General features: G+C 43.1%; 2 protein-coding genes across 5 annotated transcripts; both read left to right on the plus strand.

The window, feature by feature from the left end:
- Positions 1-12,494: 12,494 nt before the first annotated feature.
- DHRS11 (dehydrogenase/reductase 11) lies at positions 12,495-76,195 on the plus strand. Its single transcript, XM_084650698.1, has 7 exons — positions 12,495-12,716; positions 59,011-59,220; positions 67,825-67,919; positions 69,409-69,538; positions 70,866-70,958; positions 73,216-73,281; positions 75,122-76,195. The coding sequence occupies exons 1-7, from the start codon at positions 12,585-12,587 to the stop codon at positions 75,161-75,163; spliced, it is 768 nt and encodes a 255-aa protein (XP_084506824.1). The 5' UTR covers positions 12,495-12,584; the 3' UTR covers positions 75,164-76,195.
- A 17,029-nt stretch (positions 76,196-93,224) lies between these two features.
- Positions 93,225-111,128, plus strand: MRM1 (mitochondrial rRNA methyltransferase 1). 4 transcript variants are annotated; one of them, XM_084650723.1, is made up of 6 exons: positions 93,225-93,265; positions 95,477-96,360; positions 99,754-99,847; positions 104,261-104,381; positions 110,102-110,221; positions 110,327-111,128. In XM_084650723.1, the coding sequence occupies exons 2-6, from the start codon at positions 95,513-95,515 to the stop codon at positions 110,365-110,367; spliced, it is 1,224 nt and encodes a 407-aa protein (XP_084506849.1). In that variant the 5' UTR covers positions 93,225-93,265; positions 95,477-95,512; the 3' UTR covers positions 110,368-111,128. The 4 variants fall into 4 exon arrangements, with proteins under 4 accessions (XP_084506849.1, XP_084506848.1, XP_084506851.1 ...); XM_084650722.1 differs by lacking the exon at positions 93,225-93,265 and adding an exon at positions 93,275-93,490; XM_084650725.1 differs by lacking the exon at positions 93,225-93,265 and adding an exon at positions 93,513-93,889.
- Positions 111,129-144,179: the final 33,051 nt, after the last annotated feature.

The following is a 144,179-nucleotide window of genomic DNA, read 5'->3' on the forward strand; positions in this document are numbered from 1 at the left end:
GTAAGTCTTAATTAGCCATGTGACTACTGAAACCATTTTTGTGGATCATCTGTTTGACTTTGTAACATGGGAGTGTTAAATCAGTTATTTCTCAGCAGCAACATGGTACATGTTAGATGGGTTAAAAACTGGCCACTGATGAGTCTTAATAGACTCTTCATTGTCAGTTATTTCTGTTAGGGTCCCATTTCTAGTAGTAATCTGTTCTAGGCCCTATGCTATTTAACACTTTTATTAATGACCTGAAAGAAAACAAAATCATCATTATTGATAAAGCTTGCAGATGACACAAGTTAGCGGAATGGTAAATAATGATGGATCACTGATACAGAACAACCTGGATTGGTTGGTAAATGGGGCACAAATGAGCAATCATAGAGTCCTAAGAAGAATGTAGGACTGGAAGGGACCTCAAGTCAACTAGTTCATCTGCCCACATGGAAACACAGAATTAAGTATACCCAGACCATGAATTTTAACAACCCACTCTTCTTCCCTGCTACTATGGAGTCAATATAGTCTTGATTCTTGTATTGGTGAAGAAAAATGGTGATTGGCCATTCATTGCCTTTCTATCCTCAGGTAGGGGTGTGAGGGCATGCATGGCATAGGTGCAGTCCCAAAAATACCGCTCAATAAAAGAATGATCTTGTGTATGGAGAGAATGCTCACTTACAGCAGGATTCACATGGACAACACATCTTGAAGGATTACAGTTATTCTAAGGTGTAAGTAACCATTCTTTATCAGGGCCACTGTGATTCATGTGGCTAAAGTTTGCAGTGGTGTGTTTAGCCATGTTGGTACCAGGAGTTTAGAGCAACCAGGTGGGTGAGGCAATATCTTTTATTGGACCAACTTCTGTCGGTGAAAGAGACGAGCTTTTGAGCGAGACAGAACTCTTCTTCGGTATACAGTGTAACCCAATTATCTAGAGCTCCCAACTGTCTGAAACGTGGTCCTGTTCCTTTGACATCTATTTGAGGGAGTTTATAATATGATGATTGATTGACTGCATGAAAAATACCATCATTAACCAAAACCTTTAGTTAGGTAGACTCCGTCTCCCTTATCCCAGAGTTTGAATTATCAAGTCTGTAAGTAGAATTATTTGGATAGAGCATTCTACGCCTTAAGGACTTGCAGAGGTGGGCTGTAAGAAAATAGATGCTTGCCCTTTTTATGGAGGGCTATATAAAAGGAAAGGGACAAGATGTCTGGAAAACAAAATGGATAGCCCATGTAGAGCTGAACAAATTGATTTTTGGTGTGGCCATTTTTGGTTCAGCTTCACCCAAAATAGACTTTTTGTGGGGTTACTCAATGAAACAAAAACCTGAGAAATTCATTTCAGGTTAAATTAAACATTTTGTTCAACCCAAACTAACTATATTGTTCTGGGTTGAGCAAAACATCTCATTCAGCACCACAGGATATTTCTCTTTGTTTTTGTGTGTGCTCTGCTTTTTTTGTTCTTTAATCTAGCTAAATGTCAAAACCTTTCATTTTAAAAAGTTGAAACATGACTTAGAAAAATTATTTAAAAAAAAAAAAAGCTGAAACTCTTCACGGAATTAGACGCAAATTTGCGAGTACTCATTCTTCTGGAAACTGCATAAACTATTTTGTCCAAAAAACTTCATGCTGCTCTAATGACATGCCCTTGTAAAAATTGCCCCCTTCTCTTTAAAGTACCTCTTTGAAATAATGAGAGAGTGAGTCTCTTGAAACTGTTCTTTTTAAAAAAAAAATCAAGACTTTTCTGTTTTTTTGGTATGGCAAATCCATGAGTTTTTCAGCTCCTTACTATGCTAAAAAAGACCGTTACAAACCAAAGGAATATGTGTGTTTAGTACTATTGTCCACTTGATGGCGCTTTTCTGGTTTCGTGTTGCATTTGTTGAAAAACACTAAGGATACTTCAGCTTTTAAGGGAAGAGAGCTCTTTCAGTTCCCTATCCTCACAAATGAGCTAAAGAAGTGCTACTTTGTATTTAAAATAAATCCATATAACCCAACCTTTCATTTTTTGTAAAACTAGGTATCTTCATACTTCAGTGAAATGCTGAATACTTGTGACTCTTGGATTTTGCTCTAGGATTTGTTGGTTTCCTACAGACTTCTGTAATTTCATTCTTGTATGTTGGAAATGGAAATAAATTTTAAACCAATTAAAACTTGATGCCAAACAGCACTTTAGGAGAGTGAGAGTGTGAAGGTGGAAGGAAAGCATCTATTTCAAATCTGGCTGGCTTTTTTTTCAAAGTGGGCTCCATAGTAGGTGGTTACTCCTGATGATTTCAACCAGAAAGCTAGAGATTGTAGTTGGTAGATAAATCTTGAGGGAAGGTATTTGGGCATTTTTATTTTCCTGCTCTGGATAGGAGTAACGCCAGATGAATTCACTGAAAATTTCTTGTATTTGCTGGCAGGAAAATACATCTAACAAGAGAAGTTGCATCCAGCAGGGGAGTCCAGGGTAGAAGAATTCTGTGGAGTTCTTAGTTTCCCTCCACCATTGCATGAATTCTGATTCGGGAGCATGGTCCATATAGTCTTCTTAATAAACATGGACCTGAAACCCTGAAAAATGATTACCCTCAGCCTAGAGGAAAGACAGACTTGGATCCAAACTTTGACTCGGGATCTAGTTTTTAGAACCTGTACCCTGTATTAGGGCCATCTATATCTAGCCAGACTGTAAGTGCATGATTGATTGTTGCTCTCGCAGAAATAACGTGTGCCCATAATGACTCAGAAATTACAGATTTTGACCTATAATAGACTTCTGCATATAATGACCCTGATACTAGTGTATGGTCCTTGCCACGTACTTAGTCATCAGAGTACCCATATAATATTTCTGCACTGCTGCTTAAGACATTATCACTGTCCTGGTTTTTATTTTTATTGGAAGAGCAGATTAGCAGTTGCAAGTGCTCAGCACCTTTCAAATTCATGCCCTTCAACTGTGTATTTATTGCCTTTAGGTTAAAATTATTTGCCCATTTATTTGCATCTAGTTTTCTAAACTAAGACCTGACCATTTGTCTGGTGTGTAAAGAGTATCTAGAGGGTCTTTGCCTTCATAATTTCTAGAATATGGTTGAGATCATAACACACACAATGTTTGGAAAAACAGGAAACTTGGTATGTAGTCTGAGAGCCCAGCTTTCTTCTTCTTTCATAAAATCAAATATCCTTGCTTTTGTATCAGCTGTTTTTATTCAGCAGTTTCCTCAAAAGACTTTCTACAAATTATTAAAACATGATCTTCATTTCTTACGAAGGAAGCTGACAGTCCTTAATTAAGCTTTGCTTATCCTGTGAACCTTTTTTCCTGTTTGATCTTATGAAATTTTTCCCCTCAGACTTCTTCTCACAACTGAAATTAATGGAAGTCTTTTGTAATACCCTACTGTCTGTGTCCCTGCATTTTTCTTTTAAAATTATATGACCTAGGCCAGATGTTCTACTGTTGAGCAGGGCTAAGCACTTCTCTGCAAGAACCTGATTACACCCAAATATATCTTTCACGTTGACAAGGGGCGGGAGAGGGAAGTTGCTTCTGGATGGCAGTAATTTATAGGGCTGACATAGGGCTTGTGGTGATTTGGCTCCATCAGTGGCTCCCAGAGGCCTATCAAAAAAGATCGCACATGAACGACCACCCCCACATGCACTAACATTAGACTGCCTCTTCCTAGTCTTCTGGGATGCTTCCTAAATTGAGTGAACTTGTAAACGTGTCTGAAAACCACTCTTTCAACATCTGCAATGTATTTGAGTGCACACCGTTTGGTTTGGTGCCCGATTGATTTTAAAGGCTTCCAGACTTCAAAGAGGCAGCTCTTTTCCTTTTTATATTAAGATGCCTCTTGGGATCCGCTTTAGGCTTAGGTTTTGGAGAAAGTTGATACTCTTCTGAGCTGGCTAAATTTTCTTAGTTTCACTCTGTCGCTGTCCTATTTTACTGAAAAGCTGGTCTGTGTGTATGAATTTCCAGTTTTTAAATTCTATTTAAAATGTGCACCATCAATAACAGTAAATGAGTTTTAGTGTGATACGTAACCGTATTAGAATGATTTGAGATAATAAACTGGAGTATGATTAGGAGAAGTGGGGTGATGTTAAAGGAAAGCTTAGGCTGAATATCCGGAAAACTTCTGCCCATGGCAGACTGAGTTGATAGTTCCACAAGGAGGTGGTGTTAGCCCCTTTACTTGAAACATGTAAACCAGACTGGACAACATGCTAGTAAACGTGCGCTAAGAAACAATCCTGCATTGGCAGGGACATGGACTGGATGGCATAAGGGAGCTTTTTCATCTGTTATTTCTACAATTCTATGATGTGGAGGTGGTGATAAATCTTTGCAGGAGTGGGGGCCCTTGTTTGTTCTACACATTAAGGTAACGGGCTTGACCTGCATGCAAATATGTTACCCACAAGCAGTATGGGCAGACACCTGCAGTAGCTCTATGTTTGGGGATGTAAGGATCTAAACAAGCCATCTCAGCTACTCAAGCATATTAGGCGTGTCTATGGACAAATAGGATTACAGCAAAACTCAGCTGCAAATATCCCTGCTGTTTATCTGAGAGGCTCAGTGTCCCCTTTGGAGGCTTCCTTGTCTCAGTTAAATATAGTACCTTAGAGACTAACCAATTTATTTGAGCATAAGCTTTCGTGAGCCACAGCTCACTTCATCGGATGCATACTGTGGAAACTGCAGAAGACGTTATATACACAGAGACCATGAAACAATACCTCCTCCCACCCCACTCTCCTGCTGGTAATAGCTTATCTAAAGTGATCACTCTCCTTACAATGTGTATGAAAATCAAGGCGGGCCATTTCCAGCACAAATCCAGGTTTTCTTAACCCACCCCCCCAAAAAAAAACAAACACACACACACACACACACACACACACACACACAAACTCATTCTCCTGCTGGTAATAGCTTATTCAAAGTGACCACTCTCCCTACAATGTGCATGATAATCAAGGTGGGCCATTTCCAGCATAAATCCAAGTTTAACCAGAACGTCTGGGGCAGGGGGTAGGAAAAAACAAGGGGAAATAGGCTACCTTGCATAATAACTTAGCCACTCCCAGTCTCTATTTAAGCCTGAATTAATAGTGTCCAATTTGCAAATGAATTCCAATTCAGCAGTTTCTCGCTGGAGTCTGGATTTGAAGTTTTTTTTGTTGTAAGATAGCGACCTTCATGTCTGTAATTGCGTGACCAGAGAGATTGAAGTGTTCTCCGACTGGTTTCTGAATGTTATAATTCTTGACATCTGATTTGTGTCCATTTATTCTTTTGCATAGAGACTGTCCAGTTTGACCCATGTACATGGCAGAGGGGCATTGCTGGCACATGATGGCATATATCACATTGGTGGATGTGCAGATGAATGAGTCTCTGATAGTGTGGCTGATGTTATTAGGCCCTGTGATGGTGTCCCCTGAATAGATAGGTGGGCACAGTTGACAATGGGCTTTGTTGCAAGGATAGGTTCCTGGGTTAGTGGTTCCCTGGGTTAGTGGTTCCTGGGTTAGAGTATTTGCTTCAGGTTGGGGGGCTGTCTGTAGGCAAGGACTGGCCTGTCTCCCAAGATTTGTGAGAGTGTTGGGTCATCCTTCAGGATAGATTGTAGATCCTTAATAATGCATTGGAGGGGTTTTAGTTGGGGGCTGAAGGTGACGGCTAGTGGCGTTCTGTTATTTTCTTTGTTAGACCTGTCCTGTAGTAGGTGACTTTTGGGAACTCTTCTGGCTCTATCAATCTGTTTCTTCACTTCCGCAGGTGGGTATTGTAGTTGTAAGAATGCTTAATAGGTGCCACAAGTACTCCTTTTCTTTTTGTGAATACAGACTAAAACACGGCTGTTACTCTGAAACCTGTCAGTTAGATATGTAATTAGGCAGGGTTTCCCCCACCTCACATTGATTATTGTATAATTATGTAATTAAATTAATGTGCAATTACAAAATTAGTCCATGTAATTATCTTTTCTTACCACTTTTTCCTTTTCGGGCTCAGCACACTTACTATATGGTTAGTTACTTCTTCCCAACACAGTTTAACACTCATCAGTTGGTCCAACCTTCTGATAAGCTCTTTCATGTGCTTCTGTGTGGTTTCATCCAGAACAACTCCTACAGTTTCAGGAGGTTGGGTTGTAGATTTTTCTAACACTCCACCAGCATCTTGGCTTTGCAACCTTTCCATTTAGTCTCTTGTACGCAGGACTCCATGTAATTATGTGGTTTAAAACAAAAAGGTTGTGAAAAATGTTTACTTCTCTGCTGTAGTGAAAAGTGTTTGCTTTTGTAACTTCAAAATCACTGAAATCCCCATAATTTTTTCTAAATCCCATCCTCCGTGCCTCAGTGCACCAAAAAAGAATGGAAAGGTCATCTTGAAAACTTTGATTATATTGGGCTATATTCATTCCTTTTGTAACTCATCTGCTTTCATTAGAATCACACCTCAAATTTAGCCCGGTGATTGTTTTGTTTGTCTACTGCAAAAACGGCCACATGATTTCTCTTTAATTGTGTACATTTTTTTCAAGCAGAGTTTGTATGTGAAGTTCCAGTCCAGTGTGACTGTTTAAATCCCATAAAGCTGAACTTAAAATGGAAACACTGGCACAGTTCTAATTATAGCACACTGGAGACTGCTGCTATAATTATCCTGTGACCCCAGGTGCACCATCAACTTGTATCTTATTTATCATACTTAGGTCATTTCCTGGTACTAAGTAAAATGTAGTTTCTGATTTTGCTGGTTGTCGACCAAATTAATTATTCCTGTAAATATCTGCATGTAAGTGAAATCATACTCAGTTTACTGTATTTTACAGAACTCCCTTATCTTCAAGGCAAAAGCTTTCTGACTTTTGGGGGGAAGTTGCCCTTGAAGTCGATGATGGTTCCTGTACTGTACTTTTGTTTTGTTTAGAACTATATTATCTGAATTCAAAAACACCTGCCATAGTGGTTAGCTTGTAAATGAATTTCCTTAAAAACACTACCACTTTCACCATGCAACAAATTCATTCCTGGTGCTATTCCATGGGCATCAACAAGATTACAGGCGGGGATGAATTTGGCCCAGTCGAGGACCCACTGACAAACTTTCATTGATAGCAGGAGGATCGGGCCCATTATTGTCAATCTCCTGGGTATTGTTGGTTGCCTTGTGTCCTACTGGGTTTTTTCTTTCTGTTAAGGTATACACAGCCTGATAATTTTGTATTCTAGTCAGTGTCTGAAACTGAGTAAGGCTTAGCTAGTCCCAATGACATGTGCTGCTTCCGTTTTGCGTGAGTGTCACTGACAAGCCCCTTTTCCAGCCTAGTGAATTGTAAGCAGTTTTCTTTAAAGATTTCATATCCCTTCAGATGTTCCCATCACACAGCTTGCATTGCTCAGGTTATTTATTTAGGGCCTCATCCTGGGAAGCGCTGGGCAACTCCTGCAAGCTGTTGAGTGGCCTCAACACTTGGGATAGCTCAGTGGTTTGAGCATTGGCCTGCTAAACCCAGAGTTGTGAGTTCAATCCCTGAGGGGGCCATTTAGGGATCGGGGGCAAAAATTGGGGATTGGTCCTGCTTTGAGCAGGGAGTTGGACTAGATGAGCAGGGAGTTGGACTGAGGTCCCTTCCAACCCTGATATTCTATGATTTTATGAACACTCAACTGAGCTCAGAGTACTAAGGATTGACCTACATCTTTTAGGATTGGGTCGTTAACTTTAAAGGTCCTTGGAGCATGACCTTGTTTTCTTATGTGTTCAAAGGGGTGTAAGTGCTAAAGTGCTGTAGGAATAGTAACAAGTAGTCACTGGAGGCTTGACAGCTCTGCTCAGAAGTTGAATTAACCATATCACTGCAAAATGACATTTGTGACATCAGTTGTCTGGTACAAATACATTCCTTCTAAAGGATGCTCTCTCTCTCTCAGAAATACTTAATTAGAAGAAAATGTAAATGCCAACCTCCCCTAGTTTTTCCTCAGGTTTTCTATACATTTCAAGCCTTATAGATACTGCACATTCAAAATCATAGGGATAAACCAAGCATGATCTAGTGGATAGGGCACTGGACCTGGAACTAAGAATACCTAGGTTTTATTCCTGACTCTCACTGAGTGGCTGTGTGACCTTGGGCTAGTCATTCCACCCTTCTGTACCTTTGTTTTCCCTCACATCTTTTATCTGTCTTGCCTGTTTAGATTGTAATCTCTTTGGGGCAGGGACTCTCTCTCATTGTGTGTGTGTGTGTGTGTACACTGACTAGCAGAATGGGGCCTTGTTGTCCCTGGGACCTCTATGTTACTGCAGTACAAATAATAAGCATGGTAGGCAAAAAGAGAAACTTACAGCTTCCAAGGGGTGGGTTTGTCTGAAGGCAGATAGCGTCCAGGTCACTTTTTGCCTGGCTTTCGGAAGTGCTGAGTACTCCCATGTCCCATTGTGATGATTGTTCAGCACCTCTGAAAATTCAGCCCTAACACTGAGAGTCTCAATTTCTCAGGACTAACTTATTTAAGAACCTCTCTACCTCCTCACCTTGGGAGGCTGCCAAGGCTCACTCGAAAGCCATAATTACACAGTTTCCCTTTGACTCTCCAGATTTTCCTTATTCATAACGTGACTTTTGAGCACTTCGCAGGAATAAATCAAATTTGTTCCATTTAATGGGCACTTGATTTGTTTCAGGTTTTAGGACCTGCGCTCCGGAGACTTGTCACCACTTGTGGTGGAGAAGGCGATAATTGCCTACCTAAGCCAGGAAAAAAGGTGTTTGCTTACTCTCAAGTTAAAACAAGAAGTCAAAGTGAAGGAAGGATGGCTTTGCGGTTAAGGCACTGGACTGGATCTGGATTCAGTTGGCACTTCGGGCAAGTCACAATCTCTCTGTATCTCAGTTCCCTATCTGTAAACTGGTGGTGGTGATCCCTTTTTTATTCCCTCCCATCCTGTGTCTGTTTAGCCGTTAAGCTCCTCAGACAGGGACTTACTATGTGCATGTACAAAGACTACCCCAATGGTGTTCTGATCTTGGCTGGATGCTCAAGGCGGTACTATAAGGCAAATAAATAATGCGAGAAGCCAAGGTAGCCATGTCTTCATCTATTTGCCCATCAAAGCTGTTGGGAGAATTTTCAGTTCAATTTGACTGGACTGAGTGATCTTTTTGCCAAACAAATAGAAAGTTTGATTTGAAAAGTTCCATGTTAAGGCTGAGGTGGCAAACTCTGTAGAAGAGAAGCTAAAATGTTATGTAGTCTAACCTGTCTATCCAACCCATGCTCATCACTGGTAGCAATAGACTTGGTCTTTGAAAGAGATTGGGGCAGTTGGCCTCCTTAAGGCATTGATAGACATACAGTCCTCAGTCTAGTGGCAGCAGCACTGGGAGTCAAAACAGGGAAGAATTGGGTTGAAGAGGGGTGAAACAAATATAAAACTATTTATTTTAAAAAAAAAACAAAACCTGCTTGACAATCACCTTTAACTGTCCCCAGATACATGGTACACAGTCATTCTGGATGAAATGCTCTGTCCTACACACAGATTTGATTTATTCCCATTTATTGTTGCTATAATTGGCCTTTACCAAACCCTCCGGTTTAATGTAGTTTTTTTTCCTAATCTGTAAATATACTGGCTCTTGCTGGTTCCTCTCAATGGCCTACAGTTGTGTTAAAAAGATAACGGTATTCCCATTGTTTTTTTGTATCTGAAGTTAATCTAGTTGGTGATCTATATAAATATCTCACATTTTATAGCCCCTTTGAGCTCAAAGATCACAAAGCACTTTGCAAATTATATAAATATGCAACATGGAAATGCAGTCATCGGTGGCATTGAGGGTGGCAACCAACTAATCCAGCAATGGTGGAGAGGGGGAAATGTCGGTTAAGAACCCTGAAGTGAATCTCTGCACCTACAAGAAAGGCCAAGGGATCTTTGCTATCCATGCAGAGAAGATCAAATCTTCCCTCTACACTGCCTGGTACACGGTTAATCTACCTTCTAAGTGATGATGGGCTGAGTCCACCCTGATGGAATTTAAACTTCAAGTCCCCGAGAGACTAGGTATTTCAATCCTGATGTTTAGTCCTAAGAGGGTAAGTTCCTATCTCCCCATCCCTGCCAGACCCAATTCACTTCTCCAAGTCTTTATGAAACTCCCCCATGCCATCATAAGGGTCTCATTGCCCCCACTACCCGTTTCTCATGAAAGCATCTTATTCTATTGCAAAGAGAATGTTACTACATTGTTACAAGTGTTGCCTTCCTCTGCCTCCTGTCAATGGTCTGAGCTTTGTTCCTTCCCTTTGTGCTTTTTCCTGAGCAGTGTCAGCCTGATGGAGAAGAGGGTACTATGGACAGAATAGACCCATGGTTGACTGCATATTCCTAATGACCCTTGGCCTGGCTCTGACTAAGCCATCCTCACCTCCTTCCGTTTCTTTCAACAAAGGCAAGGTTCATCTATTTGCTAAAGCATTAGCTTAACAGTTGGTTTAAAAGTAGGAAAAGGCTGTTTTCCAAAGGACAAGAGGTGGGTAGCAAGTTGGCTGGTGGTTATTGCTGCCTGGCTCATCTGTTGTTTTTATTCTGCATAAAGGGCCCCAGACTCTGAAGACTTGTATCTATTTGTTACATAATATCTTGTTAAATATGCACCTCTCCTAATCTTTAGCTGCATGTACAAAGCACTGCAAGTGACAAAAAAGACCTCTCAGAAATTTCCTTCAGCTCACAAACAAAACTCCAACCAGCTCTAGCCTCCTGGGAAACCCTCAGTGCATAGGTAAATCCACAGGGCCTGCTGCAGGAAGAACACAGTCAGGCATTGTCAGACTCATGGAGGAAGTAGGTTACAGAACCCTAGGTGCAAAGCTCATCTCTTTAGCCAGGTCTTTGGGTGAAATGCTGCATTACTGAAGCCAACGGTAGTTAAGAATCAGGCTCTTTCTTTGAAGTAGGTAATCTCAGAGCCCAACGTTGCTTCCATTGATACAAAAGCTCCTTGGGTGTAGAATCAGGCCCTCCGTTCTGTAGGTCACAGGTTCTGAGCAGTGACAGTGTGACACTAGTGTATTCTGTGTTTTAAATTGATTTTTTTTTCATGGATGTAGATTTTTTGAAATAAGAGCATTGTATAAATTAAAATAAATAGCAGCATGTATACAGGAGTCTACCCTTTTTTATTTAGAGGCATTTCTAAGATGCCTATAATGTCGAGCTCTTCACAAATATTCGTGAATTTATCCTGATAAACCCCTTTCCCCTGTGCGGCAGGGGAAGTGTTATTATCCCTATTTTACAGGTGTGGATTCTGAGGCACGGAGAGGTTAAAGGAGTTGCACAGGGTCACGCAGCTAGTCTGAGGCAGAGCTGAGACTGCAGCCCAGCTGTCCTGACTCTGTCCTGTGTCTTAACCATAAAACCATCCTCCTTCTGTTACGGTAGCCCTGGAAGCCCCCTCCAAGATTGGGGACTTACTGTTATTGTTGCTGTACGTATATATGAGAGGGTCCCTGCTCTGAGGAGGTTACAGTCTAGAATAGGCAAGGTGAGAGAAAAGAAGTATTTTATTATCCCAGGTGAAGGCTGGGATTATCAAATGAACCAGTAGTCTAACTCCCTTCGGCTCCTTGTCGTGACGAGCTCAGGCTCACACAGGCAGGTCCTTAGCAAAGCTAGGACCAGAACCATGAGTTCGGGACTCGCAATGGGGGGGGGCGAGCCCACCCCTTCCCCTCTTCTGTTTAACCTACCAAACCTCAGAGTTACGAACGCCTCGGGAATGGAGTTTGTTCGTCGCTCTGAACAAAAAGGGGTTCTTTCAAAAGTTTACAACTGAACATTGACTTAATACAGCTTCGAGACTTTACTACGCCGAAGCAAAATGCTGCTTTCCCTTTGTTTTTTAGTAGTTTACATTTAACACAGTACTGTGCTGTATTTGCTTTTTTTTTTTTTTTTTTTTGTCTCTGCCGCTGCCTGATTGCGGCCTTCCGGTTCTAAATGAGGCCTCTGGTTGACTGCTCAGTGCACAACTCTGAGGTTTTACTGATTATACTTTATTATCTGCACCCTGGTAGCATGGAAGTGCATGGACCAGGACCCCACTGCGCTGTGTTTGGCATTGTACAAATGCCACAAAAAGACAGTCTCTGCCTCCAAAGAGTTTAAGGGCTTTGTCTCATCTGCTTTGCATTCCCTCATTTTTATAAAAAGAACAGGAGGGCTTGTGGCCCCTTAGAGACTAACCAATTTATTGGAGCATGAGCTTTCCTGAGCTGCAGCTCGCTTCATTGGACGCACCCCGGGGAGCTGCAGGGCTGAGGGCGAAGAAACCCAGGGCAGGGCAGGGCAGGCTCCGGGCTGCTGAATATTGACTAGGGCGAGGGAGAGGCTGGGCTTGGAGAAGGGGCGGGAGGAGAGGGGCGGGGACGGATTCATCCTCCGCGGGCAGGAGGCTGGCTGGTCTCCCGTGCCGGCCCGGGGGACGGCGGCTCGGCCGGGTGCGGGGAGCGAGCCCGGGGCCATGGAGCGCTGGAAGGGCAGAGTAGCGCTGGTGACCGGCGCCTCGGTGGGCATCGGGGCGGCGGTGGCCCGGGCTCTGGTGCAGCGGGGCATGAAGGTGGTGGGCTGCGCCCGGAGCGTGGACAAGATAGAGGTAGGGAGGGGATGGGGAATGGGGGGGGGGGGGGAGAGAAGGGGGCTAGGAAGAGAAGGAGCAGTGGGGAAGGCGTCTCTGGGGGATCCCCCCCAACCCCTGAATTTTGGGACCCGGGAGGGGGGACACACTCATCCCCTTCCCCACTGGGGCGCAGCCTCTCCTCCCGCCCCTTAGCGCTCCCGGTGCGGGCTGCGGACAATGCCGGATTCCCCTTCCCCCCCCCCCCGCACGTGGGGGAGCCGAGGTGCCTGGGGAGGGGGCAGCTCGGAGCCGGGGGTCTAGGGGCAGGTTGACGGGTCCCTCTCAGCAGCTGTGAAGGGGGGGGGGGGGAAACCTTCCAAGGGGCGGCCCGGAGCGGGAATGGGGGATGAAAGAGATCTGGGGACTCCGTGCAAGCAGTCCCTGTCCCCATTATTCTTCCAGTGCATTTTGGGGGCAGGGAAGCGGTTGGGAAGTTGGGGGGAGGCCCTCAGTTAAACTCTTATTCCCCCATCTGAAATTGACGAGAGCTCTTCCCTTCCCACCTCTCAAGTCACCGGTTAAAGTTGCAGATCCCCTGTGTTTGTTTATAGTCGCCCCCCCAGCCTTACACTCTCTATTGAGCTCTCAGGTTAAAATTCAAGGCCAGGATTTTTCCAAAGTGACTGGTAATTGTGGTTAGCTCCATTATGCTGGGGGGGGGGGGGAGAGTGGGGGTTTGTCTCATTTGAGGTGCCTTGAAAGGGACCTGGTTTCCAGAAGGTGGGTTCTTAGCACTTTTTGAGCTTCAGATCCTTTGAAGGGATCTCAGGCTGAGCACTCAAAACCACTAGCCGTTTTTGAAAATCATGGCCCATATTATTTTGAAAGGATCTCCTGTGTGTATTAGAAATAACCTATTTAGCTTAAATTTTAAAACTCAACTGAGTTCTCCTAATTTTTGCTGTTTGTTTACTTTCCACACTTTTCACCTTGGAAAATAGTCCTGTCAATTTCACTTCTGTTTATGAGCCCAGTTTACTCTCTGGTTCTAGCACAATGCTGCAGTGTAGGGGTTGCAGACATTTCAGGGAAACCATGACAAAAACTGTTGCCATTGAAATTAAATTGTAAAAATTCCTGGAAATATTTCTATTGGTGTTAGGATTTCTAAAGATGAGTTTTTACAAAACCTAAATTTAGGGGAAAAATTGACCTGTGTCCCTCTAGTTAAATAATACTAATAAAACACTTTGACCTCAGTAGATGAAAAGATGTATAGAAGTGCGAAGTATTACATTATGCAGCTGACTGTATTTAAAATGAAGCAGAAAGGAGGGTTGGATAGTAAAGGGTGTGTTGGTTAAGGAGGACTACAGGGAAAAATAGTCAGATAGTGTTATGAGGGTAGGGTGACCAGACAACAAATGTGAAAAATCAGGACAGCGGGTGGTGCGGTAATAGGAGCCTATATAAGAAAAAGACCCCAAAATCAGGACTGTTCCTATAAAATCGGAACATCTGGTCACCCTACATGAGGGAGATTGTGCAGGGTAGTTGGGTAAGGCGGCATTTTGCTTTACAAGGGCTTACCTCCATTGCAGAATTGTATGGTGTTTGAAAATGATTGTGAACAAATAAGTTAGCCGACATGATTCTGACCACATCTAAGTGGACAATTTGTATTCAGAATCATCATCAGGTCAGCTAAGTGTGATTCATGATCAGTCAGCTGATATGAAGCTAAACACCATTTGTCCTGGTCTAGACAGACCACTCAGATATGGTCAGCAGCATCATGTCAGCTAATTCAACTGTTAAAAGTTATGTTCCGGCACAATACAATTTTGCAGTGTAGAAAATCCGTAAGGGATAATAGAGGGATAGTGGTGAGATTACAGAGGGAGTTTGGTGCATAACGGTGAACATATCTTATAACAAGATAACCTTAACAACTAATGACAGGTTTCAGAGTAACAGCCGTGTTAGTCTGTATTCGCAAAAAGAAAAGGAGTACTTGTGGCACCTTAGAGACTAACCAATTTATTTGAGCATGAGCTTTCGTGAGCTACAGCTCACTTCAGAAGTGAGCTGTAGCTCACGAAAGCTCATGCTCAAATAAATTGGTTAGTCTCTAAGGTGTCACAAGTACTCCTTTTCTTAACTAAGTGACCTCATGACTATATTTCTGTAAAAACCTCATGTGCTCATCCTCCTCTTTCCCTCATCTGTTATGGCTTTCACTTGTTGTGTTATGGCTACCAATATAACCTAAACTCTTTGGGGCAGAAACTGCACCGTGCTCTGTTAGAAAAGTTTCTGGTACATTTTGACTGTTACCCACATTAAGATAATAAATACCATAGTATAAATACTTTGAGTGTAAATTTCATAAAAAGGTAGCTGGAGAGGTGAAGAATGGTTTAGTATTCTGCATAACTGTTCATGCCAGTTTGAAACCTAGTGTTTATGAATGTGTATTATTTCCAGAAAGGGCTGTGAGTGAAGTTCACTAAAGATACTCAAGTCACCTGTGATTGTAGGGGTGAAATACATTCACGTATACACTTTTTTTGGGTAAGACTACACGTTGTCTCATATCTGGTGGTTGCTGTTGTAATGGTCAAAGGCACATTTAATTAACTCACCTAGCAATAAATGTAAAATATATTCTCTCCTTTGCCAGCTTGATTACACTTTGTACAATAATTCAGTTTTATTACAAATCTTTTAGGCCCCCAACTCATCAAAACAGTTAAACACATGTTTAACTTTAAGTTCAATCTTGAATTCACTGGGTCCTACATACATGCTTAAATGCTCTGACGAACTGGGGCTTCAGTGCGTAAGTTGGAAAGTCATTTTTGGAGTCGAGGTACACCACTAGCCAACTATAATTATATTCCTCTCAGAAATCACTGGGTAGCAGTTACTTATTATATTTTTATTAGGTTACATCTAAAACACACACTGTGTGTGCTATTTTGATTGTTAAATTTGTTGCCTCGCAGTTTAGGTTTAAATCCTTTGAGGGGAAGTAGCTTGTTAATCTAGTTGGGAAAATTTAGGTTTCGCTAGAGAGTAAGGCATGCTTTTTTTCCCTTTTTATTATGGAAAGATTCCCAAAAGCTTGATTTATCCTTTGTCCAGACAGATCTTTCTGTGCAATGTTGGCTCTACAGAGCTAGTTAAAAGCTAAGCAGTAGCATGGTTTATGTAAATATTGACGACACCTAATGATCTCCAGCAATGTATTTGGAAATTTGAGGTACTAAAAATGCTGGCTTTATTGTTATGCCCCTACAGAGAGAGGGAAAAATTACTTCCCAACAAGCCTGAATTTGGAGGCTAGAGCTTGGGGGATGAGGTGGCAAGACTCTGAAGACAGAAAATACATGTAAATAGAATATGGTGAAGCTTTGGGAGAGTGGCTGTAATAGAGAAGAATACCTGAGACATCTAGGGAACATGGGAAGGAGGATGTAAATATCGTGGCCAATAAGGCTTTGGGAAGACTTCTCTCTCAGAAGGATTTGATATCCCAGCTGCTTGTTTATTTTATTCAGGTCAGTTTCTTGGCTTTATTATCAATAGGGCTGCTGCAGATACATGTTTAATAGTCTCTGTTTGCCTTGTATAGTCTAGCCATGCAAATTAATTTCAACTTTTTCTTTCATCAGCTCTTCCCCTGAGATTTCTGCCCTGTTTCTAATCAGATTTTTCACAAAGCTCTTTGTTCAAAGAGAAGAATTGGAGGTTGTACCGTTAAGTTTTAAACATAACCAAAATCCACCTTTATTTACCACCTACTGCCTGTATTTAAGATATCATTTTATTGTTTTTTAGCTTCTGTGTTGTAGGAAAGTATTATTTTAAAATTGTCTGAAAAACAGAATTGGTTTATGTTCTGAGCTGACTGGGGGCCATGCAGCATTTTAAGGCACTTGTATTTTATGTGTGGTTTAATACATTTTATCTAGGCCATGTAAATCCATCTGAACATTGGAGAAATGCTGATCTTGCCATAATTGAGGTTAAAATAGCTTTTCATTTTAAACACAGTTTTGTCCCTACAGCAAACTTCTCCAGAACTAAACCAAATTAGCTGAAATGTTATAGATGTGATTTTTTTTTGTAATGCCAGTGTAAGAAATTTTTTGGGCAAGCCTAAGGTATATTAGTTATTTGGGACCATGTTGATATATATATTTTTGGGGACACCAAAACTCCAAAATGGTTTGGCCTAAAACCTCCAAATCGGTTTTAATCTGTTGGGGTTGGCAAGGACTGGTACCATGGAGTAGTTTTGTGGATGGAATTGTGCAGTTATTTGAAGCAGTTTTTGCATAGCTTAACAACTCCGTGGAGTTTATAAACTCTGGATGGCCACCACATGGGGAGAGGCAGAGGGAAACCACATAGGGTAGAGAGGAGTGGGCTGGTATTCAGGGGAGCAGAACAGAGAGAGCCGCATGGTTGCGAGATGAGAGTTACACCTAACCAGTCAGGAAGCAAAAACAATGTCATGTGACCCATCTAGCCAATCAAAATTAATGAATATATTTTGAGTTTAAAATATTAGATAACCACAATTACCTTCTTCTAAGCAAGCTATGATAGTAGTGTTTGCCAGATAACTCTGAACAATGAATGAATCTGAAAAATGTATAAGTTGGTTGTGGATGATTTGCAAATAGAGAATGGTCATAAGGGCAGATTCTCAGCTGTACAGATCAACATCACTCCAGTGAAAGCAAGGAGCTAAGCTGATTTACCAACTAGAATCAGGCCTTCAATTCATTAAATATATTGTTCCCTATGAGTTATTCATTTTGCTTTAGTTTAAAACCAAAGCCAAGTACTCCAGTCTTGACTCCACAGGTAAACCCTGCAAAGAAGGGGAATTTATGTCTGTAGTCACAGGCTACAAACTTCTTAAAATCTTCATCAGGTCCTACTTCATTTAAAAGTCCTCCATCAGATATCTCCATCTTACAAAAGGTAAAAAGGTAAAATCCTGACTCCACTTAACTCAATGGAAGTTTTGCCACTGACTTCCGTGGACAAAGATTTTACCCAGAGTCCGAGCCAAAGCCTATTGAAGTCAGTGGAAAGATTCTTATCTACTTCAGAAAGCTTGGGCTCAGTCCCTGTGAGCACAGGGCAGAATTAAGGAATTTGGAGTGGCCTCAAATCAGTATTGCCAGCCCCAAGCATTCAAAACTCACAAGTCAGACTCCAAAATACAAAACATTTTTTGGGGACTGATCTTTATTTGTCCTCTGGTTTTTCAGCCATTGCTGTGTTTGTGGGTAACATTTTCAAACTTTTCTCCGCAACCATGAGAGCTAGTAGCTTACTTCAAAAAAAGCGGAGTCTCGTGTAATCACGTGACTCCAAGGGCTGGGGCTTTAAGAAGAACACCTCATATTTTGAGTCTCCATAAATGTGTGACAGTAGCAACACTGCATTTCCATACATTCTAATATTTTGAGGGTCAGGAGGTGCTGTGTTTTATTTTTAAAGATATAATCTTAAAGGTCACCCATACAGGACAAAACAAACAAAACATCTTTATGAAATGTAACCAAGGCGTGAAAGGTGTTTTTTTGGTTTATTTATTTTTTTTTTGTGTGTGTGTACACTAGAAATTCAGGTTTTGTCTAACCGGATACTTCATGAAAACTACGAGGATGATGAGATCATAACGGAGAGCTGAGCAATTTGTCATGGGGGAAACTGGTTTATTGTCAGATTATTTAAAACTCTATTGTCTTTTGGCTATTTAACATTTCCTTTTCCTTTGTAATATCTTGTAAATGATGCCATTGTATGAGTTTTCCTTTAAAAAAGAAGCCATTTCCAGTATTGCCTTGGTCACAAGTCCTTCTAAACTAGCTCTATAATAGCTTTCATTATGGGGTGATTGGTTAGCATCAGATCCTCCTAAAAACTTGCTGTTTGCTATAGAGGCATAGCAGAATTTGCCAATAAGATTGTGATCTGTGGAGGGTCAGGTTAGTCCATTATGATAATGAAGCGCTCTAATCTGAAGTTGGATAACATTATACATATGCAAGAGTAATGTTTTGTCATAATCTGTCAACGATTGTTTACCCAAATTTTTTATAAAGTCAGAACTCCTGGGTTCTGTTCCCATCTTTGTTTCTGTGCCTCAATTTATTGATCTGTAAAAGGGAGATGCTCTTGCTTACTTAACTCACCAAGTGTTTTAGGAGGCGTAATTATTTAGGGCTTGATCCAAAAGCCCATTGAAATCAGTGGGAGTTTTACCATTTATTTTATAAGGCTTTGGATCAGGCCCTTAATATTTGTAAAGCAGTTTGTGGTTTTTAGGTGAAAGGAGTTATACAGATGAAAATTATTATTGACATTTCATGGGAGGCTTTGGTAAAGTGGCCTTTTATCTTGCTATTTCCTTTTCATTTAATCTTCATTATCATATCTTTAGACTGGCATTAAATCTGCACAGTTCCTAATACACCTTTGCTTTTTTAGGTATCCATAAGCACTGGCATATGGTAATGCATACATCTGAACTTTTTTGAAAAATTGCAGATAATATCCTGCAAGTGGGTTGCGTGGTTTACTTGGAGCTAGAGTTTTTATATATTTAGTTAATCGAGTTGGACTGGTCTTTGTGAAACTGTACTCCTCACTCCACCCAGCTACATTATCCATCCATTCACAAAGGAGTTCTGCCCTGCTTGTATGAAACACAAACATGAATGAATGTTCACTCTGAAACTTGAATCACAGATGATCACCTTTCACAACATTTACTATCCGGTGGAGCAACATAAGCACCATTGTAACATGTATACAGACTTTCATTTAAAGTGGTGTTTTACTGAATATTGGACTTCTGCTGGGCCTCTCTGGTACAGTAGTACTGGTTAGTTTACTGAGTTGTGTAACTGATGTTGGTAATTGCACAAAACTTTTAAAGGAGAGACTTTCCAAAGCATCTGAAAGATTTAGGGCAGGAAAGTCAATGAGGCTTGTGCTCTCTAAATCTCATAAGTGCTTTTGAAAATCTCAGCTTAATGGTCTTTGTTACTCAAACTTTTCTGGCAAAAGTACATTGTGTATAATGTGGACCTCAGAAATGCTATCTTTTAAAATCTTTGCTTTTTATTAAAACCAGCACAAAATGCACATTTTATACTGGTAATTTATTTGTATATAGATTGTGTTGCAGAGTACCCAAATGTCCCAGATAAGATCAAGTTCCATATTCTAATTCTGTTTAGATTCTTATGTCACTGTAGAATCTGAGCATCTTCCAGTTGTGCATGAAGTAATGCACTAACATCTGTCTTGTGTGGGCCATTCTTTCTCTCAGCCTGTCCCCAGGGCGGAATTGGATGTGCAGTGTAGTGATTTGTTTTGCTAGGGTTTTGGTTGATTGGTTGGTGGTCATAGTTAAGTGTCCATACGGCTCTGTTTTTGCGTTAGAGGAGACAAGGTTAAAGAAGTACAGCTTGCACTTGGAACAGAGGGTGGGAGGTTTCTGGTGGTCCTTAGCTCCCAGGGAAGGTCATTCCGCCGTCTCAGACTGGCCCCCAAGAAAGCTGTTTCCTGCACTGACAAGCTTTAACCTTATGTTTGTAGAAAGTTCCATTTTGGAGTGGAGTTGTTAACCATAGTCCTCATCTTGGAGATGTAGGTGATCTTTTAGATATCCTGGGTGTAGGCCCTTCAGCACCTTGAGGATAAAGGCCTTGAACTTGACTATGGGAAACTAGTGTAAAGAGTGGAGGTCAGGTTTGTGTGCTAGGCATTATACAAACACATAGGAAGACATGAAGCCTGCCCCAAAGAACTTAGAATCTAATTTGAAAGTTGCAAAATGCACAACACAATTCCCATTGAAGTCAATGGAAAGTCTCCGGTCAACTTCAGTGGGAACTGGATTGGGTCCCAAGTGAGTGAAACCAGGGGTACTGGAACATTATTTATAGTGGGGGTGCTGAGAGCCATTGACCTAAACTGTAAACCCTCTAAATGATGGAAACCACTTGAAGCCAGAGGGTGCAGCAGCACCCCCAGCACCTGTAGTTCCAGCGCCTATGAGTGTAACAAATATTAGCTGGGAAGTGGGGAGAGAGGACAAAGACAAGGTTAAAAAGAACATGTGGTTACATAGATTCATTTAGAACTTGGTGATTTCAAATAAGTCAAACCGCTATCCCTGACTGCGGCTCCTCTGAGCCATCACTCTAAGGCTGGTTTCTTGAAGGCATCACAGGGGCAGTGGGTCTTGAGTAGGGAGAGGGATAGCTCAGTGGTTTGAGCATTGGCCTGCTAAACCCGGGGTTGTGAGTTCAATCCTTGAGGGGGCCATTTAGGGATCTGAGGCAAAAATTGGGGATTGGTCCTGCTTTGAGCAGGGGGTTGGATTAGATGACCTCCTGAGGTCCCTTCCAACCCTGATATTCTGTGATTCTATGATATGATATGAAAGATGAGTGGACCTATGGATTAGTTCAGGGAGAGCATTTCATGTGTAAAGGGCAGTGTGGAAGGAAGCCTGGTCATGTTTGGGAGAGAAGCAGGCAAATGGAGAGCTCACGGCTGGCATCAGTGGGAGCGATGGGAGCAATGCAGTGAGAGACAGGAGCAGATGAGCCAGGAAGGGAATTAAAGGGGAAGAGAAGCAACCTGTGTTTGATGCAGTGGGAAATGGGAAGGCAGTGGAGGGGTCAAAAGGAGCCACGGTGACATGGACTATTTGAATGGATTGGAGAGAGGCAGTGTGGGTGCTGAAGAAGCAATAATGAGGGAGGAGGCAAGAGTAGGCAAGACGGTTGGTACAGTATGTATCTCACTGATTAAAATCTAATACATTGATAGATAAACCATTGTAACTCTTGTATATAGAAAATAAATCCAAGCCATCTTTAACTGGGGGAGCATAAATGGTACGGTTTAAAAACAAAACCAGATAATCATATTCATAATCTCTAATCCTTCTAAGGTAAACTGGCTGGAACCACCATGTGTAGATGTTTTATAACCTACTGCAAATTGGTGACTGAGAGAATATGTAATCTTGTGGGGGAATTTATCTAGGGCAATAAATACTATGTCAAGATTTCTTAATCTCTCGGAAAATCAGATAAGAGGAAGAGGCAAGATTACAAAGGAGTTGCCGATTTGTGGTTTGGGGTTTTAAGTGGTGGTGGGAGTGGTACGCTCTTTACTTGACTTTGAATAAAAGTAAAATGTTAGAGCTGGTCAAAAATGTTGTGAAAAATGAAAAATTTTGGATCAGCTCTATGAAACAGAGCATGGGCCATTATTATTTAGTTAGACCATCATTTGGTTTCAGTGAGTACAGTACTTACTGTGTGGTTTGATTTGGATCGATAGTTATTTTATCTGTGTGGCACAATAAAGAGCTAGCTTAGTCATTTGGATTTATCCTATATAATAATGTCCCGTAGTGATGGTCTAAAATAAAATATTCTACAAGCCCAATCCAGCAACTGTGACTCACGTAAAAGTTCATTACTCAATTTAAGTCAGTTTCTCACCAGCGAAAGTCTTTAAATCTTAATCAGTGCACTACGCTTGTGAGTAAGGGTTACTTGTGTCAGTTGTAACATTGTGGTGGTCTTCTATAATTAAAGTTTGGAGGAATAAGATAACCCTGCTTTTTCTGTGCAAGTCTGCTAAATTAATTTGTCTAAAGACTTGTTTTTAAGTGGGAATCCTTGAGGCATTTAAGCAGTAATACAGTTCTTGGTGGGTACGGAAACCCAATATTTCCAACGTTTAAGTACAGGTGTATTCAATGTTCTTGAAGGGTACAGGCACTGCTGGTCAACCTTGATTCCGCATTACTAAAGTTTTTGGGCAATGCATGTATTAAAGTCAAGCATGTACTTAAGGGCTTTGCTGGATTGGCCCCAGAGCATTTAGTACTTTGCATTAAGTGACTCACTTGTGTGGTTTCTCTTATCCTCTGTGTGGGAGAAGAATTGTGTGTACAAGCAGTGTTTCATTCTGGGTGTTGGACTCTGTGATCTGCAAGGCTTTTTCCATCTTGAATTTCTGACTTCCGTTTCATAAAACCATTCTGTAGTCTGAAACCTGCGTGTGTGAATATAGCATTTTTCGCTGGGTGTTGAGAAGGGCACCCTGACAAATTTGTGAGTGTTGTAACTGAGAAGACTTGGTAACACAGCTGAATATTTAAAAAACTCAGATGTTTCTAAAGTAACAAGAAAATTCAAGCAATATTTGAGATCTGTTCATGTCACTGAGAATAAAATATCCCATCTCCTGGCTGTACTGGCTGATACAACATTCTCTGCTCCTCTTACTTAAAAATGTAATGCATCAGTTACATTTTGCAACACTCTCCACCTGAGATAAAATTTGAGTATTTATTGGTAAGCATAGGGTCTATATGGCTTGGAGGCATAATAAAGGCAGCTGAACATCCTGTCACTTGTAACAGTGTGCTTTTTTTTATTAGAATGCAGGAACATATTAAATGTTTTCCTCTGTAAGAAGAGGCTTAGAGTAGAGAGAGAGAGAGAGAGAGAACAAAGCTGCTCCTATGGGATATGAAAATGAATTCCATGTGTAAGAATGAAACCAGATAGCAAGTCACTCTGCTGCTACTCCTTTCTATCAGCCAGCAGAACATTACTCTGTGTAATTTTCAGGGAACATATTTGTGCTAATTTAACCAGTACAATTATAAGAAGGCTTTCAACGTTAAATCATGTATTATTAACACAGTGCAGTAGGTGGTAGAATGCTGCACAATAAGACAAGTGGGCTAAGCATAGAGTCCCTCTGCCTAGAGAATTTACAGTCAAAATTCTATGTCATCCTGTTCTTTCAGGTCCATTCAGACTGGATTGTATACCCTTAGCTGGTGGATTTTTTCTTTTCCCTACTGACCTTAGTCGTCAATGTATGGGTTGTATATTTATGTGATAAAAGTGCTCAGCTGGGCTGGAAGAAATCCACTCTCCTCAACCCCTTGGCTGTGGAACTATACCTAAAACTACTATTTTAAAACTCTGGGGCTGGATTAACCCCCCTCTCTTGTCCTTATGCACATCCCAACCAATCCAAATAGACAAGAAAAACAAAGGGTAAGAGAGAATACAGGCACAGAGAGGCGAGGTGACTTGTCCATGAACAGTGTCAGGAGTAGAATCCAGGCCCCCTGTGTCGCGGTCCAGTGCCCTATCCACTGGACCATGCTGCCTCGTGTACAGCTCTCTAGTTTTCTATTTAACCAGATGGGTTTGGAGTACAGAGGTCGATTTTTCGTTTCCTTTTGTCTAAATGTAATAGACTTCAGAGGCGTATTCACCTCACCCGTGATAATTCTGTCCATGTTTTATTTATGTGTATTCTTCCTTTTAACGGTGAGATGCTAGTTGCTAAAGAGGACGTTGTGGTTCATGTCGCAGCATTAAGCGTGGGACACAACATTACAAGACTGAGACAGGGTTAAAGTATTTCCTTGGCTCCCTGCCACTCCACCACAAGAGGGGAACATCAGAGACGCGTGTTGTCTCGTCGTCTGTGTGCTGCACACACAACACAATCCAGACACAGCAGGGGGAGGCAGGCGCGTTACGCTGACGCCCTGGGGACACAGCTGCAGCAAAAGTATAGCAGACGGAGCACAGCTCTGACTGTAGCAAAAGGATGAGTTCAGTGGGACTTGATGCAACTGTGCTAACCACTGCTCAGGGGGCTACCTCGTATTTCATTACATTTAGCGGCTGCTTAGGGAGATTGAAAACTGTTTCTAAACTAGCTGCTGGTATGCACAGGGCTAAACTGTATTCACATCTGCTTTGCCAGGGTCAGGATGAGTTGTGAAATGCTTTTTAAACACCTTTCTTTCTAGTTTATATAGGGATCATCCTCCCATCCTAGCTGTATTCATTTGGGGCCAGATCCTCAGCTGGTGTAAATTGACTTCGCCCATGGAACTGTCAGTTTAGACAGGCTGAGGATCTGGTCCCATTTCAGAAAAGTTGATAGGTCATTAGGCTGTTGGTTTCCCTATAGGAGAAAAAGTTTCAAGGTGAATTTTTTGGTGGTTTTATCCTTCTCATTGCTCCTTACTTCCTCTGCCACTCTTTCCTTTTCGCTAAGATTTGCAAATACATGTTCTTTATTTGCCAGCACTGATCATGGTTGCAATGTACCTTGGAGATAGGTGGCAAGGTGGAGTGAGCCTTAACTATGTTCTAATACCGGTATGCATTATGAAATTGTGCTCACGGCTGCCAAGGAATCTAACTGTAGATAATTTGACAGGTACCCAAAGGTACTTTTGCTCTTTTCGTCTGTAGATCTCAAAATGCTGTAGAAAGATGGGTATCGTTCTCCCCATTTTACAGACGAGAAAACCAAGGCACAGATTGATAAAGTAACTGGCTTAAAGTCACATATCAGGTCAATGGCAGGGCAGAGGGTAGCACTATCTCCCAGCCCATGACTCTTTCCACTGGACCATACTACCTCTTTCTATGATTTGTGTTTCTCTTGGGGAATAATTTTTCCATCTTAAATTCTCCTTTAAGTCCTGCGTTGAGGCAACTTTCTAGCTGAGGAGGCCTAGATGTGGCTTCCTCTGGAAACAGGCAGTGTAACCCCCGGAAACATTTGAGCAGTGTGAGGTGCTTCCTTTCTTCTCCTCTTGGTTTTAACACACATCCTTGAACAGTCAGAGATCCATACATGTCTTCCCTTTGACGATTTGCATTAAGATCGCCCGTGGCAGCTGTCACTTATTTCATTAACCTATAGGCTTTTTAAAAATGTTGTGAATTCATTGCTTGTGAACGTTCCTGGATTGACAGCCCAGGAAACTGAGGTCTTCTATGTACAGAACATGCACCGCTTACCCACACAGCCCCACCTGTGTTCCTTACCCTGCCTCAGGTCGTTCAGCCTAAGGATGAGAGGGAGCTCAGCTGTCTCTTTCAATCTTAGCCTCTCTGCTAAAAAAAATAACAAAATGGGAGCTTTTTTCCTTTTCTCTCTCCACACATCTGGCCATTAGGAATTGGACTACTTACATTGGAAGCTATTTGAGGCAGGGGCCATCTTTTTGTTTTGTGTTTGTACAGCGCCCAGCACCATGGGGTCCCAGTCCACAGCTGGGGCTCCTACGTGCTACTACAATAAAAAATGGATGAATGAGTTAGTATCTTATTATTATTTATTATCACACAGGCCACCCAATGTCCACCAAATTCAATAACTTTCAGCCACTACTAATCTAGGTTGGATTAGGATCAGGGACTGAAAAGTAAAAGGTTCAGGATCCCATTACATAGTTCCCTTAGCCAGCCATTCCCCCCATGTTCTTAATAAACAGGACAAAACAGGAGGACCAGAGAGACCCAAACTAGCAAAGGGGAGTGTTGGGAGATCAGACAGGATATAACTGGTTTCACAGGTGTGTTTTGATTTTTCCTTGGATTGCTTTTAATAATTGATATTGTGTCCTACAAAACAACTTATTTTGGTAGGCTGTACACAGCGTGATACAATGTGGCTCCAGTTACAAGCTTTAACAGGTTAATTTTAATGCATTTGTGACAGTTATTGATCAAAGGTAACATTTATAACCAAGGCCTACTTTGTCAAGGTTAGATGTTGCTCAAGAAACAGCCTTTGATAAGATGAGCTATTGACTGTAAATTCTAGACGCCCAGCTTCTTAACAGATTAGTGCTTTCCTTTTCAAGCAAGCTGTAAGTAGGAGGAGGGGGAAGAGAAATGCCGGGCCTCAGTCTCCCTGCTATATGCACATATATAAATGTTCACTCTTTAAAACCTCCCGATATATCCCACTTGTATATTTATTATTTTTAATTACTGGTAGTACAGTAAGGCCAAGAGAGAGCCCAATGGAGATCAGGGCCCCAGTATGCCTGCAGTGAAGTCCCTCCTGAAAAGTTTGCATTCTAAACAGACGGACAAAAGGAGGAACACAGGCCCAGAGAAGAAATGATTTGTCCAAGATTATTGCCAGAGCCAAGAATTCAAATCAGTACCGGTCAAACGCCCTATTCATATACAGCTCATAGAGTAAATGCAAGCAACCTGCATAAGAGCTGTAGCCATATCAGGTGCTACTGTATTCCCCTCTTGCAAAGAAAGCCCCATTGCGTTGGGCTAGTACTTGGATAAGACACCGCCAAGGAAAAGCTAGGTTGTTTGCAATTCAGTAGCCAGCACTCTTTCCTCCTAGTCAGCACTGAACCAAGGTACTAGGATGTGTTGCACCGTTTTTGACATGTGACCTTGTCAGGCTCTTGCGGACATTAACAATCCAATGGCATTTTCCACAAGAACAAGAATGCTGGCCCAATTCCAGCTCATTACATTCTGTCTCCTTAATAAATTCCCCCTCCAGCTTCAGGTAAACATGGCAAATTTACTTTGTCCTAAACAGTTGTGTAGATTTTAGGGTTGCCAGGCATCCGGTTTTGGACCAGAACACCTGGTCGAAAAGGGACCCTGGCGGCTCTGGTCAGCAGTGTCGACGGGGCTGTTAAAAGACCGGTCGGCGGCACAGCAGCGCCAGGGGCTAAGGCAGACTCCCTGCCTGCCCTAGCTCCATGCAGCTCCCGGAAGCGACTGCCAGGTCACTACAGCCCCTAGGCACCGGGGCGGCCAGGGACCAGGAGGCTCCACGCGCTTCCCCTGCCCCCAGCACCGGCTCCACAGTTCCTGTTGGCCAGGAACCGCGACCAATGGGAGCTACGGGGGGCAGTGCTTGCAGGCGGGAAGGCAGAACACACCGCGCAGAGCCACCTGCCCGTCCATGCACCTAGAGGCTGCAGGGCCCTGGCGGCTGCTTCCTTGGCACCGCAGTAAGCGCCGTCGGGATCCTGCCCCAGCCCGGAGTCCCCTTCCGCACCCCAAACCCCTCATCCCTGGCCCCCACCCCCAGACGGAGCCCTCATCTCCCCCAACCCCCTGCCCCCACCCAGAGTCCCCTCCCAAACCCCATCCCCGGGTAGGATTTATTTTATGGCAGTGTAAACTGCTTCAGTAATTGTGGGTCTTTAAGCTTAATTGGTTCATATTTATCAAATTATCCTTTCAGTTCTTTTGAGTCCAACCCGAACTTCCCAGCATTTGGTACCTCTGGTTCAGTTTGGTATATGGGTTGCGTTCAAAATCTTTCCCAGTCCTGAACTTGAAGTTCCCAGAACACTAGACCACTAAGACTTGGGTAGCCTTAATTTTCTGAATACCACTAAATGCTGATCACTTTAAACCACAGTAATTGGTGCCAGAATTATAAAATATAAAGCAAGAGGAAAGCTTTAGACCCTATATGTACTTTGTACAGTATTTTGGTTAGTTAACTAAATGCTAAATTCTCTCTCAGTGTATGCACATGGGAGTAAATTAGGTTCTAGGAAAATTGCAAAGGTGACTCTCAAAGCTACCCTTCTACTCCAGACTTATTTCTTTCTGTCCAGTCTAAAATCTTGGCCCGTCTCTCTGATATCTAGCCATCAGCTGAAGTTCAGCATGGCTAAAACAGAGCTCTTCGTCGTTCCTCCCCCAAATCCCTCCTCACTACTTCCTTTCTTGATCACTGGGGACAACATTAGTATCCTACCTGTCACTCAGGCCTGTGATCTGGGAGTCCTCTTCGATTCGGAACTCTTTCTAGGTCCTCACATCCAGGCTGTGTCTAAGGGTTTGTCTATGCCAACAGTTAGACCAGAGTAAGCTGGGGTCTGACTCTACTCCACACTAGCCTGCTGTGGTCTAAGTGTCCTTGTGCACACTACCACTGCATGTTCACAGTTTGTGAGAATGCTTCGCTCTAGTCCTCCTTCAAACAGGACAAGATCAAAGGGCTCGAAAGAACTGTTAAATTACCTCAGCAGCATGCATCCAGGTAGTGAGGCCGGTCAGTGCCAAGTAGATTTACAGCCCAGCTTACTGAAGTCATCTTCTTGTAGATAAGACCTAAATCTTGCTGATTATTTCTGTATAACATCTCTCACATATGACCTTTCCTTTCCAGCCACACAGCTAAAACTCTTGCCTAGGCTTTCATCAACTTGCCTCCTGATAACTGCAGCATTCTTCTCTCTCGCTTTGTGAAGTGCAGTCTTGTCTTGCTCATGTCCGTTCAGAATGCTGCTTCAAAGGTCATTTTCCAAACCCATTGCTTTTATCATGCTGCCTTGCTCTCTGACTCACTTCACCAATGGTCCCTTCTCTATCTCAACAAGCACCAGCTGCTTGTATCAGAGGGGGAGCCGTGTTAGTCTGTATCCACAAAAACAACAAGGAGTCCGGTGGCACCTTAAAGACTAACAGGTTTATTTGGGCATAAGCTTTCGTGGGTAAAAACCTCACTTCTTCAAATGCATGGAGACTTGTTTTCACCTTCAAAGCTCTACATGTCTTATTCCCACCATATCTGCCATCTGTAGTTCACTATTGAAATGTCAATGCCCGCCTCCAACTGGCCATGACGTTAGCCCCAAGGACCTGCTTGTTAAATTTTCAAATAAGCTCCATCATGCTTTCTCCTACACTGCCTCTCACACTTGGGAGGAGCTCCCCATAAACGTCTGCAAAGCTACCTCATTCTCCTCTTCAGTCCTTCCTAAAAACTCTCCTTTACTACGATTCCTAAAAAAAAATTGACAGCAGCTACGCTGGTGTACTGAGATCACGGTCTGTCATGCTGACCAATATTGTCTCATTGGTTCTTTGTACTTCCCCGGCAGTCTGTCTGTGCCCCTCTGTTGATCTCTTGTGTTATACTTAGATTGTAAACTCTTTGGGGCAGGTACAGACCGTCTTTTTGTTCTGTATTTGTACAGCGCCTAGAACCATGGGGTCCTTGTCTATGAATGGGGCTCCTAGGTGCAATGGTAAAAAAATAAATTTCCTTTCTTGTTGAGGGTAAGTGGTACATTTTTGCTAGTGATGTTTTAGCCTGCCCCTAAGTTAATTAGCCTCGGGACAGAACTGTACAGAACAGAATCCAGCTTGAGAACGGTTAATGAGAAATGTACTCGATTCCAAAATGATTAGCCTGCTACATCAACCTCAGAAATTGCCTTGGAATTTTCTAGGTTAAATAATAGTTAGGCATTTTGTTAATAGCTTCTTGGTAATATTTCAGTTCATAGTGTCTCTCTAAAATAACTCCGTTTTACAGGTGACAAGATGGGTGAGGTAATATCTTTTATTGGATCAACTTCTGTTGTCTCTGCATGTCTCAAGAGCTTCTCTCTCTCGCCAACTGAAGTTGGTCCAATAAAAGATATTACCTCACCCATCTAGTCTCTTTCATATCCTGGGACTGCCACAGCTTCAACTATACTGCAAATGTCAGTTTTAAGGAAGACAGTCCCGGAAAGTAATATGAGAACTTTATCCACTGTGATTTTTAATCCTGTATCTTTAAGAAATAAACCGAAACCAGGACTATTTCTCTTGTAGGTAGAAGACACAACACAAGTCGGTAGTGGCTTGCTCCTTCATGAACAGCCCTTTGGTTTATTTGACGTCAACCAGACTATCATGTGTGCTAAGTTACTCCTGTGTGTTTGCAGGATCAGGCTCATGTGCCGTAACTTGAAAGGATAAAGAAAAGGAGGACTTGTGGCACCTTAGAGACGAACAAGTTTATTTGAGCATAAGCTTTTGTGAACTACAGCTCACTTCATCGGATGCTGTAGCTCACAAAAGCTTATGCTCAAATAAACTTGTTCGTCTCTAAGGTGCCACAAGTCCTTCTTTTCTTTTTGCAAATACAGACTAACACGGCTGCTACTCTGAAACTTGAAAGGATAAGGCCAGGTCAGCGTGCAGGGCTATCTCCATTGTCTCCTCTGCATAGTAATGGTGGTGTAGTAGGGAGCTGTTGTGGTCTGAGGATAAAGTCACTGCCGGTAGGCAGTTTAACGGGGTATTGATTCAGGAAGTGGCAGAATGTCGATAGGGAGCACAGGCAGGCGTGTGTGTGTGTGTGTGTGTGCGTGTGCCCAGCTGGCTGAGGAGAATATAAATGCTGGGCGGTCTAATAAAGACAAGGTGAACCTTGCTGGCCTGTGTTGCAGTCTTTGTTGTTACTTGTCTCATGTTCAGAAAACTGTAACAACCCCTCAAGCAGCTGTCTCCTGAGTGAACAAGGCGGAGGCCTGATTTTCAGAGGTGCTGAGCAGCCACCGTGTTTACTGACTTCAGTGGGAGAAATCTGGCTCTGAGTGCTTCCTGGTTGTGTTGCCATGGTGGTCTTGGAAGATGCTGCTGCCTGCTCTTTTTGTCTTCCCAGGGGGGTTAGAACCTGCCCGCTGCTTCCCCCCCAGTGCTGACCACTGTTATCGAGGAGTAAAAATTGGTCTCCTAAAAGGCAGGGATTTTTGTTTGGGCTGGATTTCCTCTTATTGACAGGAAAGGATTGCAGAGGCTCTGTTAGAGGAAGCCCCCCTCAGGAGCACGCAGCTCAGAAAGCTTCTGTGCCATGGGGGAGCCCCATTAATTTGACACTAAATTGGGCCCCAGACGCAGCTTGCCAGAGGCTTTTTTACGACCTTTAAAAATTTTAATGACCTTCAAAATTTCCTGGCCCCCTGCAAAGGCTTGTTTTTCTTTTGTGGAAGCAAGGGCTGAGAGACATTGAATACTAACTGCCTCTAAGAAACCACCCTTTATTGCCCCTTGACCAGATTCCTTTCCTGATCAATGTGAAAGAGATCCTGTAATTGTGTTTTGTGAGCAGCTGGAAGAAATACTTCACTGCACTAAACAGTTTCTCAATCCTTGAATCGAGTGAATTGAACACGTTTTAAAAAACAAATTAAAAAAATAACCCTTGGGTGTTTATATTTTTCAACTATGCTTTGAAAATCTCCCATCTCTTCCCCTGTTCTTTTTTATTATTATTTCTTAATGAGGTTAAAAAAGGACAGCCTCCGATTCAGTACAATCAAGATATTTTGCCATCCAAGCCCGTTATTGTGCCTCAATGGTTGAAATAGAATAAGCGTTTATGGAGGAAGAATTAGATAAATTAGACCATCTGCCTAGTCCCACATCTTCCGAATTCATCTTCTGACCACAGTGCTCTGGATCTGTAGCACTGAAGAGGTGGACACTTTTGAGGGTTGGCTATGATTTATATATAGTCCTCTCTGCTTTCTAACCAAAAATAGTCTCGCTTTTTACAGCACAGTTAGAGGTGGACAGAACTGTAGCCAGCCGTAAGAAGGGTGATTAGATTGAATGGAAGGATGGGACAGTGGTTAGGGGATGTACCCAGGGGCGAATTAAGAAATATTGGGGCCCCGGGCACAAAGAACATTTGGGACCCCTACATCCCTCTCTGCCATAGGGCCCCACCTCCAAGGCCCTGCCCCCTGGCCTGGCCCAAAGCCGGGTCATGGTAAGAGCTGCCCAGGGGCCATTGTGAGGAGCTTTGGACCCTTCACTTGCCCTGGGGGACAGGGACACGGGCTGGGGGCTGCTCAGATGCAGGGTCCTGGGCTCCTCACAGCAGTCTGGGCTCACTGGACAGCTCTTACCACAGCCTAGGGCAGTAGTCCCCAAACTGTGGGGCCCACCCCCCTAGGGGGGCACAGAGGAGTTTGGGGGGTGCAGTGAAGCCCTGTCCTGCCCCCAGCTCCAGCTGGGGCTCTGCTCTTGGCTGCTCCCCCCACTCACAGCCCCCAGCCATGGGCCACAGCCCTGCTCCTGGCCCTGGCTCCCGGGAGAGGCGCAGAATGGGTAAGAGGGGGGTGCATGACCGAAAAAGTGTGGGGACTCTTGGCCTAGGGTGACCACGCTTCCCATTTTGGCCCCAGACGTCCCGACTTTGTGCGTATGGCAAAACTGGGCATTTGTCCCATTTGCGCTTGCCAGCTGATCATCACGGTGATTAGCTGGCAAGAACAAATGGGACAAATGCTCAGTTTTGCCAAAAAGGAGCTGGAGGCAGTGTGAGCGGGGGAAGAGGTGAACTTCGGTGCACTCGGGCCAGCCCTGCCCAGGGGAGGGGAGAGGGACGCAGGCGAGCTCCGCGACGGTGGGGGTGGGGGGCTGAGACCATCTCCACGTTGTGGAGGGGAGGGAGAGGGGCTCGTGAGTGAGCTCCATGCCGGGGGGGGGGAAGAGGGGCTTGGTTCAGTCCCTCACAGGACGGGGTGGGGGTGCCTCATTCTAGCGCTGGGTGTAGGGGTGCATCTCGGTCCAGCCCTGTGCTGCGTGGGGTGGGAGGGACCCCTTGGTCCAGCCCTGCGCCACACAGGACGTGTGTGGGGGTGCCTCGTTCCAGCCTTATGTGTGTGGGGGTGCACATTGTTCCAGCCCTGGCCACACAGGGTGGAGTGGGGGCCCTTGGTCTAGCGCCATGCAGGGTGGGGGGCTTGGTCCAGCTGCACGCTGCGTGGGGCAGGGGGCCTCCTCTGTCGGAGGGGGTTTGGGCCAGTTCAGCGTGGCGCTGGGGCGAGTCGGCACCTCAGCCAGCTCCGCCTGGAGGCGGGGGGGATATTACTCACCTGGCGCTTCCCCAGGCTTCTGGCTTGGCTGGAGGTGAGCCTCAGGGGGAAGAGGAGGAGCGGGGGGTGTGGCCAGAGTTCTGGCTGCTCCTGTGCGGGCCCCCAACTTGGTGGGGGCCCCAAGGCATGGGCCCCATTGGCCCATGCGCTAATCCGTTACTGGATGTACCTAGGACCTGGGAGACCTAAGTTCAAGCTTGAGGGCTATCACTAACTTCCACACGTGACCTAGGGTAAGTAATTTAACCTTTCTGTACCTCAGATCCCCGTTTACAAAATGCGGAGAGATACAGTGGTAACTGAGAGATACAGTGGTAACCCAGGGCCATATAAGTACAAAGATAGTAAAACTTTCTTTAAAAAAAAGAATGGGGTGGACTCTTACTGGCATTACTTACCATTTCAAGAGAATTATATCAGTAACAAAGTATTGAGTCAAGATCAAAGACTCATATCATACAATTATTTATTTATTCATTTATTTGTTTATTATTATTATTTATTTCATTTATATCTATAAAGCAGCTCCAGTATAGAGAAGAAAACATCAGGTGCACATTCTTTACCCTTTGTTTATTTGCATTTCCACAATGCCTAGGAGTTCAACTCATGGTCCAGGACCCTTATGAAGACCTTGTCAGAGCAACGAAGAAAAAGCGTCCAAATTACTTTAGGGATGAATAGAAAAGGAAAGTGAACTGATGAATTTAAAAAAAATTTTTTTTTTTAAACTGAACTTACATAGGTTACATTTCAATTTTCAGTATCTGTTAGGAACATAAACGACACAAACACCGATTTATTTGAGCATAAGCTTTTGTGAGCTACAGCTCACTTCATTGGATGCTCACGAAAGCTTATGCTCAAATAAATTGGTTAGTCTCTAAGGTGCCACAAGTACTCCTTTTCTTTTTGCGAACACAGACTAACACGGCTGTTACTCTGAAACGAACACCGATGTAAATTAGATCTGAAATTGGCCCATTGTTGCTGGTAGCCTAAAGTACTGTTGGTATTTGTGCAGATATTTAATTACAATATGTCAAATCTGCAGCTGTGTGTTTCCGCTCAGAAGTTGGAATGTCTATCTCTGTTGTATGTGTCTTTCACTCTGAGTATTACTATACCACTCTATGCTGAATCCTTCACTTCACCTGGCTGGGGGTCATAAATCCAAAACATATTAAAATTCAGTAACCATCAACTATATTTTGCTAGTGGGGAATATCAGAGCCTTGTGAGAGAAGCCTGCTCCTTTCCAAACATATGTTAATCTTCCTTTTCAGAATTCATTCAGGATTATAGTGGCATGTAGTAGTAGCCAATGAATCGGAGATAAATGCATGAGGAATATAATTTCCTCTTCTGTACACCCCTGGCATAAATATTTGTCTGAATGACATTGGGGGCTGTGTGGGAAAATATCCAGCCCTGTATTTGGATGTTTAAAAAAAACCAAAACACTGGGGAGTGTTGAAAAGGAAAAAAAGACTGATCTTATAGCAGGGACCTGCTGTTCTTGTACTGTTCTTTCCATGATAGTGTTTGAGTGATTTCCAACCAGTCAGCAGGCTGCTTTACTGACAGGCACGTTTCTTATAGTGTGGCACAGATTGCAGCTGAGTTGTTGGAAGTTTATCTGTCTCCTTCCAACTTTGTTGCAACTGAGCAATTCACGCCTGGAATTTACCAGACTCCGTCCTTTGCTGTTACTAACACTTTGCCCTCCTACCCAAGGTTCTCAAAGCCCATGAATGGCTCATCTCGCAATGCCCTATTTTACAGGTGAGGAAACTGAAGCAGAGTATGGTTAAAGTGAGTTGCCCAAGGTCAAGTAGTGAACCTGTGGCAGAATTGGGAATATGGCTCTATTCTCCTTGTTCCCACTTCTGAACCTTAGCCCCAAGACTGTCTTTCCTAGACCCTCCGTGTCAAGTTGTTGTTTATTATTTGTACATTGGTAGCACCCAGGTGGCCTGTTCATGGACCAGGACTCCATGGTGGTTGGTGCTGTACAAACACAAAACAAAAAGAAAGTGCCTGTCCCTCAGATTTACAATTGACATAAGTGTGCGAGGTCACCCTGGCCATCTTGAAAAACTCTTGTGCCAGTGTTGGGTGGCACTTTATCATTTTGCCCCTGGGTGACATTAAAATCCATGAACCCTGTTTTACAAAGAAATGTTGTCCCCATGTGCCTGCAAGCGCCTTGGCCCAAGATTGCAGAAGGTATCAGTATGAAGAGAAGGGGGCAGAGGTGAAGCAAGACATTCAGGGCCTCTGGCAGATATGAGCAAACTATCTAGCAAATCTGAAACTAGCTGGTTTGGAAGCTGGGAGGGTCAGTGATCCTTATTAGGGGATGTGGGAGAGTTCTAGAAGTGGGGGTGGGAGGGGATCAGGTGGGAAGTAATATGCTGGGTCAGGAAGTATTCATCAGCTATATGGGGATAGGGATAGTTTGGGTAAGTTGGAGCGGGTTCAGCCATACAGTTCATCTTTCCTGAATGGATGTTGAAGGGAGGAGGAGCTTAAAAATTAGGGCTGTCTCCAGAACCAGGGAATGCCTTGTGGCTACATGCTCGGAACAAAGGCCAAGTCCTGCTTGGCAGATCCCATTGCACAAAGTATTTTCCCTGCTCTGTTGTCAGTCCCTCTGGGTGTGCATGGGATGTAAGAGGACTCAAAGAGCCTACTGTTCAGTTGTATTTTTTTTTTCATATGCAGGCATAAGCATTTTGGAGCCCATTGGTGCAGCTTGATTTGGTGAATACTGGGCTGATTAGATGTAGACACTGCTGTTTAGGGTAACTGTGGGGGAGGAGGCGAGGAAGGTAAGTATGTGTGTGTATGTCCATCTATAAAGCAGCTCCAGTATAGAGAAGAAAACAGCAGGTGCACATTCCTTACCCTTTGTTTGTTTGCATTTCCACAATTTTGGCTTTGATTTATAGCTGTTGTCCGTACAAAGGCTCACACAGCAAGGTTTTAGGGGGGAAAAAATGAGAGCAGAGGCCAGTGTTCTGAGTATTCTGGTGGGAGGCTGGCTGAACCACTGTGCTGTTACAGGGGACTGTGGTGTATGATGCTGACACTGCAGGGGAGGGAAGTGCTGACCACAGATGCTGCCTCAATATTGTTGCTCTGAAAAATCCTTCAATTGTGACATCTTTCCCCGCTCTCTGCCAGCCCCCAAGTGTATTTTACTTGAGGGGAGCCTAGAAAATCAAGACGGAGGCGGCCTGTTAGATCATCTACCCCATCTCCTGGGAACCCCTGCAAGATTATTTCCCATGAAGTATTTTTCTAATGCTTAGCCCTGGTTAGTTTGAAAGATGCACCACTTCCCTTGGGAAACTGATCCACAGCCCAAGAGATGTAATTGTCAAAAACAGATTTCTATAACATTCAGCCTAATTTTTCCCTTTAATTTAATCCCACTGCCCCTAGTTGCATCATCATGACTTGTTCATTAATAAAATAATTTTATGCAAGGGTATGTGTGTTTGGGTGTCTTTCTATTTACTTCGATGAGCTTTGAATCAAGCCCTAAATTCATACAGTGTATCCAGAGGTGTTTCCCACCTTTCTGGAGCAGACTTTCATGGATACTCCCACAACTGCCGCAAGAACTGATCAAGCGTAGTTGAATTAAAACAAATTAGCAACATCTAACTGTATACAAATATCGTCAGTTGTGATAGAATAAAATAGAAGTGTGTGTGTGTCTGTGTAAAAGTATCTCTCTAGCTGATATTGAAATTCAGATCCTCCCCTCATATATTGCAAGCACACACTGCTCTGTATCAGCAGGTTGCCTTGGAAATTTACTCCCAGGTAGGCAGTGATCCATACTGTAATACATAACAAGTCAGGCATGCTGGGTGGAAGAACTTGCATGTATTTTGGACAACACAGTCTTTCACTAAACCCTCCCCACTGTGAGTTACTCAGACTGCCGAGTGTCTGGCAAATGGACACGTATGACTGCAGAACATTTACTTCCTTCTTAATGGTAACAATAATGTTCTGATAGAAAACAAGGGTGGGGGAGGGGTGAGTTTGAATTTGTGTTGTGGAACTAACTGCCTTGTGGAATTAAGGAAAATGCAGAAATCTAAGATGTTCAGGATATTCACACTTCAAGGAAAACATTGTTTTAATGAGCTGTCACAATAGAAATGGCATATTCCCCTCCGTGTATACTCCCAGCCCAGAAGAACACTATTAGCAATCACTGCAAAGCAGTGTCTTTAATCTTGATGTGGAGAATGATTATTTATGTGCTTTAAGGTAGCCGGAACACTCATTAAAATATAAGCGGAATTATTTGACTTGTACATATCAGACTGGACATTTCATAGAATCATAGAATATCAGGGTTGGAAGGGACCTCAGGAGGTCATCTAGTCCAACCCCTTGCTCAAAGCAGGACCAATCCCCAACAAAATCCTCCCAGCCAGGGCTTTGTCAAGCCTGACCTTAAAAATATCTAAGGAAGGAGATTCCACCCCCTCCCTAGGTAACGCATTCCAGTGTTTCACCACCCTCCTAGTGAAAAAGTTTTTCCTAATATCCAACCTAAACCTCCCCCACTGCAACTTGAGACCATTACTCCTTATTCTGTCATCAGCTACCACTGAGAACAGTCTAGGTCCATCCTCTTTGGAACCCCTTTTCAGGTAGTTGAAAGCAGCTATCAAATCCCCCCTCATTCTTCTCTTCTGCAGGCTAAACAATCCCAGTTCCCTCAGCCTCTCCTCATAAGTCATGTGTTCCAGTCCCCTAATAATTTTTGTTGCCGTCCGCTGGACTCTTTCCAATTTTTCTACATCCTTCTTGTAGTGTGGGGCCCAAAACTGGACACAGTACTCCAAATGAGGCCTCACCAATGTCAAATAGAGGGGAACGATCACGTCCCTCGATCTGCTGGCAGTGCCCCTACGTATACATCCCAAAATGCCATTGGCCTTCTTGGCAATAATATAATACCTTGTTCTGTGTGTAGAAGGCTTCCTGAGTTAAATGAGGGTTCCTCCTGTTGCCTGGCACACCCTGGCAAGATGATTTATGAGGTTGCAGAAGCTATCAGAAGAAGGTGGAACACTCAGGTGGAGCATCTGTTCATTGTTAATGATTCCCTGTAACAACTGGATTCAGGAGCACCGTTTTGAAGGGATCATTAATGACACCTACTACACAGATAAACTGGATAAACACAGAACAAAAAGAGGTTTCCCTGTCCCAAAGAGCTTACAATCCAAGTAACACATGCAGAGCTCGGTGGGTTGGGGCCAGTGCAGAAACCCTTTCAAGTGCCCTTATAAACATGAAGCCAAATACACTCACTTATGCTAATGACGAATCTCCACTGACCTCAATGGAGTTGTGATTTCTCACACCAGCCAGAGTTCCTATGATCACCTGTAACCACCCTGAAATCACCTTTGCGTTGCATTGCTTCTGCCATAGCAATTCATCTGAGCTACTTGACTGGCAGTTCAGTAGATGCTGATAAGACAGCATTTCTAGCACTGCCGGCATCCAATCTCCCTTCTTCCCTCGCAGAGTAGCTGCGACAATGACTAGTGGCAGCTGTTCCCTAGCTGCTTCCCATGGGTGCTGCCTGTTACTGTGCACTGTTAATAGACGGTGAGTAAGGCCAAGAAAATCCTTGTGTCGTGTTCCCTCCTCCACAAACATCAGCTCTAATAATTGATCTGCATTACATATTATTTAAAGGTTTCAGAGTAACAGCCGTGTTAGTCTGTATTCGCAAAAAGAAAAGGAGTACTTGTGGCACCTTAGAGACTAACCAATTTATTTGAGCATGAGCTTTCGTGCACGAAAGCTCATGCTCAAATAAATTGGTTAGTCTCTAAGGTGCCACAAGTACTCCTTTTCTTTTTGCATATTATTTAAAATAGTTTATTTTGCATGCCAGGAGCAGGTCTTGACTAAGAATATCCTGTTGTAATATTACAATTATGGAGAGTGAAAATTGTGCGTTGGGAGCTGAATTCCCTATAGATTCCACCAGCTTTTGATCACATCTTCCTTTGTCGAAACTTAGAGGTGAGCCTGACGGTTCCTGGGGCAATGTTATAAATTCGTTCCTGCTAATGAGTCAGCACTTCAGATTCATTTGGTGTAAACTATTTAGAAACTGCAAGACTCCTCCGTTCTCTGTTAGCTCCTGGTGTTGGAGTTCCATGTTGAATGCTGATGTGATGTCTCGTTAATCTGCATGTGTTCGCCTTTCCACTTGCAATGTTCTATTTCAAAAGCCCAGATCCTCAAAGGTATTTAGGTGCCTAACTCCCACTGAAATTAATAGGAGTTAGATACCTAAATACTTTTGGGGATCTGGGCAAAAGTAGTCTTTCTCTTCTACCATGCCTCTTGGAACAGAAGATCTGAGTTGAGGAGCAGTGTACTCACTATGTTTAAAATACATTGGTTTAATCCATTTAAAAACAAAAAGTTAGGGGGATTTAATACCCAAATATTGCACCAGTTTAGTTAAACTTGTTTTGTAAATTGATTTAGTTAAACTGGTGCATGTTCCTGTGTGGATACACTTAAATCTGTTTGAAAGAATTTAGTTAAATTGATATAACTCAGACACTGTTTGAATGTCTCCCAAGAGGGCTTTCCACCTGCTTAATGAAATCATTTAAAAAGCCAATTGTAGTTAAACAAGGACTAAACTTTTGTTTATAGGCAACCCCAATTGCTTTTGGTGATTTAAAGATAAACAAAAAAAAATCTAGTTCCTATTTAGTGTTTTCGTCTGTAGATCACAAAACACTTTACAAAGGAGATAAGTATCATTATTCTCATTTTACAGATTGGGAAACTAAGGCACAGAGAGGTGAAATGACTTGACCAAGGTCAATCAGCAGGGCAGTGACAGAAGTGGCAAGCAAATCCAGGTCTCCTGTGTCGCAGTCCAGTTCACTATCCATAGGTGCTGGAACTAGGATCTGCTACACCCCTGGCTTGAAGTAGTTTCCATCATATACAGGTTTCAGAGTAACACATACATATACAGGGTTTGCAGTTTGGTGCAATGGCTCACAGCACCCCTACTATAAAAATTGTGCCAGAACTCCTGGTGCTGTCCGCTGGGCTGCAGTGCCTTTCTTGTGTTACCATCCTGGCTTTACATCTTATTTAAAACAAGCATCAAACTTGTCAATAAGTAAAAATGGAAATAACTTACAAAACCCAATTTCCTTTCACCATTGATGCAGTTTTTTTTGTTTTTTTTTTTTTGTACTTCACTCACCTTGGAAAATGAAAATAGAGGAGACAGTTTCACTTTCCTTTCTAGTCAGTTTCTTGTTATGGAACATTTGGGTTACAACACTGCAAGGTGAAATATTTAAGACTTTGATAAAGCAAAGCGGGTAAACATTTACACCAGTCTGTCCCTTTCAGGAAAGTGCTTAAGTACATGCTTAACTTTAAGCCAAAGGGATTTAAATACCTGTGATATACAAGTGGATGGAGTAGATGTTCTTATGGTTCGTTCTGGCCTTCAAGTATATGAATTAAGCATAGAGTTAATGGGTTAGTTTGCCAAATCAGGGCCTAAACCTTTTTTAAGAGTCATTTAAATATTTATATTAAGTTTTTGTAAAATCTTTAAGAATTATTTACTGGATCCTAAATTTTGGGTCTAAAATATGTAACTGTGTCCTTTACAATTGTCTAGTGCACAAAAGTCTTGTGAGGACTGCTGCTGTCTATTTTTAATATTCATGGCACATGTCATATACAGCAAGATGCAGTTTTTTTAAAAAAAGGTAACCAAATGTATCCTAAACAGCTGGACCAGATTCCTCCTTTGGGTCTTTATTGGAGACCTAGTTCTTCTTTCCTTTATGCTAGTTTAGGTCAAGGTTAACACAGACACAATCAATAGTAAGACTGGTATAAGTGAGAGGACATTCCTGCCCTATAGATCAAGTATCTGATGCAGTAGAACCTCACTGAAGGGATGCTCCTTGCAAAACATTGTGCTTAATGAACAATTATAAGTCTAACAGGATGTTGGGAATGACCTGCTCAAATCCTGCTTTTGTATTGGCTACTTTTCAGGCTTAGCAGCTAGGAAATACTGTCTCTATTGCAATGGGTGGTTCCATTTTTAACTTTTGAACATGTGAAGTAATTATTTTTTCTTTGTTATATTTTCCTAATATATAATGGTACTAATGGCCACCTGGCTGGCACTTAATGACAAGCTGGGTTAAAGGGCTAGGGCTTCATCTGAAATCTTCAACTCTACCAGCTGGTGGTTAACTGCCAGGAAATAATCTTCCCCCATAGGGCATCCTGGTTTAAATGAGATCATGACAATGAGATTGATTGTATAGGATCAAAAGGAGTTGGGATTGGGCAGGAGCAGTGATTAGATCTCCGGTTAGACACTAGGAAAACATTCCCAGCCTGATTCCAAATCGTGTTTAACTGCTTACACGTTTCAGACCCATTTTTCACTGGTGTAAATAACCCCACAAGTCACAGAGCAATGAAGAATCAGACCCTTCGGCCTGGTTTACACACAGATTTTGCACTAGTATAACTATTTTGGCTAAGGGTGAAAATTTTTCCCGAAATTATTATACTAGTACAACCCCTAGTATGGAAGGAGTTATACCTGTATAAAAGTCCCTTATTCTGTGAGGCTCATTCCACCTCCTGTGGGAATAAGCTGTACCGGTATAAGCTTTTAACTGTGTCTATGCTGTGGGGGTTTTGGTGCTGTAACAGTAGTCATATAGTTAAAGTAATGCAACTCCTGCATGTAGAAAAGGCCTTAGTTGAAACTGTAGCAAGGGTATTCAGCTGATAAATCTGTCCTTTGAAGTTCACCTTCATGTACCAAATGCTTACCGTATGCTTTTAAAATTTCCTGGCTTTCCCATTTCTGTATCAAAGCTGTCACTTCATAGACATCAAGGTGATTAGCTTAATATAAATGTCTAGAGAGACTCACTGTATTACCTTTTGTTCACCCCCTGTAGGTGTGATCAGAAGCTGACTAGTCTCTGCGTAAATGAAAATCTGGCCTATGGAAATGGTCCAGCCCTATTTGAGTTCTTGATCATCTTAACAGCAGGGAATTTACTGTTCTGATCAATGTCTATTTCCAATGGAGAATGTTAGGAGGGATTAGCCTAACAAGCTAGACAAATTCAGACTGGAACTCAGGTGTACATTTTTAACAGCAAGGATCATTAACCACTGGAGCAATTTAGCAAGGGTTGTGATGGATTGTCCATCACTGGCAATTTTGAAATCAAGATTGGATGTTTTTCTAAAAGATCTGCTCTAGGAATTGTTTTGGGGAAGTTCTATGGCCTGTGTTATACAGCAGGTTGGACTAGATGATCACCGGGGTTCCTGCTGGCCTTGTCGAGTGTAGTGGCGACTAAACTACAGGGTAAGGACTCAGATCTGGGTTTTGGTCCTTGTTCTGTTAGTCACCTGCTGTGTTACTTAACGCCTAAATATTTTCAAATCCTCTATCAATTTTCAGTGCCTCACTTTTTGGGAACCCGATTTGAGACATCTCTCATCTCAAGTTGAGACAGAAGGCTATATAAAGGCAAAAGGATACAGTACCAGACTGGAAGTCAGGCGACCTCGGTTCTCTCTGTCACTCTGTTGTAGTGTGACCTTGGCCAAGTCACTTCGCCTCTCTGTGCCTCATTTCCACTATCTGTAAAATGGGGATAATGGTGTGCACCCACCTTTTGTAAAGTGCTTTGATATTTATGATTAAAACAGGCAATATTGGTGCTAAGTTTTATTATTATCATTATTACTATTTAAGAGCTGTGAGCAAAGACAGTAAAATGTATTATTTATATAAGAACATAAGAATGGCCAGGTCCATCTAGCTCAGTCTCCTGTCTTCCAACAGTTGCCAGTGTCAGATGCTTCAGAGGGAATGAATAGAACAGGGCAATTTATCAAGTGATCCATTCTGTGTTGTCCAGTCCTAGCTTCTGGCAGTCAGAGGTTCAGAGGCATGGGCTTGGGTGTCCCTGGCCATCTTGGCTACTAGCCACTGATGGACCTTTCCTTCGTGAACTTATCTAATTCTCTTTTGAACCCCATTATAGTTTTGGCCCTCACAACATCCCCTGGCAACGAATGCCACAGGTTGACTGTGTGTTGTGTGAAGAAATACTTCCTTATGTTAGTTTTAAATCTGCTGCCTATTGATTTCTTGGGTGACCTCTGGTTCTTGTGTTTTGTGAAAGGGTGAGTAACACTTCTTGATTCACTTTCTCCACACCATTCATGATTTTATAGATCTCTACCATATCTCTGCTTAGTTGTGTCTTTTCTAAGATGAACCTGCCCATATGGAAGCTGTCCCTTATCCCTAATTATTTTTGTTGCCTTTCTCTGTACTTTTCCCAATGCTAATATATCTTTTTTGAGATGGGGTGACCAGAACTGCACGCAGTATTCAAGCTGTGGGTGTGCCATGGATTTATGTTGTGGCATTATGAGATTTTCTGTCATATTATCTATCCCTTACATAATGGTGTGTAATGTTCAGTTAGCTTTTTGACTGCCACTGCATAATGAGCAGATGTTTTCAGAGAATTATCCACAATGACGCCAAGATCTCTTTCTTGAGTGTTAACAGCTAATTTATACCCACAAAATGATGGGGTCTAGTTGGGATTATGTTTTCCACTATGCTTTACTTTGCATTTGTCAACACTGAATTTCCTCTGCTATTTTGTTGCCCAGTCACCTAGTTTTGTGAGATCCCTTTGTAACTCTTCACAGTCAGCCTTGGACTTAACTGTCTTGAGTAATTTTGTATCATCTGCAGACTTTGCCACCTCACTGTTAACCCCCTTTTTTTCCAGCTCATGTCTGAATATGTTGAACAGCACTGGTCCCAGTACAGATCTTTGGGGAACCCTGCTGTTTACCTCTCTTCACTGTGAACACTGTCTGTTTATTCCTACCCTTTGTTTCCTATTTGAGCTCTCTGTTGGCTCAGCAGCTGCTATCCTTCTGAAACCCAGAGAAAATGTCCCTAAGAGTTAAATGATGCCCTGGAAGAATATCACAATCTCCTTCAGTTTGTAGAGTTGCCATCCATATTTTCCATAGCACCATTTCTTTGCAAACTTCCATGAGGCTGGTCTATCTTTGAGGAGAGCCTGTGACTTTCCTTTATTCACAAGATCCCATTAAGCGATTTTTGGCTCAGACTGAATGCCAGCGATGTACACCAGGCACTTTGTTCTCAAAGAGAATTTGCTAGAGCAGACGTAACCTGGGAGATGAAAAGAGCCATCTTGATTCATGTTTCTGCAGGTGGCAAACTGCAGAGAACAACAACAACCAAAAAAATAAACCCCTCAGGAGATTTTCTGGGATGATTGCTGTGGTCAATCTTGACAGCGGAGCCCTTCATTAAGTGAGGAAGAACTACATGCTGTTGTATGTGGTTTCTAACCCCAAGATGATGAGATTAACTAGAGGCAACGTGTGTCCTTTGCAATCCTCAGGAAAACAGCATTAGCAGCTCTGGATCATCATCAGCTGGTCTACCCTTCTGTTTTGTTTGAATCTCCATCAAGGTCCATATGCTTGGGTTTATGGCATCTAGGCCTGATCTTTTTTCATGCCAGTGTTGTACTGAATGTTTAACAACACTAGCCAGCTGAATGTGGAAACAGAGAGGTTAGAAATGTTGGTTTCTCTCTGGCTCACAACAGTGCACTGAAAACTTATGCTGAAAGCCAAACCAAAGAAACAGCAATGGATCGCCTGAGAAGCCTGAAATTGCAAAACTAGTTTCTTTCGGTGCAGAATTAAAAATTTTCCCCATGGAGGGGAATAAGGGGGGCAGAATCCTGGAGTGGACTTTAAATGGCATGACGGATCTCTCTCTCTCTGGATACATTTGAGGGTATGTTCTCATTCCCCAAGGGAATATGCAAAACACTTCCCCCAGGCTTCCCTGTGGTCTTGTCCACACAGTCAGTCCCGTGAGTGATGCCAGCTTCAGCACACCCAGGGGGCAAAGGACTGAAGTCGAACCTTTAAATATAAATCCCTGTCTGCTAGTGTTTCTGTTCTTTTCACATCACCATTCGGATGCTGCAAGCATTGGCAGATCTATTCTCTCCCCTCAGTCTTCCCCTATGCGCTGGCCTACGGCAAGTGGGCCTGATTCTGGTCTCTCTTTCTCCAGTGTAACTACATTGACTTCAGTCATATTATTTCTAATTTACCACTGATGCAAGTGAAATCAGAATCAGGCCAAGTAGTAACCTTTTGCTGGCCAGGGCTAGCTCTGTGAGGGCCAGATCCTAAGCTCATTGAAGTCAATGGAAAGCATAGATCAGAGCATGAGGGCTTGTCTATGCTACCGGCCAGATCGACGGGCAGCGATCACTCCAGCGGGGGTCGATTTATCATGTCTAGTATAGACATGATAAATCGACCGCTGATGGCTCTAATGTTGACTCTGGTACTCCACCTCAATGAAAAGCGCAATGGGAATCGACGGGAGAGCGTCTTCTGTCAACACACCACAGTGAAGACACCGCAGTAGGTAGATCTAAGTACATCAACTTCAGCTACGTTATTCACGTAGCTGAAGTTGTGTAACTTAGATCGACCTCCCCCCCTCCCGCCCTCCCCTCCTTCCCCCCTGTAGTGTAGACCGGCCCTTAGTCACCTTCTGCCACCATCCCACCTTTACCTATTTGGTTCTGTGTTACTTCTTCCCTAATCTAGCAAAGATGAAGGGGGTGAAGCATGTCCTAAAGTTTTAGGTGTTCCCTATTCTTCTGAACTGTCCCATGGCTCTTAGATCAGCCCTCAAAACTGGAGAAGCAACAACTGTTTAAACCTCCCTTGAGTAGGCATGTGCCTCAGAGTAACCGCAATGATTTGTCCTATGTGCAGAAGTGTGCTGGGAAACTTGCATATACAACTGGAGACCATATAGACCTGGCTGGGGGGGAAACTTGATGAGGATTTGATTGGCTTCCCCCCCCCCATTTATTTTAAAAACATTGAAATTACATTGAATTTCAGCCAGCTCTACTGATCTTTGGGGTCGTGTGGGGAGAAATGTGTGTACGTGTGTAATTTCCCACACACAGTTTAAAATTCCCCCTCTCCTACCATTATTTTGAATCTTAGAATTCAGAATTAACTCAAATTTGAAACATTTTGGATTGCTCCAATAAACCTGCATCAATGAGAATGAAATAAGAAAGACTGTGTGTGTGTGTTTCTCTACACTTTTACAGCTTGTAAATGTATGGTGTTGGGTTTTTTTTTTTGTTTTTTTGTTTTACTCTTTCTCTTTGTTATCCAAGATGCACAATGATTCTTGGTAACCTTGAGATACAGTGGATGTCCTGTTTTTGTTTTCTGTACCTTGGTACATTAACATCCAATGACTGCATCCTGCTTTACCATGATGGAAAGTGACAGTGACCGTTAAAATTCCAGGCACTGCTGGAACAGTAATTGAACAAAATTCTCACATCATCTTTGGGTGTACTGCAGTGCACTTTGTAAGTTTTTTAAAAAGAAGAGCAATTCAGGAACATTAAAAATGGCCAAGACTTGCGAAACTAAGACCAGCTCAGTCTTGAGCCTACCTGATGTTTTATTTCATTCTTGTTACATCTCTGCCCAGTTGTCTTGCTGTTCCCAGTAATAAGAGACAGGTGAAGTCAGTTTGGAATTAGTTGTTATTAATTTTCTCCACTCTCTTCCCAGCCACCCACAGTTAGAACTTTTTAATGTTCTGCAGATGCCAGAATTTGGGGGTATTGCCCCACTTGCCTCAATTAAACATTTAATTACAAGATAGAGGGAGCCTTATTCCCATTTACACAAGGCCCTTTTACACTGATCTGGATGTAAATGTAATTCATGCCCATTTTAAGGCCCCTCTGCACTGTAAATGAGAATCTGATCCAAACAGTTTTGACACTGTTTCACAGGATCAGGTCTCCAGTAGGTTTACTCATGTGCCCTGTGTTCTGTTTTCTTCTGTATCTTGGGGGAGCAGGGACCTGATGGGTGTGTGTGTGTGTGTGTAAAATCTCTCTATCTCTATCTATCTCAAGTGAAATTTCTTAGGGAGACTCAGCGGGGGAGAGAATTATCTTATCAGGAAGAGGACAGAAGGAAATATTCTTCCAACTGACCGAGCTCTTTGTGCTGCGTGTTAACTGCAGCATTTGGACTAGTGTATCTTAATTTCCTGAAAAGTTTATTTTACACGGCAGTGGGCATGATGGCTTAACATGTGCCGTCTGCTGCTCAGAAATCCTAAAATCGAGAGTGACCTTTGGTGTCTGAGTGCCTGGCGTAGGTTGTTTACTAGGACTTCCTGTTCCCTTGGCACGACGTACCAAGATACAGTGATTGCATTTGGGAGCAAATTAAGATCTTATCCCAAGTACAGAAAGTACATGGCCATGGACAGGCTTATGGGAGCAAAGAATGTGACCGCCAATGCTGTGGAGACTCTTCCGCTGTGATACTTTGTAACAGGCAAATATGGCGTGATAAGCTCTCCCTTTTGAGGTATTGGCATCCAGGCTGCAAGATTGTTTTCTGGCTGGGAAGATCTCTGAACTTGGGCATTATGTCTCTCTCAACCACTGAAATAATCATGAAAGCTGACGTCTTGATGTAAAGCTACGATCAAAAGGGATGAATGGCCCCTTCCATCTTATCAGCTGTGTCCGTCTAGAGTCTCATACGGTCATTGCTGTATTTGCTTTCTAAAACCAACTCTCTGTATAACTTGGATGCTATATTAAATTTTAATCTAAATTTGGGTTATTGCAGATTGTTTTGTATGTAATTTATGACTTTTAAAACCAACTTTGTAATTTTGAATTATCTAAGCCCTATACCCAGATCTACAGACACTCCTTCCTTAACCTGTGTATTATATAATTTTAACATTAGCTTTGATTAAATTTTAAAATCTGAACACCTCCCAGCAGCTCTGGATGCTTCTTTTAATTTGCCTAACTGCTGCTGGCCTTTTAAAAATGTTTCTTTAAGTGTATGCTACAGTCTTTTCCCCTCTTTTTAAACACACATCTTCCTTCAAACCTTATCAGCACACAGTGGCCTATCAGCAAAATCACATAGATGGCCAAATGAAACCACGCACAATAAGGGGGCGGAGGGCTATCGTTCAATCAGAGGGGCAATTTTATGCTGTGTTCTACAGAAATATTGGCTAGCTCAGAACAAGCAGAGCCCGACAGACAGAATGATGCTATTCAAATGTATCGATTTCCCCGTCATTTAGGCTGAACTCAGCAAGTGCCCCCCCTTTTGTTCTGTAATGCTAGTAATAATAGTAATCACAGTTTGCGTTAGTATAGCGCCTTCATTTAAGTAATTTGAAGTGTTTTAGGACCTGATCTAGTGCCCATTGAAGACAATGGGTTTTGGATTAGACCCTTAGACGTTAAGGCTGAGATTTGCAAAGTCGCCTAAGAGATTTGGATGTCCAACTCCAATTAAAATAAATGAGAATTGGGCACTCAAACCCAATCTCAGCCTGTGAGTCTCCTCATCCCAGTGGAGACTCATTGGAGGTTGTGACTTGCCTAAGGCCACACAGCAAGTGATCAGGAGAGCTGGAGTCAGAACCCTGATCCCCAGTTGTGCCTCCCAGGTCACACTTTTAGGATGCAGAATTCATTAAGTTCTGCTAGGGAGAAATTTTCTTGTTAGGATTTTCTGGCCTCTTTGACCATGTTGCTGTCTCTCCTCATATCCACGAAAGCCAGAGGAGTGAATGAGTTGCACAGTTCTGAGTTATGTTGCTGTCCTAATTTCTGCTGGCAGATGAACAGAATGTTGATTCTTGCAAAGCTGTAGGGGGCCGTATATTTCAAAGTTCTCTCTCTCTTGTTCGCACATTGCATTGAGGAATCTGTCGCATCAGAGGCAAGCTGGAGAGGAGCCAATGCTCACGCTTTGGTTTTGTGGTTAACAGGTCCCGTATTATTTGTAAATACACTGCAATCACACATCAGTTCACACTGCACTTCCTCCCATTTCTCTCTGCAAATCTTGTGACATGTAGAGAAGATTTCACAGTGTACTTTCCCCCCCATTTTCCTTGTGCGCCATAACATTTGTTTTTTCTCTGTCTCTAATGTTTATTTAGAAGATGATCATTTTTCTTGTGCCCCCTTGGTGACTCTGACAGATGCTCTCTACCTCCCTGGGTAATTGTACAAGTGGAACAAAGCATTCTGAAAGCAGAATTCCCACTGCCCTTACAACAGCAGATTCAGGGTGCATTGTAGCTGCTTACGTCCTTGGAACCTGCATAGTTTAGCTTTCCTATGTGCAACAGGGTTAAGAGAATCTGTTTCCTTCATTCTTAGTCATGGACTGATGAAAAGGAAAACCCTTTGAGAAGTGCCTGAGCTGCAAAATTTGGCTCTGGAGTCAGATCTCAAACACTCTGAAAGTTCAGGGAGTGAAATTGCCAGTGAAGTCAATGGCAAAGCTTCCAGTGACTTCATTAGGGCCAGGATTTTAACCAGGGTATTTAGATCTGTGGGCTTTGGCTCATTATATTGATATGGACCAGCTGCAAAATTCAGATCTGGGTCTTGGTTTCAATTCTGACCAACCCCAAATTTCATAGCATTTGGACCTGGAGGTTTTGTTTGAAGTTCACCTCTGTGATAGCTGACAAAAAAATAACTCTGTTAATAAGCAGTGAAAGTTGCCTGCCAGGCTTGTTAGCGTCCCCCAGACAGGAGATACCTTTAATGCATTGGTTTATCACTCTTGTTATACTGAACCTCTGTCCTAAGTGGGAACTGGGATGCAGAGGAGCTGCAGGGGCAAAGCTGCTGTCCATTTACTGGGACGCTTTTGGGGAAAACATGGAGGGTATCCTTGCAGGGTTTTCAGCTTCCAAGCCTCATCTCACTGGTGTTTCTGTAAGACAACGCAATCTGTGCCACTGTATCCCGTAGAAATGTAGTTGGAATTTAGATAGGCAGCCTTGTTGGCCACTCAGGTTCCAGCTTGGATTAGCACCTTACCCGGATGGGGCCTAATTCAACAGCCATGGAAGTCAATGGAAGGACTCCACTGATTTCAGTCGGTCTGGAGATGGCCCATGAGGAAAACGCTGCAAGCAGCTAACGCCTTAGTTTTACATCTCATCCAAAAATCAGCACGTGCTCTGAAATCCTAGAGCCACACTACCACAGTTATTCACCCTGGACATGGAGGGAACGGTGCCATCTCTGAAATCCTTGACCACACCCTCTCAAGATGCTCCTTGAATGCCTCCTGTTCAAGCACTGACCCTGCACAAGGCTGCATAGATCACGAGAGCAGGTCAGATCACAGCACAAGTTGGTGTGGCTGTGGGCCATTTACTGATTGAATTTTTGCAGAGGCAACATGTTATCTGTTTGCATTGTCAGGATGCAACACAAATCAGTCTCCTGTGGAGGAAACTACTTATGATACGTGGTATGTCACATAGTCATGCACTGTTGTGTCCCCACTGTCCTGCAAACGCATAGGCCAGTCACTTTGGATACAGAGAGAAGGGCTATAAAGGAAAAGAAAGCTCCCTTTAATGCCATGTACATTTTATTTCACCCGCTGAAATGTCACATTGGTGAAACGGCTGCAGGCTACAGAGTTTGCAAGTGATTTGGTGGATGTTTGTAGCCAGAGTCCATCTCTCCCCAGCAGCCAGACATCATGTGACTATCGCCTCATACTGGAAGCTGTCACTGTCTCTAATGTGACATATCAGCGATGAGATGCTGTTTCTCATTAGCATCAGGGCCCTTTGGAAGGGGTGAGAGGGGATCCTCTGGAGAATTTTGGGCTGTGGCTGTTGAATGATTAACACACACAGAGAGCCGCAGAACCTCTCATTTCATTAGCTTTGTATCATTTAGTTTGATAAAAGAGCTGGATGTTTATAATAATCGCCGATCATGATTAATTAGCAACGGTAATGCATGCAATTGCTGTGTCCTTTATCCACACTTGTGTGTGTTAAGCCTACAGCTTGTCACCCTCCATGCTGTGACATTATTTATTCTCTTTATTAGTGGCTCCGATCTTGTAACGAGACCCCTCTTGTGCGGGGTGCTGTACAAGTATAGAACATGTGTATGCAGTTAAATAGTGTTAAAAAGACTTTCACATCCAGATTCAGAATCTTGTCTGTGTAAATATTTTTTTTAATATGATCATTTACATTTTTTCCCTCTCAAATGACCTGATTTTTGCCTTTAAAAATTCTCATGGAGATGATTAAGGGTTTGCTCAGACTAGGTCACAACCTCCCAGGCGAATGGATACAAAAACATAGGATAGATAAGCCACATGGAGCTAGATCATTGTATTGTTTAGATCATTGTATTGTTCTTGATGCAAAACCTGATACAGGGAGGCAAAAGTCTATTGCTTTCATGCCCCCTTCTGATCCCAGGGGCTGTTTGGACATGGCTTTTGCCCTGTGTGCAAGTTTGAGGAGCCTCAATGTTGCTCTAAACTAGGGCAATTTTAAAGCAGTGGAAGCAGAGACCAGGATGTGGCTTCCAGGGTGCGAATGCATAGAACAAATGCATTACAGTGTGTAGGTGATGCACTGGAAAGCTATTCAAGCTCCTGCAATAAAAGATGAAAACTAAGCAAGGAAACAAAATACAGTACCAATGTTAATATCCCCTGTGAATGTGTGTGAAGATTCTATTCCTCTCTGCATGCAGGCAGGATTAAAAAAAAAAAAAAAAACCTAATAAACTCTGGGCCTGATTCCCCTCTGACTTACACCAGTGTAATACCATTGACTTCAAATGACTTACACTGCTGTGAGAGGAGAATCAGGCCCTTAAAGCGGCACAAATAAAGAATAAATTGAGCCATATTTATGTTGGAAGCATACACATTAGAAAGCACGTACATACAAATTCCCTTTGGTTCCCGTAATGTAATGCTGCTTTATGAGTTTTGCCTCTTAAATTCAGGGGGAAAACAGGACAAACAAACCCAAGTACAATAGAACTGTGGAAAAAAATGTATCCAATAATCTTCATCTTTCTGTTCAGATACAATGAGCCCTAAGCCTCACCTGCACAAAGACCTTTTCTTAGGCTTCTTGTGAAGGAAAAGAATTTCACCCTGTTCTCACTTGCCAGGTTTTTGATACCGGATCATTATGCTTTTCACAATGTAGAGTTTGTTGTTTACTATATGTAATGAATCCCAGTGCCCTCTGAGCATGGTATACATGTCCCTTTTTTTGTTTTTTAAGGGCAAATATTCAACAAAATTGAATATAAAATTACATTGTGCAAACTGACAGTGACTTGTAACAAGGCGCTTTTGCTGGGATTTAGTTGCTATTTAAAGGTATGACTGTGTGATTGCAGTTACACTGGTGTAAACCAGGAGGAGCTCCAGACAAGTCAGTGGGGGTAACGCTCAGGCCAGTATTAGGGAAGTTGGTTTGTAGTTTAGGGAACAATTTCCCTGCACCTTTAGTTATTTACATTAATGCAAAATGGGGACAAAAGGCTACCAGATGATAATGGTAGCACTTTAAACCATTTTAGCGTGGTGTGATTGTATACGATGCAGGAAATCGTGAACTGGGCCCACAGCTCCTGATTATTAGTAGTAAATAAAACATTATTTTTATGACTGTAGTGCCAAGAAGTCCCAGTCATGGACCAGGCTGTCAATATACTAGGTGCTGTCATCTCTTGTTTACACTGTTTTTAATCTGGTAATGCCATTAATTTAGTGGAATTATTCCTGGTTTGCAATGGTGTAGGTGAGATCATAATCAGGCCTTGTCTTCATTGCTGAAAAGGTGTGTGTGTGTTTTTTACCTCAGGGTAACTAATATGGTAAAAACATGGTGAAAGCCTGGCATTTTTGCTTCACCTCAAGGTAAATTAGGCGAGGTCAGCACTATAACTCCACGTGAAGTTTAGACTTTACCCAGTTTACCTCATATAAAACTTAAGTGCCTGGTCTTTCCTGTATTTTTAATTCAGGATGGTTCTTGCATGTTAGTTACCCTGAGATAAAAAATGCGTCTTTTTTTAGCAGTGAAGTCAAGCCCTAGGCCCAAAGCCTGAAACCCTTACTGCATTCAGTTCAGCGCCGTTATTCCTGTGGGATTCAATAGAAGAGGTGTGTCTGGGGAGAAACAAAACACAAAGACGTCTTCCTTTTGCTAATGTCACTTGGGGATGTAGGGACCAATTCTCATTTACACTGTGTAGACACGTAAAATGCTACAGCAGCACACATTCAGCGCTGCAGCTGTGTCGCTGTAGCTCTGCAGTGTAGACACACACAGCAATGCTGGGAGGGGTTCTCCTGTCGGTGTAGTTAATCCACTTTCCAGAGAGGCGGTAGCTAGGTTGATGGAGGAATTCTTCCATCGACCTGGTGCTGTCTACAACAAGGGTTAGAGACAGAGACAGCGACATCTCTCGGGGCTGTGGATTTTTCACACCCCGAGAAATGTACTATGCTGATGGACATTTTCAGTGTCAACCAGGCTTAACACTGCTTTGCATCACTCTAGCCATGTAAAAGGGGTGTTAAAGGTGGTGTAAATTACCTCTTGTTTGGATTCAGAGTAGCAGCCAGAGTAGCAGCTCATCGGAAGTGAGCTGTAGCTCACGAAAGCTCATGCTCAAATAAATTGGTTAGTCTCTAAGGTGCCACTAGTACTCCTTTTCCTCTTGTTTGGAAGCTCTGAGAACTACTTTAACCCTGAATTACACTTGCATCCACTCTTAGTCCCATCGCTCTTTTATGCTGCCAGTGTAGCATAAAAGGGCCTTCGCATAACTGAGAATCAGGCCCAAGGTGACCAGCTAAATTTCAAGGAAATAAAGGACAAGGATATGGAAAAAATATCAGAGAGAGGTTAATTTGAAAGGACATCACCTTACAGACTCTTACTCGTGGTACAGACTTTTGTATCACTCTGTACTATTCTTTGCATATTTACAGCTTGATTTTTTTTTCTCTTTTATCTGGGGCAGGGTTTGAGTCTTGGTTGACTTACGCCTTGTCTCATCATTTGCACCAGTGCTGAGTGAATGATTCCCGAAGGATCACGTTCCTTGCTTTGGCACAAACAGTGCTGATCTGCTTGTGACTTAAGTCCCTCCCCCAACCTATCTAAGGTCTCACCACCTCCCCACAGGTCAGCAGGCAACCTTTTGCTTCACTGCAGTAGCCTGCAGGATGTGAGATTGTCTTTCCTTCTCAAGTGCTTTGTCTTTTAAATGACTCTTGTTTTATGTATTCAATCCCCCCACCCTTCCATCTGGCTTTTATATTCTTACTTTTTAGAGGTTTTAACCATTCTTGTTTCTTATGTATATCGTTTATAGTGACACAAGGCCCTATTTGGAGGTGCCGTGTGTGTACATCGAAAGCTTTATGAATATTATTTTACATGGTCTCCAGCTCAGATACCATGATAATGAGTGGAGGGTGAGAAAACCTGGATTTGTGCTGGAAATGGCCCAACTTGATGATCACTTTAGATAAGCTATTACCAGCAGGACAGTGGGGTGGGAGGAGGTATTGTTTCATATTCTCTGTGTGTATATAAAGTCTGATGCAGTTTCCATGGTATGCATCCGATGAAGTGAGCTGTAGCTCACGAAAGCTCATGCTCAAATAAATTGGTTAGTCTCGAAGGTGCCACAAGTCCTCCTTTTCTTTTTGCGAATACAGACTAACTCGGCTGTTACTCTGAAACCTGTCCAAACCTGGAATACAGTAGCTCTTTCCCACCCAAGATCTCAAAGTTCTTCACAAACATGAATGAATAAAGCCTCACAATATGCCTGTGAGGCAAGTCAGAATTAGGCTTGTCTACACTGGCAATTTACAGTGCTGCAACTTTCTCACTGAGGGGTGTGAAAAAACACCCCCGAGTGCAGCAAGTCTCAGCGCTGTAAAGTGCCAGTGTAAAGAGTGCACCCGTGCTGGGAGCTGCGCCTCTGGTGGAAGTGGTTTTTTTTCGAGCGCTGGGAGAGCTCTCTGCCACAACCACACAAGCCACATTAAAGCGCTTTAGTGTTGCCAGTGGGATACGTTCAGGTCAAAATGTTCAAAAGTAGCCGCTGATTTTAGGTACCCACCTCTGAGATTCTTTGAGCTGGATTCTCAGCTGGTGTAGATCAGGATAGCTCTGTTGACTTTGATGGAGTCCCAAACTTCCTGAATTTTAAGAGCTCTGAGAGTGCAAACCTCCAATTGAAGTCAGTGGGAGCCGAGTGCCTCTGAAAATTAGGTTCAAAGGAGAAGATCAGCCTCTAAAGGTGGAAGTACATGAAACAGTAACTTTTGAAAATGTGGCTGTGATACACAAACGAATGCAGTAACTGGGAACAAAACAGAGGTTTTCTGACTCCCCCTCCCTGACTGAGCCCCCCGCCCCAAAAAAAAACCCCTCCAAAACACCCCTGAAGCAGTTGCTAATATTTTAAAATTCTGACTGGAGCTAATCAGAAAATGAGTAGGGGAGAGAGAATCACATTTTGTTGTGATTTCTCTCCCCGCCCAACCCTCTTGGGCAAAAATAGATATTTCAATGGAAAATGTAATCAAAAAGGTGAATTTTGAAAAATGTGAACCAGCTGTAACCCTCATATTTTATGGAAAAGGAAGGGGAACAGTTAAGAGAATCCAGTTTCATTTACTGATTTGGTTTTTAATTTTTTCCCCCCAAAGAAAGGAACTCTTTATATGCTATATGTTGTTATTTAACATTCCAACTGAGTATTTATATTCCAAGAAGGCAATGTGTGAACTCTGGTACGCTTTCACTCTGTCTTATATATTAATTTTAAAAGACAATGTCAAGGTAACTAGTTCCCAAAATGTACACACGGTGGGGGATCCTGGTTTCATTGAAATCAATGGGAGCTTTGCCATTGCCTTCGGTGGGGCAGAATTTATTTCACCCCGTGTCTTTTAAAAATGAGCTAGTTCTTTTAATGTCGATGTTCCACTGATGCTTCTTTGACAAACTGATTGTTGCGGAGAGCTCAATTTAAATCACTCAACCGCTCCTGCTGCTTGCATTAACAAAGCTCTGCGTCTGTATTTTTGAGAGTGAATTTCACTCAGACCCTGTCCTCTACAGGACTCACCAGAAGCCAGGCATGGTTTTTGCTTGCCTTTTAGTTGTTGTTTAAATTACTTGTTACTGCAAAGACTGGTTTATAAAACAAACACCTCAGTTCAACTGGGAAGAGCGAGGTTGGGTGTACAATAGTTTAGTCACCGAAGGCCGTAATACAGTACTTTGGTCTAACTCTGGTTGTTGGGTTGAGTATGGGTGGTTTAGTGGCCTCTGATATACAGGAGGTCAGAATGACCTAAAAGCATTAATGATACGTTTTAGTCCATTTTGTAGAGCTAACCCCTTTGAATATATCACTTGGTAAGGGAAGGGTAATATTTATTATTATTAATTATTTAATAATAATTGATCGATTTAATTATTTGTATCATTATTAATACTACTAATATATATTATTATAGATGGTACCTTTTACGTCTGTCACAGTAAGTCACCTTGGATGATCAGGGCTGGATCACTAGCCTGGGAATCATTCTTGCACAGCAATGCTAATGCCTCATCCAGTGCCCGCTCACATCCAGGGGAGTCTTTCCATTGACGTCAGTGGCTGCTGGATCTGATCCTTAGACCTTTACCTCGATCGCTTCCTTGTGGGCAGCAGACAGGCCAGTCCTCCCAAACCTAAGTGCCCTTTAGGAAGATTCCTTCAAGAGCTGGTGCTTTGTAATTTATTTTGGCTAGTTAAACCACATGAATGAAACTTAAATCAACAGCAAGTCACCTCCAGGCGTGGGCTCTGTTACTGTACATTTTGGGGTGTGCCAAGACCTCAGACCCTCGGTGGATCTAAATCAGTGTTTCATGGTGCATATGCTGTAGTGCGGATGGCGCTGAAAAGTACTTGTATGGAAGCCAGTCAGCTTAAACCAAGTCCCTGATGCAGCTAAGACCTAAACATGTGCTTAACTTTAAGTACATACTTAAGTCCTATTGAAATCAATGGAAAGCTCAAGCTAACAGTGCAGGATTGGTGTGTTTGGAGGACCTTTGACTTGAATTCATTCCTCCCCAGGCCTGATCCAATTCCCATTGAAGTAAATGGAAAGGCTCCCATGGTTTACAGTACTGGATCGGGCCCTAAATTTGCTGACCATCTTCAGGACAGAAGGCAAAGCTATCTGTTTTACAAGGCTTTCTCTCCTTTGGGTGTTTTTGGGGGGATTATTTGATAAGAGCATATGTTTTGTTTGAGTTACTGCCCAGCGGCTCAGTGGACAAATTTTGCTTTTTGTTGTTCTTTATTATAAATGTAGAGGTTGACAATTATGTGCACCATGCAAGGCGGCTGAATTAAGTGATCTGAATAATAAACACATTTAAGTGTTTAAAAAATGACTTCAGTGAAGGATAGTTGTCTTGTCCAGTGAAGAGTCATAAGGGCCAAGACTGAACTTTATATAAATCCTTTAATGGTTCTGAGAACACAGTCCATGCTGTGCCCTGGTTCAATTTCTTCAAGCTTCTTGGAAATGTCTGATATTTAAAAAATCTGCCAGGTGCAGAGGTGATCTTCTTACTGTAAAATACTACAATCCAGCACACACATTAGACAGCATGGGGCCAGATTGTCAGCTAGTGTAAATCAATGTAACTCCATTCACTTCAGTGGAATGATGCTGATTTACGCCAGCTAAGGATCTGGCCTTACAAATGCAAACCAAGGGGAATTCAGTTTTGAGTGGTTATGTCTGTGACATTTATAGCATCCAACCCAAGAGGATATGCTCTGTGGAGCTGGATGAGCAAATGTAATGTGCAAGTGACAGGCAATTAGCAAGACAGCCTATGCTACACATAAGATCAGGCCTCCTCTTGCCAAGTCTGAGACCTGGTTTACACCTAAAACTTAGGCTGATGTAGCTACATTGCTCAGGAGTATGAAAAAATCACATCTTGGAGAGATGTAGTTAAACTAAACTAATCCCCGATTTAGACATGGCTTGTCGATGGGATGATGGATGAATTCTCCCAACTACTACCTCTCGAGGACGTGGATTTACTACAGTGACTGAAACCCCCCTTCCATCGCTAGAGCAAGTGTCTACACGACTGTGCCTCAGTGGCATAGATACAGTAGTGTAGCTTGTAGTGTAGACCTAGCCTTAGTCCCTTTCTGCGAAGATGTTTTAAAATCAAGGGTCAAGGACCATAATTTTAGTCATCAGAACAGGAGATTCTGGCAGCCTTATCTGCAGAGGCAGCGTGGTCCAGTGGATAGGGTACCACGCTGGAATTTGGGTTCTGTTCCTGGCTCTGTGACCTTGAGTGAGTCACTTCCCCGTCTGTGCTTCTGTTCCCATTGTCTGTCTCTCCTATTTAGACTGCAAGTTCTTTGGGGCAGCGACTGTCCCGTACTATGCATTTATACAGGTCTAGCGCAGTGGGGCTTTGATCTTGGTTGGGGCTGTTAGGTGCTGCTGTAATACAAACTAATAACGAAAGTACTTGCTGGCAGAAATGAAGTGCACAGCTGATCAGTTGAGCCTTTCCCAGGGAAAGGGATTCTGATTGCTTTTCTCTTCCTTCCTTTTTTCTTTCTCTAGAAATTGGCAGCAGAATGCCAGAGTGCGGGATACCCTGGCATCCTAATTCCCTATAAGTGCGATCTGTCCAATGAAGAGGAGATCCTATCTATGTTCTCTGCAATCAAGACTCTACATCAAGGGGTTGATGTGTGCATCAACAATGCTGGCTTGGCTCGCCCCGAGCCCCTGCTGTCTGGGAAAACGGAGGGTTGGAGGATGATGATAGATGTGAGTAGTTTGCCCGCGAGACAATGGGAACTATGATGGGCTGGACAGAGAGAAGTGAGTCTTTGCCATGACCAAGCGTTTGGATGCAGAGACAAGAGTCGCCTGCTGGCTGGGTGCTAGGGGTGGGAAAATGTGTTTTGCCTGATTCTTGAACCATCTGGAATGTAGGAGTGATTAGAGTAGGGCACAGATTGGGGGAAAAGGGAGCAGAAAGGGAGGGAACTCTCCACCTGAAAAAATAGGGCAAAAAATGGAGCAGAGACCAGGTGGAGTGAAAACCAAATACAAAGAGACAGTGGGGAAATAAGGAGCAGGGATGGTGAGAGGACATCCTAATTAAAAAATACACTGTGGTATGTCTACCTAGGTATTTATCTGGCCCTCATCACTCTAGTATCTGGGCACCTCACAGTCATTCATGGATTTTATCTTCAGGCCACTCCTGTGAGGTAGAAAATTCTGTTGTCTCCACATGGGGAACAGAGGCATTAGGTAGATAGTGTCTTACCCATGGTCACCCAGGCAGGGTGTGGCTGAGCCAGAGATCAAACCCAGTTTGAGTCACAACCCAGTGTCCTAGCCAATAGACCCGCCTCTCTATCTTGATATGCTGTAGGCATCCACTGGTCCTGGCCTAGTTTGGGGTGAGGAGTGATTATTTTTCCCCAATATAGTACTCATCACAGGCTTCTCTTTACCAAGAAACATAAGTTTTGGTTTTAAATGAGATCACTTTCTGGCAGGAGGTGAAACATGGGTATAAATTTCATGGGAAAAAGATTGGCAAATGTGAAGGCACAGCCTAACAAGTAGTCTTAGAAGTGTTGCAAAATCTCCACCCCCCACAAAGGTTCACCATCTCAGTTGAGCACTGTTGCTGTGTGCTGTTAAACAACTGCTGTGTTCCACCCTAGAAGTGTTGCCTGATCTTTAGATTATGTATTAATTATATTGATTACTTAAGAATCCTCAGTTATCACTTTGGGGGCTGCCAGATTCTTGCCCCAAGATCATGCCCAGTATTATTTAAATTATTATACAGTTGGGAACCCTGATGTACACAGTTGCAATACACACACTATAGGAACTCTCTTATATTTACAAATATAGTTTATTAATATATTTAGCACGGTCACAAACACCCCAACTTAGGAAGATAGATAGAAATACGACAGCATGTACATCTGCACACCCATATACTCACACCATCCCTTGTAGAACAGCCTGAAACGTTAGCCATCGTCTTCCTCATCACCATCACCTTCCTCATCTTCATCAGTGGCCATCATTGTGGCACCTCCCAAGGACTAAATCTCTCTCTCCTACCCCCCTTAAACTTTTATAATACATTATGCTGTTGCCGCTATGTTTGATGCATGTTCAGTAGGGGATTTTTCCCTTCTCCTTATTTGTATTTCCTCACCTTACTGATGTTGGAGTGTCTTTTTCCTACAGGTTAGTTTATCAATGATCCTAACTTATTATCGTATACGTCTGTTCGTTACCATGGCCCTTTTGTGGTTAGGTATCACATTTGTTATTTCTGTCCTAACTGGTTATTTTGGCTCTTTCCAAGTTCCAAGTGGTGGTGTACCTGTTAAGTTTAAAAGGGTATGAACTTAGGAAAGCCCCTATGCCAACCTACTTCAATGCATTCTTTATGTTAAAGGTTGCAGCCATATATGAACCATATGCTTTAGTTCATCACCATTTATCTAGTGAAAGGTCCCAAACCATATGTATGCTAACTTTGCCTTAGCTCAACATACAGGATGTGGTTTGCAGGTACCTTATGTTACAGCCAAAATATACGCTAATATAAACCTATTATAATAAAACAAATAATCAAACCCATAAGAAACGTATAAGAAAAGATATATAGGCAAGTAAGCAGGCCAGCCTTAAATGTATCTCATGTACCTGTTATGTACGTCAGTTCGTTGCCAGGACACTTCTGCAGTTAAATTATTTATCTGTGGTCTGAACTTCCCCTTAAACTCCCCAAATACTTGGGGTTTTCGGTTGGGCCGTTTATCTGTGCAAAGTTTATCTGTTCAAAGTTCACAGGGTCACAGGTCTTAGCCTTATGCTAACTTGCTGAAGCTAATGTCTTACAGGATACAGGCCTGTAGGTTTCTTGCATTACTGCTAAATCTAATGCAAATCAGAATATAATGCAAAGCAGTAAATAAAGGCAAACTAGCCCACTGGGCTACAGAAGTGGCAGCATTCCAGGAGAGTCTGCTACATACCTGCAGGATGACTTCATTACATGGATAGGTCTGCCGTTGCTGTCCTCTTTCGTGAAGGCAAAGACCACAGTTTGCTTTCTTGTGGCTTTGCCACTTGTGGACTATTCTGCTTTTTCTTGCCAAAACTATGCTTCGTCATTTTGTGTTACATGGATTCCAAACTATGGATTGTGATATTACTGGGGTCTGCAATACTGCATCACTGTTTAATTCTGAATTTTAACTGGATTATATTTTACCTTGGGACTGATTTTCAGAGGTGCTGAGCTCCCATTATTTTTAACTTGGGAATGGCCTCGTTTTCATTTTAATTGAAAAAAGGACCTATTTTCAAGCAACCCCCTCTCCAAATCACCCTCCCCCCAAACAAAAATATGACAAATCCAGTACATGAGCCCCCCCCCTTTTTTTTTTGACTTGGTACCAAAATACAAAAGCTTTCAATTTCATGTAGATTTGCATTTTGTCGTGATCGTGTCACACTTCTTCAACACGGAGGTCCCCTTTATAGTAGACAAATGCTCCAAAGGTCTCCTTGGAAGTGGATGATGTATCTATAACCCACGGCTGATTAATAGATTTCATGTGATAGAATGTTCTCTCTTGGTCTGTGTGTAATATTGGTGACCTGGAATCTGTGGCATGCTGATTCCAGGAGCCCTAGAGGATGGTCCTATCCCTGCACACTCAGGGAGTCATTACCACGTAGTTGTGTCAAATGTCCACTCACATAAGGGTATGTCTAGACTGCAGCCACTGGGTGTGATTGCAGCCTGAGCCAACATACCCCAAGTTAGCTTAAATCTTGCTTGCTCAGGTCCGTAGTCAGCCGCCCCTCAGCCTAATAAGCTATAGCATTCCTTTTTTTCTGGTCTTTATTACTTTATTTTCCGTTCAAAATCTGGTTAGAGCTGGATACCACTGAGCCGATTTCACGTGCTGTACTAGGAAATTGTGAAATTCTATCACATTATTTACAAAAACAGTCTTTTATGATATGTACATACAGTACCTAGCATAATGGGACCAGAATCTTAGCTGGAGATACTACTGTAATATTAACAATAAGTGCATGTATTTATGGTTCTGTTTTCTGTACCACACTGTGCCTTTAAAGGTCAGAAGTCCAGCTGCAATGGAGGCAGGGTTGTGAGGTGATGTGGGATCTTACAGCATTAAAGATACTTTCTGTTCTCTCTCCCTCTTCTGGAAACTTTATTTTTTCTAATTTTAAGTTATGGGAAATGACAAAGAGAGTCCTCCATACTGGAAATGTATGTTTTGCTCATTGTGTGCAGACAACATACCTGTGTGTGTCTGCTTTGACCTAGCTGTGGCATTAATTGTCAGGATGATGTTACGCCGCCTGTGATAAACCGGGATGTCCAAATATTATCCAAATGACGGCTTTATTGAAAGCTTGCAAGCAGCTGAGAGCTGAACCTAACTTTTGTCTAATGAACCCAGTTTCAGTGGCACTTTCAATCTGGAGGGAAAGTCCATGGAAACCACAGGTCCCCGTGTGCTATAAGCCATCCTGATCTGAGCAGCTTTACTGAACCTGGCTCATGACTTTTAACCTGCTAGTAAACATTGAAAATGCCATTAAAAATAGCTCTGGGTTTTTCTTCCTCTCTGAATAGTCCCCTTTTCACAGCTTGGAAATCTCACTCTCTGAACACACTGTAGCTGAGTATAACTTTCGGTCTGGTAGTGGGGCTTTTGCTGTCTCTCTCTAACTACATATGCATCAGAGGGATATGCTTACTGAGTGCCACATGTGTGCCTCTAATCAACATCTGTCTGGTCTGGTTCTGATGCACTTTCCAAAACTTTTCAAGAGTTTCTTGAAACGGAGGCTGCCAGCTCCTTTCATGGGCCATTGGATCTTCGCAGTGCTCTGAATAGTACGTAGAGAATTTCTTCAAATGTTCTGCAGGAAGAAAAGCATTAGAGAACGCTTTTATTTTGAAGGGTGTTACGGAAGCATTTCAAAGTCCAGCTGTGCTGAAGGAGAGGGGAAAAAAAATCCCCAAATAACCGTAGATCCCTTCATTAGGAGACATTTATGGCCTTAAATCTACTGGAAGGGTTTTTAAATTGTTCCTTCTTTCTTTACATCGTTTATGAGCTTTTGAGACTGACTTTGACTTTTAACGATCCCTCTTCCCATGTTTCTTCCTTGAAACCTGTCCCTGTAGCTCCACCAACCAAAGATGTGCTATCATTTATTTATTACAGCCCCTAATGCTCTGCTGCAGGATTCCAGATCCTCATCACCTGAACTGTTGTCTGTTGTTTATTCCCTCCGCGCCCCTGACTGCTGGCTTCTTAGGGCATGGACCACATCCGCTTTGTGTCCTCTACAGCACTGAGCAAGCTGTTGGCATTTAACAAATGCACAGTGCATGAGTGTGAATTTTATGCCACTCTGGCCCCATAAAAGGGCCTTAAAATGAGTGGAAATATCCCCTAGCCTGAAAGTATCCACAAAATGCCCCTTGTACAGAGGAGCTCCTTTGAATGGTGTGGAGAGAGCCCCTGGCTCCAGCCCCTGGTGTAGGGGGACGTCGGGGGCATCACGGATGCATACTGCATTACGGCTATTCTTTGTGTCCCGGGGCTCACAGAGGGCTACATTCGAGCAGTCTCAAGGCAGGGGCTAGCCAGGCTCCTGCAGGACCCCAGCATATGGGGCTTACAAAGGTGGTTTAAAGCCACCCTTGTGCCCTTCCCCTAAGTGCAAGAATGGAGCAACTGGGAAACAAACCCTGAGATTTTTATCAGTCCTTGGTCGGATGCACTCCCATTGACATTGGCCAGAATCTCGAGAAGGACCTCCGATTTGGCTGGTATTACAGCATGGTTTTGTCTGAATTTCCCCCTGATTCTGTTTCCTATTAAGGTACTTTGTCTCCAGCTGGATGGGCAGAAAAATGGCCTCTTGCCAATCCATTGCTGAGAGAGGAGAGGTATATTGGTAGGTATATTGCTCAGCTGATTCTATTTTGGGACTCCCAGCAAATTACCAACTTTTCCAATATCTCTTTATTGAGTTTCTTTCTTTGAATCACTCCAGGTAGAGCCAGAAAGTAGCGGAGAAATTGAAAAGGTCAGAAATGAGAACTGGCTGATCCCAGGCAAGGTGGATCAAAGGCAACAATCCCTCTGATCAAAAATAGGAAAGGTTTTACATGTATTGGAGCAGGTCCTCAGCTGGTGTTAATCAGCGTTGCTCTGTTCACTTTGATGGAGCTGTGCCGATTTTACACCAGTTAAAGATCTAGCTCATAAAATCACAGGCAGAATGAAAACAATGTTTGCTTCCTCAGCATGGCTCGTCTCCACATGTACAATGCAGCTCCCGGCTAGGGTGTGAACCGGGGGTGGGGGTGGGGGGAAGGGTTCAAAAGCACTTATATGATTTAGGGATATAAAACCCAGTGGGGTTTTGAAAATCTCACCCCAAATCTCAACGCCCAACGAGTCATGGGATGGCTCTGCATTATCACAAGGTGGTGGCTTTGGGATAGGAGTGCACACACACCACACCTGGAGAACAATCCCTGCATCTCCTGGCACAGAGAGGCTTCCAGCAGCCAGGTTTATGCCCAGAAAACAGATAACCAAAGGTTAACGTTTAACACCAAATCAGAGATCTAGGCTTTCAAATTCCGCAAGAGCCACCACCTTGTGCAATGTCTGGGTAGGCCTTGAAACTTTAATGGCGTGATTTATGGCTGCCCCCTGCAAGGGTGCCCAAGTGGGGGAGGATGCAAAGAGCCTGCATCCTCAGTGCAGAGGCTGGTCATAGTTTTAGCCTTAGCTGTATAGGGGACACTCAGGGCTAAGCTCCTCCAAAGGGAAAGGGTTAGGAGGCAGGGCTGTAGTCCCACCTGTCATGCCCATCCACACCAGCCCAAAGACTCAGGTTCAATTTCTCAAAGGTATTTAGGTGCCTAACTCTCACTGAAATAGGAACCTAGATACCTTTGAGTGCCTGGGCCCCAGTATGGTGCTTTCACCACAGGACTATCCTTCCTCTCTTTTCGTAGAATAGTAGGACTGGAAGGGACCTTGAGAGGTCATCTAGTCCAGTCCCCTGCACTCAAAGCAGGACTAAGTGTTATCTAGACCATCCCTGATAAGTGTGTATCTAACCTGCTCTTAAAAATCTTCCATCTCCTTTCCTCCGGTTTATGAGATTTCCATTCTCCCCTCTATTCTCCCAGCTTGTTTATAATATTGTGCTCTAAATGAGACCGGACTAAAGTCTGCTCAGCCTTCTACATTCTGCTCAGGAGCATCTGGAGTCCTGTGCTGTGTACACACCTTATTTTACACAGTAATCTTTGAACAGCTCCTTCACGTTTTACCCACTGACCTTTACAGTCACGAATTCAAGCAGAACCTTCCATCCACTCCATGTGGGCTACATTCCAGCCCAGAGGCAAAAGATACTAGTATGCATACTACCATATTCAGTAACTCTTGCATGGTGCAGGGTTGGGTGAAAAGTCCTGGCTCTCTGGGTCTTTTGACAGTTCTTCATTGACCGGGGGTGCTTTTTGCAGTTTGTTTGACTATACCTCTGCTGTGCGTGTATGCAAAGCGACAATACAGTACCGTGTAAGGCACATTTTCACAGAGGCCTCTGAAATGGGTAGCTCTGACGCTGGCAGATTTTGCCAGTAGATCTAACACGTTCTCCTGGAGAGGCTTCGACTACTTGAGATGATTGCGAGCCTCAGGACAAGCAAAATGAATCCTGGCAGCTGCTTCTTCACCTTTGTCCAGCTGAGGCGTGGAGGCTCTTTGATGCTACGGATAGATTTCCCTACACTTGTCACTAAAGTAGCGCCGTTAATAAGATTCGTAATGTGGTGGGTGGGGTTTTTGTTTTTTTTTCCTGATGGTAAAACGTTAACTTTTGGCATCCTCCCCAAACGTAACTGCATGTTGTAAAGCGCTCTGTGTTGCAAGATCATGATGATTTTAGCTCTCTACATTAAACAGTGCAGAAATGTCCCCCCGGCCCCCCTGTCCTTGCTCCTTCAAATAGCCTAATAGAGAGGCAAGCTGCCAGATCCCCAGCTAATGTAAGCTGGCACGGCTCCATTGACTTCAGTGGAATAATGCTGATTTACATCAGATAAGAATCTGAGGCCATTATACTCACAACTTTACGGCTTCACGGGGAGCAGCACTGGTGTTCATGGAGGCTTTTTGTGCTACTAAAAGCCAAGATCTGTATCGCAAAGGTTTTTTTTTTTTGGTTGTTTGTTTAAGATTTGGATTGAAACAATCCATTCACACTTCCTTGACCTTGCTAACTGTGAAATCAAATAGATTTGAAATACCCTGCCTATTCTGGGCTTTACTCCAGCCCTGGAATACAGGGCAACTTTGGTGAGACCTCTAGAGACCTCCCACATAACCAAGGTAAATTTTTAACCTGGTATGTGGGGATCTTAGCCTCAAGTTCCCAGTGTGATGGCATTGTGCTGGCTAAATGCCCAGGTAGTGTTTATATGCTCAGCCAATGTGTAGTAAAAAAAAAAATTTTTTTACTATTATTATTTATTATTATTATTTAATTTATTTATTTTTATTGTGGTAGCCGTGAGGAGCTCCAGTCATGAACCAGGATCCCACTGTGCTAGGTGTCATACAAACACGGAATAAAAAGTCAGTCCCTGCCTCAAAGAACTCACAATGAGAAAACATAGTTTTCACTTTCCCGTAACTCAAAACCAACCAAACACGAGTTTCCTCTCACTTTGTTTTAAAACAATTAAATCAAATTCATACTGGCTGAGACAAAGCCTAGAGAATTTAATCCCCTAAAATGAATGATGTTGTTGTTATGGTATCAAACTTTACAAGTCCAATAGATACTGTAACGAACTGGCTAGGGTGTATATATCACCACTGCACTCTACAGGGTGGAATCAGAACTGCCTGGCATTTATCTGAGGACCTATACTGGTGACAGCTAATGGCGGGTCTTTTTTATCTCAAGTTGTAAGAACCTGTGCTTTGAAGCTGAAGGATCAGACTTCTATCCTGCTAAGTTCTGAATGGTAGTGGTTGAATTGTAGTGAGAACTGTGAAGTCCCAGGTGGCTGTGGATTCTTTGCAAGTCACCAATGCTAGTTCCAGCCACATTTCCCTCCATGACCTGTTTTAAAGTGCGTGTTAGTATATTTCAGCAAAACCCATTTCTTTGGCTGCAGTGTGGTTACATGGGGTGTAAGTCAAGGCAGAGTTTAACCCAAGCATACAAGGATGAGCATGAAATCCCTGATCACTGCAATGGGCTTTAATCTTCATTTTTTCCCTGCTATTTCAGGTCAACGTTATGGCCGTAAGTATCTGCACGCGGGAGGTCTATCGGTCCATGAAGGAGAGAAGCATTGATGATGGCCACATTATTAACATTAACAGGTGAGAGACTGGATTGTGGCTGTCACTGAAAATAACCCTAATTTGCTGTGGGTTGGCTTTCTTCGCTGTTTTCTTTTGTTGCTTTACAGTGCAAAGCTATCCATCCCTGTCTCCCCTGCTGCTTGTCTCTGGAAGTCTCTGTATCTCACTGGGGGTTTTTCTGTGCATCTGTGTTTTTGGGCCTTTCTGTTTTTGATACCAAAGATTCATGCAGCAGGTTGCCAGTATGTGTTGCTGACTAGTCCCACATTGTTCCATGCTCTAGTAATGGGCCTGTACTGTAGCACTTCACAGCTTCTCCTTTTCCAGATAAGGCTGCTGCTTGTGCCTCTGTGCACGCGGTATCGGGACACAGGCTATCAATGAGCCCTCTTCTCTCCCAGGCGCCCACGCTGGCAGTTTATGGACAACATTCATTCATGTAAAGCCTGAATGATGGAGCTCTGTGTGGGTGAAGTTTTGGGTTTGGGAAGATGAAATTCACTCCTCTAGCCCGGGACCAAGGTACAGGCAGAGACAACAGCTGACCCACTTAAGAATCTACACAAACACATGGATCTTCTGGTCTCTTCCCTGGCCCAGACTCTTCGCTGCCCACTGAGCTGGCAAATGTAGGGGTAGCATGGAGAAGCCGTCTGGGAAGGGGGACTCCATTCACAGCCACGATGTAGGGTTTACACATTTCATTGGCCCTCTGCACTGGCATGATACAATCCCATGTCTGGTACTAATATTGACTTCAACTGATGCTGGGCCCTGTATGTTGTCCTATTCTGTTTGTACCTACAATTACAAACTTTCCTCTCACCTTCTAATAAACTCGGGCTTTGTTTACTGGAGATTTTTCGTGGTTACAACCATTGGTGTCTATCCAGCCATATAGCACCAGTACAAATCACAGCTTTTAGCTTTTTTTTTTCTTGTTGACTCTCTGGTGTGGCTACACCACTGACCAGCTACCTCTGGTTAACGCTCCCAGTGTAGACAGAGCCTTAGTGTTATCCCATATTGAAGCCCTAGGAGCTCGGTCTTTGGGATGGGTCTGAACTTTCTTTTTAATTTGTTTTGGGGAACTTCAGTAGAGCTGGTTAAAAACTTGGAACATTTTCATTGAAAATTTCAAATGTTTTCAACATTCTGTCCACTCCTGTCAAAAGCCAGAAAGATTGTCATAAAAATGTTGCCCCCACCCCTTCAAAAAAAAAAATTCCGAACTTTTCAACTAGTTCTAGAAATCAATGGTGTTAAAAGAAAAAAAAAAATCTCAGCGTACATGATTCCCCCCATTTCATTTTATAGTTGACTATGCTCCTCCACTATTCACAGCCCATTAGCGGGAAAGGGGGAAATTCCATATGTACTCATCCATGTCGGATAGGTAGGTTGTTTCCCCCCATCCCTCTTTGGGGTGCTGGTTCCTGTTTGGGACTTCTCAGGCTGTTCCCTGCTCTCCCCCCCATCACCCCCTTTCTTTCTGTTCTCTTCTCAGCATGAACGGTCACAGTGTCGTGCCCCAGTCAGTTGTTCATTTTTACAGTGCCACCAAGTACGCGGTTACAGCATTGACGGAGGGGCTAAGACAAGAACTTAGGGAAGCCAAGACTCATATACGAGCTACAGTGAGTGGTTTTTCTCTCGGCTGTTGTAATGAACAGTGGAATGGTCGCTCGTGATGTGTGTCGGAAGTTTTATCTTTTGAGTCATGTTTTTGAGGGCGAGGGTAGCACTCCTAAACCAGAGGGCTGAAGACCTGTTCCTGGCTCTGCCTCTGACTTGCTGTGTGCCTCAACTTCTGGGCACCCAAACTTGAGATATCTCAGGCCTGATTTTCAAGGGACGTTGAGAACCTACTACTCAAACATACAGGCTCTCAGAACCACTGTGTTATGTTTCGTGGCACACACCGAGAGAAGTTAGATAAAAACATAAAAACTGTTACCACAAGGTTGCCATGTAACACTGCTTTATTTCTTAGAATTCAGAATAACACGTAAGAGCCGCAAATAAACAGAGAGCGAGAAAGCAGACTGCTCCCTAAAACAGAGCGGCACAACTCACCCAACCTTACTCTAAGCTGAATGCTGACTGACTGCTGTTAGACTCATATCACATGATCCCCTACCAACCTCCCTAACCTGCAAGAAGGACCAGGAAAAATCCCTGAAATTAAAAGTGACAGCGTACAGATTTAACAGTTTTCAGAATACCACACACTGAAAATCAGCACCTAATTTGTCCAAGTTAAACACCCAAAAGTTGAGGCAACCAAAATTAAGGATGCTTGTAGAAATTTAACCTATCTATGCCATAGGTCCCTCATCTGTAAAATGGGGTTAATAATTCTTATCTACCTCACCAGGGTCTGAGGAGGCTTAATTCATGTTAGTGAAGTGATAACGTGAGTATAGACGTAAGTATAGAAATGTGAATGGACAAGGCCTCGCACTGGGAGTCATGAGACCTGTGTTCTACTGCTGACTTTGTCCCTAACTCACTGAATGACCTCAGGCGAGTCACTTAGCCCTTCTGTGCCTCAGTTTCCCTTCTGAGAAAGGGATGGGGAACCAGACCAAGAGACAGGAGATATGGATTCTGTTGGGAGAATAGCCTTTTTTGAGCTGCAGTAACTTACTGAGGAAGCAGGGGAAATGTATTAAAAATGGATAATACCAGTCAGATAGTAGCTTTGCTCGAACTGTTTAGTAAGCTTGGCTCTCAAAGGTATTTTATTCAGCAGTTATACTGTGTTGCAAGTTATTTTGTTATTTGCTGTGCTGAACCTTCTCTTTGTGGGGTAGGGGATATCTATCAGAGGTCCCCATGGTAATACCCTTCAGTGATCTTTAAGTCAATATCTATTCTCTTAACATAGTTGTCTTTTTTTTTTTTTTTTTAAATGAAAGGGGAGTTACAGATCCCATTAGGATGTGCTCTGTTCTTTTCCAGTGTATATCTCCAGGACTGGTGGAAACTGGATTTGCTTTTAAACTTCACGATAATGATCCAGAAAGAGCTGCTGCAACCTACGAGAGCATTAGGGTAGGGAACTGAGAAACTAATGCAGAGTACATTTACACTGATTGCATGGCTAATTATCTCTCTCTAACTAATAATCTTTTAGGACCCCAAGTCTGCATGTCACTGAGCACTTCCTGAAAAATGCTCAGCACCCTCAACTCTCATTGAAATCAATGGGAGGTGAAGGGACTCAGGACCCATTAGGAGGTTCTCAGCAGGATTGGACTCTTCAGACTGAACCACTGACCTCCACATATACCTTGTAGATTTTAATATGTCTCAGTCTTTTTTTAAAATTTTCTTATTTACAAGAAGAACATCCAAGTATAAAGATCAACCAATTTTTAACATTGTGTGGGTTTAAGTGACTTGTGTCTTATTGGAGAGAATGTGTACTCCATTAGCTACTACACTTTCTGAAAGTTCGACCTTGCGGTTTTGGAAATTCAGACTCTAACCAGCTTCTTGTAGAGATGTTGGTTTAAAATATTTTTTAAAAACTAAGCATCTTGCCTTCGGAGCTCATCTTAAATCTGATTTATTTAATGAAGTGCTGTAGGAGGAATATAAACCCTCATGCTTCAGGACACAAGCCAGCCTCAAACTAATGGAGGTCAGGAAGGAACCTTCCGAGGGAGCAGATTATCCCTTAATTGACAAATGCAGGGTTCTTGTACCTTCCTCTGAAATGGCTGGTACTCATCAGTATGGAGATGGGTCACTGGACTGAATGGGTCACTGGACTGATCCAGTCTGGAAATTTTAATGTTCCTAATTATTACGCAGTTTGTCCATGAAGTCTGGAGTGTCACCCCATTCCTCATAAAACCCCTAGCCTTCTGCTAAAAGGTTGCTTTTCCATATCTCTCCTAGTTACATTGCCCCCTCTTCCCCACTACAAAAGCAGAATGTAGGTCTCCATCCTGGGTAAAGGGCAGAAAGTTTAGGTCTGTGAGGAAGTACATCGGGGCTGAGGGATGGAATCTTCAACCCAACTGATTGGTCTGACCCTAAGTAAAGCCATGAGCTGTAATCCAGGCCAAGGATAAGAGTATCAGATATGGTCTGATTCTTCTCCTCCCCACCCTATGCAGGATTTTGGCCCAGTGGATCTGTGTAATGCACATTGTCACAGGCCACATCCCTTGCTCACCCCAAAACCTCCTTTCAAAGGGGGGAAATGAGGAGTCTTGCCAGGGTGATTTTCCCATGTGTGGTTTCTGCTGCTGCTGCTATCCTTTGCTTATTGGGCCAGATGTTTTTGGACACACCCTGGGACTTGTCCCTTTATCTTTAACACAATGACTATACTGGGAGTTTTATTCTGATCAGCCTTTTGGGTTGTAAATATATTAAGAAAGTGTCTAAATAAAACAGATCCCATTAAAACAAGCTTAAAACCCAACCTGAGCCTGCCAGAATCTATTGTGTGTGATCACAATTTGCCTAACCTAGGGAGCAGGTCTCCCTTGGCAGCTTGAAAACTCTCTCTGCACATCCCAAACTCACTAGTTATGCTGGTTAGATCATGGTACCTTTTTTGTTTATACACAGTATGGAACATAAAAGCCAGCACAAGTGAGTGATGTGCATAGAGTATGTTTAACTTTGATACTGAATAGTCTGCCGCTGACTAAGGCAGGGAGAGAAGAGTATATATTTTTCCTTAGCAAACAGCCCAGTTCTGAAAATCTATTGCTCTGGTAAAATCATCTTTGCAGGCATTAAATTATGACTATGCCACTGGCTGAAAATCTGCTAGACGTATTTGCAATATGTCTCATAGGGATAGTGTCTGAGGTCCAGAAAGGTGAAAGACACTTCCTAGGAGTGGCAGAGTGGTGTAGTGGAGAGCACACGGTACTAGAAGTCAGGAAAACGAGTTCTGTTCTTCTGCTGCCCTGCTGCGTGACCTTGGGCAAGTCACTTTCTCTCTCTGCTTCTGTTTCCCTTCTGAGTCTTGCCTGCCTCATCTATTTAGATTGTAAGCTCTTTGGGACAGCGCCTATCTCACTATGTTTTTGTACAGCACCTAGCACACTGGGGGCCTAATCTCAGCTGATGCATCAAAGCACTGTTGGAATAGTAATATTAATAATAGCCGAGGCAAAAATAAAAACAATCCACTTCCCTTGTTAAATTGTTTATGCCGTTTTCCCCATGTCTGTTTTTCTTTTTGAAATGCACTAAGTGTTGTTTGTTAAAAACTGAGCAATTTTACTGTTATATTTTCCTAAGTAATCCTTTGTCTTGGCTAATATTGGTTCTGTCTTTCCAGTGTCTAAAAGCTGAAGATATGGCCAATGCTGTCATATATGTACTAAGCGCTCCACCTCATGTACAGGTAAGTTGCAGCTCATGTAAAATAACATCTCTGTTGGGTGTAACTGAAAGAGTAAAGGGGAATTTTGCAGATCTGACATCTGTTAATCAGCGTTGTAGTCTCCATATCAGCTGTGAGCTCAGAAGAGCATGGCCTAGGGATTAACATTGATCATTTTCGTTTACATGTACCTTATGGCAACATTGAAACTGCAAGGATCCAACCGCTAAAGACTGTACGTCTACAAGATAAAAAGTTCCTGCCCCCAGAGAAAAGTTATCTGGGACTCCTTCTAGAACCTAGATAAAATGGAAGGAACATGGACATCTCTTGCCCCTTCTGAACTGAATCGCCTGATGTCCTGCTGACATTCTTGGGGTTAGATCAGATTCTACCAGTCACCAATTTAGGGCCCAATCTTGCTAAGTACCCAGGGTCACAGAGGATGCGTGTGGCGGAGCAGGAATTGAATGCAGGTGTCCTACAGGGCTAGCATTCTACCCACTGAACCATCCTTCCTGTCCCTCAGCTCTTCCCAAGGGGTACTGAGTACTTCACCCAAAGATGCCATATGGGCTGTTAACAGGTCTGACACCTAGGTGCACCCGCTCCCCTCCAGTGGCTGGTCCACACAGAAGATAACAGACTACTACTGCTGCTGCTCCTTTAGTTCCAGAAGCCTGTGCTTTTAGTGCTAAAGAGCACAGGTTCTGTTACCAGTGAGGACACCTGCAAGCTGCGAATTCAGAGTGAAGTATCAAATTTCCAATACCTCACCACAACTAAATCCAATAGTTCTTAGACACTGAAGAGCTGATCTTCTGCTCCTGGCTGTCTTGCTTTTATGCCTCTATTAAATTTGCATTTGAAGTAGTTTTTACTTTCAGTTGCTTTTAAAATCACAATGAATTTGTGGCTCAGACATGAAAATAACTTGTGTTATGCACAAACTCCACTCATTCCTCAGCTATATGGCCAGATTTTGGGTGCTGAGCACTTCAGGAAATCTGCCTGATACCTATTTTGTACTCGCATTATGCCTCTTCATCGAGGGTCCCAAAGGGGTTTTCAAATCTTTTGTGCTTCCAGACATATTTTTCACCCACTATATAATAAATAAATAAATAGTTCGCTTCTCTGCTGTGTTTCAGCTCTTTGCTGATGTGAAGTGACAAACCCCCGACAATCCACATTTGTAGAGTCTCTGAAAAAAATATTAATGAGTGGAGACCCATGTAGATATCAGTCCATACCACGAAAGCAAGAAAACATGTCAGATGACTTTGGACATGAAAAAAATGTCTAGCAAGATCTTTACATGGGCTCCTGTAAAGCCAGGGCATGAGACATGTGGATATAAGAGCGGTCTTTCTGAATCATTACAGTGGCCCGTTTAGTCCAGTGTCCTCTCTCTGACAGTGGCCACTACTTGCTTCAGAGAAAGTTGCAAGAATCTGTGCTATAAGCGGTTATAGAATAACCTGGCTGTGAGCAATGTTCCTTCCTGACTCTCATTCGGTAGAAGTTGCTTTATGCCCTGAAGCATGAGGATTTATAACCAATATCAGTTTACGCTGTCTTCTTTCTCTTCTGTGTACTAAGATTAAAATCACTGTAATTCTGTTAGAAGAAAAAAATCATGGTTAAAAGAAAAAAACCTGTTATTAAAAACTAACAGAACCTAATGACTGGTGGCTGAATAACTCTGAAGGGATCTATATCTTGTCATATGCATTGTGTTCATTTGCAGTTTGTCATTATTATGTTTCACTCATGTTTAGCGTGTTTATGTTTAGCACACTGCGAACCTTTTAAAATGGGCTTCAGTGCTACTGTAAAATCACCTATTGGTCTTTTCCAGATCGGAGATATTCAGATGAGGCCTACAGAGCAGATTTCATAGCAAATGAAGAGGAATGCAAGCAGCACCATGCATCAATCCCCCTTCACACCTTCCAGCAGTTTAGGGTTTCATCTGCTGGTTGACAACATTTTAATTGGATGCCAAGGATCGCATTTGAAGAATTAATTTTCATTTTCTCTCTCTGAGCTGGTGCTGAGCCAGTAAAAAAAATTACTATTGGTCTTGGGTATCTCTCCCCCTCACTGTTACTGTAAATGTAATTTGAAAACACTGCAGGGAAGCAAATCAGTGGAATACTGTATATGATTGGTTTGGGTTTTTAGTTTAGTTTGTTTGGATCTTGTTTGCTGATGCTCCAGACAGACACAGGTGAAGCGTCATGAGATATTTGCCAACTTCAAAGCATCACTTGGTTGCTGATTCCTTTCTGCTGTTGTGCATTCTTTGAATTGTTGCAATGAATTAAATGGCACATGACCTGTCACTTTCTTCTCTGTTTTTTAAGTATTATTGTTGGAGGTGTCCCAACTACTTCATTTGGCAGATGTGATTTCCACCTCCTCCCTGTTCAGCTGTGACATACTAATGCATTGGAAGGAGATTTCCTTTGTACTTAGAACAAAGGATTTGTCTTAATACCAGTCCTCTCTTCTAAAGTCAAAACAATAGACAAGACATCCGCTGTCCACCTTTTTCAACATACATAATGCTTCAGATTTTTGGTGTATATTGTGTATCAGTCAATCTAATTTCTGTTCCTCTTGCATCTATTCAAAGCTAATTTTCCTTGTCAGTAATGGCGCATGTGACTCCCCTTCCCCATTGTATCCCACAGTGCCAGAAGAAGTGTAAAGAATACTCCTTTCCTGTTTACATGAATTGTGCCTGACAGATCTGAAGAAGTATCTCTGTGTGATTGCCGTTTCTCTCTCTTTCTAGATAGGTAGATAGATGGAGGGATACGCACCTGAATTTCCACAGGTTAGGGAATGACGATCTAACGTATAAGTGGCATAGTTAAAGTATGAGTGAGTTGTTTGGTCTTTTTAATAAAAGTAAGATAAAATTGTGTACGGTCTTCTTGTGATCATATATATCCTTTGTACCATCTCGTAGCATTCTTGATGTTTTTGTATGTTTGATATTTGCATGCAATGACACTTTTTGGAAGTATTGACGCAGTCTTAGAAATGCTGTATGGTGCTGTTTAAATGCTGATTGCTGAAAGCTAGTGAGTTGGAAATGTTGAAACTGTGAAATGGTATACGATCAGATTCTTTTGGAGTTGCGGGGGAAGAGAGAGAGGGGTGAACCATACTGAAGCTGTCCAGAATGCATGACTTCTGCATAAAACCTCATTCTGCTCTCATAACCGGTTTTATGCTGGTGTAATTTCACTGAGTTACACCTGACTTACACTGGTTTAGGACTGAGGACAGTAAGGCCCATAGCTGATTACACTTACAGTTGCGAAACTACTTTCGCTCCCATGTTTAGGCTCCATTAGAATGGTATAAAAGAGCCATAGGTGTGCACTCCAACCTGATATGCAACTGTGGAGCTGTTAATATGTGTTGCCTTAAGATTCTGATTTCACTTCTGCTGTGCTCTCAATTTCCTGTAGCATTTCTGGTGGTGAACCTGTTGTATTAGGTGGAGCAGGTTTGGTCAAGGGACCTGAGCAAGGACTGGGAGCCAGGGGACTTGATTTTGATATCTTCACGTACACTAGTTTTACACCATCTATGGGTGTTACTCCTTGTTTATATCAGTGTACGAGAGACCAGGATCAGGCCAAATACCTCCTGAATTCTGACTCCCTCTTTATCCTTGGGCAAGTCACTTAACCTCTCTGCCTCAGTTTCCCCATCTGTAAAATGGGGATAATAATACTTACCTACCTCACAGGGGTGTTGTGAGGACTCATTATCTGTTTTGTAAAGCACTTTGAATATGAAAAGCGCTATGTAAGTGCTAAGTATTGTTATTAAGTATTATTAATTACATCTTGTGATACACAGAATTGCTTGTGCCAAAAGTTGGCAACAGTAGACAGATATGGCCAGAATAGCTGGTAATGCATACATTAGTAATGCTAGCATAAATGAAAAAACATATAACTTTTTTTTCTCTTTAAAAGTGTGTTCATTATTTTTTTTTTTCTTTCCATTCCTGGTTTCTCATCCCCCTCCCTCCTGGGTAAGGCAAGTGCTGACTCAGCCGTTTCTGGATTTGGCTTTTTAATTCATTGCAGGGTAAATTCATCACTGTGCAGGGGACATGAAACAAGCAAATGCACCACTCAAGTCCCACTTAACCAGGACCGGCTCTAGGTACCAGCAAAGCAAGCACGTGCTTGGGGTGGCACAATTCCAGGGGCGGCATTCCGGCCATCCTTTTTTGTTGTTGTTGCTTGGGCAGCATTCCCCTGGGTGCTGAATTAGGGGACACCAGTGCAGCCTTGATTAACAGACGCTGTCCCTAACAACAGTCCAACAGAGCTCAAGACAATTGGCACATGCTTTTCTAGATACTGGAGCCCTTGTTGTGCTCATATTTGTGGCACTGGGGTAAGGAGGGTCGCAGCATTAGTGCATAATTGCAGTGAGACATTTTCGAAAGCTGCCCTCCCAGATTTTGTACAGCACCCTTGTGATATTCAGCTTGGTTTAACTTTAAAACTCTTCGTGTTCTTCCAAGGATTTATATGCATTGGGAACTGGAGCTCATCATTTTGACAGATGTACTTGTGCCACATTTGTGATAGTCTCTGTTTGCCAGAAGCTGGGAATGAGCGACAGGGGATGGATCACTTGATGATGACCTGGTCTGTTCATTCCCTCTGGGGCATCTGGCATTGGCCACTGTCAGAAGACAGAACACTGGGCTAGGTGGACCCTTGGTCTGCCCCAGTAGGGCCATTCTTATGTGTTATAAAAAGAAAATATTGGAAATGGTGACAATATTTGGAGCCTGAGCCAAATTAATGTTTAGAAATAGGAAACCTGCTGCCCCCGTCCAGCAAAGCATTTAACCACATGCTTAACATTGAAGTCAATGGGAATACTCACACGCTTAAAGTTAAGCACATGCTTAAGTGTGTTTCTTAATCAGGGCCTAAATTGATAATTCTGCTTTGAATTCAGAAAGCATTACCTAAGGTATCTTCCTATGATTTAGTTGGGGTTGGTCCTGCTTTGAGCAGGGGGTTGGGCTAGACGACTTCCTGAGCTCCCTTCCAATCCTGATATTCTATGATTCTATGAAAAGGGCCATTCCAGTTTGCTAGTGTTCCTTAAAATATGAACTGGCAGCCTCATGGTTTTAAAAGTCCCATTCAAATGCTTTTCTACATTTGTAACCTTCTCAGACTGATAAAATAATGTGTTGTCTTTCAAATTATTTTGCTTCCAACTGTCCAGTATATTTTCTATTCCAAATTTTTTAGTTAAGTTAAGTTAACTGCCAGTTAAGTTTCTACCTTTGGCTGATTTCCTAAAACACGTGCAAACCTTTAAGGGGCTTGAAAACAGATGGCTAGTTCTGCTGCTCTGCCTCTCATTTACACTTACCTAGATGGATTGCACTTCGAGCCATCTTTCCAGAATGATGTGGCATTGGCAACACGACTAGGAAGAGGAGGGGTTGTTTTGAAACTCCCAAACAGAAGGGTGAACTGTTTAATTTATCGATAGGTTTCTAATTGTGAACTGTAAAATAAAAAGAGAAAAATACTATGGCTTTGTCCTACTTTTTAAAGATATAATATACAGTTAAATCCGGTGTGTAAAAAAACACTTGTCTTATGAAGAATTCAAGCGGAGTGATTTCAGGGTGGAGAACATAGCTTCCTTTGTTTTTGTACAGGGCCTAGCACATTGTTGGCACTACTGGAAACCGATGTTAATTCTTGATGTTAAATTGTAGCAGTGATTGTTTTATTAAAGATACAGATGTCCTTTCTGACAGTATCTGCCAATGCCTGTGTCCGAATATGGCAGAGGGAAGATTCTCGGGTTACATCTCTAGGAATGGGTGACTCAAACTGGTGTAAGAGCTGGTGGTGGTTTTGCTAGCTGTTAAGTGATGCAGCAGGCAGGCGGAGTTGCAGGAGAAAGACCCAATGCACAGCTACAGACTAGGGACCAAATGGCTAGGCAGCAGTTCTGCGGAAAAGGACCTAGGGGTGACAGTGGACGAGAAGCTGGATATGAGTCAACAGTGTGCCCTTGTTGCCAAGAAGGCCAATGGCATTTTGGGATGTATAAGTAGGGGCATAGCGAGTAGATCCAGGGACGTGATTGTTCCCCTCTATTCGACATTGGTGAGGCCTCATCTGGAGTACTGTGTCCAGTTTTGGGCCCCACACTACAAGAAGGATGTGGATAAATTGGAGAGAGTCCAGCGAAGGGCAACAAAAATGATTAGGGGTCTGGAACACATGAGTTATGAGGAGAGGCTGAGGGAGCTGGGATTGTTTAGCCTGCAGAAGAGAAGATTGAGGGGGGATTTGATAGCTGCTTTCAACTACCTGAAAGGGGGTTCCAAAGAGGATGGCTCTAGACTGTTCTCAATGGTAGCAGAACGAGGAGTAATGGTCTCAAGTTGCAGTGGGGGAGGTTTAGATTGGATATTAGGAAAAACTTTTTCACTAAGAGGGTGGTGAAACACTGGAATGCGTTACCTAGGGAGGTGGTAGAATCTCCTTCCTTAGAGGTTTTTAAGGTCAGGCTTGACAAAGCCCTGGCTGGGATGATTTAACTGGGAATTGGTCCTGCTTCGAGCAGGGGGTTGGACTAGATGACCTTCTGGGGTCCCTTCCAACCCTGATATTCTATGATTCTATGACTTTTATTGAACATGCATAGAGACCAGTGTTTACATGCAGAGAGGCCACTGTTTGTCAGGTAGCACTGGGCCACCAGCATACAATCCGGAGCCTCTGGTGTCACACCTAACTAGATCCCTCCTGAAAGCTGTCCCTCTTCCTTCAGTCCCACTCTTCATAGTACAGGGGCAAAACGAACTATTTGTCTCAGCATTTTAAGTAAACACTTTCCAACAGAGTGGTTTTAAAACAACTGGGTCTGGGTCTGATCCCTTCTTCAGGTGGGCCCCAAGCCTGCAGTCAGGCTGCATGGGTTGGCCTTGCACCTGTACAGAGCCTTATTAACTTCAACAGGGATCCACCAGAGCACCCAAATGAATCCCACTGCACGGTCTGTGCTAAGGGTACTCTCACTAAAACCAAGGTCTCAGGTGAGTAAAGGCTGATGGTTGGGCTCTTACTTTCATGGCAACCATTTGTGTAATTGCTTTAAAACATACAGGGGATGATCCAAAACCCACTGAAGTCAATATAAGGCGTCCCAATGACTCCAGCGGACTTTTGATTGGCCTCATGGATGTTCGTCTTTCAGAGGGAGATGTTTGCAGAAAGAGCATTCAGTTATCTTATGAATAACCAGTTTAGGTTGGACTCTGCTACTCGTCCTCGCATTGAATAGTACCTTAATCTGCAAGTACTTCCACTGATTTCAGTGGGACTGTCTGTGAGGTAAAGTACTAAACATCGGGGTGGCAGACTCTGAGTCTGAATTGCATTTTTGAACTACTCAAGAAATGAGCTACGACCACCCTGGAAAACAGAGACTTGCATCTGAAACTAGCACTGTATCCTTGTAGGGAGTCTTTCGTTCATTACTGGGGGGCAAACAATACAGAAGACTCTTTTTTCCATCATGGCTATTTATTTATGAATCACCTTCTAATTTACCCAAGTGCAAATAGAATTGTTTGCAACCACAAACAGGTGGCTGGAAAAGAACTGTTAACTGAGTATTAACGAATGGTTGGGTGTCTTGTGAGCAGCCAGAAAGACCTTGTGAAATAGAAGGGCAGCATTGCCAACTCTAGTGATTTTTATCATACGTCTCCTATTATTTGCTATTTATCATGAAGCCCTAGCTCCGGGAGTCATGAGTTTATGTGAGAATCTCAGCTTTAATTAAAAAATAGTAAGTTGCTAGCCATCTGCAGAGAAAACCTTAGAAAAGTAATGTAAGTGCATTCTAAAGGTTCAAAAACCAGAAGGCAAATAAACAGAGCCCAGTGTTTCTTTACATTTTATGATTTTAAAGCCAATCTCATGATTTTGGGGGCCTGATTCATGATTTTTGAAAGTTTCAGGTTGACAATACTAGAAAGGACTAAAAGAAACTTGACTGGTTCTATTAAATCCTTTTGTTGTTTAAAAGATTGTCCGAATGTTAGAATACACGCTCTAAGGTCTTGAACCTCCAGGTTTGCAGAAGGGGCTCAGCACTTTGCAGGAGCTGGGCCTAGGAGAATTACTTGTGTGAGCAAGGTGTGCAGGAAAAAACCCTAAAGGTCCAAAAGCTCAAACTAACATTTATTATGGACATGATCCCACACCCACTGAAGTCAATGGGCACAGTTCACCTTTGTCCTGCACCCAGTTTAGTCATTTACACAAGTGTAAAGAGGACATAAAAATACTTCCAAATCAGCATTTTGCACTGGTGTAAAGGTGCAGGGTAATAGTGAACTGGAGCCAATGGGAGCAGATTTGGCTGATTCAATGCATCGTTTATGAACCATTCCTATTTGTAATCCTAAATATGTTGCAAATATGATGTAGCTCAGTTGTAAACACTTAGGGTAAAATACCAGCCTCAGTAAAGTCAATCGTAGTTTTGCTGTTGATTTCAAGGGGTCGGGATTTCACCTTTACAATTTGTATTTCCAGCTGGTTAGACATTGTTTGGACAGATTCAGCTGTCCACTGAATTTTACAGCCTGCCTGAGTGCACAATGCCTTGCAGAAGGGAGTCACAGATAGCTCTGGAGTAACTGACGTTCTCTCACTTGCTTTTTAATATTTAAGGCGCTCCTTGGGCCTCAGAATGTACATGTGCTTCGTGCCAGGCTGAGAGGCCCCTGAGTTCTCAGCAGTTGTTTTTTTGCTGTTGGGTTTCTTTAGGTGGTGTTGCTGGAAGCGAGGAGTTCAAGAACAGCTCTGGAAACCGGCAACACATCAGAGGAACCTTTCTGAGGCCCCGGTCCCACAGAGGGACCCTTCTTACCACACAGAGTCCCATTGACTTCACTGGGGTTCGGGGTGGACAGAAGAGACTGCCCATGTGGGTCCCAGATGTGTGCGCGCAGACAGATATCTAAGGCCAAATTCTGCCAGCCTTAAACCAGTCTGTGGGCCAGGCTGTGGCGAGCCTCTGTGCATGCATGAACACAGCTTCCATCTCAAGCCCTCTCTACAGGGCCCAGCCACAGTCACAGCCCTTAGGCTCTCACAGTCAGGAGCTGCTCAGAGCTGGCACCCACAGGGGCTCAACTTTCGGCAATGGAGTGACTCCAGAATTACACCAGCGTACAGAAGAGGAGAAGCCAGCCCAGTTTGCCTGCATGCAGTGCAATGCGTCCTCTGGAGCTTCCCTGGGGGCTGGAGCTTCCCTGGGGGCTGATAGGGCTCCACAGAGCCCCCCGGTCGTGTCTGTGGCCTAGTGGCACAATCTGACCACGAAACCGGAATAAATCCGTTAGTTTAAAGGGATACAACTGAGAGCTAAATTTAGCCCTTAGTCCCCGCCAAAGTGCACCTGTTTTTCTGGCTGTGCTGCCACGGGCTGCTAGGTACACCTGACCCCTCCCCGTAAAGCTGTGGAGGGAGGAAACACTGCTGGATAAGGCAGCATTGTGTAGTCTCTTCATGTCGCCTGTCCTGGAGGCTCATCGGTGCTTTCTGGCAAATACAGCAGCCTGTACTCTTCTTTTATGTTCTTTGTAACCTCGCCCGTGAAGATACAACATTGACCTTTACCAGGCCATATATATTCCCCGTTGATAAAGGTCAATTATCCAGCTAGCTTTGTTCTGCCCAGCTGCTTAAGTTTTTTTTTTTTGGCTCTGCTGAGGCTAATTTTCCTGTCCCAGTTGTCAGCCCGTTGATGACATGGCTTTCTGTTTGATTCCACTCCGCATTTGGATGCAGTTGTTGTCCACCATCCTGGGGGGACCCTTCGTGAAGGCGTGTCTGCTCAGGCCGGTTTCACATTCTGCTGCACGTTGCCGGTGTCTGCCTCACTTTGCAGAGGACAATGGGATCTGGGGGACAGAGTAATTTTCTCATTGGTATGTGCGGGATTTACAGAACTAATTTAGGCCTTCTCTATCCTGGGGAAGTCCTATTTCCAACTCTTGGTGTCACTGCCCCAGTGCAACTCCCGTTGTAGCAATGATCCAAATACTAGCTTTGCATGTGGAGGTTGCAGCTCTGCTGATGGCTGAAATCAAGGTAGAGCCCCAGGAATGTAGACAAGACCTTGCTGCACATGGGGAGAATCAGGTTGTAGCCAGTTGTCAAGCCTGGTTCGTAGGTTTACAAGCCCTGAGAGAGGATCAGATCTCTGCTCTCCAGCCATGTAGAGACCAGGAAAAGAATCCATGTTTAAAATGTTAGCTAATATGTGTTTACATGCTTGTGTAGACAAGGGTCTAACACTTTTTTTTTTTTTTTTAAAGATGATAAAGCATCAGCTGGTTTTGTTCAAGTTTCGGGATTTAACTTGTTTTCCAGCATGACCTATATTCCTAGTCTGGCTTCTGACTGCAGCAGCCTCAGCGCTTCTGCTGAACGCACCGCTCCTGCTCTTGCTTTCCCTCCTGCGCAGTGTGGGCTCTGCTCTGGCTCACAGGCCTGAGCCCCCAGGCTCACTGGCGGAGTGGTGATCAGGGCACGGCAGCTGCTGGGAAGCAGGAGAACGGGGACGGGCTCAGCACACACCTGCTCTGACCCCAGCCTGTGGCATGGGATAATTAAGTGGTTAAAAAAGTACGGGTGAGTTTTCTGTTTAATGTCTTGACAATGAAAACCTGATAATTGGATCGCAGGTGCTTGAGCCCTGCGTTAATGAGCTCAGAGGCACCGTGATGCACCATGTCTTTCGTTGGTGTTAAGGATAATCTCTTTAACCTAGTAACCCCTAGAGATATTGGAAACAAACCACTGGTTACAAAAATGCGGCTGGTATATGACCCTTTCCTTGCTAGCTCTCTGGTTGTCCTGCTACTATAACTTTAAGGCTCCAGTGAAATCAAGGAAGGGCCAGCCCTTACATACTGCTGACTGCTATTACATCCCGTTTATTATCCACTCAGACCTATGGTGCTCAGCAATAGCCTGGGGATTAGCACTGGGCACAAAAGGTGCCCAGATAGTGCTATGGAACTAAGGGACATGGAAACACTGAGGCGGATGGGCAACGGCTGGAGCAGGAGATGGGGACTCAGCACCTCTGGGTTCTAGTCCGACCATTGCTACTGATGCACTGTGTGAGCTCAGTGAAAGCCCTTCTGTGCGTAAGTATCCCCCATCCGTAACACGGGAATAATATGAATACCCATTCCATGGTGTCCTGATTGTCTATAGGTTGGAACTGGGACCTTTTGGTGTTGCTATGTCCTAATTTTTCTTTTGTTTTCTAGTGTGAGTGAAACCATGCAAACTGTTGTTGCTTTGCAGAGCGGTTCCCCTGGCAAAGCCTGTCTCTCTGCAGATGGGTATGTAGCTCCATCAGCGGGGGAGACTGATGGATACCTCATGATGACAAGGCCCCAATGTGGGATGCAGTGGGGAGAGAGATCCCCAAAACGAGCAGCTGCCCCTGCCTTAAAAAAAGAAGCCTCTAAAGAAATGGTTTGTATTGTCTGTAATGGCAGCTACATGACCTGGTGTCAGGAATGTCAATTCTGGATGATGATGAAAGCGAGAGGCCACAACATTGGATGGGACTGAGACAAATTTGGGTCTAAACTGAGGGTCATCCCGCCTAATGAGGGGCAGTTAAGAGGCAACAGGAAGGTACCATGTTCAGACTGTCAAACCCAATCAGGGAGAAGACAAAATGTTCCTTTAACTGTGGTCAGCAAAGCAGAAGCCCTGGTTTTGAAAAATGCTTTGAGTTTGGAAAGCAGACAAAAGGCACTAATGGAATACAGTATATGGAGCACATCCTGCTCAGGCTAAAAGGGAAGCTAAAAACAAAGCTGTCGCTGAAGGATCATGGTAAATTAGGAGCCCTAAAGAGTGTTCTTAGGTGGATTAGGTGGTGAGGATATTTATCAGGGTTAGTTACAAGCAAGGGCATATAGTAATAAATGCAAAGGTAATAAGGATTGCTCTATACCTCTTCCTTTGGGTTAGGGCTTGTTGGCACTCCAGTTGTGTCCAGCTGAGCATGGACAGGTTGTTCAGATCCACAACCTCTGCCCAAATGCTACAGTGATAAGTATATTATAGGGTGACCAGATGTCCCGATTTTATCGGGACAGTCCCGATTTTTGGAGCTTTTTCTTACATAGGCACCTATTACCCCCCACCCCCGTCCCGATTTTTCAAAGTTGCTATCTGGTCACCCTAGTATCTTATAAATCAATGTACAGGAGCTAGACAGGTATAGCGCATGTGTCTGCTCATTAAAATCAGCGGCTACACTATCATCTGTTTCGGCGGGCTCAGGATCAGGCCTGTAGACAGATGCATATAGGTAGGGCACTGTCAGGTTAAAAATCCGGTTTCAATGGACATTTTTTAGCTGTGTTACTGATGGCAGAGGGAGAGCTCCGTACCCGCTTTGATGCTGAGGAATGACTTTGGTGACTTGTTCTCTTCTGGGAAGCAAATTAGATTAATTTTTTTCTCTTAAGTAAATGTCATTTCTGTTGGGGGGGTCGGGGGCTGACTCTTCTGGAGCAAGGCCTTGATGTGTTTATAAACTCATGCAATGGCAGATGGCTACTACCCTGATGGGCACCTTATAAATGCAGGGGGTAATGTCTCATGAAACCTGTTGCCGTTGTAACATGCAGACTTGCTTCATTATCGCACTGGAATGAATCAGGAGTAATCCACTGAAGCCAAGTGAGTTACACCAGTATGAAACTGGTGTGAGACCTTGGGCCTGATTCTCAGTCACACAAAGGTCCCTTTTCACCTGACAGCATAAAGACACCTAAAAGTCTGCAGAAAACAGACCCTAGCTGGTGGAAAACTGCTGACCCTGCCCAGTGGCAGGAGCTGATGGAGGCATGGCCGACGTGCATTGTACTACAACACAGTAACTTTTCTCTCTCGCTTCCCACGGCCTATTTATAAGGCTAGAAGGCTCAGGAGCACAGAGGGCCAAATATTGCTGGAAAATGGAAGAGCTCCCAAAGGATCCCAGTCTCATTGAATTGCTCTTTCCCCGACCAATGTCTTTTTGGACCTGATCTCCAGGTGCCCAGGCATGTGAGAATAGAATCTGCCTCTGCACTTCTAAGTTTGATTTTATTTTTGTGGGTGCAAAGAGTTTGTGTGTGTGTGTGAGAGTGTGTGTGTTCTTCACAATAAATAAATAAAGCTGGAGAGGAACATATGGGCCTGCTTGAAAATGCCATCTGCCAGCAGCAGCCTGCAACTGCTCTAAATACCAGAGGGTAGGAAAGGCAAGTTGCCATTTCATCTTTCTATTTCCTAAATGAACACAGTTTTAATGAATAGGGCCTTAGGCCTTCTGATTTACACCCACATACACACAACTGCTTCCCACTGCCTCTGGTCTCCAATGCACAGCTGTAATTAACTGTCTGCCTCAGCATCACAACAAGGTGCTGGAGCCAGGTTAATGCATGCTCTATAGAAATGAAAGATGAAGTAATCTATACATTCCTGTCTCTGTATATATCTTTTGTTTTTAAAGTGAGTTGCTAATGATTTACTGTCTTTTAATCAATCCAAGATAATAACAGTTTGTACTGTTACCCTGTGTTTATCACATGGTGCAGGGCAGAAAGGACAACTGGCTTCACCTTTCCTATATAGCATCCTAGACTTTTATGGAGATGGGTAAAGGAGGCAGGGTAAAGGAGGCTGTATTTACAGCCCTCAAGGATTATGAGGCAGAAAACCCCTAGAAATGGTTTGATTTGAAATAAGCACACAGTGGAGACACGCTAAAAGGGACAATGTCAGTGTTTTTAGGCTCAACGTTTGACTAAGCTGAATGTAGCGAATGTGTTCCCCAGAGGCGCACACTTGTGATCAGGAACTGTGAAACCTACAAAGGTTTGTGTTTGAAAAGGGCTAGCGTTTGGGGTCTAAATTAGCTATTACCACTTTAGAAAGAGATCTTGGAGCCATTGTGGATAGTTCTCTGAAAACATCCACTCACTGTGCAGCGGCAGTCAAAAAAAGCGAACAGAATGTTGGGAATCATTAAGAAAGAGATAGAGAATAAAAGAGAAAATACCATATTGCCTCTATATAAATCCATGGTACGCCCACATCTTGAATACTGCGTGCAGATGTGGACACCCCATCTCAAAAAAGATATATTGGAATTGGAAAAGGTTCAGAAAAGGGCAACAAAAATTATTAGGGGCATGGAACGGCTTCCATATGAGGAGAGATTAATAAGACTGAGACTTTTCAGCTTGGAAAAGAGATGACTAAAGCAGGATATGATAGAGGTCTATAAAATCATGACTGGTGTGGAGAAAGTAAATAAGGAAGTGTTATTTACTCCTTCTCATAACACATGAGCTAGGGGCCACCAAATGAAATTAATAGGCAGCAGGTTTAAAACAAACAAAAGGAATTATTTTTTCACACAATGCACAGTCAACCTGTAGAACTCCTTGCCTGAGGATGTTGTGAAGGCCAAGACTATAACAGGGTTCAAAAAGAACTAGATAAGTTCATGGAGGATAGGTCCATCAATGGCTATTAGTCAGGATGGGCAGGGATGGTGGCCCTAGCCTCTGTTTGCCAGAAGCTGGGAACGGGTTACAGCGGATGGATCACTTGATGATTACCTGCTCTGTTCATTCCCTCTGGGGCACCTCGCATTGGTCACTGTCGGAAGACAGGAAAATGGGCTAGATGGACCTTTGGTCTGATCCATAATGGCCATTCTTATGAGCCCTAATGTGGTCATATCGGGCAGTGAGTTGGAAAGAAAAACTCATCCACTGCCCCAGAGCTATGTTGGGGGGTCCTTGGACCCAGAGTGCAGCCTCTCTACACAGCGGCAGCTTAGCACAATGGGCTCCTGGTCCCTGACTGACGCTCCTTGGTGCTATGGTAATACGAATCATAAGAAATAACAGTATTGAACTGAAGTGGATGGAGATGCATTGCTGTGGGCCCAGTGGCTTTGAAGGCAGTCTCTTAAGAAAGGAGATTGCCTAAATAAAAGTGGCTTGTACGGGGTTCACTGTACACGTGCGGAGAGATAACGTTGGCTCTGTTTAGGGGAGTCATGGGCAGGTTCCCTGTGTAAATCAGCAGGGCTCCATTGAAATCAATGGAGATAAAGCTGATTTACACCAGCTGGGGGCTGGCCTAGGCAGCACAGCTGTGTAGGACTGTTCCTGAATGCCTCTGCATCTTGGAGCCCAGAGCCAAGCAGTCTGAAGACAGCTCCTGACACCCCCCGACGCTTGACGGTGAAAGCCAGAAAATTCATTATGTAGAAAAAGGTTTCATTATTGCTGCAGCCACTTTGCTATTTAATTGAGCCAAGGGAAAAAAAATCTGATTTATTTCACGGCGCGTGAAAGGTCTGTGCTCCCACACAGGCACTTCCCATCACAGCTGGAATTGCCCTAAGGAGACAGAGCATTTATCCTTCCCCAATAATATATTTTATGTGGAGTAAAGAGAAGAGCTCAGTGGCAGGGTTCCAATCCCACCAGCCCCATATTCCGCCTAATATGTTATTACACTGCAGATTGTGAGGCTGAGCCCAAGGAATTGTTTTCCTCTGTTCTGTTTCCTTGCCATTGGTTCAGTCACAACCCTGCTCCAGCTGGGTGGTGTATGTGTTGTCTCTGGGTCACAGGCAAAGTGTAATAGAAGTAGCACCTTCTCTAACTATGTTGTGCAGTCATTCACACCTGCTGTTCTAGGGATACGTCTACACAGCACAGAAAACCCCATGGCTAGCCTATGCCAGCTGACTTAGGGTCACGGGGCCCAGGCTGCGCGGCTGTTTCACTGTTGTGTAAACTTCTGGACTCAGGCTGGAGCCTGGGCTCTGGGAAACTGCGGGGTGGGAGAGTGGGAAATGGGAGTTAGGTGCCTAAATGCCTTTGATGATCTGTAGCTAAGTACTTGGTGCAGAAGAGTAGCTTGCGAGCTGAAGTGTGTACATACACCATCCAAGCTGCTGCTGTTCCTGAACACACACAATCAATGAAAGTACATTTTCCTTTATGCACACTGCGGATAGTGTATTATTACAAAAACTAACACTCGGCTCTTTCCATGTTCAAAGTACTGTACAAACATGAGTTCATGCTCCAAACATCCCAGAGAGGCAAGCAGTATCATCCCCATAATACAGATGGAACAAATGCGACTCAGAGAGATTAAAAGAGATGGCCAAGTCCGTCAGTGGCAGGGCCAGGATTAGAACTGGTTTTTTTCTTCTAGACCGGGTTGTGTCTCTTCGCATCATCAAGTCCTTTACAGGCATTAATTAAGCTTCACGACACTTAGATAAATGATATTTTACTCATTTTACAGAGGGGTAAATGAAGTCCCATGTCATTGGCTAACTACTGGACATGGGTGTCTATGGTACGGCTACACTAGCACGTTTACTGGTATAACTTATGTCAGGGGTGTAAAAAACCACACCCCTGAGTGACACAAGTTTCACCAACAGGTGGGCTCTCACCAGCACATCAAAGAAATAGCAAATGTAATAAATATAACATAAATAACATAAGAAAACATGTCAGCTGCCCCTGACTAGGCACCATGAAGAAATGTGGAGTATTATGTCCTCCTGAGATGCCTTGGAATGCGGCATAAGCAATTGTGAAGAATGCATAGGCAGAACCATCAAGAAAACAGATCCCAGAGGACAGAATGGATCCTTTCCAGCCCTCAGCCCAGCTAGGTTATTTGTAATCTTTATATGCTGCAGCCTCAGCCTTAACTGCACGGAACATCATAAGCAATCTGGGGGGAGAAGGCAGCAGCAAAGTTTGATTTGGTCTGTTACTGCAGCAGAAATCCAGAGGGTGATGTCCCCAGGACACTGCAGTCAGCGTGCAAAGATTCCTTCTATTTCTAGAACCTCCTGACCTGGAGGAGAAAACAAAGTGAGTCTGCAGCTCTGAAACTAGGATGTCTCTTTTTATGGATCCTCCCAGTCTGTGTGTGGGCACCATAGGGGCTCAGCACTGCTGCGAGGACAGCTGGCCACTGGCTGCGCAACAGAGGGGCGTGGATGAGTAGCAAAAATATGGACTTTGCTTCTGATGAAGTGAGCTGTAGCTCACGAAAGCTTATGCTCAAAGAAATTTGTTAGTCTCTAAGGTGCCACAAGTCTTCCTTTTCTTTTTGCGGATACAGACTAACACGGCTGCTACTCTGAAACCTGTTTTCAAGCAGGGGGACTGTGGCCAAGTGTTTGTAGGACAGCTCCTTCCATGTGCTGTCTGCCTATGTTGAATCTAATTCTACATACCAAGCTCTGCTGCAAGGCCTTATTCAAATATCTTTGATTATTAGAGATAGGAGGAGTCACTTCCCCACCCTCTCGTAATATTTAAACAACATGCCTTAGAGGGAAAGGCAGACAGGGCACTCGTTAGAAGGTGATTGTTACTGGGGGCACAAGTCCTTCAGGCAGGCCATGGGCTCCTGTGGGAATGTTCTAATGAGACCATATGAATTATAAAGAGTTATTAACAACAGCAATCTAGAGCAAAACCCTTCACCTGTCTCCAGGCTCTTGCAGCTCATTGAAAGAAACAATTAACTCCCGCACACACACACCCCATCCCACTCCTCAATGTTCCACCGGATCTTTGGATGGAAGGTCCACATATTATTGTTGTAGAAGTATCCTGCGCACAGGGATTTGCTGGGTTGTGACTGTACGTAACCAGCTGTCACACAGCTTTCTCAGCGTTGGAAAGCAGGATGTGCATTGCTTTTGAGTGCCAGAGAAAGCAAACTGGCAGGCGAGCAGGATGGCACGTAGTGGGCACACATCTGCCGTGTATCACAGAATTTGTGGGACAGCCTAGATTTTGTCCAATCAATCCCACATCCTGGAATCTCAGCTTATAGCACAATATCCAGTCCCTCTGATATTGTAACAGTTTTATGACTCAAATGACACTAGGGGTAGATCTGCACTTGAAAGTTGTACTAATATAACTATGTCTGCTAGGGGTGTGATTTATCCTAGTATACACTGTAGTTTAGGCAGAGTTATACCATTATAAAGTTGCATTATATGGTATAGTTATTCCCCTTGCTGTAGGAAAATAGCTATACCAGTATAGTCCTTTATACTGAACCCACATGAGGAAGGTTCCACTGCTTTGCCTACATTGATTTATTAAAGGGTACAACTTTGTATTGTCGATGAGGTCTATGTCATCCAATCATACCAGTATGTGATGCTACTGCCTTCTGACATCATGACACAGCCTCACCAGATCATGTAACATACTCTCTTGTATCAAGTCATGGGCAATCCGGAGATCTGAAAAGTGGCAACCTGAATCCACCATCACTGTGCTTTTAGCAGCAGGTCACGCCCAACCTCCGAGCTGGCATTTTAGAACTGTTGCAGCTTTTTCTTTGAGAGGAGCTGAGGCGTTTGGTCATTAGCAAAAGAAGCTGCATTTTTAAACGTGCATTTTCAAGCACAAGCCTGAGCCAGATTTCACTGAAGCCAACAGAATTACACCTGGGATGAATTTGGCTCTGTAAGATTTGTTTATGCTGTCAGCCTTGTCAAGCATCTCTTTACCCTAACTGGATTTTAACACTGTACATCAGGAGGTTTTCTGTGCATTAGTAGTAGCCAAGCTCCCTCTGCTGGCAACCAAGGAATCAAACATCTTTAGCAACTTGGGCCATTCTCTCCCATGCCCAAGGTTCACTAAGTTGTGGAAATTAAATCAAGTTGTCAAACTAGGACAGATAAAGAGCTGGTCGCTGTCTTTGGGAATTTCTGCAGAAGTGCATCACTTTACAGAGAAGGGAAGTAATAATTGCCAAGTTAGTTTTTCCAAGAAAATATCAGCAAAGCTGGAGACCTAAATACCACTCCCAGTTCTGCTGCGTGACCTTGGCAAGTCGCTTCACCTCTCTGTGCCTCTGTCTCCCCTTTACCTGTCTTGTCTATTTAGAATGGAAGCTCTTTGGGGCAAAGACTGTCTATGACACTGTGTTTATAAAGCACCTAGCGCAAGGGGACGCTGATCTCCGTTGTGGTCTCTAAGTGTTACTGTAATACAAACTAATACATACACTAAAGGATAGAAAATCATCATCATAAATGACGTCTTTACAAAATAAGCTTATATCTCAGGTCGTGGAACCATTTAGTGTGCAACTAAAGCCACAGTAGGTGGGTGGGAGTCAAAAGCTTGTGCTCAGCATGAGATTGTGTGGTGGTGGTGGTGGTGGGATTTTCCTCAGTGGGGAAAGCAGGCACATCTGCAGGTGCCAGGCCAGGTCTCTCCTCTCAGTGCACGCTGCCAAGGGGCCGTTTTCACTTGGATATTCTGACCATGGGTCCTGAGCATCTGCTGGCGTCAGCATGATTATTCCCAGCCTTCGGGCACGGCAGCCGGTCCCACAGGCGCCCGGCCGGGTATGGGGCACTTCTCTGGGCTACGGCTCTCTGCAGGGAATGGCGCTCTCTGGGGCACAGGGCCCACGCCGGCCCACTCCAGGGCACACCCACGGTCACCCCACCCTGGGAGAACCTTGGGGGCCCTCTCGGGCTGTGCCAGGACATGCAGGACGCACTGGTCCGCCGGACAACCTCCAGGGCGCAGCTGATCTCCAGCCCCTGGGGCTGGTGCCCCCTGCCCAGCAGCTGCCCCCCCCCCGAGACCTGCTATAGCCTGAGTGACCCAGCTGCCCACGCCACCAGGCCTTCCCCCCCCACCACCACGGGGCACGCCCCGCAAGGGACAACGCCTACCAGCAGGTGGCGCTGCAGGGCAGGGCGCCCCGCTGTCCTCTCCTCTCTATGGTGGGTTAGGGGCGGGGCCTGGCGCGCGGACCCGGAAGTGGAGTGTGAGGTAGGGGAGTGGGTGGGGGCGCCCGGTGGCGGCGGCAGGGAAGAGGTTGCTGAGTTCTCAGCCCTCCCGGCGAGGGGTCACCGCTGGCGGGGTCTGGGTGACTCCTCCCCCAGCCCGGGGAGACTGGAGCCGCTTCCCTGAGGGGGGTGTCCCCTCCCCCCCAGCCCGCTGCGCTGCCTCCCGGGTTTCCCGCCCAGGGCCGCAGGCCCGGCCCGAGCCCCGCGGGTAAGGCGCCTGCAGCGCGGCGTTGTCTCCTCCGCGCTGGGCCCGCGGGGTTTCCCACCCGCCTCCGGCTTCGCAGCGGGTCGACAACAGCCCCACGCCGCAGCCCGGAGCTGGGCCCCGTTCTCGTTTTCCCCGTAACGAGCCCTGTTGCTACCCTGCTTCCAGGGCCCCCGTGCTGCTTGGGCATCTCCTGCCTGTCCGCCCGTGCCGTGGCCCAGCGCAGCCGAGGCAGAGAGCACAGGAGCTGCCCGGAGCCGCAGAAGAAGTCCGTGGCCGAGCTGGGAATTGGACGGAGAGCCCTGGAGTCCCGGCCCTGTCAGCCCTAAAACCCGCAGTTCTTTCCCCCCTGGAGGCCGTTTGTTTCCATCTTCCTGTAATCCAGGGGCTCTCAAACTGGAGGTCGGGACCCCTCGGGGGGTGGTGAGGTTATTATACGGGGGTCGCGAGCTGTCCGCCTCCACCCCGGCCCCGCTTTGCATCTAGCATTTATAATGGTGTTAAATATGCAAAAAAGTGTTTTTAATTTATAAGGGGGGGGGGTTCGCACTCAGTGGCTTGCTGTGTGAAAGGGGTCACCGGTACAAAAGTTTGAGGGCCACTGCTGTAATGCTACTGGATAGCAGACGAGTGCCTTGGTGCTCGGGTTTGCAACAGCAGCAAGCACTTGAAGATGACTGAAATTTAGCCGCAAGGAGCGATGCAGACTTGGTGCAGCTGCTTATTGTTTTTATGTCTGTAGCAATATATTAGGCTAATAAAGCTATGCCCGAGAGGGGAATGGGGAGGGTCCAGTGGTTAGGACACAAGCCTAGAACGTGGGAAACCTTGCTTCATGTTCCTGCTCTATTACAAACTTCCTGTTTGACACTGAGTCCATCACTTAGCTGCTCTGTGCCTCACTTCCCCATCTGGAAAACTGGGATAATAATAATAATAGCTAGTTCTTATCTAGTGCTTTTCATCAGATCTCAAAACACTTTACAAAGGAAGTCATTATCATTAGCCCCCATTTTACAGATGGGGAAACTGAGGCATGGAAGGGGGAAGTGACTAGGCCAAGGTCATCCAGTAGGCCAACGGGAGAGCCCAGAATAGAAAGAAGGACTTTCCTTCCTCAGGGTGGTATTGTGACAATAAATACGTTACAGTTTGTAAGGTACTCAGTATGACAATGGGGGCCATATAAGAACCTTAAATAGACTATATTCAGTGTGAACAAGTCCTGCCAGTTGAGTTTATTACTGTAAATATATATATACTTACACAAAAAATATGTATATTTATTTCCTTCATGGAGTTCATCAGTAATATATCATGTAGACAGGTAATACTCAGTATGACAACTTTATTGCAAATCTATGAAATACTCTGTCACATGACATGGCACAACCTATGGCTTCTTAAGTCTGTTGATACAATCAGAAATGCTTAGATTAAATAGATGTGTATTTAAAAGAAAATCATGCAGGGAACATTCTTAACCATGACTGTAAGTTATTGTTATTGGCCAGAGCTTGAGGAGGGCTGGAGTGATGAAATAGAGGACCAGATCATTAACTGATTTAAACGGGCATAGCATCTTCTATTTGAATGATGCTATACCAGTTTCCACCAGCTCAGAATCTGGCCCAGAGTATTTTAACTAGATTTTGAGAGTCAAGCTGGACACTTTCTGTGGCTTACATGTGATCATCAGTGAAAGATTCTGCAGTTTGAATTTAGCTAATTCTATTAGTGATGCATGAGCGAGAATGGAATCCAGCTCATTCTCCCATGAGCATATTAGGCTAATATTAAAAACTTATTTTAGTCAGCAAAAAGCAGCTATGACTTGGAACACAGGCAGGGAGTAGATGTTAAAGTTAAGTGTAAAGTTTCCATTTGTAAATAGTCCTTTTTTCTGATCATAAGCATGTTTTAAAATTGTAAATATCAGTGGTATATTAACCCATATTGCATAACTGGCCCTTTATCTCCTTTTTCAAGGGGTAGCCGTTCTGAGGGAGGAGACTGAGTGGTAGAATGGCCTTTGTGGTGGAGATGGTGCCGATCTTCAAGTTCAGCATCTGGAAAGCTGCAAGAGTTTCATTTACTTTTAGTTGCAACAGTCATTTTCAGGCAGTGAAACATTTTTCAACTCAGGAGAAGGAGCCCTCGCAATCTGCATCACCCCCAGGGTTTGGGAATGAAGGAAATTCACACCACCACGGCAGCCACCATCTTTCAATGTCGGGACTTGGGGATGCTGCACAAGTGATGCCTAAATCACATCCTCCTCACAAAAGCTATAAAGGTCTCGCCCGTCAGAAGAATTTGCGGTGGCAGTGGAAGTCTAACATGAGAAGCACTGAGCAGGCTGCATCTTCCCGTGAGGAATTTAGGAACCTGAGAGAGGATGACTTTTCAAAAGAGTGGAAAAGACAAGTGCCAAAGCCTACATCCATTGAAAGGACCAGAGGTTCGGAGATCCTGTTTGGCATTGCGCCCTGCTCCCTGGCTTTGTCGCAGTCAAAGAGGGACTTTTTCAAGTTATTCCTCAAGTCGGGCAGCAGCTGCGCACGGCCTGTGATGGAAGAGTTTGCCCAACGAGCTAAGGCCTGCGGGGTCCCCGTGCACCATGTTAGAAGGCAGGTGCTGGATGCCCTTTGCAAAGGTCAAGTCCACCAGGGAGTTTGCTTAGAGGCTACTCCTCTCCATTTTAGGAGCTTGGAAGAAGCTGAAGCTTCCCATGTTGGGGTTGCCACTGGACTGGGCACACAGCTGATTTGGCTGGTGCTGGAGCAGATACAGGATCCTATGAATCTGGGTGCAGTGCTGCGTTCCGCACACTTCTTAGGAGTTGACAGAGTGGTGACCAGCCAAAAGGACAGGTAAATTTTATGCTTTGCTTCTGTGGTGGGGTTTCCTGTTCACATTACTGCTGGCTTCCAAAGGATGTTACTATCTTGCATATTTGTATAGCTCCTTTTACCCTAAATGACCCCCAAAGCGTGTTCCAAGCAGATATAGAAACTACGCTGGCTGCTGAAGCTCTGCATATGGGAGGCAGCATGGCTTAGTGGATAGAGCACTGGCCTGGAGAGGCCTGGCTTCTATTCTCAGTTCTACCCTGGGCCAGTTGATTGACCTTAGGCAAGTCAGTTCACGCCTCTGTGCCTGTACAGTTTCCTTGCCTGTAAAATGGGATAATAATGCTGACCTTTGTAAAGCACTTTGAGAGCTACTGATGAAAAACAGGTTGAGTGTGGTACTATTGTTATTTCACCCCATCTACAATCTTTGATTTTCACTTATGAGTCCTCCAATAATTGGAAAAGCTCCCACCTCTTGTTTACCAAGTGCCCTCCCTTTCCTTCAAATCCCTTCTTAAATTCCCCTCCTTTCCACAGGGCCTTCCTACGATACTCCTCTCACCAGTGCAGTCCCATGTTTTGTTTTAGTTTCTGTTAGATTGTAAAGTCTTTGGGGCAGGGACCTAGATCTCTTATTTGCTTTGTCTAGTGCCTTGTGAATTGATAGTGCTGTGTAAATAATGGCAGCATTAGGATATCGGCTTTGCCTGCTGCTTTGGGACAGATGCTGATTTCATTTCAGCAACCTGTGCTCCTTCAGGGATGGAAGGTGGGGAAAGTTTTGTTTGCTAACTCCTCTTGGATCTCTCCATTTTCAAATGCATTCCCCCCTTTTATTGCTGAAGTCCTCCTCCTATACCTGAGGCTGCTGAAGTCAACTGCCTCAGGAGCCAGTTAATGCAGTTTCCATTTTTCAGCTGGAAGGGGTGGGGGGTGCACCTTTCCCCATTGGACTGCCCTCTCACTGCTTCTGCAGCAGGACGATGAGTCAAAATCAGAAAATCCCCTGCTTCCTATTGGACAGCGTGTTGTGTAGCCACCAGCACACTGGGCAATTCCCGATTGTTGCTTTTTCCCCTTATTGCTGTAGGAGTTTCTGAGTTGCAAAGGGATTAAAAACATATCTTAACCTTTGGCGTTCTAACTGCCCCCTCTGCACTCATTCATTTCAGTGACCGAAAAGCCATTCCCTTCCAGCTGTGGAGAGATTAAGGGATTTTTTTTCTGTAGTCCAAGTTTTCAAACCCTATGGGTTTGATCCTGCATGTGGAAGGACTCCAGGATATAATGAGGATTTGCTCACATGTTCTTAACTGTCCTGTCCCCCAGTGCTGTACTATTAACTCCACATAAAGGGAACTGGAGCCTTTCTCTGAGCTTATTCTATACAAGCTGCCAAGAGTAATTTCCTTTTTCCAGTAAATATTGCTTTGTTGTCTCTGCCTAAACAGTTCACCGGTCTTTCAAATAAGAGGTAAAACCAAGGTCCTTTTATAGGCATTAAAGATTTTATCATCCTTTTTGTAAGGATAGAAGAGTCAGTCCCACCACTCTGGATGCATTCCAGCTCAGGTTGTTGCCTCCTGCCTACCTTGTAGTTTCAGCTGGATGTTGCCTTCTTCACTTTCGGTCTTAAATTGTTGAGCTGCCATGTTACACCCCAGAAGTGGATGGCCATATCCTTTTATAGGGTGTGTGTATATGTTTGAGCTACTGAGGGTTTCAAGGCAATTAATCATGCCCCAGCTACATCAATTTTGATTTGTTCACTACCATGACAGCTGCGCTCCTTTGGGTCAATGCAGATCACAAAGCCCAGGAAAAAGTGTGTGAGAGGTGGGGACGAAGCATTCTCGGTCGAGGGGATCTGGCTATGGAACAAACTCCCAGAGGACATCGGGTGAATCCAGAGTTTGACCATCTTTAGAAAATCTTGCAAAGCTTTCCTCTTTGAGAAGGCCTTTACATCATAAAAATGACCCTCACAGAACTGACATGCTTTCTACCCCAAGATGCTACCGAAAAAATTGAAAACCTGTACCCCCAAGTAGAGTTTTGTCCTGAAACAGAGCTGGAGCCCCCTTGAAGTCTGCTAGGGAGAAGACTATTGCTACTGATTTTAGAGGGAAGGCATTCAGCTACTGTGGTGATGGGCAGCAGTATAGAACCTCAAGATAGCTAGAGAGATGGGATCTCTTGGGATGCAAAGAGATTTGTAAGCATGCTCACAGTTCTGTGCTGTGCACAAACACACACACACATGCAGAATGCCAGGTGTCCGTAGCTCCTAAGGGCAGTGTATAATCTGTTTAAAAAAGCACAGGTGCTGCTAGTCAGAAGAGCCCTGAATTCTTTACTACCCTAGGTTTTTTTCTTTCTTTCCTTCCACAGTACGTTTATTCTAGTCCCTCTGCCTCTAGATTCAAAAGTGCAAGACTGCTGCTTGCACGATTGCAAGATTTGGCCTGGTCCCTGCTGTTCTCACTCTAGGGATAATGTGTTCTTGCACCTCTGAGCTGTGCTTTTCTGATCAATATCACTTGCTGAGCAAGTCCACCACTGTGTGTGTTTTTTGGAGGTATATTTTAATGTAGAGGGAATATGATTATTTTGTAGTAGAACTATTAAGGTTGCACCCAGAGGCCTCAGTCAGGGAGTAGGGTGCCACTGTGCTAGGCACTGGACATGCAGATACCATAAAGATAATCCCTGCCCTAAAGAAAGTACAATCTAAGTATAAAATGAGAAACAACAGGTGGAAATGGACAGACATGGGGAGCACAAGGGAATAGCGAGAAGATTATGAGAGGGGTGATGAGCAATGGTCCCAGCAGACCAGCAGCCTAACTATTGCATTGTAGGCATCACAGCAGAGGTAGTTTTAAGGAGAGATTTTAAGGAGGACAGTGTAGAAGCCTTGTGAGGCCAGTGATAATGGGAGGGATGCTCACTTCTCCCTGCCCTCTCTCTTCTGAACAGCTTCTGCTGAGGGAGGCAAATAGGGGATTAGCCCTGCTGATTCAGGTGTGTGGCAGGAGGGTCTCATGTATGCAAGGCTAGGATTCACATAGATTTTTAACAACGGGGAGGAGTCACCAGTGCAGTAGGTACATATAAAGATAGCCAGAGGTATTTAAACTTGGTTTGATGAGAAGTTTTGTTTTATTACCATTTTTAGTTAGTCTTGGTGTTCATTGTGCTCAAAAGTACTCCTCCAGCCTCGTCCCTGTGTTCCTGTCAAAACCTCCCATTCCCTATAAGAAAGTGCATCTATACAGTGATTAGAATCATTTGTAAACCGATTTAAAGTGAGTCATGAAGGCAGTAGGATGACCTAGCAAAAACAGTTTTTCAGGGTTTTTGTTTTGCTTTGTTTTAACTTGGAACTTTTCTTGGCTTCTCTACTGACAGCTGCCCCCTTACTCCTACAGTGAGCAAAGCAAGCGCTGGAGCCATGGAGGTTTTGGAAGTATACAGCACAGATAATCTCCAGAGATTTCTGAAGGTAGAAGAGCCCAGCTTTCCGTTTTTATTTTCTTTGCCCTTTTACCAAGAACTTTCAGACTGTCTCACCAGCTAGATTGCGTGGCCTGTCAGTAGGGGAGATCACCATTTTACAGCATTAGGTGCATAGTTAAAAGCTGTTACACACATATCCCCGATGACAGAGATGGAGGTTTTCAAAGGTACAAATGACACCCAGCTTCACTTACTATCTATAGCGATAAGCTGTATCTTTATCTATCAAGTAAATAAAGGCACTTGCCTGGGTTGATGCTTTTGAACTAAGGATCTTGTAGCCTTTTAGCATGAATAGCCCATAAACAGCTAAGGGAATTTAAAATAAATAAATATCTATCAGCTGCTTATTTTAGGCCACCATACCATGTATTAGCTGAACAATAACAGGACTGCCACTTATTCTGATTCTCCTCAGTGGTGAGAACCTGGTTCAGCCACTTTATTATTTATTTGTATTGTGTTGGTGCTTATGACCCCAATCATGGATTAAGGCCCCATTGTGCTAGGCGCTGTACAAATATGTAACATGAAGATGGTTCCTGCCCAAGTGAGTTTACAATCTAACTAGATAAAAATCCCAAACTGTTTTTAGACTAGCAGTAACGGCCTCGGTCCAAGGCGTCTGTGGAAGAACTCCCCACGGGTTGCAGACAATGGTTCAAGCCAAAGGAGACTGTGCAGTGTCTGCTTTCTAAGGGGGCTAAAATCAGTAAATAAGTTGCAATAAATGCATTGCAGGGCCAGGTGAGTACCTCTCTCCGTGTATCAATGGGTGTAGATCTTAATGCTTCATATAGGAACATTTTTATAAACTGAAATGAATAAAGGCACCTGCTTCCATGGTGTCAGGGTTGATGCTTTTGAACTAAGCACTTTGTAATCCTTTTGAATGAATGTCCCTTAAAGGGCTAAGGGAATTTTCAAAAGCACAACTCCTATTGAAAGTCAGTGGCACTTACATGCTTCTGAAAATCCCCCTAAATGTGCAAAGAGAGCAGATCTAATATTGATGTAATTTATGGGTACAGTTTTCAAAATCGACTGAATCCCATTTTTGGTGACTTAAGTTACTTTGAAAAATGAGATTTAGGCTCATGAGTCACTTAGATGCTTTTGAAATTTGTACCCTACACCTGTCTCAGTGTGACTGATCCTTTAAGGGGAGATGGGTCCCAGCCCCACCCGTGACACTTAACAGGTGGAGAGAATGATAATATCACATGACAGGCAGGTCATGCAGCTAAATCAGGCTTTCTGAGGGGAAAGTTAAAAAGGGAGCAGGAGGATTGTGTGAGCAGGTCTACACAACTCTTCTGAGCTCCCAGGCACTGGGCTCGGAAAGTGCAGAGCCAGTACCAGCTAGAGAGGCTAGAGTGTAGGGACCAAGCTTGCTGAAGGAGAAGTTTCAGGAGGGGGTTTGTTTCCTTTAGAACTTGGTATTAATAAACCAGATCCCAAGAAGGGGTGTTAGCTGATACACAAAATCTTTGTGAAGTTATTAAGGAGCCTGAGAGAAAGAAACTGCTGCAGCAACGTCACTGAGCCCAGAGCAAGTAGGCAGCTCTACGATAGCCTTTCGGAGTATGTCCGCACTGCAGCTGGAAGGAAGGCTCCCAGCCCAGGTGGACAGATGCACTGGGGAGGGCTCAAGGGAGAACAGTAAAAACAGCTGTGTGGACATTGCGGCACGGGCAGTGGTATGGGCTAGCTACCAGAGAGTGGATCCACTGGGTCAGACGAGCTTATACTTGTGCGGCTAGTGCGTGCTACCACCCATGCTGCAACATCCACACTGCTATTTTTAGTGCGCTAGCTTGAGTGGAGCTAGCGCCTAGCTGTCTTCCCTGGGCTGGGAGGCTCGCTCTCAGCTGCAGTGTAGACATACCCTGTGAGGCCTCTGTTGAGTTTGTGCAATATTTCTCTGTCTTATGTACCACCCGCTACAGGCTGCTGCTCAGAGGCTGGTCACACGAGGGCAGCATTGTGCAGCAGTTAAAATGTAGAGGAAAAGAGAAACTGTGGGTGGGTTGAAATGCTGTGGATGTGTTCACCTCGCTGGAGGGGCAGCTACAAAACAAATCTGGAGATTTGAGCTCCATAATGAAGCCTCTGATGAATGACTCTACAGAGAGGGAAGAGGGCTTTGAAAAGGCTCTTTAAACAAAAAATATCCTTGCATTAGGGTTGCCAGGCTTCCAGTTTTCAACCGGAACTCCCGGTCAAAAAGGGACCCTGGTGGCTCCAGTCAGTACTGCTGACCGGGTTGCTAAAAGTCAGGTCCTCCTCGAACGCCGGCCACTCACACCCCAGCACACTCCCAGCCTGCCCCTGCTCCGCGTGGCTCCCGGAAGCAGCCGGCATGTCCGGCTTCTAGGTGCAGGTGTGGCTGCGGGGGCTCCACACGCTCCCCTTGCCCCGAGCGCCAGCTCCGCAGCTCCCATTGGCCTGCACCTCAAATATCCTGTTGCACCCCAACACCCTGCCCCAGCCCTGAGACCCCTCCTGCACCTAAACTCCCTCCCGGAGCCCACACCCCCTCCTGCACCCTAACTCCCTTTCCCAACTCGGAACCCCCTCCCGCACTCTTAACTGCCTCCTAGAGCCCACACCCCAACCCTCTGCCCCAGCCCTGAGCCCCCTCCCACACTCTGAACCCCTCGGCCCCAGTCTGGAGCTCCCTCCAGCACCCCAAACCCCGCCCCCACCCCAGAGCCTGCACCCCCAGCCAGAGCCCTCATCCCCTCCCGCCAGAGCTCTGGATGATGGTGAGATAAAAAGCACATAAAAGATATTGATATTTAATTGAAACACCTGGAAGAATCGCAGTGTTGCTATAAAGTTCAATTTATTAACATTTTGGGCCATTGCTGAAGTCCATTTAATTGGACCCAGATTGGTCAGTCTAACCTGTGGCATCACAGGAGTGTAAATTTAATGTAGTGTAATGTAAAAAGTGCAGATTTCACAGGAAATGAAGCTGGCAAGAAACAGCAACTTGACTCTTGTTAAAGTGGATTTTCTAGTTAAAGGGACCCTGGCCAAATTAAGGCACCTGTACTGAGATTTTATCAAACAAAATGGGATTCATAGTCTTCTAAACTGCCACTCAACAAGAGTAAGGGAAGCAGAATTGGCCCACTAGTTAGATAAGGGCACTGGGAGCTGAAAGTGCTCAGAGTGTTTGAAAATCAGGTTCCATGTTTAAGGGCATAATTTTAGGCACCCAAGTTTGAAAATTTTGGTTTGGGCTTCTTAAGCTAGGCCTACACTTAGTTTTGCAGGCATAGCTGTATTGGTTACAGATGTGATATTTTTTTTAAGGACTTAGCAATGCTGGCAGAAATCTTAGCAGAGATGCAGCTACTGCAGCAAAAAAATCCTTTTGCCAACATAGTTTATTTTGCTCACCAGACTGGAATAAATTATGCCAGCAAAAGCACTTTTTTGCTGGTATAAGCTATGTGACAGATATTTGCAACCCCTTGCAGTATGTTTGGGGGCATTGTGTTAAATTTATATATGAATGTGTTCTACTCCAGAGGGGAAGGTTACCGCAGCTCCTCCAGGAACCAGAAACAGTGGAGTTCTATTAAAGTGAATCACTTAGGTTGCAAACACCTCCAGAGAGGTACCACCCCCTTGGGAGGTTTGCATGTACTGGTTTTCCCAGAAACCAACAGACAGAGAAAGGGATTTTGGTATTAAAAGGCTGGGTTTGAACTGACTCAGGGCCTTCTTTCTGATCCAGCAAACGGACAAGAGGGACCCCGACCCTTGCGGAAGGGTTGGAAAGACTTTGGCCTACTAGGGCCTCCTAAGACTGACGGGTAACTCCTGGTATGTTTAGTGTGTGTTTAAATTTGTTTACTGTTTTCTGTATGCTTTCTCTGTAATTCTTTCTACTTTTAGAAAATGTGTGTGTGCTTGGAAAGAGCTGTGTGGTAACTTGTGACAGCTGGGAATACACTGTTCATAGCCCTCGGAAAGAGCAACAGGCTGGCCTGCTGGGGATATCACAGCAGGGAGCTGTGCAGCCTTAAAAATCCCTGGTCAGAAGGGAGTGGGAGAAGGGTCCCTTCCCAGAGACAGGGGATGGCTGGAGACCTGACTGGGAACTCCTGGAGTGGCCCATGGGGGTGGAGTTACAGGTGCAGTTACCCTGAAACTGTGACAAGCTATCTTTACAGTAGCAGAGTTTTGCCGGAATAGCTATATTGGTATAATTTGTGTAAACAAGACCTAGATGTATTAAAAAATGAACAAACAAAAAGAAGCAAAGTAGATTAGCTACATGGTTGTGCTGAAAATCTAAAAGCTTGTGTGTGTATGTATTGTTTTTGTGAATTTAAAGAACCTGGAATCATATTTTTCTTTTTTGTCCCGTTTTCTTTCTAAGGCTAAAACTGAAGAAGGCTGGGAAGTCATAGGAACAGTCAGCAAATCTGAGGTCGAGGATAAGGTCCCTGTCATCAGCTGCTTAGAATTTCACTGGAATAAACCCACTGTTTTAGTATTAGGTATGGTATGTTGCAAAACTTTAACTGGGGTGAAGGTCTGTGATATGGAGACGTCACCTCTTAAGTTAGTGCTGATGTAGCAGTGTTGTCTTCGTCACATTAACTCTGAAAAGAAGCTAAGCATCAGGTGACGTAAAACAATCACTCTGTCTGGGACAGTCATAGCCGAGGTGCCTATAAAGTGAATGTGCTAATGGGAAGCTTATTAGGTGGACATTTGCTCACCCTTTGCTGAGTGGGTTATGCCTAGTGGTGCAATAGATGGGAGAGCAGCAGTTGGCTTTTCTTTTTCTTTTTCTTTTTTTTTTTTCAGTTTAATGAGCCAGCCTGAAAACCTTTCCTTTTATTAAAAAGAACCCTGCAAATTTAGTGCTGATGATAAAGAGACTAGCAACCCAGTCCCTGTTTAGTCATAGAATGGGTACCGCAGGGCAAATGACAGTTTCGCTTCCTCACACCGTGCCTTGATCTAGGCTGACCACTTACAGGAGTGGCCAGGGAGTTCAGTATCCATCTGTACATGGGGGTACCCAGAGGTCTTCCAGGGTGTACATCCACTCGTCTAGATATTTGCTTAGTTTTACAACAGGCTACACTAGCAAAGTTAGTACAAACTAAAATTTCATACAGACAATGACTAGTTTATACTGCTCTATACATTATATGCTGAAGTCTCATCAGCTCATGCCCCTTCTCGACCTATGCTGCATTGATGACATCTTCATCATCTGGACCCATGGGAAGGAAACCCTGGAAGAATTCCACCACAATTCAACAGCTTCCACCCCACCATCAACCTCAGCCTGGACCAGTCTACACAGGAGGTCCACTTCCTAGACACCAAGGTGCAAATAAGTGATGATCACATTAACACCACCCTTTACCGAAAACCCACCGACCGCTGTGCCTACCTTCATGCCTCCAGCTTCCATCCCGGACACACCACATGATCCATTGTCTTCAGCCAAGTGCTGAGGTACAACCGCATTTGCTCCAACCCCTCAGACAGAGACCAACACCTACAAGATCTTCACCAAGCATTCTCAAAACTACGATACTTGCACAAGGAAATAAGGAAACAGATCAACAAAGCCAGACGTGTACCCAGAAGCCTCCTGCTGCAAGACAAGTCCAAGAAAGAAACCAATAGAATTCCACTGGCCATCACATACAGTCCTCAGCTAAAACCTCTCCAACGCATCATCAGTGATCTACAACCAATCCTGGACAATGATCCCTCACTTTCACAGGCCTTGGGAGGCAGGCCAGATCTCGCCCACAGACAACCCGCCAACCTGAAGCATATATTCTCACCAGCAACTACACACTGCACCATAGTAACTCCAACTCAGGAACCAATCCCTGCAAGAAACCTCGATGCCAGCTCTGCCCACATATCTACACCAGTGACACCATCACAGGACCTAACCAGATCAGCCACAGCATAACTGGTTCATTCACCTGCACGTCCACCAATGTAATATACGCCATCATGTGCCAGGTGCTACAGGACTCATAAGGTGCAATGCCCCTCTATGTACATCGGCCAAACTGGACAGTCCCTATGTGAAAGGATAAATGGACACAAATCAGATATTAGGAATGGCAATATACAAAAACGTGTAGGAGAACGCTTCAATCTCCCTGGACGCACAATAGTAAATTTAAAGGTAGCCATCCTGCAGCAAAGAAGCTTCAGGAACAGACTTCAAAGAGAAACTGCTGAGCTTCAGTTCATTTGCAAATTTGACACCATCAGCTCAGGATTAAACACAGACTGTGAATGGCTCGCCAACTCCAAAAGCAGTTTCCCCTCCCTTGGTGTTCACACCTCAGCTGCTAGAAGAGGGCCTCATCCTCCCTGATTGAACTAACCTTGTTATCCCTAGCCTGATTCTTGCTTGCATATTTATACCTGCCTCTGGAAATTTCCACTACATGCATCCGACGAAGTGGCTATTCACCCACGAAAGCTTATGTTCCAATATGTCTGTTAGTCTATAAGGTGCTACAGGACTCTTTGCCGCTTTTATATGCTGAAATGTAAGTAAAATATTTATATTCAAATTGATTTATTTTATAATCATATGGTAAAAATGAGAACGTAAGCAATTTTTCAGTAATAGCATGCTGTGACACTTGTGTATTTTTATGTCTGATTTTGTAAGCAAGTAGTTTTTAAGTGAGGTGAAACTTGGGGGTATGCAAGACAAATCAGACTCCTGAAGGGGTACAGTAGTCAAGAAAGATGGGAGCCATGGAGATACAATATTAACTTTTGTTCACTTCCAACCCTTTTGTCATTTGGAGCGACTCTAGTTTGTTACTAGACCCCTGAACAATGCACACCTCTCCCCCCCAAACTTATCTTAAGCAGATAACGGAGATGATTGCAACGAATTTATCATGATGGTGTCTTTTATGGAGAAGTGTTTGAGTTTATAGGGTCTGAATGGTAAAGAAGCAAGTGGACGTTACAGCTGAAGTAAGAAACATTGCAGAATTCATCCAAGAATGCATATTTGGAAGCTCTTTTTGCTGCTCCATGTGAGCAGGCAACAAACGTGGTTTGAACCATTGCACTGAAAGGTAATGTCATGCTGATGATCAGCCATTGAGGGGCTGTAATCCTGCCTGATGCTACCATTTACTTGGCTCTGAAGACATTTCTTTAATTAAAATGTTTATTGAACTCCAGGAAATACTGACAAGACAACACAGCAAATCTGGCATCTCTACAAGATGTGTGGCACTATATTACAAAGGGAATAGAAAGGCTGGCAACGCAGATGATGGACCACAAAGAAATACATACCAGAAACAATGACAACCGCAAGAGAAAGGAAGAGAGAGAAAGTGACAGAAGTGTCATTATCTTGAATTATGAGAGATTTCTCCAGGAAAAAGTCCAAATATTCTTTTGTCAGGGGAGACTGGAGGCTGATTGGTAGATGCATGAGAAGAGTTCCCAAACCTTACAACAGTAATGACTTCAACTCTCTACTGAGCACTAACTCTTCACTGAAAAGAAAATTGAACATTATGGAGTTGTGTGATACTGGGATTGTTTGAAGAAATGTCCTGGATCTAAATATGTAGCGTACCTGTAGCAGCAAACAGAGAAGAGCAGCAATAAATTAGTGTGGAAGCAAGCTTCCCACACACTGTCTTATAAGAAAAGTGTTACAGACTTGCATTTGCCTTCCCAGCATCCTAGTCAGCTACAGTCTTGCTTGCTTGCCAAAGAGAATGATCTGAACAATATCTCTTAATGTTGTCTGTGTGCAAAGTCAATGCCTAAGGCAACAGATTGACTTCCCTAGAGACTGGAGATCTCTGCATGGGCCAGGATAGGATTAGCTCCCTTTCCTGTCCTGCCAGCTATTCATATCCTTTCAGTTCTTGGCATGGGTGCTGAGTCTGGGAATAAGGGTGCCTACTGTGGTTTTGTTTATTTGGACACCTGTCCACTTAGATCAATCAAATTCATTTTTCACAGGCCACTGAACAACCATCATCTTTTGGTCGCTGCTTATTTTGGCTGGATTTGAGTTGTCAACGTCCAACGCTACAATAGTTAATGATAACATAAATTCTGGATGTGATATTCAACATCATGCTTCATGGCGTAAGCCAAGTTCTGACTACGTGGTGTAGGAGGTTTCTTGCACTGTCCTCTGAAGCATCAGGTGCTGGGCACTATGGAGATGGGATACTGGACTAAATGGACCATGATCTGATTCAGTCTGGCAAATCCTAACTTAATGGGATGCAGAGCCTTTCATCTCTGTCAACCCCCCGAATCATCAGGCCACACCCTGAACAATATTACAGTCAGAAATGGGGACAAAAAAAATAATTAAATGATTGCATTTCAGCTGCACTCTCAAGGAGAGACAAAACTATGAGATTAAATTCAAAGAGCCAAAGTGGTAAATGTTTTGTGCAGCAATATAAACTAGCATCTTGTATTAGTTTATCTGATTCCATCAGCACTCCCTCCCACATCATTCTCTATCTACAAGTCTTTTTGCCCTGAATTTATGGGTTCTAATTATCTTAAGCGACTAAGGCCATAAAAAGCTTTGTAAAAGCTGGAAGGAAAATTGCTGCTTTTATTGGGAATCATAAGACCCTTATCAGTGAGAGAAAGGGAGTGTTCTAGGAAACATGACACCTCTGACAATAGCTGCTGGCCCAAGCTGAAGGAACACACCATAATATGAGCGCGAAAGGCTGATGAGATGAATGTGTTTGAAGTTATAAAACTTTTTTCTCTTCTGTATCAAATCAAGAAAAAGTAGAAGGGAAGGTGAAATCATTGCTTTTGCCTCCAGTATCTTGTGACTGAGAGGAATGGTGGCCCAGTGGTTGGGATGCTAACCTGGGAGACCCAGGTTTGATTCCCTGCTCCACCTCAGACTGCCTGTGTGACCTTGGGCAAGTTACCTTAGCTGCTCTGTGTCTCAGTTTCCAATCCATAGTATGGGAATAATAGCACCACCCTATCTCACCGGGGTGTTGAGTGGATAAATACATTAAAGACTGAGGTGCGCAGATAGTACAGCAATGGTGGTAATATAAGTACCTTAGACTGGAGAGATGATTTGGTGACAGCATTAGAAGATGGAGGCTTGCAGGCATTTTACAGAGACAATTCCAGCATGTAGGACAGCAGCTAGGTTCTAGAGTAATAAGCCTAAAATCCAGTAGAGATAGCCAGTGTCTCTATTATCAATCCCTTTTTGGCAAGGCTAAGAAAGGGGAATAGGTGGCTTCCTGTTCCATGGGTCTATTCTGTTGACTGCAGACCAGGGACCTTATTCTGTGTTTGTCTAAACTCTGCCAGGTGCACCTGTGGAGCTCTATAAATAATAGAGCCGATCTGGAGTCAGAGGTGGGGGGGGATGGTACTGGGGTTAGTCTGGGCCTTCTGAATTCATTTGTGCACAAGTGGAATTGTTTTAAGCAGCTCCCTTTCCATTTTCCTTTGTGACAATGGAAGCCAAACTACTACTAATGACCTGGCATAGATTTCTACTCTGCTTCACTAGTGTATCAGGTCAAACATATTAGGGTTGTTGGATGGCTTAGCAACTAATCAATTGAAGCCTCTGGTTAAACTCTCTGTGTTCACGAGTTGCACCCAGCTGGTAGTACTGTCTATTGGAAAAGCTGAACAAGTCAATATCAGTAGAGACATAGGAGTTGCTGTACCAGATCAGACCATTGGTCCATCAACCCCTGTATCCAGCTGCCAGCAGTGGACACTATGAAGCTTCCTCTGCTAAGTACCTGGTCAACTGTGCATTGCTCTACATTGAGAATAGGGAAGGATTTCCCCTGGCCCTTGAAAGGGTGCTATGAGGCTTTGTAATGAAAGTGCTACAGAAGTGCAAGGTATTAGCACTGGCTCAGAAACTCCCTAGACCTCTAAAAGCAAATCCAGACAGGTTGAAATGGGCCAGTAAGGAAAACTGCATGCATTACTGTCATTTGTTACCTCCGATTTCAATTTAACAGCTGGATCCTGCAAAACTGCTCTTGATCATGTATATTGTCCTATGGGACAAAGTCAATGGGACAACTTCTGTGAGTCAGCGTTTGTCAGGAGGGTGTTTTGACGGTTTTATTCATAAATCAATAGCAGAGTTGTGAAAATGTGCGAAGTTGGCGACACAGATCCATGAACATACCCACATCATATCTTTTTTCTGCAGGGAATGAAGGGTATGGGCTATCTTCGGAGACACAAAGTTTGTGCCACAGGATGCTAATCATCCCTCCTGGAAGAACGTTGCAGCCTGGGATCGAATCATTAAATGTCTCTGTTGCTACTGGTAAAAATAATTTAATTGCTCAAACTGATTGCAATTCCTGTTTCTTTAAAGATAAAAATTTTCAGGATGAGTTTCTATTAATGATGCCTTTTTGTTTTTTTGCAGGGATTCTCTTGCATTCTATATGCAGCCAAAAAATAAAGTAACAGAATGTGATTTTTACCATGAATTGCGTAGATCTTTACAAATCCAACCCTTTTGAGCAGGGAAAACAGTTCAGTGTTGTGTGGTTTCACTGACAATAAGTAGAGGTGGACACCCTTTTGCACTTTCCAGAGTCTTTGTACAGCTGTGAGCTCCTGAGAAGCTAAGGAGAAAGTAAACACTGAACCTTCTGCTGTGAAATGTTCAACTTAAACTTTAGAAGATTCCAGATACCATTCCAGGTTATGTCCAATGTCCTGCACTCCAGGTTGTCTCTGCACAATATTCCACCTGAGCATTGGATGCACTTGCTTCATCAAGCTGTGTTTACAGACTGCAAAAGCTCCAGGAACCTGATGAATACATAAACTCCCAAGAGACAAGATTAAAGGAAAATGTGACAGAGAGAAAGCTAGATTTCAAAAGCGTAGCCAAATCTCTCTGTGTTTACTGATGCAAAACAGTCATTAAAGTAAATGAACCTTGGATTTTTTTACACTAACACCCCTTTACAGAACTCATTGCAGCAAAGATCTCACTAGGAATAAGGACTGCAGAGTCGGGCCTATTCTGTATTTTTTTCATAGTGTGATGGTGTTTCCCATTCCACATCACTGTTTGGACATCTGAAAAAGTTGCATTGAATCTGACTGTAAAATAGGTCCGTAAACTCAATCGTGTGACAGATGTGACCTATAATGAAACTCAGTTGAGGGGAAAAAAAGTAACCCATTGAAATAAAACTGTCTAAAGATTTGTCATAGATTTGTGTTAAATTGTTCCTTTTTTTCTCTCTCATATGATTAGTGAACCAGGACACAGTGTATTTGTGTGAGCTGTGGGTGAGGAACAAGGATTATAGAATCATAGAATATCAGGGTTGGAAGGGACCTCAGGAGGTCATCTAGTCCAACCCCCTGCTCAAAGCAGGACCAATCCCCAACTAAATCATCCCAGCCAGGGCTTTGTCAAGCCTCACATTAGTGGATTCACTAGCATGTTCTCTCATTCACATTGTGAATGTTCCTCTTCCATTATGGTTCTTGTCCTGTAGAAGGCTGAACACCTGAGCACCTTCAACTCCCATTGAAGTCAATGGGAATTCATGACATTCAACATCTTGCCTTGCATTTGGGTGTGTGTGTGACGGAGGTTTCATTTGCAAATATTTCTGGCTGGAAAACCACACTTGTTAAATTATTGAAAACAAAATGAATGTTATCATTTAGCATCTTGACTATTTTATTTAGTTACTGTGGCCCTTTGCATAGGATCACTCATTAACACTTGATTTACAGTGCCCTTTAGGGATAATTTCAAACAATTTAGCTTACTCCATCCCCCCCCCTTTCAAATGAGCAGCTAAATCACTCAGAGAGACTAATTAGACTTTCCTTTGAGCTAAATGAAGTCTGTAAACTCTGGTCTGTGAATCTGAAAGTTTTTCAGATGTTTCAGGCGGGTGGTTGATTTCATAGTCTTTGGAAAAGCTGTGGTGTCTGCCAGCCCAGTCGCCATTCCATTGCCTGGATTTGCCTTGGCTTATTTAGTAGGAAGGAAGGTGATGTCCTAGCTCATTTTCATGTACGTGAATTCCTTTCTGGGATGCTGTAGGTTCTAGATGCAGTGGGTGTGAATCTGTGTTACATTTGTATTTTGCTAGCACTTAAAGGACACAATCAGATTTGGGCCTCATGGTGTTAGACGCTGCACAAGCACATAATAAATGAAACCCTCCCCGCCAAAAAGAACTTTCAGTCTAAACAATGCTATCGTCCCAATTTGTTGTTGTTAGGGGATTTTGTTTTTTTTTTTTAGCGTAGTACTTTCTTTGGTTCCTTTGTTTTTGCAATCTCTCTTCATCGCAGCCCTTCTTTGGAGCAGTTATGGGGTTGGTTCCTGCATTCCTGTGCAGACCCAAAAAATGCCACTGAAATTGATGGGAATTTCAGGTGTGCAAGGAATACAGGCTGCCCCGAGGCGAGATGCTCAACTGATGTAAGTCAGTGTAGCGCCATTGAAATCGGTGGAGGGATGCTGATTTACATCAACTGAGGTTCTGGCCCATAGTCTTTGTCAATATGCTATGGGAGATTCCATTCTTTACTTCACTGTCAACCATTTCTCCCTCTTGTTCTTGCCATGGGCCTAGGTTTCTGCGGAGAAGTGTTGCCGTGAAATATTTCCTTTAGGGTGGATGCTTGGGATCTGAAATGAACAGAGTCATAATAATCTTGCTGCTCACTAAGGTGCCATTCCTTCAGGATTTCTTTTTGCATTATCTGAGGTGCATGCCTCTGGCTTGCTATTTTTACCAATATTTCCATTCAGTTATACTTGGCACTGTACAGTCTCCTTAAAACCTTCTTGATGAAGCGAATGGTTTCTCAAAAAGGGAATGGACCTTGAAGCCTTGCACAGGCAAAGTTCATTGGCATTTGCCTTGTTTCGAAAACTAACTTGCCAAATATTTTCAAGAACTGAATTGTCTTGTGGCTGCTTTGCACACATTATTTTTCCTTTGATGCTGGCACCTAAATAGCCTGCTTTGTGCAGCTCATAGCAAGATCCCACCGACTGGCATTTGTTACAAATTGTTGCTCTTGGCATTTCTTAAAGCATGGTTTCAAATTGTTTTTCCAAAGACAGAATCTGTGTACCTTTTTACATTAATAAAATAGAGGATTTGTTTATATGGGAAAGATGTACTGGTATAACCTGAGGTGTGAATTTAAACCAGTAGACTTAAACTGAGTCAAACCTGTGTGCAAACACACTGATTTTGGTATGGGAGTGGTTTTTTTCAGTTTAGCTTAAATTGATAGAGAAAAGATTTAAGTTTAAACCAAAGTAAGCCCCCCTTAAACTAAAATAAGAGCATCCACATGGATTTACACTGGTTTAACTATTTTGGTTTAAAAACTGATTACATTAAACCTTTGCAACTTTTCCATGTAGACATGGACAGAGAAAAAAGTTGGGATAGAGGTTAAGGCATTGGTCTGGGACTTGAGAGATAACGCTAACATTCGCTCTGCCACAGATTTTCTGTGTGACCTTGGGCAAGTCACTTAATCTTTCTGTGCCTCAGTTTCCCTTCTGTAAAATGGGGATAGTAACACTTCCATTCTCCCACCTGTTTATTTACATTGTAAGCTCTTCAGGACCAGACTGTCTGTTTCCATCTGTTTGTATAGTGCCTAGCAAACATTTCATATTAAGGCCTTTTGGGGTAATTGTAATACAAATGAATAATAGATTGTGATCATCTGTGTTTTGTGTTGAATTCTTGACATTTTACCTTTATTTGGCCTGATTTTTAAAGGTGCTGAGCACTCATGTTTCCTATTGCAAACCAGGGAAGATGTGGGTGCTCAGCATCCCTGCAACAGACTCGTTATACTTAATTATATTTTCCCCTCCAACTCTTAATTGAGAAAATAAAACACTCGCCAAGCAAACAATTATTATTTTGTGGAACACAGCTCTTTGGAACTCAGATTCTTTGTAGTCATCAAATTTAAAGGTGAGAGCTGTCTATTAGGTGACATTGAAACAACTGGTTGCTGGAGAGTAGTAATGCTTTTCTGGTAGATATATAGCATTTTAGTTTCCTGTGCAGAATGAGTCAGTTTTAATATAGTAATAAAAAAGGCTAGGGATAAAGAAAGGTTCATATGAATCTTTTCCCTGTATTTCAGGTTGTTATTAAGGAGAACCCTTGTTCTGTCCATTAGGTGGTGCCCACTATGCATTTTTGCATTAGGGGAGGAAAGAAAGATTCTAGAGACTTAGAAGCAAACAAAATCCATCCTTGTTAACATCAGGAGAGGAGAATAAAGCCATTTCTTTATTCTTGTCATATAGGTAGGTATATATTTTTTTCTATGTACTAACTGATTTTTTTATGTAATTAGTTGGCAAGGGGAGGCACATCCTTAGGTTTGATTTGCTCCTGTATGTATGCTGAGAAATTTCTTGTAATTTCAAGTGTAAGAATAGTAAAGCAAAGTTACACATTAACAAAGAGGCAGTTGTAAATAACGTGAACATGTTTGACAATTATTTTGCCCATTTCCTGAAGGTTCCAAAAGTACTTTGCAGACACTAGACCTGTAGGAATTCTGATACACAATTAGAGATGAGTGGAGACTGATGGGAACTTTTGGAACATTATGTTGTTTTGTTATCCTCCTGTTGTTATCGTTTATTGCCACCCAGCTCCTGTCTGTTGTGAAGTCCTGATCCTGACTTCCTGATATCACAACATGCTGCTGTGTAAACTGTGGCTTCCCACTATCATAGAAGGAATAAATGCACTTGGAAGTGAGAGGATATGGAGGTCAGAATGTGAGAATTTAGAGCCAAACCTTGCTGCTCTTACCCTTAGAAGTCAGCCATGCCTACTCACATGTGGAAGAAGCCTAACAGAAGTTGGCTTTAAGTTTGTGAAGAGCTTAGGGGTGGAGAAAGACCTATTAGGTCTCCCTGGCCAGTGCATAATTGTTCCCTATCGTATGTACAGATGCAAGTGCTTTGTTCAATCTTGTTTTTAAATGTGCCAAGCAGTGAGGTTTCCACCACTTCTCTTGGTAGATTATTCCATAGATTTTATAGATCTCACTATTAGCTTGCACATGCATATCAAAAATAAGAAACTGTAGTTGTTTGTCTTGTAGTTTAATTGCATTTACCAAAAGGGATGACAGACTACTTGCCTTCTTCTGTTTTTTCTCATTCTTGTGGTCTTTTATGCTCTTTTTGGTAATCTGATTTGGCAACAGAGGATCAGAGGACAAGGGCTGGCCGTGGCATATAGTGTACATTTCATGGTAGCAACATTGTTTTTTAATTTTTTTAATGAGTCTGTGTATTTAACACACTGCTGGATCTCTGTGGAAATGCATCTGGTGTGCTAGTGACTACATTAGGTCTAATGCAGACATAGGGTAGGGGTATGAATTGACACACATGTACATGATTCAAAACGCCAGCTCCACAAATGCACTGAGTACTTAGAATTGCATATCTGTTCCTGAGTAGCAGCCGTGTTAGTCTGTATTCGCAAAAAGAAAAGGAGGACTTGTGGCACTTTAGAGACTAACCAATTTATTTGAGCATAAGCTTTCATGAGCTACAGCTCACTTCATCGGATGCATACACGAAAGTTTATGCTCAAATAAATTGGTTAGTCTCTAAGGTGCCACTAGTACTCCTTTTCTTTTTGCAGATATCTGTTCCTGTATTTATATGTGCTGTATTAAAGGTATTGTAAGCGTATTAACATTCAGTCGGGACTGCGTTCTCTGTTCTCTAGGGTTCTTCCTATCCAAATCTCCAGGGAGGGAGGGTCACTTGATGCTCTCACTCTTGTTTCATTGTGCTGATATGCATGTCCTTTCACTGCAGCAATTGACCAGGTGGCTGGGATAGTCACGATCATTTGCCATCAGAATTTCTCTCCATATTTTGACCCCTATTTTGCAGGATGCTGAAAGCTTCCTAAGAAGCACTGAGCACCCTTGAATCCCATTGAGATCAACAGGAGCCAAGGATCTTTGGCCCCCTGGCAGGATCATGCCCTTTGAGACAGAGCTCTGTGCTATCTCATTTGCCCCCTGATTTAATAAATGCGATTCATTAATTGGATCATTGCCTTCTTCTCCAGTTAATTTCCTGGGTATTTTTAAATGTTAAAATGTAGTTTTTATAGTCTTTCATTATTTTTAGCCTTGAGCTTGAATATAATTGTCCCTGTAATGTAACTGTAAAAAAAACTCCCAGCTTCATATCATAAAGGAAGTTATTAATTGTCATTTTTGCGTACATTTGCAAGATCAAAACATGTTGGCTGATTACTTCTGTTTGTACATACCATCTCTTTGATACTTCGATATGAATAACGTGAGTGTGTAATTTGAAAGTCAATTCTTCCCTCCCTGCTGCTTGTCATGGATTATTTTCAGGAACATATTTACCAAATTGATTTTAAAATTTCGTAATTGCCCTTCTACAATGATTTTTCAATAGTCAAAGTGTCTAAGCACACTGGCAAAATATTTTCCTTATTAGTTCAGTAGATACTTCATGCACATTGTGTCTTTGCCCAGACAAAGCTGAGTACATCTGTTTCATGCCCAATCTTCACTGTTCAAGCGAGGCATTATTTAAAGGGACTCCATTAATTTAGTTTAAGTCCCAAATTTAGGTTTTGTGCTTTAAAACAGAAACCCCAAACCCCCACAACCCAAAACCTTTTTCTGAAATCAAATACTTGTCTCAATGAGATTTGCACATATACTTGGATTGGAATCTCCTTGGGAGCAGAAACTGCCTTCTTGTTCTGTGCTTATACAGCGCCTAACACCAAGGGGTCCTGATGCATGTCTGGGGCTTTCACAAGACAAATAATAATAATAAATTCTAACACTTGTGTGCACAAGTGATAGCACTGTGTGCAGCAGACGTTAGTGCAAATTTAGGTGCTTACATGTGCAAAATTGCACATACATAAATGGAGGCTATTTCTAAAAATACAAATATGTTTTATTTTCAGTTGAAAGATTTTAAATTTTTAAAATTAATTTAATCATTTCCCTGCCCCTGCCCTCCCATGTTAGGAATCTGGCCAATACCGTTTTAGTGCAGGAGAACTGCCTGGATTGTAAAGTGAAAGGAGTGCAGAAGGTAAACAGACCATGCATCCTGGTGAAAAGTAAAGGAGATTTGAAGGCTGAGAATGTCAAAGCTGCCTAAGGGACCTGGACACCCAAATTCCATTAATTGCAATGGAACCAATTCAGGAAAGCTTTTAAAAGAATGTGCTTATACCTTAAAACTCTCCAAAAACTTGACAGTGATTAGGCAGCTGGTGAGCTAACATCACTGCCCATCATGCTGACCAGTATTGTCTCCTTGTTTCCTGGAGCTCTCACATCTGTCTGTACCCACATGTTCTTTCTTGCCGTATACTTAGAGCGTAAATACTTTGGGACAGGAACCATCTTTTTGTTTTGTTTGTACAGCACCTTGAGGTCCTGATCCATGACAGTGGCTCCTGAGGGCTACTGCAAGACAAGTAATAATACTTAAGTCCCTTCCTATTCAAGAAAGTACTTAAGCATGCGCTTCAGGTGTGTGGACTTCAATGGAGCTTAAGTACATGCATAAAGCTAAACACATAGTCAAATGCTTTGCCTAACTGGGGTCACTGTGTCCAAGTCTCTTGGGATATGTCTACACGGCCATAAAACCACCTTAGGTTTGTGGGGCTTGGGCTGTGGGGCTGTCAAATTGCAGTTTAGAAATACGGGCTCGGGACCCTCCAGCCTGAGCCTGAACATCTACTTTGCAATCTTATAGCGTTGCAGTCAGAGCCCCTTGAGCCCAAGTCAGCTGACATGGCCAGCTGTGGGAATTTTACTGCAGTGCAGCCGTACCCTCAGGCTTCTTTGAACATCTCTGCCTACACGTTCTCTCAGGTTTAATCCGGTAAAGTTTTGTATCTGTAATTCAGTGAGGGATTTAAAAATAGATACTTTTTTTATATCTTGGCAGTGCCCCCTCTTAACAAACATACAGTGCATATCAAATTCTTGTTTCTTGTTATATCTTAAAAGGGATATAGATGTCATATTTGTTTTAGATATGTCATAGCTGTTTAGTGAACAAAGTTCTCTGAGTTTTCCATTTACCCAGTGCCTGCGCTCTATCTGTTTATACAGTGCACAAAGCGGATGTATGTTTTTTTGCCACAATTATAACATAATCTTGATAGCCTCTATGCTTACTAACCAAGCTGCAACACTGAGCCTGTTGTGCTTGGCCTGTTTTCATTGGCTCTTACACGATTAAAATTTCTAAGACAGATGGAAAATCCCCCACCGAACTCCAGCGCTCTGCCTCATGCTGGGTTAAATACAGCCTGGGTGTAACACAGCTCTCAGCTTTAGAAGGGTTAATACTCACTTCCACTTGATTTGACTTTGGCCCCTTATGCAGTGTTTTGATAGCTGTACAGAGAAGTTTACACATACATACCCCGTCTCTCGTGCATACGATTAACTCTGCATGTTAATTTCTTTGAGGCTCACACATGTCCCTTTTCAGAGGGGATGCCAATTAACCTTCTCCCCCTAAAGCATACAAACATTAAATGTGAAAACAACATACACACAATGCCCCTAACCCCAAGTTGTGAACAAATCCCAGCTTGTTCTTTTTAGGAATTTAAAAATGATTTTGCAGTAACCTGTCTAGTTGTTTGTTTGTTCTGATCTGAAGTGTAAAGTCTGGAAATCAGTGTAACGTGATTCTGTTTGTCTTTGAGAGGATGAGTGGTTAATGTTACCGAAATACTTAGGTCCCAATCCTGCATTGAGCGCTGCGAGTGCAGAACCCAGTGCTCATATAAATACCCACTGAGACTCCCCATGGATGCATGCTGTCGGATCTGATGCTGGGCTGGCGCTTAGGTCCTGATTAAGCAGTCTGTCACTATTCACATTGACATCACTAAAAGAAAAGGAGTACTTGTGGCACCTTAGAGACGAACAAATTTATTTGAGTGTAAGCTTTCGCATGAAATGAGCTGTAGCTCACGAAAGCTTCTGCTCAAATAAATTTGTTCTTCTCTAAGGTGCCACAAGTACTCCTTTTCTTTTTGCGAATACAGACTAACACGGCTGCTACTCTGAAAATTGACTTCACTGGCACTAAGCTCAATGGGCCAGATTTTTAAAGGTATTTAAGTGTCTAAAGATGCAGATAGGTGCCTAGTGAGATTTTCAAAAGTACCTAGATGTCTGTCTCCCATTGAAAATCCCGTTAGGTGTCTATCTGCATCTTTAGTAGTCTAAATACCTTTAAAAACCTGGCCCCATGTCTCCTCCATTCCTATAGGTGAGAGTTGAGAAGATTTAGCATGTCCCAGAATTGGGCCCTTAAAGAGCTTTTTAAAAAGTTCCTCTTCTGACTTTTTCCTGAGGCTGTTTTCAAGAAAGTTACATAGTCATCATTTTGTTAGCCGTATCATGTTTGTTAAACCCAACGCCCCACCCATTCACTATTCCAGGTCCTCACCACTGTTAATTGTCCCAAGTTTGTTTGTGTCAGCCTTATAAAGAGGCCGTGATGAAAATATTGCTTGTTGGTTCATTTTGCAGACTGTTCTTCCTGAATAAATGATACCTCTGGGTACTGTGTTGAATCCTCCAGCCGCACCATAGTGATAATCGGAGTTTGTAAATGTAATCAACCTTGAGGTCTTGTTACTTCCACAGGTGCAATTAACATTACCATCTGCTAATCCATGATTAACGATGTTTACAAATATGCTACAACATGTTAAAATGTGCCTGAACTCTTCCCCCCCCCCCACTTTGTGTGTGTGTGTGTGTGTGTGTGTGTGTGTTACCATTAGAAGTGGAAGCATGGAAGGAATTTCCCGGTGGAGGGTTCTCAATACTCCGCCATTAATTCACAGGATGTTTTGTTTTCATTATTTAAAAGTGCTGTTAAACTCCAAACCAGCTGTAGGAATGACAAGTTCAAATCAAAAGGTCGCTGCCGCTAAATGGGATTTAATTGCATGGGGGTTGGGGCACTAACTGATGAATCTGAATAATAAAACTTTGTTGGAAGCGACATATGGCGTGGTTTAAAGTAAATTTTTATTGATCATCCCACAACTGATGTGTTAATGAAATGGCAGTGTTCGCTTTGAGTTTAATATTGATGTTGAGTTTTAATAATGTCACACAGGAATATAGTGGCACATGGCTTTTAATGGGAGTTTTTATAAAAAAAAGTTGTTTTTTAGTAGTTGCCTTTTTCTTTTTAACAAACAAAGGAATGTATTACAGCTCAAATACATGTCCTCCAGATCTATATTACATGTAATTTTTCTGTAATTGGTAGAAGCATAAAAAAGCCATCGTATTTGCCAGTGAAACTTAAGTTACCATGATATTGAAGTGTGATACTATTCTCTGTAACAGACTTGTGTTACTCAAATATTGTATACAATCTGTTTTTGTTTGCTACAGACATATTTTTGTTATACACTGTGTATATACATGGAATATTGCACCAATATTAACATTAAGGAACATTCATTTTTGACACACAAGGTCAAAACATTATTTGGTTACATTGGAAGGTTATTGAACCTCACTATCCTTCAGTTTAACCATTGGTAAAATAAGAATATTATAAGGCTAAAATTCAAGAAGTTTGGCGTTTTCAAGAGAGTTTAGGGGAGTCAGACACCTAGCTCTCTTTGAATTTTCCGTGCAATTTGGGCATCTAATTCTCCTTAATTATTTGAAAAATCTCAGCCTAATATTTGTAAATTGTTTTGAGATTCTCAGATGGACGTTGCTATGGAAATACATATTGTTGTTATGTCCTCAATTACTAGGCTTACCAGGGTCTATTAAGAAAGCCAGTAATATAGAATCGTAGAAATGTAGGGATGGAAGAGACCTTGAGAGGTCATCAAGTCTAGCCCCCAGCACTGAGGAAGGACCAAATAAATCTAGACTATCCCTGGCAGGTGTCTGTCCAACCTGTTCTTAAAAACCTCCAATGATGGGGATTCTACAACCTCCCTTGGAAGGTCTGTTGTGCTTAAGTTTTTGGGAACATTTTGTAGGTGAATGTTGTTTGCATTGATTCGCATCATCTAGTGTACTGGTTTTTTTTTTTAAAGTTGTTTTTGGTTAATGGATTTGGTAAAAATGTGTGACCAGCCGTACTGAATGGTTGTTTGGTGATTCAAATTGGGGATATTCATTGTTCACGTGTCTGAAATCAGATCTGGTACCATTCTTCTGCATAGAACAGATTACATCCTCAGACCAGTTTGATCTCTATGGATGTCAGTGCAAGAACATCATTGGCTATTGTCCTATTCAGATTGGGTCTGATCCATTCTGTGTCCACCTAAATGAATGGGACTTAAATGGACAAAAATGATGGTTGACTTAAATGGATGCAAGATCAGACCCATAGTCTTTTTTGGATCCAATCCAGGTTTAGTAAAAATATATGTGGAAGGTGTTTACAGTTCTCCCACACAGATCAAACTGGCCCCACAGGTTGACCTAGTGTCCAGATTGTCCCCATATTGATGAAGATGAAGTGGAAGCACAATGAGATTAAATGACGTCCAAATCCAATCTGATCTCAATCTGGAAGTTCATGAGAAAAATGCTGCCATGCCTGTTCAGATCATGCTGATCCCAGGAATCAATCCACGTTCCTCAAGGAAATTCACAATTAATCATAAACTATTATGAGATGTTTCAGAGTAACAGCCATGTTAGTCTGTATTCGCAAAAAGAAAAGGAGTACTTGTGGCACCTTAGAGACTAACCAATTTATTTGAGCATAAGCTTTTGTGAGCTACAGCTCACTTCATCGGACGCATACTGTGGAAAGCGTAGAAGATCTTTTTGTATTGTGTGTATAAAAAGATCTTCTACACTTTCCACAGTATGCATCCAATGAAGTGAGCTGTAGCTCACAAAAGCTTATGCTCAAATAAATTGGTTAGTCTCTAAGGTGCCACAAGTACTCCTTTTCTTATTATGAGATGAATTTTCCTTTGAGACTGGCTTGGTTCCAGAAAGTTAGTACAGTTCACACCCATGTAAAACTAGGTATAAATGAGAGGTGAATCATGTCCCAAGAGGATGTGAAATGGTGTATTTTGAATGTGGCTATTTTTTGTTCATGGGGCTGTTTTAGCAGCAAACAAATCCCAGTACCAGAGTAAAAATGGGAGAAAGGAAGGATGGTACAGTGGTGTGAGTGCTAGCCTGGGCCTTCAGAGACCTGGGTTCAATTTACTACTCTGTCATAGACTTCTGGTGTGACTGAGGGCAAGTCATTCATTCTTTCTGTGCCTCAATTCCCCATCTGTAAAATGGAGATAATAGCACTGCCCTACCTCTCAGGATAAAGAGTATAAGATGCTCAGAAACTAGAGTAATGGGAACCTATAAGTACCTCATCATGACAAATGTCCCAAAGAAAGTGCATGTCTGTTTGTTCCTCCATCTATCACCCGGTGCCCTTTGTGAAAAGTAATACGTGCCAAAGTATGGAGAGAGGCAACAATTGTGCCCTTTGAGCTCAATAAAAATAGCTGTTGATAGCTTCTGAATTGTGGAAAGCTTTCAGTGCTGCTTTTCTTTAGCGCTGGAATTATTCTGCTTACAAACTGTATATGTTTAGAGTAAGTGCAGCATATGGCACTTATTGAAACCAGCAGTCTTGGACATAACACGCTGGGGTTCCAGTATAATTACCCTTCTCTTGTCTTTTTTCTGACTTGGGTTGTTTTTTTGCCCAGTTGTCAAATGGAGTGTGCATTACTGGTCTATGTCTATTAAGCAATCACTCCTTATTTGCCTAGCATGTGACTTAAAATATGGGGAAAGGTAATTGAGTTGCATGTAATGCTTGCTTATAATCAATAGTTTATATATTTTAAAGTGTAACAATGCAGTATGAATTTGATGCAAAGTTAATGCTGCCAATTTTTTTTCTGTTGGCCTGTTTTAGAAGCTGCAAAATCAGCAGTTTTTCATGTGCTCAATAAGTGATGAATCAGCTGTTTTATTTGAATATCTAAAAATTTGATCCCTTACGTCATGTAGATACTAAGGTCCTGGAGCTGCTGTTCCTTTGAGTGTCAATTTCACAGAGCAAAAGGTCTACTAGCCCCAGTTCAGCACAGATGTATACGTCTTAAACATTTTTAAAAAATGTCTCTGGCTAAAGTTTTTTTTCTTAATCCAAATGTCTTGAACTGTTGGAAAATAACATTCAGGCCAAGGATTATTTATACTGTGGCTGCTTTGGACGCTGATTGCACAAAGTTATCAACTCACTACAAAAGTTGCATCTCTATGATGAGGGCGTATGTGTGCAGATGAATAATAATACTTGGCACTGATATTTACTTATTTAGATTTATGCAGAATTAAAAAGGGGCTTCTACGGCAGGGGCGTTGAGGGTCATTTAGTAACGGCAAGGAAAATTTCTCGTGCCCCTTTCCTTGGCTTTCCCTGTGGGATTATTACTGAGACATAAACACCACCAAATTGTGCATCAATTCTGAAGAATTGAGTAGTTTTGCAATTTCACACAAAGATTCTCTAAAAGCCCAATGAATAACATTGGCGTACATAGACTAAGAACCCCCTTCTCCCCCCAAAAAAATCACCTGCATTTTTCGAAATGGATCATAGGTGAATTGGCAGCATTATAATATTTAAAAGTGACTGGGGATGCACGTATGATGTGCTAGGATTTGTATTACCCAGCAGAATAAATTAGGCAGCAGTGTCTGTCAACATGTTCACAGCTTTACCTAGCCTCATTAGCACCTCTCAGCAAAGCGGCGCTTGTTCAAACTATAACACAAATTTTTTACTTTAGATTTCATCTGTGCGTAACATACATTTTGATGTAAACAAAGGTACTAAATGGCCTTTCAGATCCTTTCCTAATGCCTTTTTGTAATAGACGGTCCTGAATTAAAAACATGTATATGTGACTTTAAAAATTTTCTAAGTGACACTGAAAACCTATTGTAAAGTAGGATTTCTTCTTGCAAAATTATTTTAATGAAATTCTGGTTTATTTTCTGAGTATATTTTACATCTTTAATCCTCCAGAGGGGTGTTCAGAGGCAGCACCTCTTTTCAATGCCAGGGAAAACGTACCTTTCTGAAATGCATGGAGGGGGAAAAAAATCAACCCACCACCAGAGGCAAATGTATGAGATAAGAATAGACTTGAAAAGCTTTGAGGTGGTTTATGGCCTCTCTTGAAAGAATAACAGTTCGTGTATTTTTGTTATGGTGCAGTTTAATGATGCTTGCAGAAAAAAGATAAAGTAGAAATGGAAATATAAAATTAAACCAGGAACTCTAATGTGCTTATTTTAGTTACTAGTATTACCTGGGGAAAGTGTACTCAGAGTTCTTTATCTAGTGTAAATATTTGCTTTTGTAAAAGGAAGGGCTGTTAGGACCTTGCAAGATCAGGCCCTGTGTTAAAACATTACCATGTATTCTGACACCTTGCAGGGGGACATAACAGGAAGTGATTTTTTTCTCCCCCACTTCTCTCTGCTTTATACCAAGTACTGCAGTAATTCTGACTGGATCCCATTCCAAATTCCCAGTTTGATTCCTGCTGGTGTCTCCCTGCACCCCTTTAACAGATTCATCATTGGCTTAATCACCAGTAATTACAAGTTGTACTTTTACTTTCTCTTAAGGTTCATGCAGTGTTTTAATCTTTGATTGTGTGTAGAGGGAGGAGCTGGCTCATGCTCAGCCTGCATGCTCTTTTGTTTAGATTAGGTGCTGCTTTTGCATCTCGCCTTTTGTTTTTAGGGACCTGAGATACTCTAAGTGGCTTTGTCTCTGAATTCTTTTGGAGACAGCTCCTTTGGCTCTCCTTGGGTCTTACTGCCAGTTCTAATCATAGATGTTTAAATTGTCTAATCCAAGGCTGCTCGATTGCAATTGCCCAGGGTCCAATAGCAGAGTTTCTAGGATGTGCTGTTGTCTGGGTTGTCACGCACCCCTCCAATGACCCACATGCCTGCAGAGGGTAAAAGTCTGGAAAGCAGGAGATTTTCTAACACAGAGACAGAAAGGGGGCCTTTTGCACATTTTAAAAAATCTCTTTTCCACCTGTTCTTTGTTGCTTTTTTCTCGCTTTTTCCCTTTTCTTTGATTCTTTTGGGGGCGTCTCTCCTCTCGACTCCCTGCTCTCCATTTGTTGCTGCTTTATTTTGTGCCTTTCACTCTGCCTCCTGTATTATTATTGTGAATTTTGGAGGGGGCAGGATTCCTTGTAATCTCTCTTCTTGCCTTTGTAAACTCTTTGCAGGAAGAGCTGCTCAGTGGAAGGGCTGAAAAGGGCTAGTCCTCCTATCCTGAGATTGCAAGCTGTATGGGGCATGGCCTGTCTTTTAACCATGTGTACGTACAGTACCTAGCACAAGGGAGGGCATGATCTCTGACTAGGGCTTCTAGGAGCAGCTACCACAATACAAATAGTAAACAATAATAATCAACATCACCAGCTGACTAGCCATCAAAACGGAAATTCCCAAAGGCACCAGTGTGAATGAGGCTCCCAGTTCCCATTGACTTTCCCACTGAAAATCTCCCACCTAGTCAGTTTTCCCTCTTACATAATTATGTGCCTGGAGGGCTCATGTTACTACTGCCCATGATGTGTGGATATGTAGAGACTATCAGTCTCCAAGGCTGTCAGTCTGGCCCCGTTCACCCCCACAAAACTCAGCTAAGAGCTGTATTTCAAAATGTATTTGTCTGCTCTCTATTCGCTTCTGCTGAGGTTCTTATTTCCCAGCCATTCACGGTGGTGTCTGAACATCTTTAAGATTTGCTTGACTTTAACATTTGATTCCAGCTATGATGCTTTAGGCTATCATTATAATTAAGGATTTGTCAGCATTGCTCTCAGGGATTTATAACTCAGCAATTTCACATTACTAGGGCGACAGCCTGGCATCTCAGCATTGTCATGTCACATCCCCTCCACAAATGGCTGTTTCTGTGTAGATAATGTTCTCCCACCTGTGAGCCTGTAGAATGCTACTGCCCTCCTTAACCATAGTGCGTTGCTGCCATAAAGACCATGTCTGATTCTGATAGATCAGCAGGCGTATTCCACCCCCTGTGGCTGGAATCTGCTATTGCTAGTGATGGTGGTCAGCTAATCGGAAGATGGAGAAAAACAAACTGAACAGCGCAAACACATTTCAAATTCAGAAACTTCCCTCTTGCTTCCAGTTAGCATCTAATAAGGGTAGGTTTTTTGAGCCAGTTCACCGTTTGTGAGCACGTTACGGTTGTTCAGTAATAAAGACAGCAACTGGTGTTATTTTCTTGAATGAGAGAAACGTGGCCTGATTTGCCATGGTTCCGAGCCACCTGCAGCCCCGGCTGATTTCAGTGGGACCTTGGGGCTGATCTGTGCCTCTAAAAATTAGTCTATATCTTTCAGTCCCCTCTCAGGTTGTGCAAACGAAGAGACCAAGTTAACTGATATGTACCTAGAGATGTTATCTTGACTTGTAGCAGTTCCTTCAGCCTCAGCATGTTTAAAAGTTGATCTTATAAAACAAGTAAAATAATGTCATGACTTGTGATAACATTAAAGGACCATAAAAGCCACACCCTTGTCTCCTGGCATTTGTATTATTATTTGTTTTACTGTAATGTCTAGGAGCCCTAAATATGGACAAGGACCCCGTGGTGGTAGGTGCTGTACAAACATAGGACAAAAAATGGTCTCTGCCCCAGAGAGGTTATGATCTAATTATAAGACAATAGCCAACTGATGGGCACAGACAGACAGGCCAATTGGGGGAGCACAAAAAGGAGACAGTGTGCGTAGCTGAGTGCAGCCCTGGTCGATCCAGTGCAGCTGGAGGTTGGATGATGCTCTTGATGTTTCATATTGTAACCTAAAACGTTAGGCAATGACTTGATCAGGGCTAGATTCTGGCTAGAAGACATTGCCCATGGTAACAGCATTGTTCATGCACATCCCTTGGCAGTAGTGCCAACGGGCTTATGCTTGAAGAAGACACAATGGCTTTGTGCTTGAAGAAGGCACAACGGCTGTAAGAGTGCAGGTTGTCGTCTGCTGCACCCTTTCATAGGCTGCAGTATACGATCCTTTCTGTGCTGGCCCAGCGCTGCTTGTCCCTGTGCGAGCCTCAACCCCTGCACCTCCTCTCCAGTTTCTAGCACCTGCAGTTTCTACATCCTGAGAGCAAGATTGTGCCTGGACCCCTGCTCCGAAGTGCCATCTCCATCACCTTCGCCATTGTGCGCCTGTGCCCTCGTTTACAAACCACGTGCCACTGTGGTGGAGCAGCAGCACTTCAGAATCATTTGCCGGCCAGGGGTGGTATTTATGGAAATGAAATTAGTTACCGAATGCTGTTGTGAGGGATGATGGAACATGGGCTACTCAAGGAATTTCTTCGCCGTGTAATGACTGCTTAGTGCAGAGCATATTTAGAAGATAAACACTCTGAGTGAGACCCTTTGAAGCCAGTTTGGAAATCTTTAGAGCTGTAGAGAAATGACCCTTTAAAGAAACGGGGGCTGGCTACACTAGGCTGGCAGACGTCCCTTGTTTATAGGTTTCAGCCTAGACTGCATTGCATCCCTTTCACCCAGATGCCTTTTATAGCATCACTGTGATATTTCTATGGAAGGAAGTGTGCTCTGGAGGAATGGACACAAGGAAAAGATCTGACTGCTGAGCCTGGCTCTGTCACTGATTCACAGTGTGACCTTGGGTAAGTCACCCTTTCTATCTCTTTCCCTATCTGTAAAACGGGGATAATGATGCTTACCCACCTACCTCATGGTGATGTAAGGATTATTAATTACTCAGTGTCTGCACAGTGCTTTAATATGCAAAGTTGATGTAAATATTAAGTATTAGTATCATGTTAGAACTGACATTTAATGGATTTCATTCTGTTTTTATCCTTTCTGGAAAAAGCCCTCCAAAAGTTGCTTGCATGTTTTAAAAATCAGTAAATGCTTGTGTTCCTACAGTGGTGCCCAGTGACAATAAGTAGTTTCCATGCAGCATGGTTGTTGCTATTCGTTTCTTCTATTGTGATAGTGTCCAGAGGCCCCAGTCAGGGATCAAACCCCATTGTGCTGGGCATGTGTGCACACACAATGAAAAGATGGTCCCTGCCCCAAATAGCTTGCAGTCTAAGGGTGATGCCTAGTGTCTTAGGTCAATTATACTCTGCCCTGCATTTCAGACGATGCGGGTGTGAATAGCAGTGTGCAACAAAGTGCTGCATGGTAACTCCCCCTTGTGGACGCGAACTAAGAGGTTCCTAGTTCATGTTAATCTAATCCTGTTTGAAGAGGACTAGGTTAACCTGAACTAACTGCCCACAGCTCCCACTTGGGGGAGTTACAGTGCAGCACTTTGGTGCCCACTGCTATTCACACCCCTGTAGTCAGAACTTGGGTCAATATAGACATAGCCTTAGAGTTCAAATCTGGATTCCCTTTTACATTTCCCCTTGCCTATTACCCATTCTGGGTTTTTTGTTTTCCTACAACCCGAGGCCTTTCAGGGCTTTTTTCTAAACTGAACATAAGTGCTTGGCATTACCCTTCATATAGTTGTCTATGTTAAGAAAAAGAAATAAGATTATTCTTGACACATAGGCATGTTTTTCATTGTCTTTGTAGGTTGAAAAGCCACCTGCCTCTGAGAAAATCCATACTGCGCTGTTCCCACTCCCTGACTGTGTTTTACAAATCCTGTTGCTGTCCCCTGTTGTGTAATTTTAATACCCTGAAGAGCGTTCATATCATCTGTATTTTGTAATAAGTTGGTTACTTTGCAATAATGCAGAGCCTTTCAGCCAGTGATCTCTCTGCACTTTCCACATTCTTATGAAGACAACACACCTCTGAGGTGTTATCAGCATCCACATCACACATGGCTGAAGTGTGACACCGGGGGTTCCTAAAGGCCACAAAGGGCAAAGATGCCCTCATGCTGTCCACACCTGGGCAGAAGTCAGCGACAGAGCGGGGAGCTGAACCTGTGAGACTGGATGCTCCATTCCCAGCTATTCTAATGACTAAACAACATTCTCCCTCCTATTCTCCATCACTCTGTTAAGGTTTTATTTTTCCTTCTTCGTGAGCTATTTCATAATTAGCAGTTTGACTCTCCAAGAAAATTCGTGGCCAACATCCAACTCCAACGATCCAACGACCCTTACTCCTGTGAGTAATTCCACCAACTCTGTTTGAAAATTATTGGGAATCGTCTTACGAGTAAAGCATGTAGTTGTTTACTCTTTGTAGATATAGTGGTGATTTGCTAGGTTTAGATAAGTTCTCAACCTAAAAGTACAACAGGCAAAATTACATTTGAGTTCTGACATACATCGAATCATAGGATTGGAAGGGACCTCGAGAGGTCATCTAGTCCAGTCCCCTGCACTCATAGCTCCATGCTGTCTCATTCCAGTCCCTCTCTAGTTGGTGAGCCTAGTGTAAGGGTCACAAGAGTTAAGCTTGTAGATGAATTAAGTATGACACGTGGCCTTGAGCTTTACTGGGTAGATAATTTTTCCGTTTCTTTCATGGATCCGAAATAGAGAGCAGTTTGTTTATAATTAAAGTACTTGAGGATTTATATTTTAATTCAAATAGCTGAAAAGAAGCAGTTTCTGTGTAGGTTTCCTCACTATCAGAATCTAAAAAAGATTATTATGTAAATTTTTTCTATCCTAAATTCATTATAATATTCAATTTCAGGAAATGCTCTTGACCATCTGCTGCTGCTCTAAGAAATGAGTCTTGGAGATTGTTTACTACCAGAAATATTGTAGGTCTTTAGGCTGTATCACAGTGGAATGTGGGGGCAATGTATTTATTTCCAAATCCTGATGTTATAAATCAGTAATACTAAAGCCACAAGCCTAGTAAGTTATTAAAGGATGTACCCTCTACTGGTGAAGGTACATGTATCATGATACAGCTCACTATTGTTCAAACATCCCAGTTAATACCACAGCTTAAAAAAAATACAAATTCCATAGTATGTTGCCAGCGGTGAATTAGAATTAGAGTGGAGTAAGCACTTGAATACTATGGTGATGGGTGCCAATAGAAGAACCTTGATGGATGGATGCATAGCTAGGTAGATAGGATGCATTTATATTCTCTCTGAGGCACTTCAGCTATTACGGTCCATATTCTCTCTGAGGCACTTCAGCTATTATGGGCCAAATGCTCTTCAGCTCTTATGGGCCATATTCTGAAATACTTACTCACAATGGATAGCTGTGAGTTTAGCTGTTTACTCTTGTGACCCACCGGTCAGGGTGTGTTGTGTGTCCTGTTTTGTGTCTGATCCACAGAGGATGTCAGTCTGGTACAGTCTGCAAGTTACAGAGCCTGTCTCTTTAGTACAAGCTGTAGAGACTCATGCTTTTAATTCTGGCTTCCAGCACAGGCCACCTGCATTTCCAGGCTCTGTGTGGGTGGGAAAGCAGCTGTTTCTGAATCATGGCTTTGGTCCCCCAAAAAGAGCAATCTCTTTTTTAATTATAGAAAGTACACTCTCCAATAATTGCTTTAAAGTAAATGCAGATTCCTGCTGCTCTGCCCCTAAATGCATCACCTCTGTCCTTGGTCAGGCTCTATTTAAAGGGTCTCTGATGTCTTGAAAAGAATAGCTGTAGTTTACAATATTATTAAAATAAACAGCCTTTCATAAAATACGTATTGAACTATAGATTTAGCTTTATTAGTCTTCTAATAAAAAAAAAAGTCCTAGCTCCATTAGTCAACCATTTATGAAAACTGCAGTTTATGGAATGACCCAAGTTTAAAAAAATATTTTATTAGAAATTCATATTCATTATATGAAATCTAATTTGAGAAGGACATTTTCATTATGGTCCTAGTACAGGACTATGATTCGTCTAGGTCCTCTCCTGCTAAGCCATTTAAAACAAAATTAGGCCCCTTTAGTGGGAGAGATGTACAGTTGACCACTCAGCTGATATTTTCAAGTGACTGCTCAGTGGGGGATTCTCAGAGGGCCAGCACAACGGCTATTTTGAAGACTTGAATGGTACATAGGACTTGTGCAAGGGTGAATTCACTAGCCTGTAAACCACAGCATCCATTTTAGGGCTAGATCCTAAGCCACTGAAGTCACAGAAATCAGGGTGCTGTTCCCAGTTCTGCTGTGTGGCCTCAGGGAAGTCACTTAACTTCTGTCCCTCAGTTTCCCCATCTGTAAAAATGGGGTAGGAATACTTACTGATCTCATAGAGGTGTGGCGAGGCTTAATGCATAGTCTGAGCAAAAACGCTTTGAGATCCTCAGCTGAGGGGCACTATAAAAAATATCATTTACCAATTATTGTAACCTCTAAGCTTGCCAAGACAAGTCAAATCCTGATTTGCAGAGAGCTATCCACCCAGATGATTTCTAAAGAGTAAAGCTACCCAAACCTCCAGACAAAGAGGAAATGCAAGGGGAAGACCTCTTTATCAGGAACTGTGCAGGACCAAGAGCCCATAGTTACCACTGCGCCACTATGAAGTTTAATCTGTTTTTTCCAGTAGCTTGTCAGTTGTTAGCTGTGTCAGAGGCAATGGCTGAAACACAATGGATGGTGATACAGATGTGTTAAGGGAAGCCCTTGCTTCTCAAGGCAAACCTCAAATCTTTTGTTTGGCATTTCTTTTTGCCAACATCATCATTAGCATTAGGAAGTTTATTACAAGACTTTATGCTGCTCCCGCCCTCTGATTTTTTAAAAAACGGGTACCTATTAAATATGATTTTTCTTTTCTTAGCTTCAGTCGACCAGTGTGGCGCTGTACACACTGGCCCATCTCCCCGCACAAACCAAAATGAAATTCCCAACAGGGCCATCAATAGCGGCTGCTGCCTATTGATTAGGATGGGAGCCTGAGCAGTGATGCTTGGAGCAAGAATGTGCTCTCTCTTCATGGTGATTGGGTCGAGTATTGACAGGTTGAATTGGCTATCAGGGTCCTATTATGGGAACAAACGTCTGCTGGCTGTACATGGGCCGGGGGGTTGAAGGCAGAGTGGTGTCTCTAAGGATTAGACTCTGTAAAATGACCAGCCCCAGCCCCAAACATATTAACTTCTTTTCACTACAGCAGAGGGAACAAAATATTTCAGTTTATAACTTGAGTCACTTTGGACTTCAAGAGTAATGGTCTATAATATGTGACTCGCTGCACCTGAAAGTGGCAATAGTTAGGAGAGCTAGTAATATTAACGTGTGTGCAGGATGGGGGACTATCCATAAGAGCTAGTACTCTTAATAGGAGCATGCAGCATGGGGCTAGTAGGATAGACATGGGAAAAATTTAGTAACCAGTAGTATTAAGAAGTATGCAATATGTGAAGTATTAATAGATTAGTAGCATTAATGTGGGAGATTATGTAGCATGGAGAATATTCAGTACAGTTAATATGAGAGTATGTAGAGTATTTAATAAGATTAACTATTAATAGGGGAGTGTGGGGAGTATTCGGAAGGGTTAGTAGTATTGGTATGAAAGTGTGCATGACAGCGTACCTATTTATAAGAGCTGGTAATATTAAAAAGTCTGCAGTATAGGTCTACAGTATCAATGTCAGAGTATTTAAAAATACAGTATTAAATTAAAATTAATTAAATTAATTAAAATACAGTATTAAATTAAAAAAAAATACAGTATTCAGCGGAGCCAGTAGTTTTGGTAAGTGGTGCAATATTGAAAGCATTCGGTAGGGTTACTTAGGGCTTGTTCAGTAACATTAGTTTTATTAAAATGAGTCAATGTGGCCTGGGGAATATTCAGAAAGGCTAGCGGTATTTAATAGAAGAGGCTGTAATGTGGGGAACGTTCAGTAGGCCTAGTATAAATGTCTGAGCATAAAGTATAACAAAGAATTATTTTGTTCCTGTTGTTCTGCATTCATGTACAAACCAATGAAAACACCATTTTCTTATCAGGAACCCTTTCTAGGATTCGGTATTCAAATACTCATGAACGTTAATCGTCTTACTTTCCCTTCATTAGGGAAATTTTAACTCTTGTCCTCAGTTCTGAGTAGATATTTAAGCTGGTAATAATGTGAGTCAGAGGGGAATTAGCTGGCTCTGCCTGCCCATTCTGTTTACGAAGACCTCCAAAGATCATAGCTGTAGAATTAAAGGGGTATAAATTTGCATTCAAATTATTTTTCTGCTGTGGAGGGGTTCATTTTTAACATGATGTGAGGAATATTATGTACATTTCCCCTCCTTGCCATCTCTTTTATCTTTAGCTGCATCCCTCCAAGCTTTTGGCATAGGTATAATTAGGTATGAATCACGTACTATTCTCCCACAGTGCAGTCTCAAGGTTAGTTATTCTGTAGTGACCAGTGTGTTGTGTTGTGTTGTGGGTGAAAGATTACCTGTAAATTCTCCTTCCATAATTTATTTCCTCAGCCAAGGAACCTGTTTAAAAACTAGCATCTAGATGTAGCCTGCCAGTTTCTAGAAAACTTCTGCCACTAGGCCAGATTCTATAATAATGGAATAGCTCCACTAAAGTTAGTCATAAATAAGATCAAAATCTGGCCCTTGGTTTCTAACTTAGAGGGAACGGTAAGGATCTTACCGCTGCTTGATATGAACAAAAGTCACTGACTGTCCCCTGGGACCCATTTCTCTTGAGGATGTTGGGCTGGGTGTAATGGGAGAGGAGGGGACCTACCACCACTCCTCAGGATGGGCACTGCAGCTCTGTATTGCTGGGATTGCATGGAAATGCATCCCCGTTTCCCTTAGCAGCTCTTACCTGCTGGGGCAGGAGGTGGGAGATGAGAGACAAAGGGTAGGACTTGAACCTTGCAGGGTGGGTGACCATGGCATGCCTGTGCAGAGTAGGGTGGAGATTACCTTCAGCCTAGCTAGATTCCTCCCTTTGAAACAGAGCTACACAGAGATATCAAGACTCCTTAGCCAGGGAGATGACTTCAAGCCACATAGTCCTTTAAGTCTCTCCGTCCTGCTGATTGCCAATCAGCTGTGAAAGATTCCATTCTCTGCTGATTGAAGGGAGTTCCCATGTCTCTCCCAACCTACCTCCTCCTTAATATACAGCAGTAGGGCTTGGTGGAGAGAAATTCTGCTCCTGGGCAGTGAGAAAAGTTAACAAATTGGGGTGCTTCTCCCACCAGGTATATAGTAGCCTCTATAACCATGACTCACGGAAACTCCTAAGCCCCACAGCCATTGAAATTATTCTGGCCAGATGTACGTCCCCTTAAGTGCCTAGAACATATGCTTGGAAATAGGATCTTTTTCGCTTACAGTAGTTTATTTGCGTCAGCTACTCTTTCCTCTCCTCATAAATCTTAATCCTCATTGGTCCTCCCACCTCACTGCTGTTGAGGTGACAAAAAGCCAGGAACAGCTGCCCTCACAAGCAAAAGACACCTCATGAATGAATAACAGAGAGAAGGGAAATTTGCTCAATATGATGGCAGTGGTGGGATTGTGTCTACTATGTTCTTCACCCTTTCCCGGAAACCATTAGTAGTTTCACTCATTTATGCATATTTCCGTTTGGACTTCAATTTGCTTCAGGGAACTTTTTGCATTAACTTTTCCTGGTGATTCTGGCACCCCCGAGCAGATCTTGAGAGAGGAGAAACTTAAAGTGCCCTGTTGATCAGGCTTTGGGGGCCCGTATGTGAGTTTGTGGAATGACTCAGCAGGAAAAAAAGCAAAGAGTCGCAGTCAGCATGGTCTCCTCCTCAAAGGTTAGTGTTTGAAACAAGAGGGTAAAGTGAGTCAATGTAATCAGGAAATAAAAAGGAAAACTTTTTACCATGGTGTGGACCATGCTGAGTAGGGTGACATGGACTTCTGGAAAATGGGCTGAGAACTACGATCATTTAACAGAGGACACTAAACATTAATCACACATGTGGATTTTGTTTTTTACTCCGTTCTAATAGTTTCACTGTTGGTTTCTCTCCTGCTTCTACATTAATCCTGTTCTGTTTCCGAAGCAGCCTGCACACGGGCAACTGTGGTCACAGGGGTATATATGCCAAGTGGTTGTGGGGGGTACTCTTGGTTCTGTCAGCTTCACTCCAGGCGTTGCCTTGCTCTATATTCAATTTTTCTATTAATAATAATAATAATTAATACTTTATTTGTATTGTGGTAGCGTGTTGTAATGCACCGGGCCCCGTTGTGCTAGGTGCTGTACAAACACTGAACAAAAAGATGATCCATGCCCCAAAGAGTTTACAATCTAAAGAAAAAAATGTTGAGGTCCAGCAGAGATTTGAACTCGGATTGCTGGATTCAGAGTACAGAAGCTGGCTGTTACACCAGGGAAGCAGCTAGGCTCTTGGGCTCTCTAGTGAGGATGGGAATCTCTGCATTGCGGGGGACATCTTGAGTCAGGAATTCTAAGTAGCAGGGTAAGCGTTATGCTCAGTGCTTTAAGAGATGGAAGGAGGCGGTGGGTTTGTGTGATCTTACCTAGTCACCTGAGGTGGAGTACGCTGCAAGAAGTGAATGTGAACTAGAAGAAAAGGAGTACTTGTGGCACCTTAGAGACTAACAAATTTATTTGAGCATAAGTTTTCGTGAGCTACAGCTCACTTCATCAGCATCCGATGAAGTGAGCTGTAGCTCACAAAAGCTTATGCTCAAATAAATTTGTTAGTCTCTAAGGTGCCACAAGTACTCCTTTTCTTTTTGCGGATACAGACTAACACGGCTGCTACTCTGAAACCTGAACTAGAAGGAAATTCATCATTACAGATGCTTTGTGTCCCAGACTTGCCCCATTATACATGCACTCAGAGAGAGCAGGGCCTCCTGCTGACATTTAGGAGGAGGAATGCATCGTCACTTGCTTTTTGTGTGTTTTGATTTTAGTCACATCTAAACATTTCCCACATGTCTGCAATCTGATGCTTGTGTCTTTCATGCATCGAGCTCTCTGCTGTAGCATCAGATAAGGGGCAAATTCTCCTCCCACTTGACTGTAAGTAAATGTGGAGATGCTCCATTGGCTTCAGGAGTTACTCTGGATTTACAGTTGTGTATCTGGGAGGATGCATAAGGACTGCTGAAAATGGGAGTAAAGAACTGGTTTAAAGTGGTGCTCAAGCAAGAGGCAAACAAACCCCAAAGCACACACAATCTCCCCCCGATAACCCAGAAATAAAAGGTGACACCCCCACTGATTATCTAAGGTTCTGTCTTCACTGCAGAAAAGGTGTGTGTTTGCATCAAGATAGCGAACTCGATGTAAAATCCTAGTGGAGACAAGGCGAAGGCAAAGGTAGTTTTTACTTGGACGTGGCTAGTTGACGTCAGCCCTATACCCCACAGCTGAGATTCACCTTGACTAGCTACAGCAAGGTAGAAATGACAGTGCTTTATCTCCACTAGAATTTTACATGGAATTAGTATCTGAATGTAAACACGCACCTTTTTTGAAGTGATCATCATTGGGGTGTCACATTTTATTTCGGGATTGTAGAGGGGCATTGTGTGTGGTTTGAGGTTTGCTCACTATCAGGCTATCTTGATGGGAAAAAAAACCTTGTGAAGACAAACCCTAAGCTTTATTTTCACAGTTTATTTTCTACAGATCAAATAAATATCAGTATGTGCATGTTGACTAGACTTTTTCTTCTTTATGGACCAGGTTGTTATCTCCATTACACTAGTATAAACCCAGAATAACGCTATTGACTTCAGTGGCGTTATTCCAAATTTATGCTGGGGTAACTGAGAGCAGAATTAAGACCAAAGTCTTTCGTGGATACAGTAAAATCTGGCAATTGCCTCATTCACAGATCAGAGATTTTAATTCTATTTTAGCTAAAATAACATTGTCCAAATTCTGCAGTCTCTACTCAGGCAAAACTGCCATTGATTTTACTGGGATTATTTGCTGAGTCTTTGATTTTCCAAAAGGCCTCTCACCACCATTGTAAGCTGTAGCTCAGCGGTTTTCAAACTGTGGGTCGGGACCCCAAAGTGGGTTGGGACTCCATTTTAATGGGTTGCCAGGGCTGGCTTAGACTTGCTGCTCCCGGGGCTAGAGCAGAAACTTGAGACCTACCGCCCAGGGCCGAAGCCTAAGGGATTCAGCCCTGGGCAGCGGGGCTCAAGTTACAGGCTCCCTGCGGGGGGCTGAAGCCCTTCGGCTTCGGCTTTGGCCTCCCTGCCTGGGGCGGAGGGGATCAGGCTTTCGCTCAGGCTTCAGTCCCCCCTCTTGGGGTCGTGTAGTAATTTTTGTTGTCAGAAGGGGGTTGCGGTGCAATGAATTTTGAGAACTCCTGCTCTAGCTCAAGGGTTGTTTGATGTCAAAGGAGCATGATCATTCTGCCCTTTCCACATTGCAAAACGGGAGAGGGCCCTGGTTAGATTGAAGAGGTGTTCTGGGGTGATCCCACTGAGGATAAGGTTGAGGATAACTGGTTTAATCAATATGGGGCCAGTACAGTGTAAGGAATATAGGATTTGGATCTATATTAATTAGGACATGTTTTAGCAGGACTAGGAACATAGGGCCCAGTTCTCTACAAATGTAAATCAGTGTATCACCATTGATTCCAATGGAACTATGCTGATTTACCCATGGTGAGGATCTTTTAAAATGAAGGGTTACTTATTTACCAAGTGCTATCGGTGCACGTGGTGTGGTGGAGAGACGCTTTTCCCTACACAAATCTTGTTGATTGCCCCATAGCAGCTGCAGCTTTCAGTCATCTGTCATTGCATAGGAGACATAACTAAGGGGTGATTGGCTGCCTAAACAGTCAAGCTGAGCTTATTGCACTTTCCAGCATAACTCATGGCAGATTTTGTACTTCGCAGTCAGAAGTGGAGGAAACTTGGATGCAATAACATCATTTGAGAACGCATCGACCTTTCAGCAGCCCGGGAGAGAGTTATTTATGCACTAGCTGTTGTTTTCAGTTTTAATCCTGGGGCAAAACTTCCTGAGTTTCTTGGGGGTAAATCCTCAGATGGGGTAATTTGGCATAAGTCATTAGAGCTATTCTGATTTACACCAGGTGTGGCTCTGACCCGTAGTCAGATTTATCCAACAAATGCCATTGTTTCATTGACTTTTATTCTGATTTCAATACATCAGCTACACCGGTGGAACTCCATTGTCTTTAGTGGAATTACTTTTGATTTACACAAACATAAACAAGAGGGGAAGTTTCCAGTTAAACTGAACACAACCTTTCTTGTGGCTCTGAAGGAAAAGAAATGCTGTTTGTATCTTTAGTCTGCAGCCTCGCCTAAGTGTTATGATAAGGTGACAGGGTTACTAAAAGTGGGATATCTTTTGTGTGTGTGTGTGTGAGAAACAGATGTGAATAAACCCAAGTTCGATTTCCAAGCACTGCCTGGGGAATATTGTTAACTAATTATAGAAAACAGAAGATGTGCTCCCCTCTTCTTGCATTTTTGATAAACATTGTCTCCTCTCAACAGCTGAGTATTTAATTAGGGTTGATTGTTGTTAACATGTTCAATAACTACTCATTAGAAGGGGGAGGTGTCCTCTGATCCAGTGTGGCCTGAAGCACAGAAGAACGGAGGGTGTTCATAATTAAGGATGCAATTTATTTTAGTAAGTCATGTGTACAGCAGCTAACATTTTAGGTTAATTTTCAAGGTTAAAGGGTAGAATTTAAAAAACCTCCACTGCAACTTCTGAGGACAGTCTTGTTTGATAGCTATCCATCTATACCCATGGTGTTGAGTGACTTCACCTGTCTGACCTTAGATCAGATAGGTCTAAGAGAGTCCAAAGATGCCAGGTATCAGTGGATATACAATATATGCTAGGGTTGCTCATACCTCTGTAAATCCATGCCATGGGGGACATTTGATACAGCAAGATCTGTATATGTTTGCTACTAAACCTCTGTCCGAAATGGCAAAGCAAAGCAGTGGAAAGGTTTTACCTTGGTCATCAGAAATGAACTATCAGGTAAAATGGAGTTAGCACTGAGCCTTAACTCACGCTCCCAGATCGGCACATCCTTTAATTATGGTGAAGTTTGGGTCTTGGTGTGAACTTGGCAGCTCAGGTTTGTCTTTATTTCTTAAGAGAAATTAGTGATGAAGGAAGATCTCTAACTGGATATTCATACAAAAAAGGTGTCCTGGGCTGTGAATCCTGCATTTTGAAAAAGTAGCATGGCCTTGTAACCTCATTAAGAGTCATGAAGAACAGAGTTCACAGGACCAGCTCTATAAACAGCCCATAAAGTTTGGTTTTTGCAGGTCTACTGTTGTTTCTCAACCAGGTGTTTAAATCTGAGTTACGACATTGTCTCTAAACTCATGAAGATGAACGCTCGATCTAAACCAGTCCTGCTGAATAGCCAAAGAAGATAGACATGATAGTACAGTGTGATATAAAGGTATTGACAGCTTGTGTTTGGGACAGCAGTGTCACTTGTGCAGCAAAGTCTCAAGTGAGTTCAATAGGCTATCCTGAAGGAGTACTGGCGTGCGCATCTCCCATCACATTTTCTATAGTTGTCATATATTTTAGAAAAGTGTAGGTGAATTTAAAAACATGTATTGGGATGCTTGCTTTTGTATAGCTCTGGCTGTAAAGCCTGGCTCATCGGTGTCGCAAGTCCAATTCTACAAATCTCTGCAGGATAGAAAAAAAATCACTAATACATTAAAAACAACTATCCAAATTACCTACAATAGGTCTTCTAAACATAAAAAATGTTTCAACTTTAAAGTCTTGGATTTCTACATCTCTGGACCTTCAAGTCCAAAAACAAATGCTACGTGGTGTTATGGGTAGGGCCCTAGCAAATTCACAGTCCATTTTGGTCAATTTCACGGCCATAGGATTTAAAAAAATCATAAATTTAATGATTCCAACTATTTAAGTCTGAAATTTCACGGTAATTGTAATTGTCGGGGTCCTGATCCAAAAAGGAGTTGTGGGGGGTGGGGTTGCAAGGTTGTTGTAGGGGGGGTTGCGGTACAGCTACCCTTACTTCTGCGCTGCTGCTGGCGGCGGCCCTGCCTTCAGAGCTGGGCGGCTGGAGAGCGGCGGCTCCTGACTGGGAGCCCAGCTCTGAAGGCAGCAGCGCAGAAGTAAGGGCACCATGGTATGGCGTTGCCACCCTTACTTCTATGCTGCTGCTGGTGGGGCGCTGCCTTCAGAGCTGGGCGCCCGGCCAACAGCTGCCGCTCTCCAGCCTCCCAGCTCTGAAGGCAGCACAGAAGTAACCTTGCAACCCCACTTCAACCTCTCGTTTGGGTCAGGACCCCCAGTTTGAGAAACACTGGTCTCCCCTGCGAAATCTATACAGTATAGGGTAGCAGCACACAAAAGACCAGATTTCACAGGGGGAGAGCAGATTTCGCGGACCTTGAGGCGTTTTTCATGGCCACGAATTTGGTAGGGCCCTAGTTATGGGTTGAATTAAAACTTGCTGAAAATGGTGGGTGTAGTATCCACCCTTCGTTATAAATAAATGTAAGAAACAATTAAGCCCCTCTATGGAACCACATAGCTAAAATAATAGCAGGGTCCACCCAGAACAGGTGGTCAAACTAGATGATCCAATAGTCTCTTCTGGCCTTAAGGTCTATGACCATGACAAACCGGAGGCACATGTCACCACTCAAACCAAAGGTACATGTGGGTTTCAGGGGTTTTGTTGGCTGTTGTTTGGTGGAGGGGTGTGTGTCTGTCTCTATTGGAGAAGCATGAGAAGAAACAGCTGGGAGAGAAGCAGCAGAATGCAAAGGACATAGCCAGAACAAGCACGGGGCATGTGGCCCTGAGAAAAGCCTAGAAGGAGAGAGAGCTTTTGGGATAGGTGCTGGCTGGAAAGTGGTTTGGAACTGTGTGCAAGAAAACTGTCTCCTGCTGTTTGATTCCTGTTATGTTTAAGGAAACAGGACTTGATACCTTTTTTATGAATAGACAGGATTCGGGCGGGAGGGATAGCTCAGTGGTTGAGCATTGACCTGCTAAACCCAGGGTTGTGAGTTCAATCCTTGAGGGGGCCATTTGGGATCTGGGGCAAAAATTGGGAATTGGTCCTGCTTTGAGCAGGGGGTTGGACTAGATACCTCCTGAGGTCTCTTCCACCCCTGATATTCTATGATTGCATCAAAGAGACTTGACTCCAGCATCAATTTCTCTTCCTAACCTTAACAACCCCCTGGGCCCTGAATTTTGGCTAGCCTGTGATGTAAAATAGGGGAAGCAATGCCATGTTGGAAAGCTGAAAAAGTTCACGTTTGGGACAGAAAGAAGGAAACATTTTGGTGGCAGATGTATTAAGAAAATAAGGTATCTCTTTGAGGCTGATTTGTGGTTTAGAATGTTAGGCTAAACCCTGGGTGGGATGGATTAGTGAGCAGAGTGCTCGTGAGGTGGTCAAAGGTGCATGTTCAAATGCAGTTTTTCATGTGGCTGTGTAATTTATCACACTTCTACCCTGTGACCTGAAGAAGAGTTCCGTGAAACTTGAAATTTGTCCCTTCCACCAACAGAAGTTGTTCCAATAAAAGAGATTACTTCACCTCCCTGTCTCTGTCATATGGTATATGTTAAAAGCTTCATGTAAAGAATACACACAAGAAGCAATTTATAGTACACAATTTGTATTGGTCCTACAAAAATCAGAAACCTGTGACATATATTCTTGAACATCCTCTACTGGCACTTTATTAAACTCTTTGCATATATATGGACATCTCTCATTTATAGAGCACTACAAGGACTCCTTGTTGTTTTTACTGATACAGACTAACACGGCTACCCCTCTGAATCCTATATCAGAGTATCCCTCTCTCTTTGTGTGAATTATAATATAATTTAACCATAGGTTTTATTTTTTTTTAGCATTTTTGGTTAAGGGCATGATTTAAACTGAAAATTGAAGGAAATTCTGAGGTTACATACCTTAAACCACTCTATGCCTAGGGACTGCAGAAAGCAGAATAGTGACACCACCTTACAAATCAGACTTTGTTACCCTATAATATCTTCAGACAACTCTGTAAGACATAATTATTTAGAATTTTTATTTATTATGGACAGGACCCCATTGTGCTAGGCTCTGTACAAACACAGAACAAAAAGATGGTCCTGGTCCGAAAGAGTTTATAATCTAAGTAACTCTCAACTGTTAACTCTTCTAATTTGCTGATGTTCTGGATTTCAATGGGGAAGCCTTTACACTGCCAGAGTGGTAAAAGGAGCTTAAGTTAAATGAGAATCAAGCATATGCATGTATAATCACACAGGCCTCTACATCTTGATACATAACATATTTTAAAGAGGAAAATGCCCTTGATATCTTGCAGAACAGGAGAATACAATTATTGAAAAAGAAATTGATGCACAAATACTTCTTGTACTGTGGAGAGAAGGAACTAGATATCTCTCTGTTTTGACCTCAGGCAGTGTCTTCTCCATCCCATATCCCTGCTATCTGAATGCAAAGTCTTGCATAAAGCAATGAAAATATGCTGATTTGGAATTACATACTACAAGAACTTTACAGCTGCGTCAAATTATCTTGGCATATGTATTTTTTGGGGTATATATGAAAATAATGTATTTTATCATTTAATGCAATCATATGTTTTCTGAGGGAATTGAATTAGATAAATATGTACACAAAGAATTACTATATCAAGATACAGAGGTGTGTCTAAATATATTTCACCAGAGAGCTTGCAGCAGAAGTCAGAAATATGGAGATTTTCAGACCTACCCACTCTTTTCCAATAGTCTGTGTCTGTTCCTTTAAGTTTTGTGTGAAGAATGTTGTCTGCAATGTCAAAATGTCTATCTGAAGAAAGGTATTTAGTAAGCAGGTGAAAACATGCTAGGTTGTTTTTTTTATAAAGCTGAAGTGTCAGTGTGTAAGGATTGCTGAGGTTTACAATCAATATGGGTGTTATCAAATAATACAATCGTGGGATGGGGGAACATTTTTCAACATTTCACATTTGACTGTATTTACATAGGAAATAACTGTGTGTGTGCTCCAAAAGATATTATACTGAGGACTTAAAGAGCTTGCAGACTAGGTCAGAATCAAAGGCAGACATTCGGATTAATTGTCAAAATGTAACATAAAACTCCCTGATTCAGGTGTGTGTGAGGGAATTTGAAAAAGCCCATATATTTTTAAGGCATATTGAAATTTATCAATATCACTTTTCAAATCACAAGAACTCTTCCTTTTTTTCCCATTTGACTGTAAAGGAAGTGGATTTTGACGATACTTAACTGACCCATGTGTCACTCAGGTAACTCAGGAGGTGCTGATGCAGATGGTAGGAGAATATTATAACAGCATCTCCTTCCAGTGAGAGTTTTGAACTCGTACTACTGTGTGTGTGAGTGTGTGTTACTGCCCTATAACAGATGAAATGTCAGATGTGCTTAAGACTGTGTGAGAGAAAAAGAGAGATACTAAACCGATAGGCTCTTGAAGCATTCCTAATATGGATAATGTTGCCCCCTATAGACTACAGCCCACAAATGGTATGAACTGTATGTATGTATGAATGTAGTATCCTACTACAGATAATACAGATACACATTTTAACAACATTGCTGGTGATTAATGTTTGGAACATCTTACCAAGGGATGTGGTGGATTCTCCATTACTTGAATTCTTTCTAGATATGTGCTACTTCAATCACATGTTATTGGGCTTGGTGAAGGAATCACTGGGTGAAATTCTATGGCCTGTGAAAGAAGTTAGACGAGATGATCACAATGGTCCTTTAAAATCTATACATTTTCTTTTCAGCTCAAAAGATGGGGGCCTGTGTTTTTGGAACCTGACAACCCTGACGTTTTGTCCAGCCTCGTCATCTGCTATCCTGTCTATCAAAACAATCAGATTGCTGTTTCCATATGGAGCTCAAACATATGGTACGTTAATGTCATCCTGCACCACAAAGGTCAGAGTAGACACTACATGGTAGGTTCCCCCAGAAATCCCACTGTTATGCAACACACCAGGACAAAAATGCTGTTTTGTCTAGGAGAGGATGCATAAAGCTGGGCCCAGAGCCCATAAATTCCAAGCTTACTTCTTCAGGCCAGTCTCGATGATCATAAAATGGTCCCTTCTGAGCTTAAAATTTGTGACTCT

The sequence above is a fragment of the Lepidochelys olivacea genome (assembly GCF_965140295.1).
Source record: "Lepidochelys olivacea isolate rLepOli2 genome assembly, chromosome: 17".
In the NCBI taxonomy this organism is placed as follows: domain Eukaryota; kingdom Metazoa; phylum Chordata; order Testudines; family Cheloniidae; genus Lepidochelys; species Lepidochelys olivacea.

Coding starts and splice junctions, on each gene's coding strand:
- DHRS11 (XM_084650698.1), top strand. CDS start 12,585: ATGGAGCGCTGGAAGGGCAGAGTAGCGCTGGTGACCGGCGCCTCGGTG. Junction 59,221..67,824: donor GTTGGAGGATGATGATAGAT/GTGAGTAGTTTG, acceptor CTGCTATTTCAG/GTCAACGTTATGGCCGTAAG. Junction 70,959..73,215: donor CAACCTACGAGAGCATTAGG/GTAGGGAACTGA, acceptor CTGTCTTTCCAG/TGTCTAAAAGCTGAAGATAT.
- MRM1 (XM_084650723.1), top strand. CDS start 95,513: ATGGCCTTTGTGGTGGAGATGGTGCCGATCTTCAAGTTCAGCATCTGG. Junction 96,361..99,753: donor GTGACCAGCCAAAAGGACAG/GTAAATTTTATG, acceptor CTCTACTGACAG/CTGCCCCCTTACTCCTACAG. Junction 99,848..104,260: donor ATCTCCAGAGATTTCTGAAG/GTAGAAGAGCCC, acceptor TTTCTTTCTAAG/GCTAAAACTGAAGAAGGCTG.